Here is a 144,179-nt window from a genome sequence, read left to right on the forward strand (position 1 = left end):
AAAAAGAGTCAGGTCTTGGAAAACGTTCATAGGAATAGTTTACTGAAAACGAAACAACCCTCAACTCAAGTTAGAAACAAAAGTTTTGTGTTGAATTCTAATGCGAAAAATAAAAAATGTATTTTGTGCAATTTATCGCATCCGATATATTCTTGTGACATGTTTAAAAAACTTTCCCCTAACAAAGACATGATGTAGCCAAAAAACATAATTTATGTCTTAATTGCTTAATGACGGGTCATCATTTAAGTAGTAATTCATCGAAGTACTTATGCAATCAATGTGGTAAAAAGCATAATAGTCTGTTACATATTTCTAAAGGATTAAATAGTTCTCGTGCCTTCTGTAAGCAGAATATTTCGTCGAATGACTCATTGGCGGCGCCAATCTCTAATATCAATAAATTTCTCGTTTCAAGTGTTTCTGCCACATGGCCCAGTGGCCTTGAAGGTACAAACAGCGCAGAAGGAAAAGAATTATTGCTTTCCAACACCAGCTGTTTTTTAACGAAAGGCAAAATCGTCTTGTTAGCTACAGCAAATGTTTATATCGAATCTAAAAGTGGAGAAAGACCGTTACAGAGCAATTTTAGACGTCGGATCGGTTTCTAATTATGCAAGCACTCATTGTACAAATTTATTAGACTTAAAGAATGAAAAAACAAACATTGCGGTTTCTGGCATTAATGAGTTAGAGCTAGATTGCAATACCGGACCAAAAGTTCAATACCGGTATTCGATATTTTTTGGATCTTAACACCGGGATACCGGTTTTAATACCGGTATTAGAAATTTTAGGAAAAGAAAGAAAACACGGGTGATTCTTTGTTTTATTTAACAGTTTTATTAGAGAATGTAAATATCACAAAAATAATTTGTAACTTATAAATTATAACAGTATATAAAGAATCACAAAACATGTAAAGGAACATCTTCTTTATTTAAATCACAAAAAAGTGTTGTTGTTGTTTCTGATGCAAGGTGGTATAGCGCAGCTATACTACCTCCATGAAACCGAAGATCTCTAAAAAGTCCAAAAACAATAGCGGATCCCTTAAAATCTCAAAAATCGTAAAATTTAAACATTTAACAATATGATTGGGGGAGGTTTGATCTGCCCTGCACCGAGGACATTCAGCAAAAATCCTCCGTCCGTGTTGGAAGGTGAGGGGTTTGGTGTGTCCACTTAAAAAAAAGAGAGAGAGCTGTTTGCTGTTTTCTAGAGATATTCAGACGGTGACACCAACCGGGACTCTAACCAAAGTACCAAGGGTGAGCAGGTGGGACTCTCCAAAGTGCACTCGACTCCATCTTTTTAATAGAGGAGATTTCAGAATAAGTTAGTGCTGCATCATCATGAAATATGTCAGCTGAGGCAGTCTTAGCTAAATTATCCGCTATCTCATTACCATTTAAACCAACATATGAGGGGACCCACTGAAAGTGTATAGTGTTTTCAGCGGAGAGCCTGGCAATACTAATGTTTAGATAAACAAAAAAGTGTAAATATCACTATTCAGTCTGGGGTACTATTACAAATTTTTGAAATGTGATCTTAAAAACATAATGCATCAATTGTACCGTCATTAAGCCTGGAATGTAATTTTGTTCAAAAATTAGCAGCTGTCGAAAACGCTCTTTCGGCATCTACGATAATTGGTGATACTGTTAGGAATGCGCGATATACTTTTTCCAAGTATTTACCTCTAAATACCTCATCTTCAAATAAATCCATTACTCGTCGGATGGTTTTGGATATAACTGGTTTCTGTATTGTATTTTGGTTTGTTGAATTTTTTTATTGCTAATTTTAATTTTTGTTCGAGACAATTCCTTTCACATTAGTGCCGTCATAATCTCCGATAACTGTACAGAATTCTTCTGAATGTGGATAGGTTTGTGGGTAAAAAAATTTTAAGAAAATTTACTCTAAACTTAGTCAGATTTGAACTGGTTATTTTCTTTTCTTCTTTTTCATTTTTAAAATCATTATAATTAAGTAAATACCATGAGACATTTTCTATTTCGGTATGCTTTTCAACTGTGTGAGTTTTCAATGTAATATATAATTCTTCAGATAGTGATGTGAGCTGTTCTTTTAGTGACTGCAACATGAAATTTATTGTTGCATTAGCTGTTAATAAATAAGAATCTCTCCGACATAATGCCTCAACAGCCAGTTTTAATATTAAGTTTATATTAAGTTATAATAACCTGCTCTGGATATTAAGTCGAATTCACTATCTGAAAAATTAATTTGCTGGTTTAATTCGATTATTGCTTTTTGGATTGGATTTCTCAGTTTCAAAAATCGTTCCATCATTAGTAGTAAACTGTTTCAACGTGTTTTAGAATCTCCTCCTAAACATCTCCTTTCATCTTTCCTCTCATTCCTATTTTGTCAAAGTAAACCCATACTAACGCATGCGCAAAAGGTGGAGGCTTTTACAATCCATAGTCATACAGTATTTTATCACTTCTCTTGATTGTACGATGCAACTTTGTATTCACAGTCTAATTAATTTCGTCCGTTAGGGAGACATAAAAACAAAAACGTATACTATTTTGCTATGTTGGCGATCGATCCCTGAACAATATAAATAATTACAAGACAATTTAAAACTTTTTTAGTAAATACCAAAAAATCGGTATTTAAACTTGTGAATACCGGTATTACAAAATTGTACAAATGGCTCAAAATACCGGTATTCGGTATCCCGGTATTGCAATCCCTAGTCCTATTTAGTAAAATATTCTTTACAAAATCTTGAAATCATATTTAGTAAAATATTCTTGACGCTGTAACATTTTAAACAATAGCAAACAAACCGTTTTTCTAGAAACATTAAAAACCATTATTTTAAACGAATTTAACAGCTGAATTCGCGGCCTTGAGAAAAAAAATCTTGAAATCGATTGCAAATAGAAATTATGCGTTGATGATTACTAACCCTTTGATTATGAATTTTAACTACAGGTGTCCAATTAATTGTCAGAGGAATTAAGTTCAGATTTTTTTTAAATACTTATCACAACTACTTTGAAAATATTTTTATATAATTATTTTCAAATCAATCTTTTCTTCCATTTTATTTTTAGATCTCTTTACTTAAAGAAAAACATCGATTTTTCAGATTTTGTGTTTCGTTAGTACTTTTGTGTTCAATTTAACAAAAAATCTGCATCTTATGTTTGAGATTATAAAACATTGACGCAATTAAAAAAATTAGGGGAACTCAGATATTCATGAGAAGGAGCAAAAAAGAAAAATAATGGAAATATTTATGTTTCTAAATGCAAACGATAATTATATTTCACAGATCACAAACCAGCTGCCAGCGAGCAAACGGAAATTTAATTTTTCTCTGATTCAAAATTTCAGTTCTTTGTGAATGAAGAGTCATGAATTCTGCTCACTTACAGGAGTTTTGCAATAGTAAATTTAGTAACTATTTTCTACTGACCAGTTTTAGGTATTCATAAATTGCACCTATTAAGTACAAAATGAGAGCAGTTTTTTTTTTTTTCTCTTTTTCAATAAACATTCCATCCTTTCCCCACTCAGTCAAAATATAAACAAAAACCCAGAGCAAAATAAATTATGGCCCTTTAAATGCCCAATACTCTCGAAAGAGCCGAATACGTGCTATTGCTTACGTGTTTAAACACCCCTGATCAAGTAAAAAAAAAAAAAAAAAAAAAAAAAAAAAGGGGGGGGGGGAGTCCAGAACCGAAGCGTAAATTGAAGGCCAACACTTTGTGAGGTATACTTCAAAATTATAACGGACTACAACCGCCACCTAGTGCCATTTAAAAAAAAAAAAAACGTTCTAAATTGAAATCACGTACATGGGATCATAGGCTCCTGGAGTGGGAAATGATCGTCTCTTATACGATACTGTGAAGGGAGAATCGCGTGATCATGGTCCTGAACGGGTTAATAACATTGGACTAATTGTGAGTTCTAGGTATCTCGAGTGGAGAAACTTTCTTTAAGTTGAATCTTGAGAAAAAATTTGCAAAAGCAGTCTTCCTATTGTTACAAATTTGTAATGTCATTTCCCAGAGCAGCAAGTCCCCTGGTAAGAAAGACAGTTTTACATGCAGCTCTAAGGGATAGTGCACAGATTAAAGAACTCCAGCCTTGACAACAAAATCTAAGACCCCCCCCCCCCCTCAAAAAAAAAAAAAAAAAAAAAAAAAAAAAAAAACAGGAATTTTGGCGATTACTTCATTAGAATGATCTTTCTCTAAACTTCCACGAACACTATAAAACGATGAGACAGTCGGTCTGTACTGAGTCCGCAGTCGAGTTCGGACCAAGAATGGAGAACAGCAGACTCGGGAGTAGTACGAAATCTAGCTCTTGTGAGAAATAGATGTTAGAGAGGTGCTACTAGTTCTGCGAAGAGAGGTTTTGTGTTATTTCGATTGTTTACTACCGATCTGGCATTTGTATGCTGCTATTTACTATATTGCCGGGTTTACAATCGGCCAGAAGGCAGTGCATGCAATTGCCGTTTTGGCCTTCCTGAATTTTTTTTTTCACTGCTAATCGTATTAAAATGATGGATATTTACACAAAGAAACGTGGTGAAAAGAAATAAAATGTCAACATACCTAAATTTGGCAATTAAAATGAAAAACACCCTTGCATTAGAAAGAAACAAAAAGCAGAAAATACCGGAATTAATCTATGATAAGTGATCAGTTTTTTCACGGCAAAAAACAGTCAAATTCTACAAACGCATGCGCAGCAAGAAAAAAATACAATATAGTGGCATGTTATTGTCCCGTCGGGACAATTCCTTGCCATCGATCGAACTGTCCTGATGCAATTTAAGGGAAAAAAAAAAAAAAAAAAACGTTACCTTGAAATAAGGCATATTGCAAAGCTGTGGCGATGAAAAAATAGGCCCTTATTTTAGCCCATAAGAGGCATAATTTATCACCGGAAACTACAATAAAGTTCTTCCATATTCTTTTCGTTTTTAAATTTTTCTTGTCCCACGCGAAGGGGAGCACCTCGTAAGTGAGGATGAGAAGCTTCTGGTATGGTGGTGGTTCTCGTCATCCTTGCGGGTGTGCGAAAGTGGCTACTTCCCATCGATGACGGAACGTACTTCCTTAGCGAAGGGCTGTATTATGACCCTTAGGACTCAATCACAGTTCCTGACAGAGTTTTTGCAGTTCGGTCTGCGAGTGAAGAGTCAAAAGGCAAATAACTATTATTTAAAAAAAAAAAAAATGAAATGCAAAATTGAATTAGTCAAGCCATTAAAAGAAAGGTCTCATAATGTGCCCTGCCTAAGCCTGCAAAATGTTGTATAAATGATTAAGATATTTTAAGGTAAGGAATTAAGAGCAAATTTCTTAAGTTTTAGAATTTTTTATAGTTAAATTAATGTTTAAATGCCAAATACTAATTTTCTCCTTTCACAAACATAAAAAGAAAATGAAGCTAATACAAGGATATAAAAACAAGTAATCAACTCTCATACTCGAGTCAAATGAGTAATTTTCTCATTTAAGTCATATGTGCATCACAATGTACTGAATAATTAATATTTCAGTTATTATACTGGTTCTTAGATTTACAGTTAAAAAAAAAAGAATGTATAATAGTTGTTACATTAATAAGAGACGACTGAGATATTTCAGATATACTTTAAGGATAGGTGTTTTTTTTGTTTCATTTAAAATTAACTATCTTGGGCTTTGCCTTCAGGGATGAGATACAGAAGAAATATGCATATTACAGAGTAAAAAATTTAATTAAGAACTGAGAAGTAAAATGACCCATTGCTTATTTCTCATATACTGACCTTCTTATTGGTGCTCTTGCTTGATTCTCCATTACTGACTTATGAATGCATTTTCATCAAGATTTCATTGAAAAATGCCATACTTTTAGAATTGACAATGTCTAAAAAACAGTATGATTTTAAACAATATAAACAGATTTAGTGGCTTAGAAAAGGAATATGTTACTCCAACCATAGTATTTTTTACCACCTACTGAAAAATACACCGACTTTTAGCTTCAAATAGTAAAATATTTCTTCTTTCTACCTTTTCATCTCTATATTAATATTTAGGACATATATATCCACCCTGTCATTATATCAAAGAGCCCTATATCTAGGAATAAGAGGAACAATTATTTGGATAAAGTACATATCCCAAGATGTGATGCAATAAAGTATTCAAAGAATGTTTTCCTCTGCACAATTTAATGTATAAGCAATAAAATTGAGAGACAGAAATTGAATCATTGTACTAACAGAATTAGCTCTCTTATCTTCACTGAGAAAACTGGACCCCCCCCCTTCGATTATTGTTTATTAAACCTCATTTCACATTAAAGACATATCTAATAATAATTAAAGTGAATCTGCAAACTCCGTTAATGTTTACAGGGGATTGGAAATATGATAGATTATTTGCCTTCCACCTCAAGATTAGAACTTACAACACGAATACTCCTTTTCTCATTACATCAAAGAGATTACTGCCAGGAATAACAACAATCATCTTTAAATGATAATGATGAAAATTTAATTAAAAAATAATTTTGAATTAATTAGAAATGCAACAAAAGTTAGGGCATTCTTTAATTTGGACATAATTTTTAAAAAAATATAACTCTCTACAATATTTTAATATATCATATTGAAAATAAACTTATTTTCATTATTTTATTAAATTTTAACTATGCATTATTTACATTATAAAAACTCAAATGAAAAAATTCATTTACTTAAAATTTTATTTTTAATTTACTCAAATATTTACTGGCATTGTAACTTTACAATTGAACACATCAATTAATAATATTATTTTATAAATACAAATGCATTTCATGTATCTTAAAAACTGAAATAAAACTCATTCATTTAATATGCATTGATTTTTTTTTAAATGCAAATCTTTATTTTATTTTAACATTGCAGTATCTGAAATTCAAAATTTAAATGCTCATTAAATTTTTTGCATTGCAAATGCCAGTAATAATGACATATGTATTCTTAACAGTTAGACTTCAATGGTTTGAGTACAAGCCTGTATAAAAATACTTTATATTGAAATGAAAACTTTAATGCATTGTAATTTTCCAAAACAAATTGATGACCAATAGTTTTTTTTTTTTTCTTACTTCAATTATTTCCAATAAATAATAAAATATTGAAAACAAAATACACACAACTCAAGTTAGAAAATTAAGATATGGAAATTCAAGTATTGAAAAGGGTTCAAAAATTAGAGTAAACAATGAGATTACGCAATAAAATAATTGTTAATTAAATTATCAATCCTTAAATTTAGGCCTCAGAGTCAATGAAAATATTGAAGTGAAAAAAGTTGAAAGTACTGGCTTGCCTTTTCAGGGCAGCTAATAAATATGTAGCAAAATTAAATAAACAACTGAAGTATAACTTTATGATAAAAAAATTAATTTAAATATTTGGTAAATATTAGAAACAATAATACTATTTAATAGATCCAAATATAGCTGGAAACCTAGTTTTGCTGGTAACATTTATAAAGAGAAGTAATTGCTAAATCTTATTCAATAATATTCTTTTAAATTTCAAATCTATAAGATGAATAAAACCGTGGAATAAAAAAGAATATGCAAAAGGAATTTAATAACTTACAAAAGAAAGAGACTAATATATCTCTTTAATTATTCTTTGTTATAAACATGCAATTTATCAATAATAATTGATTTAATTCTCTTTCATTAGTTTGAACAGAAAAATTATTTGTAGAATATAATTAAGTGCATAGCTGGTATGATAAATTTTAAAATTCAGTATTTAACCCTCTACAAACTATCTTTTCTCTATTTTTCATGTTTAGTTCAAAAGCAGATGATTCATCTATAGGTGCTTATGAAATATTTACGAGATTAAATAAGATACAGAAATTTTGGTTTATTCACTTAAAATTTAATTTTTTTCTGACCAAAAAAATTATTTGTTCAAAATCATGAGTGCTTACAGGATTTAATCCAGTAGAAATTTATCACCATAAAATGCAATGGAATATGGAAGAATTGAAACTGAGAAAGAAAAAGCATGTTAGATTCTTTCATTTTCCATTACTATGAGAAAAAATGCCACTATACAAATTTTTTTTTCGCTCCATTATTTGACTGTGTTCTCAAGTTTAGCACCTTTATTTATAAATTTTGTAAATAATACAAACTGTTCCAATCATGGCAGTTTTGTGAGAAACAACAATAAATTGTCAGGATTTTCCTTTCCAATTTTAAGGAATGTAGCAAATAATAATTTATAAAAATGCACTTTAATTAAAAATATTAAAATACTAATATTATTTCTTTTTTAAAAGAAAAATTAATTTTATAGAAACTTTTATACATGAAAACAGTTATTCGCTCTCTACATTTTTTTAGCAATACAGTAGAATAATAATAATAAAATTTAAAAAAAAAAAAAAAAAAAAAAAACTTCTCACTAATTAATAATTGGGAAAATGCTCAGCAATAAGAAAGTACAAACACTTTTTTCTTCTTTTAAATACAAAACACTGCATCAAATTAAAACTGAGGTTGAGGACATTTTAAATTCATGAAACAAACTGCAGCTAAGTCCAATAAATTAAAATACAAAAATAATTTGGCAAAATGACAAATGTCAAACAAATTTTCAAATTACCCACAAGTTGAAACGAAAGGTATTAAATTTTCAATGTAAATCATATTATTAAAAATATTTTCGCCCCGAGAAAAACTCCTTTTTGCAGTGCACTAAAACAAAATGGTACTTATGAGCTGTTTTTGAATTAAAAATAAGATTCATTAAAAGAGTACAGCATCTTAGAATAGCAACATTGATGAATGAAGTAAAAATACATGGCAGGAATGGATCAGTTCACGAAAAATGAGATCTTGAAAATGTATGAAAATGATGAGTTTGATATTTAGCAGCACTCCATTGCACTTTCAGATATGTTCTCACTATTATCAGTGGTGGTTACACAACAGTCAGGACTGTCTGTATCCCTTTTCTCTACTTCCTTGGATGAATTCTTTTCTTCTCCTAGTCTATAAAGGATCTGGAAAGAAATGTGTATGATGTAAGAAGCCTTGTATCAATTAACTTCAAATCCTCAATAGCAAAGAAAAATACTTAGTAAATTGCAGAACATTATTAGCAGATTCTGCCAGTTAGAATCAATAATAACAGTATTGCAGCGAATAATTTAAAATAATTCATTTTAATAAAATAGGGTTTAAAAATGATTACTTACAGATCTTAAAGTTTGTTTAATGAATTCCTTCCTATATGACAAATCGAATTTGGGATACATGTTGAAAATCTGCAAGAGAGGATAAATGAAAAACTCTTCACATTATTCATGTCTAAACTAAAATAAAGATAACAATGTTTGATACAATTCTCTAAAAACTGAAAGTTGTTTCACAGTAAAATACAAATGAACTTGCTTATAACATACATATTTAAATCGATTTTTTTTTTTCGCTTTTACTTTTATTTTAAACTTACTTTATGTTTAGAATGATATATCAAAACTTTATAGTATATTTTTTTATGACATACCTTTTGAATGACTCCATTAATGGTAATGCTTTCAAGATCACTTTGTTCTACAATATCTACAATATGCTTCTTTAAAACACTATCCTGAAAGGAAATTGTGAGAGAATTTATAAGAATTAGAAATGCATTCTAAGCAGAATTTGTAAATTGATTAAGAATTAGTGTCTGAACTTACTATAGGATGACCCACTAAAGATGCCAAAGGTTTATCACAATCTTCATCTTCAGTCGCAGCATCTCCTATAATGGGGGGAAAAAAACTATTTTAACATTTATTTAACACTAAAATTACAAAATTCTTGTTTAAGATGGAAGATAATATGATGGTTTTCACTTTTATTTATCAGCGATGTTATGTATATAGTATATTATAAATCTTCAAACTTAAGCCTATTTAAAGAAATGCTTATGTAAGTTTTCATTTTTTTAAGACAAATTTCTTTTTTATCAAGCACAAATTATATCAATTAGTAAATATTCTATGGGTAGTTTAAACAGCTTCTCTAAAAAATATACAACTAAGTACATGCCGGAAAAAAGAAAAACAGTAAATACTTACTAATTTTAGTTTGAAAAGTTGTATTTTCTTCCGATTTTTCACTTTTCTAAAACAAATCATAAATTTTTCACTACATGACAACAACATAAATATTGATAAAAGTTACATATATATAAGTTATTAAGTATGAAATTTTATCAATTCCAAACAAAACTGGTCATATCACATATTTTAAAACAACTGCCCATATTTTCAAAACACTAAAATATAATAACACCCAAAAAGACAGAAAATACTCTTTTTTTTTTTTTGGTAAAAAAATGACTACGAATGAGTACTTTACAAAAAGAATGTTAATTTCATACTTATCAATAATACTTTCTAAAAAATATTCAACTAAGTTTCTGTTAAAATTCAAATCCTCCATTTGGAAATATATTCTATAATAACACCCAAAATTAGGGATTCAACACCTGAAATTCTTCTATAAAGAGGATCATTAACTAGTGCACAAAATTTGTTTCTGGAGTTGGTGACTGGGCCAGAAAAAACTGCTATATAAAGAATAGTTTGAATTCTTAGTGAAGACTTTCTTTATGTGCATCTTTATTTTTATATGTTTAGTATTAGATGCTGCATCATATCTGATATACAAAATTATTTATTTTCAGATCTAGCGTCTTTGAATATTTTCAAATTTTTATGATTCGTTATTCATTTTTTCATATTTTCCATATCGTTTTGATGGAAATTTGTTTATTTCAGTGAAGAAAATACTATATTTGGAAAAATTTTCAGATTTAATAAAAAACCAGCAAGAAGCAAATGCCATTGAAGTAAGAATCCCTACCTGTTATCAATACACTAATACATCCAAATATGTATTCCAGCAATGTGATGCAGTTGATAGGGAAATTGTGGTGATGATTAGATGATCATCACTCTAGACATTTAATGGCTTTTGCAGAAACTATGAATTTGAAACTCTTTCACCTTAGAACTATACATAAAATCTGCAAACAATTTTTGCTTGTATGCTCTTCCAAAAACGTATTAATAAAAATTTAAATGCGGATTTGCATGGATCAAGAGAATGACAAAATTCCATTACAAAAATGTTCAATTCTGTGTTACTGCAGAAAGTTTTAGTCAGGTTGTGCCCTTTCAGTATCTCAAATACATGTTTAGACTTTTGAAATTGAATATGCAAGATAGAAAGAAAGTCAAAATATGATGATTAACGTTTGATATTAATTTTGTGAAAAACAAAATTCGCACAATAAAAAAAAAAATTTTTTTATTAAAAAAAAACAAAGTTTGCACAATTAAAATTTGTTTTAATTAAAAATAAATGTGTTTAGAAATTTTAAATTAGACATGATAAATTGTAAATAACTTTAAATACCCATAATGTATTTTGGGGTGTAAAGTTTAACAAAATTACTGATAGGATCATAAATGAATGATAACGAAAGCATGCGCTTTCCAACTAAATATATGATACAATGCATTTCGTTTCTGAATCAAAGAAAAAGCCACTCCTTAGCTGGATACAACAAATTCCAAGTAGATTATCTGTTTAAAACTATTTGTATAACATAAAGTAATCTATACTTATAATAAAGCTCAATGTGTGTGTGTGTGATGGCGCTCTATAGGCCAGACCGTTTGACCTACAGCTACCCAATTCGGTACATGTATGTATACCTTGGAGGTTGGGAATGTTCACCTGGGATCCCTTTTTTTGAATTTTTAATTATTAATTAAAAACTAACTTTCCTGCCAAAAAAATCTTCATTTCCCCACCACCAAATTAGTAAGGATTCAGTTTTTACCCCATGCAAATGAGGTTAGGCTTAACATTTTTCGACCAATTATTTCAAACTATTTTGTTTACTTTCTTAATATTTGATGCATTTAAAATTAAACATTGTTAATTGATCAATCTTTCAGATTCATTCTGAAGTAATTTTGAATAGAAATAAAACAGAATAAAGAAAATTAAAAATTTCTAATCTGCATAGCATTACCCCAACTGGAGTAGAAAATTCACGCATGCTCATTGTATTCCGACTGTTGACAACTAATTTCAACCGATGCGGACTTGATTTAAATTATTTTTAGGTTAGCTGTATGCTTTTGTAATTAAATTGTATTTAAGTTAGTTATATATTTTTTGTATATATTTATAGTTTTAAGTACATCGTTTTTTTAACCTGTTTTCGATTGATTATTTAAAATTATTCTGTTTATTTTCTTAGTGTTTGATGCATTTAAAATGAAACATTGTTAATCAATTGATCTGCTCATAATGAATATGAGAAAATTTTGTTGACAAATTCTTGAGATATTACATAAATTAAAAAAGATATTCTTTAGTTCTCATAAGGTTTAAATGCTCAGTGACTGTTTTCAGTAATCATGTTATAAAAAAAATGCTGTTTCAGTAAAAAATATTATTATATTTATTGCAGATTAATCATTTCCACTTTAATTTAAAGCATAAATTCTATGGGAGCTCACAGAAAATTAGAGAGATACATATTATGTTAAGACAGAAGGCCTTTATAATATTATGAGTGAATTATATGACTATCAAAATTTGAAGTTTTAAAATATTTTGATGAAGAAGCTATTAAAGTAGGAATTACATAAAATATTTAATTATTAAAATTTTAATGAGCATTAAGATTGGCGAACCAGCTGGTCACTAAAGGTTTCTAGTATTTTTATAAAGATAAAAATCCAGATATATTCTCGGAAGTTTAATCTTTTGGTGTTCTAATATACTGGGGGGAAAAAACACACACAATATGTTAGGAGATTTTAGATTTTTCTAAAACAAAAATAAAACGAAAATTATTAATGACAAAATGAATATACAGAATAAAATTTATAATTACATTTTTTGTTCTTTTTGCAGATGGCTCCTCAGAATCAGCATTTTTTTCAGGAACAATTACTTCAGTCTTTGTAACTTCAAAGAAAAATTATTATAAAAATAATTATGGAAAAAATTTCAATATTGTGTGAAAAAGATTTGCCACTTATTTTAACTACTAAAAATATGAACTAAAGAAAAAAAAATTAAATCCTATTAATTATAATCATGTCATAATTACACATATTTTAACAAAGTTTTTTTTAAATCTGAATTTTTAATAAATTTACATTTTGTTCATTTCACTTCAATGTCACATAAAAGATAATGCATTCTCTCTACTATGTAAAGATATATCATAATTATAAAATAGAATTTATATAACTTTGCCAGAAATATAAGCAAGTACAAAAAAAAAAAAAAAAAAAAAAAAAAAAAATAAATTAATTACAGAATGATGTCTGTTTTAGAGCATTTATATCTGTCAATTCTAAAACAAATTACTAAAGTATTAATTATTGAGTTAGACAAAATTTTAAAGTGCTACTCCATTACCCATATTATATATAATAAAGTGATTATATGGATGTAATAAAGTGTAAAAGATATAAAGTATAAATAAAGTGATCATATGGATGCAAAATCAGGCAGAATTTGTTAATGGTCATTTAGCAAGAGCTCATATTTTTTGCTTGTTTACATGCTTACCTCAGCAGAAAAATGTAAGGTAAGGATTTCTTTTTGATTGGATAAAAATAAAATGATCAAACAAATCGAGCAGTCTCGATAATAAATCAAAATAATCTGAAACGAGCATTTAGAGGAAATGAGAGTATTAAAGAATCATTCATAAAAAGGTCCAGTTGACACGAATGAACTGGAAGTGCATACATTTTAGTTTACCAAACAAAAATTTGGAACTACAGGATATGATATGGATATTAATATGGAATCTTTTTATTATGTGATGTAGTCATCAAAATTTTATTAGCATTCACCATTTTTGGCAATTATTTCAATGCTATTAACATTATTTCAACTAAATACAATAAAAAAAGGAAAAAAAAAAATTAATAATAAAACTTGAATTATTTCTTGGCAATTTCTTGCCAAATGTAAGTGTGAAATGTTTTTTGTATTCTAACCCAAAAGTCGTTTGCACCCATTTCTACTATCCATAAACATTTTTGGATGACTGATAAGATTTTGATGTGCTTGATGGAAAACCATAAGTTAATCTCAAGTCTTATCCTTTCTGTTACCAGAAAATTTTAAAAATTGTTTTAATTTCAAATTTCTAGTAGAAATGCATAATTTATGGCAAGCTGGGATCATGAAGTGACTCCAAAAGAATAACAGCACGATTCTTGTGGGTTGGTGAGCGGAGGGAGCAGAGGGTGTAGCCCCCAATTGGATTTTATTTTAAACATAATAAAAAGCAAAAATTGCAATTTGCAAATAATCACAATCAATTTTTCACCTGCTTCTTGACTTTATTTCAATACATCAGTTTCCTTTTATTTTATTTGGTCTTTTTAGTTATTCATATTAAAATATATTTCTATTTTTTGATAGCCAAAAGTTAAATTAGTTTCAATCAGTAAAAGAAAAATATCTGTGGAAATTTTAGAGCAGCCGATATAATAAACTATTTTCCAATAACAGATAATTTTTGGAAGGAAAAAACAAAACATTTACACATATGAAAAACAACAGATGAGTAAAGACTTTTAAATAATATTTTAAATAACATTATTTTTTTGCTTTTGAAAAAATAATTCTCAAATGTATCAATTGAAAAACAACAGCAACAACAACAACAAAAGGTCTAAATTCAATGTTGTATAAGAATTTTTTTTTTTTTCAGTGTAAAAAGAGTTATTTATTTTATACTAACAGTATTCAGTTTTATCTGCCATAGAAAGAAACTGTATAACACATCAACATATTAAATAAACATAATAATAATTGAAAAGAAAGGAAGGAAGAGATCAACCAAATGAAGTCCTTTTAAATTTCCTTAACAACTTATCCTTTGTTCAAAAAAAGATGGAAGGAAAAAAAAAAAAAAAAAAAAAAAACCAACTAGGCACTCATTTTAATCAAATATTTCCAAGCCAAGTACATTTTTAAATTATGCTTTATCAGAAATTATGGAGAAACTAAAAGAACAAAAGAAAACAAATGGCTTCATGAGAGATTTCACGACTACAAAATTTTTTCATAGCGAACATGTGATCATGTCTTTCAGCTTTAGATGCTGTGAATTAAATGAAAATTCGGTGACATTTTGATTTTCACCAAATTTTCACACAAAACAAATTCAAAAAAGGCATTCATTACTAGTTAAAGAATAGTAATGGGGGAAGTAACTAGTATTTTTTAAACTATTCTAGAAAATGGCATTTATTTGATGAAATGCTAAAAATACAATATTTACCTTGGGTAACTATTGTAGGAGCAATGGTTTGTGGTATAATTAACTGACTGGGTTGTTGCATTCCTTGGATTGCAATAGGTTGATTATAATTACTGACAACAGGAACAACAGCTATTCCAGTAATAGGAGCTTGATCTAAACAAGGCAAATAAATATATTGCACTTATTTTCAACTAAACAGAATTAATGAACATCATGTGAAAAGGAGCATTCAGCATAACTTCCATTATTTTTAAGAAACAACTCATCTTTTAAGACATTAAAGATTGAGAATGAGAGATAAAATTACATTTATTTAACCAAATATATATTTTTTTTCAGTTAGAAACAGACCATTTGTCAAATCATATCTCCTAATTTTACATCATTTCTGACTAATGTTTGCTGGACTTTAATTTTCACTATGAAATTGTTGGTTATGTCCAGAAAAAATTATTTATTTGATTTGTAAAAATATAGTCGTGTGAATGGAAAAAAAGTGTATCCTAAGTTGATATTGTGAACCACAACAATCTACAACTGATGGCAAAAAATATATTTTCCATCAGTTGTAGACATTTTCATAAAAGAGTATGTATGAAGACCACTTGTATATAAATACACCTTTACTTTGGAAGATGAGTCTTCCTACTGCTGGAGACAAAAGGGACCGGCTTAGTATAGAAGATATGGAATTAAGGTTTCAGCAACAATTTTGTTGGGTAGCAAAACTGACCTCCCTGTTTCCCATAAAAAAAAAAAATTCTAACTGGAATGAGATTTTGCTATGAAATACTTTATCTGTAAATTGATGGCTTTTTGCTTATGGGAGACAACTTTTGTCTTCAACTTGCCATTCTGTAATTAAAAATCTAGAGTAGTATAGTTTAGAAAATGGTGGCTAATTAGATGAATCTCTATACCTAATACTATTAATAGCGTTAGGGCCTACATTGAACAGTAGTTAATTTCCCAAGCTATGGTCTATTCTTGTCATTTAGGTCACATACAATTTAATTTGGAACATGAAAAATAGTTCCATGGATATATTTCAATTAGAGAACATATTTCTTACAATACATCGTTTATCCAATGAAGTTTTCTTTATCAGTGGAAGTTACTGGAACAACACAGTTATGAAATGCAATTAATGTTTTATTCAAAATTCTATCCATAAATTACAAGATCAACTCATCTAAAATTCATGCACTAATACTGAATGCAAATTAAGTTCAGAAAACATGCTATTCTTTAACTCTCAGGAGTGAATATTCTATGTTTCATCTACATATTATTTTCAAAATAATACATTATGATCAAACAATATATTTTTAAATGCAATAATAAAGTTTAAAAATTGACCAATGACATGGGAAATGACAAACGAATTTCGCTGGGAGAAATTCAGAATTATTTGTAGGAGCAAGAAATATAACTCAATTATTTAGAAAAAAATATATCGATAAATGGTTACTACCAGATAAAACTTACATGCATTCAGATTTTGACCATACAGCTTTTTATATTGTTCAACTTCTGGTAAGTTAACATCTGCAAATGAAGTGGCTGGTTCTGATGCTTTTTGTTTTGCTTGCTTGGTCGGAGTTGATTTCCTCTTCCTCTTTTGCTTGGAAGATGGGGTATTTTTGGTAGGACTGACAGAGCGAGCATCGACAATGGACTGCAAGCAAAAATACATCTATAAGATACTGCTAACTTGCATTAAATAAAATTTCATTCCAATTAAAATGCAAGTTGAAAAATAACAATTGATAATTCAAATTTTCCCCCTTCTCCTAGCTTCTTTTGACAACATTCAATCAATGGAAGGTTAAATGTGGGGATAGATGTCCTAGTACAAATTTTTAGAGATATTATTTTGCTGCCTACAGTTTTAAAGACAAGAAATAAAACAGGGAAGGGAAAGGAATAGGCAAAATAATTCTAGCAATTGAACTGTATTCAAATTATTAATAATTCACAGTATCATTCGTTTTTTGATTGTTTAGTAGTATACTTAAATAAAAAGTAAGCCATAATTCAGGATCTAATTTTTTTCTCCACTTGAGAGTCGATTTCAAACTTTATTTTTCTATTAATAATAATAAATCCAGAGTCCTTTAGCATTTATCTTAAAATTAGAGAGTAAAAATGAGAAATTAAAGCAAAATAATAATAAATAAAACAGTAAATTACATTTAATTTTGAAATACTTATAACACAAAAAGATTAATTTTGATGATAAAATCAACTTAGTATAAATTGTACTTATCTATGTAACTTAAATAGTAAATGTCACTTAATTTTGTTATATATATTTTTATGGGAAGACAGAGACTTCTTCTAATTTCCAAATTTAATAAAACAAACCTACTAGCTTTGAGCAGAAATTATAAACTCGTAATTCCAAAAACTTTGAACATTTTTGACAAGGTTTTTTGAAAATTTTTTGAAAAAGGACTGATTTAGACTTTCATTAACACAAATGCAACTTTTTAAAATAGTAAATTCATGTTTCGTTATTAGCAATTTTGCTTTTTAACTTCTAATTGTAAAGTATTTCTATTCTAGAAGTACTAGTACTTCTACAATTGGTAATAACCTCAAATTCTTTAAAATGAATCAGAATATTTTATTACTTTATCATATATACCAGGAAAAAAATAAAATGAACGAGGATATTTTTGAAATCTACACTATACAAAATAATTTCAAAAATACTTCAAAAAATATATATTGTACACAAAATAACCATTATTTAGCATTCAAAATTTCTGATGCATTTTAAGGAATTAGGTGAACTAGTCTTATAGTAAGAATACTAATAATTTTATAGCAGAAATACTTTACAACTGAGAGATGAAAGGAAAAATTTCAATTAATGGAACTTGAATTTACAATTTTAATAAGTTACATTCTTGTTTTGAACCATTTTCCACCAATCCTTGTCAAAATTCTCAATACCCTGAGCACGATGCAAATAGTGTTTTAAAATAATTTATCGAAGCAAATTTTGTTATACAAGGTTTCAAGGGAAAATTTAATTGTAGGTAAATAGACAAATTGCAATACCAAAAATTATTATATTGTAATAAAGTCACTTTATTGAGTAATGTAATAAAGTCACTTTATTGAGTAATGTAATAAAGTCACTTTATTACATTATTCAACAAACCATTCCAAAATGATAATATACCAAACATTAATAAAAAATATGGCAAATGGTTTGGGCATTTAAACATGATAATATATTAATATAGTCAAATATTTTAATAAAAGTTCAGAATAATTTTACAATACTATGATATAATGTCAGACTAAATTTTAATAAATTTTAAAAGTGCCAATGTAATTGGCTCATTAATAATATGTAAGAAAATAAGCTTTATAAGGAATTAAGCAATAATTACAGCATGTCCATGGTTACATATCCTGAAAAAATGATATGCAAAACATTTAAACATTTCTTAAATAATCATCATGTCTACAATAAAATGCCATACTATGTTATTTTAAATTAATTTATTACAATAAAAAAGAAATTAAATTGCCTTTATTTGCAATAGTCCTCAGCCATCTTTCTAAAAAAATTAACAACAAAAAAATTAATAAATAAAATCCAAACTTTTTTTTAAAAACAAAATTAAGGTTTATTCTTGATTACAATATCTTTTGATCCTATTTATTGATTAAATAATAGTGAACATTCATATCCTTAATTTTTTTTTCTTCCATCAGTGTCTGACAGGATACAAAAAAAATTTCTAACATTTGAAGCTTCTTAATCTATCTTAAAAAAAAAAAAAAAAAAAAAAAAGGTAGAATGATTTTTTTATTATTTTCACAGTCATTTTTACAAGAAAATTATCTTTACTTGAATAATCATTTATGCTAATTTTATAAATAATTCAATTCAAGTAATCGCAAAAGTAAAGGTGGGAGTACTTCTCGTAATAACATTCATTACAACAAATATAAGAAACTACCTTTTGGTCTCACCTCAACTGTGCATGTGGAAAGAATATAATTACTTTTATCTTAAGTCGAAAATGAAAAGCTTGACACTTTAGGAATTAAAAATAAATAACAAATCCCTACATATCTGTAACACTATAAAATTTTTTTATAAATACTGGACTGAACTGGTATAAATACAAAATGATATGCTAAAATTTTTTAAAGGAATAAAAAACTATAAAAAGAAAATAATTACAATTGCAAGAGGTGTAGAAGCTGCTTGACTGTTAACAGGTGTGTTTGCAGTGGAAGATGTTCCAGATGAGGAATCTAAGTAAAAATGATTTGAATCTGTATCATTCAAAGTAAAAGGATACTTTTAATAAGATTTCTTAGTAAATGCATACAGGCTGCAAATAAAAACATATAATTTATACAATATAACTATTAAACTTTATGGAGAGGAAAAAAAAAAAAACTTTTGAACCTTTGTGGCGAGATTTAGATAAAACTTGGGATTGCAGGGCATGTTAAGATTTCTTCTTCTCCTTTTTTTTTTTTTAAATACACACTCTTATTTTGTTTATTTTTTGTTGAAAATGTCAAAAATAGTAATTGCGAACATATATTGATCGTCAAGACCTACTAGTCAAGCAATAATTGCCCAACTGTGACTCAAAAGGAATTTGTGCCTGAGGAATTTGTGCCAACAACTAGTTCAAGTGTTGCAACAACAAAAATGCGATTGAAATGTTCGAGAGAACTGTTGGTATTTGTTATAATAGTGTTGGTCATCAAGCAAGTGCAGAAACATCTGAAAATATCAAGAAATAACAAACTGCATTTTGATATAACTCAAGGATATCTACCAGACAAGCTGCACAGCAGGTAGGATTCAAATGGGAGAGTTTGTGACAAATTGTTGTTCAAGACCCATACTTTTTTCTGTACAAAATTCAAACTCAAATTAATTTTATTAATCAACATTTGTGATTTGCTAACACTTGTTTATATGATTGACAATCAAGAATTTGATGTGAATGCAGTTTGGTTTAATCACGAAGCCTGCCCTCATTAGGATAGGCATACCACTAAGCAGAATTGCGGGACTAAAAATTCCCATTTTTGAAATAGAGATATCTTTACCCCAAACAAGTAACTGTTTGGTAAGCAATGTCAAGTAACCGAATTATTGGTGCAATATTCATTGAAGCTGTGGTGACAGCTGAATGATACAACAATTTTTTTAAAAAGTGAACTCTATTATCCAAAGTGATCTAGATTTTGAAAAGACACAGTTCATGCAAGATGGAGCATGGCCCTATAGGGTTGACAGAGTATATGAAGACCTGGAAGAGCACTTTGAAAAGCACATTCTGACTCTGGCCAGTGGCTACTGGAATGGCAAACAGCCACCAAATTCTCATTAACCGTTTCGGGATGGTAGGCCTCAATCCTAGACACATGCACAGGATGGAACGTATACACATGGAGTCATCCCACAGGACGGGGATTCTACGTCATCAAGACTAACTTGATATTTTCCAGGGATATTGTTAGGGATGTTAATACATTCCCTAACATTGATATTTTTGCTACCTTTTTAGATTATTAGTTAATTCCTAATATGAGCACATTCTTCCTCTGACAAATAGCATTTTCTTACCATAAAAAACCAAAACAAAGGCTTTCTGTAATAAAAAAAGAAATGCACAAAATGTATTCGAAAGCTACTCAAAATACAACAGAACTGAGAGTAAAACCCAAAAAGACTAGTTATAGTTACACCATAATAACAAAAAAAATTTGGAAGGAGACAAAAAATGCAAATGATTTTATCAAGTGGAAAGTTAAACAACCTAGATCTGTTTATTCACCCACTTCTCTGTTTAGAATGCATATATTCATCTCCTCCCACTAGTCTGATTTCCAGAAATGCACAAGTGGTATGCCTGGCCACGAGAGATGTTTTTCTAGGTGATACATAAATGACATCCCCATCGCAAAAGGACGAAAGAACTAAAAATGTCCTATATTTGCCTGCTTTTTTGGAGAAATATTCCAGCCCTTTTCCAGTTTCCTCTTCATCTTGACACTTGTGATTCATTTTTGTGATGTAATATTAAAGAAAGAGTTTAAGCAAAAGTCCCCCAAACCATCATCGAACTTAAAACTGTCATTCAAAAGCCTTAAGATTTCATAGTTATTCTATCCGAATACAAGTAGTTATTTTTAAAATTTATTCAAATCTACAGATCTAATAGTTACCATATTATATATATATATATATATATATATATATATATATATATATATATATATATATATATATATATATATATATATATATATATATATATATATATATATATATATATATATATATATATATATAATATGTACATGCTAGAAATTAATACCTACGGATTACAATAATATCTTGATTAATCAGAATGGTTTTATTTCATTGAAAAGAAATTAATAATCTAGTTTGAAACATTGTTCATTAGAACTGCAATAGATTAAAATTTAATATTTAAATAGCAAATATCATACTTTCAACATTCGGATAAATTGCTGGTGTAACAACAATATTTTCTACAGGAGTAGTGCTAGAGACGGATGATGTACTAGTCTAAAATAAAGTAGAAAATAGTACTTTAGCATTTTTAACAACTATTACATCTGAAAATTTAGATATTAATACATATATTTTTCTCTAATAGAATTCAAATATTTCTTAAAGACAAAACATACCACCTCTGTCTGATTAGTTGGTTTGGCAATCCCTGGTGGCAACACATCCTCATCTGGAATAAAAATAAATATTTCTTTAAAAAACATACAGCTGATTAGGACATAGATTGTTATAAAATTATTTCTAAAAATATATAAGCAAGACTATGAATAGTTTACCTTCTTAAAAGATATCTTTCACATTGAAATTTGCACATTTTAGAATATTAAACAAAAAAAAAAAATCATTTGTTGTATTAGTATCAGAAAACAGACAATGAATGTAATAAGATTGAAGATTAATATATTTATGAACTGATAAACAGAGTTTCATTCTTTTTTGAAATAAAATTAGAACATCAAATAAAAGTTAATCAATAAATCAGAAAACTTACCAACTTTTAATTTAGTATATTCAGCAAGAACTTGAGTCAAATGAGTTGCCAATTCATGCTTTGTAGAATTTCTCAAATCTACAGATCTAGTAGTTAAAACACTAGAAATTTTTCTTAAACTATGAAAAGTTAAGCTAAAAAAAAAAAAAAAATCTTTATTTATTTGAACATAATACAAGATAAAATGCAAATAACTTTCAACACTGTAGTTTTTTTTTTCATAAAGATTTTAATAAAGATTTATGATTAGATAAAACTAATACCAAAGATTCACAAGGAAAACCATAAGTTATGATTTTTATTAGTTTGATAAAAATATCTAGGAAATGAAAAACACTTGAGAATATATATATAACTTACTATTCTAAATACATTTTCCGTTGTTGGAATTCTTGTGAATCAACATCAAAATTAAACCCTTTGAAGGCAAAAATATTTTGACGAATAACCTTAGCCTAAAACAGAAACATTCATATTTTAAATAAATTCTTTATTTCACAGTTAGTTATAAAATCCATTTTAAATATCTATTGATAAAGAATGATCATTTTAAGTATAGTATCTATTAATAAGTGAAATTCCAGAATTTCATAAAGAATTTAAGATTTACTTGCCAATATTCTTTAATTCAGGCAACAGTTAACTTTAAGCAGCAGTTTTCTTTAATTTAATTAATATATTTTTAAACAATAAAAGATTACAAAATCAATATCCAAGGCATGTTTTATCAGGTAACAGAATAAGATAAAAGTATAAAACTAAACAAAGATTTAATGGTCTGCAGAAGCATATAAAGAAAAGTTTATTTTTCAAAGCAAAATGATTCTTCAAATTTTGAATTAACATTGTACAGGTTATACAATGTTACACTATACATTATACAGATATATTTGAAGTGAAGTCAGCTTAATTTATAACATTAAATTAAACAGCCACAAAATCTAAAACTATTTTTAAGATTTACTTACATCACATTCTGTCATAAATAGCAATTTATGGACATCAGTAAGATATTCACAAGGAAAACATGCTACTCTCTGGAAAACTATACAATATAAAAAATAAAGTTATAAAATTTTATATCAAAAAATAAATAAAGTGTTATCACTATAAAATGTACAAACAAATTCATTAACTATTTTAAAGTCTTAGTTAAAAATGCCTCAAGCACTCCTGGATGTTTCTTAATATATAATGGATTGACAATAGCATTTGGATCACCAAAATACAGGCAAATTGACTAAATATTTTTAAAAAACAAGTTATAAATATAATATTTTAAATCAATTTCAAGAATATATCTATCAAATCCTAAATAATTTAATTATTATTCTACTAATTTAAATATAAAACCGGAAGAAAATAAAACTTAAATAATTTTCTTAATGTAACATTTAAAAATCCTTACCTCTTTTTAAATCACTTAGTTTCCCAGATTGATTGGGAAGGTTTAAACCTGAAAAACAGAAGAAAATTGATGAAAATCTTTTCATTTGATAAACACTATAAAATGTATACATATGAATCAACAACAACAAAATCAATATATATATATATATATATATATATATATATATATATATATATATATATATATATATATATATATACAGGGTGTTGCCGAATTCGACCGACAAATTCATAGGAGTGATAGTAGGCATCAAGAGGATAAAGAATCACCATACAACATGGAGTCCCAAACGACGTTTAGGCGGTGAAAATCGTAAAAATATTAGGAGTCGGCAAACTTTTGGAAACTGTAAAAAATTAATAAAAACATACCAAAAGGTGTTTCAACTATGAATTTTTTTAAGTGAAAGCACATTCTTGAAGGCTATTTTTCATGCCGATTTGATGAACCATGGGGTCGTAAATTATTGAAAACGAAAAAAGTAGTTTAGAACACTTATCTGCAAAAATATTAAAACTTTATGAAAAATAAAAGAGCTTGAAAATATAAGGAATTTTATACTCTTTAATTTGATATAAGTCTGTAGTGTGAAAACTGAGGAGGTTTTTAGATATTCAAGAAAAACTAAAATGTTTGCCGGGAAACATCACTGCAACATCGGCATCAATGTTTACAGAAGGTGTTGCAAAATTCTATTGAAAAATTCTGAGGAATAATAGTAGGCATCAAGGCGATAAGAATTTTCAAAGAAATATAAATTCGCAAACGACGGTGAAAATTTATTTGCTGGAATACAGATACAGCATACATTTGCAGCACAGACATTTTAACATAAGAAAGGAGACGATGAGAAACGTTTATAAATATTGCTCAATGTTGCGGCCGCAAAGGTTATTACACAATCGACACCGACGTTTAAAGGACCACCGGAAGAGCGAAAACATACCAGGTGTGCTTGCGATTTCTGCAGCAGCGATGACGATCCGTGCTACGAGATCTTTCAATGTATCCAAAGGTGTTTGATAAACAAGATATTTTATATGGCCCCAGAAGAAGAAATCCAAGGGATTAAGGTCCGGGGAACTTGGAGGCCAATCAACAGGTCCGCCACGTCCAGGATATGTATCATCTAGTTAGTTACGCACATAATTCAAAAAATGCACTGGTGCACTACCATGCATTAACCACATGTTCTGATGTGCAATGGCCGGTATTTCCTGCAGTAAATCCGGAAGGACGTGCTGGAAAAAAACAAGGTTTTTTGCACCACTGAGGCTTTCGGGGCCTGCACTTGGCCTCGTTATTTTGAAGGATCCTATCTCCCGCAACCGTCTATCAATATTTGCAAAGGTGCTGTGGTGTGGACAACGCCTACTTGGATATTGCTATTGGTATATTCTTTGTGCTAGCTGTCCATTACCATTCGCTCGATAGTAAATTAAATGCATATCCGCATATTCGTCATTCATGAAATCTAACATGTTGTTTGCGAATGAAACTTATCGTCTATCAATTCTGCACTGCTCTTTGCTGCTTTTATATTCCTCGAAACATCAATTGTGCAATGCTCGTAGCTTTTATATTCCTCGAACTCATGGAAAACTCAGATACGAGAAAACTTCTTCTTCTCTACTACCTTGTTCCAAATCCTTGCATTCTTAGGGCCATTCTCTTCGCCAGGCTAATTGTCTCTACGATGTCTGTTTTTGCGATTTTCACAGAAAATAAGTCTCCTGCGACCCAATGTTTTATAATTTTTAATCTCTTTAATGCCTACTACCACTTCTCTAAATTTACCTTTCGAATTTGGCAACACCCTCTGTAAACATCGGTACCGATGTTGCAGCGATGTTTCCTGGCAAACATTTTAGTTTTTCTTGAATATCTTAAAACCTCCTCAATTTTCACACTACAGACTTATATCAAATTAAGGAGTATAAAATTCCTGATATTTCCAAGCTTTTATTTTTCTTAAAGTTTTAATATTTTTGCAGATAAGTATTCTAAACTACTTTTTTCGTTTTCAATAATTTACGACCCCATGGTTCCTCAAATCGGCATGAAAAATAGCCTTCAAGAATGTGCTTTCACTTTAAAAAAATTCATAGTTGAAACAGCTTTTGGTATTTATTTTTTTTTAATTAATTTTTTTACAGTTTCTAAAAGTTCGCTTACTCCTTATATTTTTTTTTTTTTGATTTTCACACCTAAACGTCGTTTGGGACCCCATGTTGTATGGTGATTCTTTATCCTCTTGATGCCTCCTATCACCCTTCTGAATGTGTCGGTCGAATTCGGCAACACCCTGTATATATATATATAAATAAATCAGCCATTCATGATTGAGGGATTGAAATATCTGACAAATATTCTAGATTTTATATAATTTGCTTTGGATTTTCACAAAAAGGCAAGAATTTAGTCAAATTTAACAAAATGAATGCCCTGCTTTGCAGCTTTATGATGGCAACTTTAGATGCTTCATACTTTTGAATTATGGTAATGTATCTGGAATAAACGTTATCTGCATATACAAACAGTATAAGAGGAAGCTTGAGAACAACACCCATGCACTATTTACATTAGAATAACAATATTCCTCTTGTTTTGGAAAAAGCTAAGGGAACTAAGCAATTATTCAATATTGCTGAAGATAATATATTAAATGAATATTTATATTTACAAACATAAATGAAAACAAGACAAATTCAGATGTTAAGAGAAAATAAAATATTGTTCTTTTACCTCATGCTTTCCAATTTAAAGTTATGCAAAATTAGAGTCAGACGAAATAACACTATTGCTACCATAATATAATAATATGTATGTATAAAAAGCATTGTTTTTTCCCAACAATTCATATATTTGTACATCAGTTCCTGAAATATCTGCAGACTGTTCATGAATCATTAGTTTCATCTTTTTCTTCTTTTATAATTTACAGAATTGTTTTGTGTTTGTTGGATTTTTTTTCCCCTGTAACTTTTATCTGCTTTTGTGTAAATATGTGTGTCATATGTGCCAATTTTGATTACTGTGGCAAATCTCTTGAGATCAGAACATTTAAGACACCTCCATAAAAGTTTAGGGCATTATACATACAGAATTTCAACAGCATACTCTTGTTAATACTAAACCCACTTTTCACAGTCATAATAATCCCCAATACACGAATTATTTTTATTATTACTTCACCCAAATAATAATAAAGAAAAGAAAAAATTGCGAACTTCAAATCTTTTTAGAAATAAACTAAACAAATTCCTTCATTAAGTGAATCAAGCTATTCTTTGTATTTGCTTTAATTCTTTCAGGAAAAATTCAAACTGGATCTTTGTATTTTCTGCAAATGCAGTGGAAATTTGTGTTTTGGGATAAAGAAACAAATCAACATCCACTTTTCATATAATACTGCATTGTTTTTCAATAAATGTGGATTTAAAAAAGAAACAGCTTTTAAAATAGCAAGCACTCAAATATTTTTTGTAGTATTCTTCACAAATATAAAACACTCTGATGATAATGTCTTTGCTCATCTTCAGTTGCCTCAATAGTATTCAATTAGCTGCAGTCATTAATCCAATAATGGTACTTATCTCAGTCTTGAAATTGGATAGTTTTATGCATAAGAAAAGAGTAGAAAAAGAATAAGATTCCACAAATGATGTTGTTTAGTTTTCAGACCTATTTATGTTGTATTCTTGCAATGTTTAAAAAGACAGATTTTTTTTTAAATGTTAAAAACTAAGAAATTTAAAATGCCCTGTAATTTTTCGGTTTTTAAGGAAAATTTCAAAATTCCCAACATTTTCTTTTTTTATAGATGATATTTAAATTCACTGTGTTTTCTCGATTTTCTTGCTGTCATGTCAACCTTGTAAAGGCATATATTTTTTAAGAATTTTGATCTAATTATTATGACAGTAGTTAAAAAAAGTAACAATTCAGTAGTTCTTGACACTCTGAAGTAGGAAAATACTCAAATATAGACCATTTTTTAAAAAAAAGTTGGTTTCTGTATATTACATCAAAAAAAATAATGCACAACCGAAATTGAAAAGTAATTTTAAACAGCATGGTTAAAAAAATTGACGAGTCTCTCCTTAAAATTGAACTCAGTATACAACAATTAAGTAAAATATAGCTATAAAATATCAATTACAGAAATGTATTAAGATTCCAACATAAAAGCTATAAAATCTGTAAATACAAAATACAAATTTTATTTGAAAATGTATGCATTTTTAATTTAAAAATATTAAAATTATTTAATGAAATATATTAAAATATCAGTTATTGGAACAAAAAAATTTAACTGAACTAAATATTAAAAAATAAAAATACCTGCAGGTGGAGTTATTCCCGGCTGAAAAAAAATGAACCAAAAATATAAATAACTAGTACAGCATCAATAATACAATACAAAATCACAAATTATATTTTGAAATAAATATATAATATTTAATAAAAATAAGACTAAAATAAAAGTTAACAAAAATTTATAACAAGTAAAAGAATTAAGAAAATAAAGATTCGTTTTTTAATTACTTAAAATATTAGATATAATCATTCTAAACTCAACATCCAAAATATATTTGTGCAAAATAATAAACCCAACCAATAGACAAGCAGATGCTATTACTATTATTGATTACTATTATTACTATTATTGATAATAGTTTATAACACACACATACATACACTAAAAAGATTAACAACTCTGATGAACTACATTTTATCAAAATATATATATATATATTTTAATGATATAATATATTTATTATTTTAATATACTTGGAAAATAATGAGAGAATATTTTGGTTAGCAGTCCTTCAAAATGGCAAAGAAAATTAGGGAGACTTTGCTCCATACACAAATACTTTACATATTTATTTCATTCATTATGTTTGAATCATCTTGTGAACAATACTTTAACATTTTCATTTGCCTTAATTTCTCATTTTTGACAGTTTGAATTTTTAATTGATATTGCTTATTTATTTTATATTATCCAATTCCCCCCCCCCCCACATAAAAAAGGCATTATTTCAATTTTTTAATTTGAAAGAAAATTGTGTTCAAATAATAAAAATCCAATCTGATTTTGGATCCATGTAAGCATTATATATGTAGAAATATGTTTTTAATAGTAACAAAATTTCAAAACATTGTTAGTTTGCTAATTACAGTTATTGATACACTTACTGATATACAGGGGTGTTTGTGGGACCCCAAAAAATCCCCGGAAACTTTTACGGACTTACTACCGACATTTTGGAGTTTCGAGAAGGGGGGGGGGGGAGAAATGAAAAATTACGATTATGAAGTATTGAATGACCTAATTATAAAAGTTCAATGAATTACCTTTTTTGCAAAATTAAGACCTTTGAACCCAGGTCACGTGATCGCACATCTGGTCGAACGAAGTCTCTCCCTTTTTTTTCTGCCGCGCCTACTTGCCGAAAAGAATCCAGAAGAGAATGTCCGAGAACCGGGGGAATGAGTCATAACTCGCAATAAGGAAAGAACAAAAAAGAAGTTTTTCCCCCCTTTTCACGCATTATCACTGCCTTTGGAGAAAGAAAGGAAAAGTTTTCACCCCACACACTGACCTTGCGTTTTCTGCTTTCAAAGCAAACAAAATTACCCAGATCAAAATAAATAATTCATTATTATTCCTACTTCCTTTTGAACGACGATCCCCGGAATTTCCGGGTATCCAAGTTCAAAATCCCCGGAATTCCGGGGTTTCTCCGGAGCACAAACACCCCTGGATATAGTTGAGATTCTGCAGAGAGAGGAAATAAGAAACCTCCTACAAGATCTTAAAAAAGCTCTTTAACTTTGGAATTTTATATAAATATTTTGAAAACTATTTTCAAATCGATGACAAACATAAGGAATAAAATAATTTTTAAAAAAAATATTGAATTTCAAAGGTTTATATGAAAAAATAAATGACAAGCTATGCAATTTTGAAAGATCGCATTTTGCACCAGTTGTTACTAAATATGAAAGAAAGAACTATATAATGTATTTTAAGACCCCTTCTTTAATTCTATCCAGTTTTTGATTCAAGATTTTATACTTACAGTAGGAAGTTTGGCTCCAGCTGATGCTATTGGCTTTGTAATTGGTTTAGGAGTAGGTGGCGGACGAACACCTAATAATTCAGAAAAATTAATTAAAAGTACATACTGCTTAAGACATAAAATAATTCCACCGCACAATAAAGAAAGAGATATAAAATGCAAAGCATCAGTTTTTCAGGAATACTGAAACTAATCATCAATATACTTCTGTATATCCAAAAAAAAATATCAAATGGTTCAATTATGCAGTAATAAATTTGATTGGGTCAAAATGATCTCTTATGTCACCACAATGTTTTAACTCGTAGGCAAATGGTGGGAAATATTGTTAAAATAAATTTTCTTTGTTCTCTTGAATACTTTTCTGAATGGAAGCATAGAGATCAGTGAATATTCCAATATGGACACAATATATTTAAGTATTTGCTTTTGCTCAATATCTACCACAGAGATATTAAAAATTAGCAAAATGTGCAAATGAAATGTAATGTGTTTCTATTCTGCAATTCAGACAGCCTTTTTTCCTGCATGTATCATTCATCATGCAATTATTAAATATTTAACAACATATTAAACTTGATTATGAAAATATAAATCAAAAAAATATATATAAGGATTTGTGCACATCACATTTTTTGAGAATTTTATGTCTATAAAACATTGCAATTGTTCAAAAGTTTAATGGCTTCAAACTGGAATAGTATTATTAATCACTGTATGACTACATCTCAAAATTCTTCCAATTACTATATTTACTTGTGTCATGGTCTGGTAAATTGAAGAGGAACTGAAAAATTTCTGTGATCATTGTAGGCTTTGAAAACACTTTAACTTCAGTTGTATTATGAATTAAAGTATTGTATATTCTTCGTACAGAGTTATATAACATTCTGGAAAAAAAAAGAAGAAGAAAAAATTAGAAAATTTATCCAACATAAAAGAAAAAAAAAAACTAATAGAAATTAGGAAATAGCAGCAAATTTTAAAACATAAGACACACCTGTCTAGAAGTTGTTTACGTTTTATGTATTCAGGAGATTTCATTTCAAAAGTAAATCCAGTAAAATTCAGTATGTCATCTCTGAGTGTAGCAGGCTGAAATTGAGCAAATTACATTAACAAATGAAAGAAGTATCTTTTTTTAATATGATTGCATATTTAAACTATTGAGAAATATGCAATATTCATATAAAGCTATTCAATTGAAGCTATAATAAATTTTGATGCTATTGAAATCAAGTCACATTCCTTAATTTTTATGCTTCGATTATACAAATACGTACTATGTTAAGATCAGATGCAAAACAAACAAATAACTCAGTAAACATCAATATTGAAAAAGTATTCAAACTCTAGTGAAAATTGCGCAATATATACATAAATATAAAATATATCTTAAAATGTAACATACATCATGCTTCTTTAAGTATAGGAGTTCAAATATATCCACTAGATACTCATGAGGATGAGTATTCACAATTTTACCAACTAAAACAAAAAAGAATCATTAGTTTCAATGCATATATTAAAAACAAAATTGAATTAAAGGAAACAAGACCATATAAAAATCTAGATATATAATATAATTGGCATGTTGTATTTAATCTAGTTGCATTGCTGCTAGTGAAATCTGAAAAGAAAAATTCCCTGTACATATATGCAATAAAAGAGGAAATGTGGGTTTAGTTTAGTTTAGTTATCTTGTCCCTTTTTTAAAGCAAAACTAGGGCTATTTTGGGACTGACCTAGTAATTTTGAACCGCAGTCAGACGACGAGGACAACACCTGAGCTGGTATCCCCTCTCCAAACTTCCACACCACACCAGAGTGAGGATGTTTGGCCCCGACGGATTTAGCGTGCACCAGACCCACTTATACGATGGAATCAGGTCTCAAATTTGAAATTCTCCGGTTCCGAAGCAGAGTTCGTACCACCAGGCAACCGTGGCCCGAGGAAATGTGGGAACAACAATCATGCGCTAGTTATAATGGAACAACAATACTCCATAGTTGTAATGAGTGAAAAAAGTTAGGTTAATCAATAAATGTGGATTTAAACAAATGCAGTTTTTAAAATAATAAAATTTTTCGGCATGTGTTCATATATTTTTTATATTATTCTTCATAAATATAAAACAATAACTTCACAAATAATTTTTTTTCAATAGCTCTCCTAGCAAAACAGGTAACATGTAGTCATTAATCCAATATCGTTTTCTCATTAGATTTTCAGGATACCATGCTCTATCAAAAATAAGTGTCTAATGTTTTTGCTTTTCCGATCAGGCTTCCTTTGACAATGTTTTTCTTTAACTGTTAAACAAAAAAATGAAAAGATTTTATATAAGAAAGACAGATGTCTGAATTTTTTATTGACTGATTCTATAATTAGCTTCTCTTAATTAGAAATATAAGAGAAGCTAATTTTAGAATCAATTTTTCCTCACAAGCATTTATAATATCATCACTCTTGGAAAACCAGGATTTTTTTTTTTTAAGTGATATCCATGTTTTTCTTATGCATTTTTGATGTATTTTCACAAATACTGATATTTTGTACCCAATAAAAAGAACAAAATGTCACTGAACATTCCAAAAAACTAATAACTTCCAGAAAATCGACATGGCTAGCTGGACTACCTTTATTCAATTCAATATTCTAAACATTTATATTACAATAGCATCTGCTTTCTATTCATCAGTTCATACTGAAATGCTCAGTAAATTATGTGTAGACCAAAGTACCAAAATCTAAAATTTTACAGTCATTTTTGCCTGGAATTTCTTCGTTGACATATTTTAAAAATTTTAAATTTACATTGGGTCCAGCCATACTAATTTATAAAAGAAACTATAAATCCAAACTGAGGTAACTCCTTTAAAACAATTCTCAATTTTTGAGCAATGGTATGCCTTAAAAATATTCTATCTTCTGGAGACTATTGGCCGATTCACACCAGTATCTGAAAATACGATCCATTTTTAATTTTGTGAAATGGGGTTCAAAGTTACTTCAAAGCATATTACATAAAAAAAAAAAAAAAACATTTTAAACAGACTGTTCAAAAAACAGAGCTGATCCGTAAGAAATAATGTACAACATTTTTGTATGTAAATTTTTTTTACTATTTCACTATCAGTGAACACACGTGAAAGTATTTCCATCATTCAATGCATTAAAGCATGAATATCCCGCAACAAGTTTCAATGTCCACAAAAATATAAAATAATAGTTCTTGAACCAACAAATTCAAAATTGGCTTATTTTCAAAAATTTGACATTTTCAGACTTGGTATATCATCTTCTCCTGTATTCCTTTTAGATACAGAGTACAATATCTGTGCCTGTTTTCCCATATTATTTAAGCTAATTATTTTCTTACAAAACAAGCAGAACACAGTAAATAGAGTTTGCAGAACTTCTCTAATCCATACAATAGTCATGATTCATATCAATCTGTATTAAATACAAATTTTGAACAATTCATTATTTTAAAAAATTCTCTAGTCTTTACTGAATAAGCTGACAATTTCTTAAATAATAAACATACCATTTAATAAACTCACGTGCGATTAAACACCCCCTCGATGCTTCTGCAGATTGATTGTTGTTATACGTGCCAAAGAAATTTATTCTATTTTCTCACACAGTTATAGAAGTTTCGCGCATCTTTATTAGCTGCAATCCGGGAATCTCATGGAAAGAAAACAACTGTTGCTGAAATTGAAATTAGACTGATCTATACAGAGAAAAAGAAAAAGAGGGGGGGGGGGACGAGTAGAAAAGAGGCAAGTTATCACGACTACACAGTTTCATTTTCGATGCTATGGCTACGATCTTTTATTCATGCAATGTTATGAGATTAGCATCTTTTAGATGGGGGGGGGGGAAGAAAAAAGGCGGGGGAGAATTATACCCCCCCCCCTTCATAAGGCACTTTAATTTTTACTAACTTCAAAAATACAGCTAAATCTGGGGGGGGGGGGGGGGAAGGAGGAGTTTGAAGTTCTTGTTTATACCGAGCAATTCTAAATTTTTAATAAAATTTTCAAATTAAATTATTTGTAAGAGAAATACACATAAATATGTTGCTTATTTCATTAAAAATTAGTCTCATGCAATTTTCACCTCAAACATTTTCCAAAAATTTTTTAAAGCATTTCTAAAATAGTTACAGTATAGTATATAAATAAATCTGCAGATATGTGATAACAAAAAAGCAGCATTGTTCGTTAATGGAATCAAAACCTATACAAGTAACAATTATTTTTGAATTGCAGGATAAAATAGGAAAAAAAATATTTAGTATTAATCTTGATTTATTAATATCATTATACATACTCCAATTCATAATGACCCTTAGTTAACCATATTTAGTTCATAGTGTAATAGGAAGATAGATACAATAGAAATAGTACAAAATAGAAACATAAATTTATCTTTCTTAATATAAAGACAGGCAACAAATACAGAAATGAATAATAATTGAAAATTCACAATTTTTAACTTTATTTCATATTTTAAAAATTTGCGATTGAATCGTAATACACAATTCATTAATTTTATGGAATTTGCATAAATTGCAAATATTTCTAGACATTTTATGGGTAGAAAATAACAAAAAATGTTATGCTCATTAAAAAGAGAAAATGTTAAAGACAGGAATGTAAATCTTGGCAACAGAAATTTCCTAATTAAAAAAAAATATATATATATTTTTTGGTTTTGAGAACAAGCTAGAGCAGTTTCCCCACAAAATCTATTATATATCAACGTACAATTAATAAATATCATCTAAAATCAGTTAAGAAAGTAGCAGAACTCCATTTCACGGTTTTTGAGAATTGTGCATTTCATCACCAGCATTGCATTCAGTTTAATGTTATGATGTAACATTTGTAAAAAAAAAAAAGAGCAAATTTTGATTTAATTTATAAAAGGGATTCAATAAATATAGACAATAGCAAAGATAAATATGAAGGTCTGAGGAAAAGCTTGATTTAGATAAAAATGTGAGCAGATTCTCCTCCACATTGCTAAAAGAATGAATGGGCAGAAAAACATTCATTTATTCAAAACAAATATGATGGATGACATAGACAATGGAGCATTTTCTGAATTAAGACAAGGAATAATTTAGAGAATTTCAAAAATGAAGATCTTAAGTTCCAACAGCAATAAAAAGGGGGAGGGGGAGAGCAAATTTTTCACAAAAAAGAAATTTGATTCATAGGTTGAATACATTTTTCCTATCCTCATTTTTAGAAATAGTTTTTATTACTTAAACTATACATTTTTGAAATACATGTCATATTAAAATGGTATATTTTTAGGATTCTATGCAGACATGAAAATGTTAGGTTAGAAAATATTTAACATAAATTATTTCATAGCCCCAAAATGTAAAACAGAAATATTAATCTGAAATTATATATATTATTACATTACATACTTGTTTCAAAATCTCTCAAACACCTTGTTTTACCACTCGTATTATTGTTAGACTGAGAAACAGTAGAAGTAGTAGCAGTTGTAGTTGTAGGGGTGACTTGAGTTATTGATGACACAACTGTTGTTTGAACAATTGTAGAAGTGCTAGGTTTTGAAGTAGTTGAAGTTGCAGATTTCTTAGGAGACTTTGATTTTGATTTGCCTTCTCCATCTATTAATTTAAAGTTAAAAAAAAACAGTGAAGATATAAAATGTTTCCTTTGTTGCCAGTTTATGACATATGTAAAAAGTTACTAAAAAACTAAGGTTTTTTTTTTAACCAAGTAAAAAAAAAAACTAAATTACTTCAAAAAAGTAAAAGAACAGGAGAAAAAAAACTTACCACTATCTTCGCCAGATGATAACTAAAAAAAAATATATAAAAATACAATAAATAAATAAATAAATAAAACAATATTTAAAATCCTGAGTATCACAAATTTTAAACTATTAAGAATCTAAGCAAAAAATTTAGGGGGAAAAAAACCCCACACAAATATACTATAATATACATATATAAACTATACATATAATGAACACTCAAATCTAATCTTTTTTTAAACTTTTTTTGCATTGTTTATTTGATTGTAGGCAATAATGATTTATGATTGTTCCACAGATTTCAATTCAGACCTAACAGCATAGTCGTTCTATTAAATCGAACCAGACCGCTATAATCTAAACAAAGAAAAATGAAACTCATCTTGCTCACTGACTGCAATCTTATAACGTTGAAGCATAAACACATGCAGTATAAATTTATCTTCCTTGTTTGCACTTTACAAACACAAGCAAATCAAAATGAACAGGTGCACTCAAATATTCTAGCAGAACATATAGTCCTTGCTATAATTTTAGTAATTCACTTTCTTTTTATTACAGCTTTTTCAGCCCACTATCTAACTATAGAAGTTTTATTTAGAAAAGGGGAAGGGGAAAAAAACAAAACAAAACAAAAAACTGAATTTTATTTATTATGGCAATATTTCAGAAGAACTTTCAAATTTCATTCTGTTTTGAATTTAAGGAATGCAGCATAGCATTAGGGAGTATGGCATCAGAAATCAAAAGTCACAGCTATGCATACCTAAACTTACAGAAATACTAAGCTTTAAACACTATATTGTTATTATAAATGCAAAATGGTTACATTTTCATACATAAAAGATATATATTTAATTTACATAAAAAATTAATCAATTTTTAGTTTAAGAATCCAAATTACACATAGGGTAAGCTAATTTGCCTTTATAAGTATAATTGCTTCTTATTATTTGTTTTATATAATCATCTACACTTGTGCTCAATGTGTGCGTTAGAGCTCTAAAGGCCAGATCGTTTGACCTACAGCTACCAAATTTGGTTCATGTATACCTTGGAGGTCGGGAATGTGCACCTCAGAGCTCTTTTTTTTTAAATTTTAAATTAGAATTTTAATTATTAATTCGAAATTAACTTCCCCATCAAGAAATCATTTCTTTCAAGGCTTTAGTTTTCCCCTCCCCAGGCTAACGAGGTTAGGCTTAACATGTTTTCAGCTGATTATTTCAAATGATTCTGTTTACTTTCTTAATGTTTGATGCATTTAAAATTAGACATTGTTAATTAATCGATCTTTCAGATTTATTCTGAAATTCTTTTGAATTAAAATAAAACAGAATAAAGAAAATTAAAAATTTCTAGTCTGCATAGCGTTACCCCAAATGGCGTAGAAAATTCACGCACTTGAGTTACCATAACTATCGTTGAAAATTCATGCAGTTTGTTCCGATTGTTGGCAACTGTATTTTCAACGAATACGGACTTTATTTTGATTAACTGGTTAGCTGTTTTGTTTTATTTCAGGTAGATACTGTAATTAAATTGTATTTTAGGTTAGTTGTGTGCTTTTGTAATTAAAATGTATTTATGTTAATTATATATTTTTCGTATATGCTTATAGTTTTAAGTGCATCGTTTTTTTTAAGATGTTATTTTCCCCCCATGCTAACGAGGTAATGCTTGACATGTTTTTGACCGATTATTTCAAGCGATTCTGTTTATTTTCTTAGTGTTTGATGCATTTAAAATTAAACATTTTTAATTAATTGATCTGTTCATGATGAATCTGAGAAAATATATAATTGACAAATTCTTGAGATATTACATACAGTAAGATATTCTTTAGTGCACATAAAGTTTAAATGCTCAGCAACTCTGTTTTCAGTACTCATATTTTTTAAAAAAAGCTTAGTGTCAGTAAAAAAATGTTCTTATATTAATTTCAGTTTAATCATTTCCACTTTAATTTAACGCATAAATTCTATGGGAGTAACAGAAAATTAGAGATATGTATATTACATTATGGCTGAAGGCCTTTATAATATTATGAGTGAATTATCTGACGATCAAAATTTGAAGCTTTCAAATATTTTGATGAAGAAGCTTTTAAAATAGGAGTTACATAAAAGCCAAAGACAGCTAGTATATTTTATAAATAAGTAATATAAAAGAAAAATTTTTAAAGTCAATTCCTACTTAGGTCAACAAAGGAAAATTTTATTTTAGTTACTTTTTATAAATTATTCCCTTTTAATATATTTATATAATTGTTTTCCAGCGATCTACATGCTTTGCCACTGATGGTATTTATTCCTAAATTTATATTCTGCTAAATATCTTATATAAGAGAAATTTTTTGAACTGAATAATCTATATCAGAAGTCCATAAAAAGATCATATCCACTGATATGTCCTTCATTGATGTAAGTTTTTTTAAAAAAATTATTATTATTAGTTTTAAAATAATGTTAACAACAAAAATGATTTATTAGTCAATATGTTACTATCGTGCTGCCATCTATTGGTCTATTTTTTTCTCCTATATAAAACATTAATTAATTATTTAAATTTAATTAATGAATTAATATTTGAAAAAAATGTATTAACATCAAGTTTCATCCACTACAAGTTTAAAAAAATGTATCTGAACTTGAGTGGATGAATAAAAAGTATTTTATTAATGACTGAAAATTTGAACATGATATATAAATATATACAGGGAGAGTATGGACCAATAGTAGGAATTGAATTATATATTACTGCCCAAAAAGGTAAAATAAACTATTATGTTCTTCCAATATATATTATATATATATTACGGGCATTCGGTGAAAAAAGCTAGATGATGCTTTCCCCTTCTTTTAAAGGCGATTGTTGGAAATAACCTTTCTGATATCGACCACCCGTAGTGGTAATTGGTGATCTGTCCTCTCCGTCGTAACCAGGTTGCTTTTTTGCAGTTTTACCTCATCTGAACCCTAGAAAAAGCTTTTAATCGCAGTTTTTTCTTTTTCTTTTGAAACATTAGTTTACTAATTTTGTAGAAGTAAGTATTGAATTAAATGTTATGACATTAAATTAATTGCAATTAAGGATAACTGCTGCATATTTATTTAGCAGATTAAACAAAATATCGACAATTTTTCAATCATATTTGTAATTAAATAAATTTCATATGTATTAAATTTAATTCTTATAAAGCTTGAACATTATTGTTAACTTTATTTTGTTATTCTTCCAACTCATCAATTTTGATAAAATGTAACGATTTATATATCATGCTAATTGTTTATATTTCCTTTTTAAAAATATTCCCATTTCTTTATGCATAACACAGATAACAATCATCTGCTGTTTTGCAGATTTAAATATCTTTGAATGTTTTAGTATTAATATATTGCACACACAGAAATCGAACATAATTTTTATTCCTAACATAGTCCGAACGGATTTTAATATAACTACTAGTAACATCTTCCTATTCTATTGTCGATTCTTACAATTTATAGTGATTTTTTTTTTTGCTGAGAATATCAATTACTCATTGTATTTTTGAAAAATATGCTCAATTTTGTAGACAATCAATAACTGAATTATAACAAATTATTTTTCTTCAGAAAAATTTACTAATATGTAGATAATCACCAGATTTAAGACAATTAATTAAAAAAAAGAAAAAGAAGATTAGATATGGTTTACTTAGAATTAGATACATAAGATTACATTGCAATAATATTATGCTGAAAAGCAGTAAGCAAAAAACTTTAAAATATATTTGGCATTCTCAATGATTAGCATTTGTTATTAGATACAAGTATTTTTACTAGCAGCTGATTTAGATTATCTTTCAGAAATGCTTGAAATTAAATCTAGAATTCCTGACTTTTTTTTATGCGGCTACTTTATTTTATTTCAATACAAATATTCCTGGAATAATTTAGCAGTGTTTAGTAACTTCTCAGTGGATTGAAATGAAGGTATAAAGATTTTAATATTTCTCTACCAATATAGAAAAACTACTAATTATTATTTTTGATAGATTTTAACAACCTCCTTCAATATTTTAAAATTAGAATTATAACTTTTAATGAATAATTAATTATAAATTATTAAATCAATCGTTTTCATAAATTATGAAAAAAAAAAAAAATGGTGAAACTGACAGCTTACTTAAAAATCAAAACCAAAATGTATTTTTAGCAGTAATATATCCAGCTCAAGTATTAAAATTTAAAGCTGAGAAAAATTATAAGTTGTGGGTTTTTTAATACTGTGTTAGACTAATACATTAGTGATTGGGAAATATATATGCCCAAGGCTCTATCAAGGGGAAAGGAATAAGCATGAAGGCAAAACAAAGTGTTTTGTCACTTTTCAATGTAAAATATATAATAACAGAGTGAGGAAAAAAAAAACAAAAAAAAAACCCCTGAGGTTCAATTTAGTTTTTTTGCATCATTTGTGACGAATGGGAGCAAAAAAGTAACGATTTGTGTAGGGTGCCGATTACTTTCATAATACCATTCCATCAGAAATGAAACTTCAAGTAATTCTTCTTGTTCAAATGTTTAGTAAATTCTTGGTTCAAATATTTAGACATATAGATGGGCCCAACTATAAACATATATTATTATAAAGTTACAAAATTATATTAAGATGAAATATTAAGGAATTTATAAAGTTGAAGAATTAAGAAACGGGAGAAAGGTGAAAGTTTTCAATCAAGTACTACTCACAAATGAAATTAGGCAAACTCGTTCCATACCTCTTAGGAATGTTACTTAGAAAAAAAAAAAAATGCCACCAAACCAGGGTTCACAAGACTTACTAGAGCCAACAATGATTATAACAACTGCTGGACGAAACTCCTGATCCTAAAGGATGCAACACAAAAGGGAAGGGATTTTACGAAGCAATTAGGGTTCAGGTGGAAAGTTCAAGTGAGTGAATGAAACTCAAACTCGTTGCTGGTACAGCAGTTGTAACGAGCTGTAATGAAAGGTAAAAAAAATTTGGTACAACAGTTACAGGTACAGCACATAAGCTAAAGGTTAATTTTTCACCATTTAGTAGATTTTATTATTTACCCTGTTTGTGGTATGACACACATTCAAATGGCAATCAACTTCTTCTTATGTCCTGGGCAGCATGCCTGGAGTGATGTTTACCACACAAGTGATTATTCTTTATCTGAAATGATTTGCATCCTGAATTTTTTCAGCATAAACAAGATTTTTGACATTCTAATGGAGTCAGATCTGGGCGTTTTAGAGGCAAAGAAATAGGCCTGCCCTTCTGATCCACTTGTTGCCAAATCGGACATCCAATGCTTCCCATACATGCAAACTTGTGAGGTTGTGCTCCAGCTTGCTGAAAGTAGACAGGACTTTTCCCCGCTCATTATCAACCAACTGAAGGAAAACATACTCTAACGTTTCACAGTGGACATCACCATTTATGGAGTTTTCTACAAAAATGAAGGGATAACTTGGTTATGTCTGCAGCAAACACAAACTCTTAGGCAGCTATGAACCCCAAAATTCTAAAACTGTGCCGGTCCATAGTACCGCTTTACTTGAAAGATGGCCTGATCAGTAAAAATCACACTTTTTAAAAAATCATTATTAGTATTTATCATGTCTAGCATAGTAACAGCAAACTTTAGTTCCTTGTTTTTCCCTACTGATTTGATTCCGTGTATAAGTTGTATCTTGTAGGCAGTTAGGTGAAGCCTTATGAATAGTTGATTTGGGTATGCCCAACTGAGGACTGCATCTAACAATTTGGACTTCGTTAGCATAAAGTACGAATTCTATTGACTTTCTCTTCACACATTCTTGGCCTTTTCTTTTAACACACTTCCTGTTTCTTAAAACACATGTAGCATTACTGTTTTTTTTCTTTAGTTACATTACCACCATACTAGCTACAGTGGTAAAAGATTGAGTTTTTAAAAGCCAGATAACACACTGAACCTTTTGCTGTGTTATTGCCATCACAGTGCACAATGGAATGGGCATCTGCTATGCTACTTCAGGGTCAATGATGCACAACATTATCTAGTGTTGAAAAAAAAAAAAAAACTAAAATTGGTATGAATAAAATACGACGATACTGATTTCTTCAAAAATTAAGCGATCTCGCCAAACTTATATTGTTAACTTGATATAATTTTTTAAAACCACGGAGTTCTTTTATGAACACCCTGTACTATATAAACTCTAAAATGAAAGAAAGAAGAAAGCACTTACCAAATCAATGCACTCAACTTTCTTTTCAACTACTTCACAGGTTATGGAAGCATCAGAATCAGACAAATCACCAAGATCATCGAGTTCAACATCAGATAAACTCAAAGGCATAGACACTGAAAAGAAATTACATGTTCATTTCTTTACTGTTTGGTTTTTGAATCGTTTGTAATCGATATTATGAACAAAACTGAGCAATAAAATAATTTAGGCTGAAAACAAATGTCAAGGAAAAAAGAAACTAGCCAGGAATAAACATTGAAATCTTTAAAAACAAATCCAGCAACAGGAAAAATTAATAAATGTATTTAAGTCATTTTATGTAATTCTAAATTTAACTAGAGCTGCTTCACACAGAAAACATGCTTTCGACTATAAAAATTAATGAAATTATATTATGAGCAATAATTTATAGGGATAAAAGCACTAGATTTCTTTTACTATGCAGATAAAGTTTACAAAAATCTACCTTAATCTTTTGTAAATTATCAATAAAGCAGTGGTCCCAGAATATATCCTTCAAAAATAAACATTTCAAATATTAAATCTAGCAACTTTAGTTCAGAGGACGAGTTCTAAATATTGCTTATTGGAGTCTATAAAATTTGCTTCCAAATAAGTGTACTTGAATTTCTCATATGTCATGGACAATTTATTTACATGTCATGAACATATTAATATGAAAATACTTCAGAAATTCTCAAGAATAAATTAAGAGAATCGTTCACATCTATAAATCATAAAAAATACTTAGATAAGCACATTTAATTTTTCTAGTAGGAATATGTGATACTGTATCGATCGAATACTTTGTATCAGATACGTAAAATTGATAAAGACTAAGAATATCAAATATCTGAAGGCAGTTTTTGGACTCGGCTGATAAACTTCTTGATTTCATTAGTTTGGTTGATACAATTTAATTTTCTGTTCTGCCCTGGTGATACTAAGAGCACGTGTAATGTTTTTTTAATTTATATATTTCATTTCTATTTATAGTAATCCTTTACCTATGTAATGGTGTGCATAACACTGAAGAATCCCCACTTTACTTTAGTTCAACTATATCAGCAAAGCATTTTATTTCCTCTCTTCAATCAATGACAAAAACAAATGTTATCAATATTCAAATATGGAATCATATTTTTATCAGTATAAAGTAGGGTTGGTGATAGTACATCAATCTGTTGTAAAGATCAGGATAATATCTATAGCAACATCAAACTATGCACCAGATCATTAGTCTTATTCAATCCTAGTCAACAGTTTTGCCATGGCAATACTATAAACATGTGTTATGTTTTCAACTACTGATAACACATATTATTTTTCACCACTACCTGGAATATCAGCAAATATATCAGTCTTACTTGAAAAGAAGAGAAAATTCCTCTTATATTTAAAGCTTTATAAATACTGATATCAAATATATCATGCACACAAATATATCATGTACTCAATCCCAATACAAAAAATTCTAAGAAATAATTTTTCATCTTGCGAGAGCTTACATTTTAACAAAGTATCAAGTAATTTTCAGAAACACTATTCCAAGGGTGGATGAAATTAAAAATTTCTAAAGAATAGAGCAATGAAGAAAATATTGTCTTAATGACAACAAAAAATACTTGAGATTTCACTGACAACTGTGGCAAAAAATGAGGGAAGGGGAAATGAAGGATGTAGCAAATTGAGGATTAAAACAAATTTTCTTCTCTTTTACATAATCTCGTTATAAACTTTAGATTATACATATTGATATATAGGCTTTCTAATTTACCTGTAGTTGTCAAAAAACTTTCATCTGGCTTTGACAAAAATTTCAAAATATTTTTTACTGTTTCTTCTTTAGTATTCATAACAGCTAAAGAAAATGTCCTCGCAACATCACAAACAATTTTAAAAGTCATCCTGAAAGAAAAGAACATTGTTTCAACACAGAAGAGATAAAAGCAATTTGAATTTTAATATAGACAAAAAAAAAAAAAAAATACCTCTGCAAAAACTCATTTCTTTCATCATATTCTTCTGTATCAGAATCAAAAGAAAATCCCTCAAATTCAAGAATGTTTTTTTTCACCTCATCATCCTAAAAAGGAAAAAGCCAGTTAAAAATATTCATATACACAAAGTTCACTTAACTTGATTCAAAATTCTATTACAAGTAAAAAATCTTTGAGGCATTTTACTACAATATTCCAATATTTTCATTCTTTTTCTGTTTAAAAAACGATCTTATAGAAAATGTGAGATGCATAAATAATGAAAGAATCCTGTAAAGAGTTTGCTACAATATAAAGAACTGATAACACATTTTGTAAAAATATGTGATATTTTTAATATTTATAATAAAATAAATAAAAATAATATATTAAAAGGAAAAGAATTTGCAAGAGGTTTCAGTATATAAATCCGATATGATTTTTTAAAATTAACTACAAGAAAGAAATTTTTATTACTTTAGTTCTTAAAAAATCATTTAATTTAAATAAATACTGAGCAAACCCCATATTTTAAAATATTTTTATAAACTTTACATTGGATATTTTATTCAACTGTTTCTATAATTTAACCATGAAAAGAATATTAAATAAAAAAATAATAAAATAAGTATCAAAAAAGACACACACACAAATATATAGAAAGAGATTCTAGTTGATACACAATAGAATCAATAATCTAAAATTAATGTACTTGAATCCCAAAAGGGCTGTCAAACCATCGGAGGTTTTGCAAATTTAGTGGAAAAAAAATTTCAGAAGTATTAAAATAAAAATTAAATAATAAAACATGATCAAGATTTTTCAAAACATGCTATATTTAAGCTTTTAAATTTCTGAACCAATACTTCTCTTAGCATAATGCATGAATCAGATGATTTTATCTGAAATTTGTATATAAATTTTTGAGTAGCAAAATAATTTCTTACACAATTCTTTATTTAGATAGTATTTTTGAAATTTCATACTATCAAGTATGAACCTTACAGAAATTATTATCTTAAATAAGAAAACTTACAATTCTTATCTCTAACTTAATTGTTACTTGACAATCATATATGAGCTATGCAAAAGAAAAAATCAAAATAGTTGCACCAATGAATAAATACAATTATAAATATTTGATAAATATATAAAAACAGTAATTAAAATTAAGCAGTTAGTAAATACACTTTGCTTAAATGAACAATTCCCTAAAAATTATACAATTAAAATCAATTAAATTTTTTCATCAGTGTCATTTTATAGAATATTTCAGAATTTTCAATAAATTAAGCAAAAACTAATGGAACAAAAATTTTAATTTTTAAAAAAATGTTTGAAGAAAAAAATCTAAAACAAAAAGATAAACTTACATCTGCACTAGTAAGAAACAGCAAAAAATGTACATCAACCAACAATTCCTGTGGAGCATCTTCCACAGCTTTTACAACTAAAAGAAAAGCAAGCATTTTCAATTAAATAAAATATAACTGCATACATCCAATAAAAAATAGCTCTGACCTTAATATCTGCAATGCATATCTTCCAACAATGGTTACTAAATCAACAGTAGGACTTCTTACAAATATATTACATTTAAAATAATATCAACAAATTATTGAAGAATAGATATTTCCAAAGAATTTTCATTAAAACAAATATTTTCAAACCTTATTTTAAGCTATTTAACAGGCCTTTATTAATGATTAAATATATAAATACACCCCCCCCCCTCAAAAAAAAGTATAACACAATTTTGTTGATCAAACATTGTTGCAACATTTACAATTTTTTTTTTTCGTTAAATGGCAAAAAAATTTTTTAAAGTTATCATTGCTTAGTTTAACATCATAAAATTAACCATATACATTTTTGTAATGAAGAGCGATTTTGTATTCATACTAAAATAAGTTCAATCCCCCCCCCCAACCATGTTAAAAGATTTTTTTCATTACCAGAATTATTCAGCTAGATTTTGGAAAGAAGATATTTTTGCCCTTTTTATGTAGTTCTCTGTAGTTTTTGATTATATATTTAACTCTGAACTTTTCACTTAATTTCCGTAGTAAGAAGAGAAATTCCATAATTGTTGGAGGGTATGTGCAAGGTATTTAATAAAATTCATGCATTCAGAATAAAAATTCCAAAACAATTTATAAGTTTATGAATGTAAATAAATTAAAAACATGAAAGAAAATAAGGTTCAATGAAATAATGCCATATTTTACAACATAGGTGAATCAGCCATCAGTAAAACTCCTTAACAACATATCACAAATGAATTAGCGCCAACAAGTTATTGAAGAATGGACATTTCAAAATAATTTTAATGAATTAAAAATACATTCAAAACAATCTTAAAAATCATTTAACAGATATTTATTATTGACTTAATATATAAGTGAAATAATTTTGCTTAAAAAATATACATAATTTTTTTTGGATCAATTTAATATTATTTGTCAGTCATTTACAATCCCCCGCCCCCATTAAATATCAAGAGCTTTTTGCTTTAAATCACAATTATTCAGTTTAACATCATAACAAACTCCCATATTCACTGTTATAAGGTGCAATTCCAATGTTTTTGTATTCCTGCTAGAACGAGATTCAAGACTTTTTTTAGTCTTTCTTTCAATACTAACAAAATTGCTATGAGCGAAAATTAGGAAGGAGGATATTTTTGCCAGGTTTTTTTTTTTTTTTTTTTTTTTTTGTAGTTTTCTTTATAGTTTAAGCAAAAAGTTTTCTCCTAATTATCATAGCAACTACAGAAATTCTGTACCTGTTGAGGACACGCAACACCTTAATATCAAATATCTCACTCACTCACTCACACACAACAAAAAAAAGGAGGGGGGGAAGGCAAAATTGTATAATTAGAATAGAATGAAAAATATAGACAATAATTCGATTTAAAAAATTATTTAAGCTCATTAATGAAATTCAAAATTCTTCTTTGCCCTTTTTTGAAACAATAGTAAATTTTCTTAAAACAACTAACAGGGTCACTGAAAACTGGAAAAAATCCCTCTTTTTTTTTTCTTACATGTATAATAAAGTATAAAAGGAGATGTGCAAATAGCACTTATGTGCTCAAAGCATCCCAATAGTCATCTAACTTTTATCATTGGCGAAAAGCAAGGGGGACTAAGCAATAATTCATCATTACCTGAAATAATAGTATATTAAATGAATATATTTACATACAAAGGGAAAAAAAGTAATTTTTCTTTATTTATTGCTTAAAATTTACCAAGATAAAATTCACGTGTTAAAAGGGGGGGGGGGGGTAAATTGAACACTAACTCAATGCTCTCTAATTTAAAGTCAAATTATCAATGCAACAAATAAACCATTCGCTTTTTCCATAACACTGCTTTGTTATTTAAATATATATATATATATATATATATAGCATAATTTTTGGACATGCATTTAAACTTTTTTTTTTTTTTTTTTTTTGTATTTTTTCACAAATATTCACACATCTACTAGAAAGTGTATTTTCAGCTTCAGTATCTCCAGTAGTATTCAGTCACTATACCATAAACAGATTTTTTTTTTTTTTTAAATCTGGAAAGTTGAGCTGATCAATGCAGAAAAAAAGGGAAGCAAGTAGAAAAGGGATGAGCTTTTGCAATTTAGCATACTTAAATAATTTTTCTTGTCTGTGTGCGTGCATGCGTGCTATGGCAACAATCTCTTACTATTGCAATAGTTAAAAATAAACCTTTTTTTAGGAGGATAATTTTTTAAAAAAATGCTTTATATTTTTCCAGGCAGGATTGCCACTCAAATCTGAGGGAAAAAATCCCCTGTGCTTTTTCAGTATGTATATTCAAGATGTAAGGAAATGCACAAATAGCACTCATGTGCTAATTATAATGGAATATGGTTTTAAAGAGTAGAAAGCAACAAATTTAACATTAATCAAAATAATAGCATATTAAAAGGTTTATATCTATATACAAAAAACTATGTTTTTATTTAGTATGTAGAATTTAGTAAGACAAAATTTATATATAAAGAGGGGGGATATATTACTTGTCATACTCTTTAACTGTAAACTGCACAAAATTAAGGATCTGGGTGAAATAAAACAAACTTATTTATTATCATGATACAAATCATTTAAAGATTACTTATGAAAAAAGAAGAAGAAAAAAAAAAAAAAAAAAAAAAAAAACATTACAAAGCAAGATTACTTTTTAAAAAATTTTATCATTTTTGACAGTTTATATATTTGAGCATCAATTTCTGCAGATTTTTCAGCCATCAGTTGCAATCCTTAACCAAAAAGATGACATTTTTGTATGTTTTTAGCTATTTCACTTTCAGTGAACATAATGTGAAAATATTTCAATATATCATTGAATGCATTAAAGAATAAATGTGTTACACCACCAAATTTTAATGCTCACAAAAACTGAGCATTAAATAATTTTTCTTTAATTACAAAAATTTACAATTGGTTTATTTTTGGAAAATAAATTTGACATAGCATCTAAAAGGAATACAGAAAAAGATGACAAGTTCAGCATGAATGATAACTCTTTTGAACTGATAGGCAGTCTTGTAGGTTACCTCTTTTAGCATGACTAGTAAGTGCCTGTTTTCACTTATTACTTAGACTTATTATCTTCTTACAAAGCAAAAGTATCCAGAACTCCTGAAACCCATTTAACAAAATCAGGATTGATTTTCTTTTATCTTTTTCAATTTGTATTAAATACAGATTTTGAGCAGCTCATTGTTTAAAAAAATTTCTCTAATGTACTTTGAACAATTCTGAATAATAAACAAACCATTAAACAAATTCAAGCATGAACACCACCGAACTGCTTTCCGCAGGTTGAATGTTCCAGCTAGAGAAATGTATTCTATTCTTCCACACAGTCACAGAAGTCTCATGCATGCGTATTAGCTGCAATTCGGAAATATCATGGAAAAAGAACAACCATCTGGCATTTCGAAACTGAACTGATCTATACAAAAAAGAGAGAGAGAGAGAGGGGGGAGTTTCTTCACTGCGCTTCGTTTTTTTTAAAGTTATGACTACCTTATTTATTCTTGCAATCTTTAGAAATCCGCATTTTTTAGATGGGGAAAAATAGCTAAATAATTTAATATTCCCACTATTTTCCCTAGTTTTATGAAAATTTTCAAATTCCACTATTTTTACTATCAATTTTTAAATTCTCTGTGTTTTCTCGATTTTTCAGGTTATCTCGGTAGCGTGGTAACCATGCCAGGGTTGAAAGAAACTTTTTAATTCCTTAGATTTTTTTTGTTTTATAAATGACTAGCCGCCTTTGGCGAACAGTTGGTTCACCAATCTTAAAGTTTGTTAAAATTTTAATAATTAAATATTTTATGTAATTCCTACTTTAATAGCTTCTTTATCAAAATATTTTAAAATTTCAAATTTTGATAGTCATATAAATCACTCATAATATTATAAAGGCCTTCTGTCATAACGTAATATGTATCTCTCTAATTTTCTGTTAGCTCCTGTGGAATTTATGCTTTAAATTAAATTGGAAAGGATTAATCTGCAATTAATGCAATAATGTTTTTTACTGAAATAAAGAATTTTTTTTTAATAACATGATTACTGAATACAGAGTCGCTGAGCATTAAAAACTTATGGGCACTAAAGAATATCTTTCTTAATTTATGTAATATCTCAAGAATTTGTCAACAAAATTTTCTCAGATTCATCATGAGCAGATCGATTAATTAACAATGCTTAATTCTAAATGCATTAAAAACTAAGAAAATAAACAGAATCATTTAAAATAATCAGTCGAGAAAAAGTTAAAATAAACTGCTTAAAAAACGATATACTTAAAACTATAAGCAAATACAAAAATATATAACTAACATAAATACAATTTAATTACAAAAGCACACAACTAACCTCAAAAATAATTTAAATCTAATCCGAATCCGTTGAAAATAGTTGTCAACAATCAGAACACAATGCGCATGCGTGAATTTTCAACGCCAGTTATGGCAATGCAAATGTGTGAATTTTTCTATGCCAGTTGGGGTAACACTATGCAGATTAGAAATTTTTAATTTCCTTTATTATGTTTTATTTTAATTCAAAAGTACTTCAGAATGAATCTGAAAACTGGATTAATTAATAATGTTTCATTTTAAATGCATCAAACATTAAGAAAATAAACAGAACCGGTTGAAATAATCCGCCGAAAAATTTTAACCCTAGCCTCATTAGTGTGGGGGAAAGGAAAAAAAAAAACCCCTGAAGCTTTACTGATTTGGTGGTGGGAAAATGAAAAGATTTTTTGGCGGGAAAGTTAGTTTTTAATTAATAATTAAAATTCTAATTAAAAATTCAAAAAAAGGGACCCCAGGTGCACATTCCCGACCTCCAAGGTATACATGTACCAACTGTAGCTGCAGGTCAAACACACACACACACACACACACACACTCTAAGCTTTATATAAGTATAGATTTTTAAATTTCCTGTTTTATGACAATTTTTCTGGAACTATGGTAATCTTTTCAAAAGAACATCGTTTCCATTTTAGAATGAAAAAATGGAATGTAATCTGTTTCAAAATCTTAGAAAATTTCAGAATTCGGATACTAAATATTTTGATATCTAGTTCCTCTACTATTCATAATGATTAAAAATCAAATAATATTACATGTTCCAACCGCATTAAAAATGTTTGAAAGGAATATTCTGAGAAGGCTTCGTAACATTTCTTTTTAAGTAGGGAATCATCAAGACTTTTGCAGCAAAATGCAATGTTTACAAATGTTTAACATTTCCAAAAAGATTCAAATATATACAATCTACTGAAAAAATTTTCAGCTTTAGATAAAAATAGTCAAGTGAAGAACATAACTTTTACAAAGCACAAAGCAAAATGAAATTAATATAAAAACCCATTAAGAGTATCTGTTGTAAAGTATTGAAAGGATATCTGGGCCAAATTCAATTAGCAAATTTTGATTTGAATTTCATCATCCCCCTTCAGAAAATGAAATTGGGCACAGCAGGAAGGAAGGGGGCAAAACTTAATAACTTACCCAAAGGAAAATCTTTTAATTTTACAGTTTTTTTCTCTTCAGCCATGGACGGTTTTGTATCTTCTGGTTGCTTTTCTGGAGTTGGTTTTTCTACTAAAAATAAATATTTTCAAAAGAAAAAATCTCACTTCAGTTTTACAAATACAATAATATCAGAAGATAAACTAAAAGTAAAAAATATCCCTTGCTTTTACATTAAAAAAAAATTTATCTTCAGAAAACCTTTTTAAATGTTCTAATAACAACTATTATTTATTTATAAAAAACATATATAATTTAGTCTGCATTAAACACTAAATTTATAAGAATAGAATCAAGAATTTTAAGATTTAACAATATAATGCTAAAAACAAAATTTCAGAATAAAGATGATAATATAATATATGTTAATATTAAGAATAATACTAAAAAAAAGCAAGCACTAAATTTTTTATTTTGAACAGTATCTACTACCTTTAAAGTTTGGTAAAAATTCCATAAAAAAGAAAATGAATAAGCCAATTTTGATTTTCGTTTAAAAAAAAAACACAATAACAAAATAATTAAATAATGCACAATGACATAACATACTCATTAATAATGTAATATAAAATACTCGACGATAATCGAATTTGGTTTCTGAACAAAACTTAACACAGACAGGCAGGGAAGGGGAAAAATTGGGTAATTCATGCTTTAAATATTAATTATTCATCTAATTAAAAATGCTTGTTATTTTCCTCAATGTTTTATGAAAATAGATTTTTCTTTTTATTGTATTTTTATACAACATTACCTAGAATTTCTAATTACAGCAGTAATATGCAAAGAGAATGTGCATACAGTAAAAAGGCACATGCATATTATTACTAACCTGCAGGTACTGAATTCAAATCTTTGTCATCCTGAAAATATAAACACTTATTTACAGAAAAGTTAATTTAAATAAATTAAGCAACATTAAGTACAAATATATTTGTAAATTATTCAGCGCATATCCTATTTAATTTAACCAAGTTCTTTCAAAGGAATAAGTTTTCACTTACTAATAAAACTGAATTCTTTTGAAGCATTTTTACATCAATCTTTTCCAAAAGAACTTTTGGAAGAGCGGCTATTGGGGAGAGTAAGGTGAATTTACCAATGCGAAATTTACTTAATGATTTAAATAATCTACATAAGGCAATCTATCGATATCAAATAAAATAATTAGAATCTTCTAGAGAATTTTACCACAAGATTTATCAATATTTCCATTCAATTCTTTTTCCATTCTTCGTATTTGTTCTTCACTAGAAACCCAAACCTTTAAAGAAACAAACAAGAAAGCAGACTCATTATTATATTGTCTAATTTTCTTTTGTAACAGAATCATTTTAAAAATAGGTAATAGCTTTAGAGATAAAAAGATATAAATAATACAAATATTCTATTTATTAAATTTAATATGCATAATATATTAGTTTCCTAGGGTAAAATACAATATATAATGCAAAAACACCTAAAATTTATAACATTTCATTTATGTTTCATATATACATGCACATAAAGAAAAGTACCCAAAATATATTTTTAAAGGATTCTACAAAAGTAAAATGACATTTATAAATTTCTTACTTTCTTTGGAAGAGATTGAGCAGGTGATTGTGGTTGTTTTTTTTTAGGTGATGACTTTTTGGCAGCCTTTTTTGCTTCAATTTCTTGTCTCACTATTCAAATATAAATATGTATATTAAAATTATATTAAAAATATTCAACTACAATATTATATATATATTATATCTGCATATTTGAACTAAATTCTTTCTTACCTACATCTTCCAAAAAATCCAACATTATATAATTTTAACAGTTTTTAAATGGTCCTTACCTTTGCTGGTAGCAATAGGGTAACACGAGTAAACGCTCAATAGTGTTTTACCTTAGCACTTCTTTAGCTTTACTTTTGAAATGAGCTCCTCCTTTATTAATTGAATATCTTTACTTATTTAAAACGAATGATTTAATTCCGTTTATGTAATCTTTTTTTTATACAAAAAGGAAAATAGAAAATAAGTAAAATTATCAGGATATTTTATAACAGAATAATAGATTAAGGAAAGTTAGAAAATAAATTCGGTTTGATTTACAACTTTAATTTGTAATATTGAATGATACCTATCTTTGATAGAAAGAGTTAATTCACTATTTAATCATTGAATTAGAAATAAGAATTGCAATATTTAGTCTAAAAAATTTGCCACACATAAAAATTTCTGAATAGTTCAAAGTTTAAAATTTATTAGTTATTATAAGTAATTAATGAATCAAGATTAAAAGAAGCATAAAATAGGAAGTGAGAAATCATGACATGATGCATACTAATAACAAAAACCGAACTTTAATAAGAAAAGAAAGACATTTAAATAATAATAAAATTAAGAGAGAAAGTACAACATTAATTGATTTTATAAAACATAGTGATTTGTTGCAATAGTATTCGTAAAAGGCTTTCTTTCCCCACCCTCCCCTTTTTTTTGTCACAGAAAACATTAAAATTTATATTATTTAAGATAGCTTAGAATTCATATAGAAGACAATCACAAATTACTATTATTGAGAACTAGTCAGCAAGTTATGTTACATTGTTTAAAGACAATTCAACTTAAATAAAAAAAACAATGAATTTTTAAAAATATTTGTCAAAACTACGGTATACCAGCGCTGCAAACCTCAAATTTATATTATAATTGCTGGATAAGTGATTTATAGTACCAGATATTTTTAAAATTACGAAAAATATTGATAATTTCATATAAAAAAGAAATTTTTTTTATATCAAGGAAATTCAATTTTAGACTTCTATACCCACATGAACAAACAAAAAATAAAATTAAATCAAGAGAGTAAACCTACATTTCCTTTCTTCTTCAGAAATAATTGGAGGGAAGTCTTTCATATCCATTTGCTTAGGTAGCTTCATTCCAGTTTTCACTCTATTTTGCAGCTGACTAACTCGTCCCAGTTTTAGCCCATGTAATAGACAAAATCCACCTTTACATACGTTAACTTCTTTTGTATCAAATTTAACCTATAATTAAATATACATAGCATATAATAAGCTTCAAAATTAAAAACAATTTCCAAATTTATTCAGCAACTGAAACATCTTTTTCTTACAAAAAAAAAAAAAAAAAAGTAACAAATATTCTAAGAAACATTCAATTCAAACGAATTTTAAGAATCAATACTATAAACAAAATACAATGTTACACACACTCAAACACATAAAATGGAAAGTATTAAAAGGGAAAGTAACTATATTTATCTTACCGTATAACTATAACACACTTCTTTAAGTTTTTTACTGTTTTCTATTTCCTGAGGAGTTCTTTTGATTTTCTTGCATTCCATTAAATTCACAAGATAGCTTTCTAACAATTTCTTTTGGTCCAATTCCTTTGAATACTCCAGCAATCTATTCCGCTCAACCTTGGTAAACTGCAGCATGCAATTATTACGGCAACTAAAGATGATAAAAAAAACTATAAAAAACATGGCACTGCAATCTGAAATCAGTCTTCACTTTAATAACTCAATTCACAAATGACATATAGAAACTAAAATTCAGAATTTCAAACAAACAAAATTTTAAATTTCATCAAAACTTGCATTTAAAAAAGCAGAATTTTCTTAAACAATGAATCCAAGCAAGAATGTAAGCAAAATAATTATACAAATTAATCTGATCAAAACAATTTCTGAATTGCTAATTCAATATCTACTAATAAAATAATATTTCAATATTTTATATAAATTGTTCAAATCTAAAATATATTTTTTTTTTCTTTTCTAATTTCAGTTAAATCTTTGCTATAAACATAGAGCTTTGAACACAGAAAGAAAACAAATAATCAAAAATAAATTTTAATTTGGCCACAAAAAGCCTCTATAAATAAGAGACAGACACTGAAAAATGACCACTTCTGCATTTGTAATAAACTTCCAAATTTTGTATCTCATGTAACAATAAAAATACTGAAGTATCACTAATACATATTTATCTTTCATGAAGTTTGTTTGCTTTTCTCTAAACTCTATAACACAATGAATTATGATTGAAAACAACAGCAATTGTAAATATTTACAGTAAAAAGAAAATCATTAAAAAAATAACTGGAATTATATTCATTATTATATTGTATTTTAAAAAATAATTATAGACATGAAGAGTCTGCACATAATATTTAGATCCTCGAGCAAAAGTTTTATTCATTTTACTCATTGGTATTCCTAAAAACAATATTAATAATCATATCTATCATCCTTTTATAAGGTTTTTATTTATTTAATTATTTGCCGATTCATATATTTCAGCATTAGTTTCTACAACTTCTGCACACTTTCCAGGATTCCATCCCCCCCTCTTAATAACATTGTAATTTGCAAAGCTGCTTTGCCTTTGTTGGATTTTTTTGTCCTCCCCCCACCCCACCCTTTCCTGAACTTTTTCCTGCTTTTCTAAAGTTTCCTAATACCACACATGTACTAATTTTCAAGTTTCCTGAGATCAGAACATATTACACTTTTTCATAAAAATTTATGCATCATACATATCTTTTAAAATTATTAAAGAATCTTCTTTCAGTATTTCTACAAGCATATCCTTGTTGATATTAAATCTACATTACATGGCCACACAGCCTTGTGACAATACAAGAATTATTTTTGAGACTTCCATAAATTCCGAAAATTTTTTGGTCTATAAAAAACATCAGAATAAAAATAATCTTTTAAAAAATTCTTCATTAAATTAATCAAGATGTTCTTTGTATTAACTTAAAAATTTTTTTAAGGAAAATTTAAAACAGGATCTTTAGTGCATTTGGAACATGTGGTGAAAATTTAGGCTTTGGAACAAAGAAGATGAGTAAATCAACTTTTCTATTTTTGCACAATGCTGCATTGTTTTTCAATAAAAGTGTATTTAAACAAAATACAGCAGTTAAATCAGCAAAATTTTTGGACATACATTCAAATATATTTTTGTTGTACTTTTTCAAATTTGCACTCTGCTAAAATGTCCCTTTTTCAATTTCAATATATCTATTACTATTCAAGTAATATGTAGTCACCATTCTAATATTGGGATTTTTTTTCTCAGTCTTGGATATCAGACTGATTTATGTAGAAGAAAAGAGGAAAAAAGAGATGTGCTTCTGCAGTTTAACAGCCACAAATGGAGTTGTTTTATTTTTTGAGCCATGACCATGAACTTTTATTTTTGCAATGTTTAAAGAGATCGACACTTTATATGAATTAAAACACCTAAGAAATTTAAAATGCCTTCTACTTTTCGTTGTTTTTTTTTTTAATTTCAAAATTTCCTGTCTTATAAATGATTTTTAAATACTCTGTATTTTCTCTTGTGCTATGGCAATCCTGTTTTTCATTCATTTTCACAAAATTTGCTTACAATTCAAAGGGGAGAATTAATAAAACTAAGTACTAAATTAACCAATAAAAAAAAATGGATAGAAAGTAATAGTTGGTATAGCAATAAATAAATCTTTGTTTTTCAATATTATGAAAATCACCGTCTCATCTTTTTTTTTCTTCCTATCTATATAAGACATTCATATATAACTTACCCGCATTTAGATACTAGTCTTTTTTGGCTAGCTGTAGGTGAAGGAACTTCTTCTTTCTGGTCAACTGTGGAAGGAAAATTTAAGTCTAAATAAACCAAGGAGAAAAAAACAAGGGAAATACAATATATAATATTTTAATAGTATGATAGATACAACAGTTAATAAAAAAAAAAAAAGTTTTGATGAAGAGAAAATTTGCTCAAAATTATAGATAACAAGTAGGGATTGCAATACTGGTATACCGGGATACCGAATACCGGTATTTTGAGCCGTTTGTACAATTTTGTAATACCGGTATTCACGAGTTTAAATACAGTTTTTTCGGTATTTACTAGAAATTATTTTTTACTCCTAATAATGGAACAATTTTTGAATACAAAAAGCAATAATCGACTTAATATCCAGAACTGTATCAGTTCTATTTCTAATAAAACTGGCTGTTGAGGCATTATATAGGAGAGATTCTAATTTATTAACAGCTAATGCAACAATAAAATTCATGTGTCAGTCACTGAAAGAACAGAACACATCACTACTGAAGAATTACATATTATATTGAAAAATCGCACAGAAAAAAGCATACCAAAATAGAAAATGTCTTACGATATTTACATAATTATAATGATTTTAAAAATGGAAATGAAAAAAGGAGAAAAGAGGCTAACCAATTCAAATCTGATCAAGTTTATAGTAAAATTTTTTACCCACAAACCTATCCACATTCAGAAGAATTCGGTACAGTTATCGAAGATTATGATCACACTAATGTCGATAGTGAAAAGGAATTAGAACAAAATTAGAAATTAGCGATAAATAAAAAAATTTCAACAAACCAAAATACAATACAGAAATTACTTATATCCAAAACCATTCAACGAGAAATCGATTTATTAGAAGATGAGGGATTTAGAGGTAAATACTTAGAAAAAGTATATCGCACATTGCTAACAGCTCCACCAACTACCGTAGATGCCGAAAGAGCGTTTTCGACAGCTGGTAATTTTTGAACAAAATTACGTTCCAGGCCTAATGACAGTACAATTGATGCATTATGTTTTTTAAGATCACATTTCAAAAATTTGTAATAGTAGCACAGACTGAATAGTGATATTTACGCTTTTTTTGTGATTTAAATAAATAAGATGTTCCTTTACTTTTTTTGTGATTCTTTATATACTGTTATAATTTATAAGTTACTAATTATTTTTTGTGATATTTACACTATCTAATAAAACTGGCAAATAAAACCAACCTGTGTTTTCTTTCTTCTTCGAAAATTTCTACTACCGGTATTAAAACCAGTATCCTAATATTAAGATCTAAAAAATACCGAATACCGGTAATAAACTTTTGGTCCAATATTGCAATCCCTAATAACAAGCCATTTGTAACACAGGGAAATAAAGATGAAAAGCAAACAGAGATGGAGAGAACAAAGATAATGACACTGGAGGACAGTTGTAGTTTTGTTTTAAGTTATAAAAAAAAAGAAACATATATGACATTCAGGCTAATTAACTTCGAGTTTTATATGGATACTTGTAAATAAATAATAAAATATGTTAATTTCTATAAAAATTTGTCTTTAAATATCATTCACTTTTGTAGGGGGGGGGGATGAAAATAATAATACTAACTACAAGAATTGCTGACTTTGTATTAAAGGAAAACAGATACACATGGATTACACATACATTATCGACTATTTCAGCTACTTCACATATAATAAAGATGAATGTGTGTGTATGTGTGAACACTAGAGTTTAGACCATTTGACACAGAACTAGCAAATTTAGCATATATATATATTAGAGGCTGAAAATAAGCAAATCAAAAGGATTTTTAAAAAATTTGGCACTTTTTCTCAATAGCTTCTGAAAATATAATAATTTAAAAAGGAATTTTACATATTAAAATTAACAAATGTACGTATCATTTCAAAGACATCTATTTTATTTTTACTATACAAATATTTTTTCTACATTTAATCAATTTTAAACCAATTACATTTAATCAAAGTTAATTGTTCAGTAAAAACTGCAAGAAATAAGTTTCAATATTTAAATTCTGAACTAAGATTAATGGATAGAATGTATGCTTTATCTTACAGTGCACAAATAACTAGGCATCAGATTTTTTTTCTTTCTAAAGAAATCTTCATACATAATTTGATAACTTCATCAGATATTATAATGATTCAGACTTAATATATAGTAAAAGTAAAATAAAAATGGCGCAAATAAGTTTTTACTAAGCTCTACTTTAAATTAACTAATGTACAAACTATCAAATATATTGAATTAAAAAAAATTCAATGATAAATTTTTATCCAATATGAATTTTTGAAGAATATTTTATAATATTTTGCATCAGATTAATAATTTCTGATGAAAATATGGATACATTAGAAATTAGTTATTTTTGGAATGTAAGCAAATGGAAATGTGTTCTTATAACTTCTGATACAAGAAAACTCAGTGTGTTTAATTACCTAAAAAAAATAAGATTTTCAATTATGCATAATTTATGATGCTTTGGATATTAGCAGTCTTGAAAAATATGTAAAAATAAAATCAATTTATATACATGCAATTCACATATATAGTGCAAAGCCTAAATATTGGAATCCACAGCTCTTTGAGCAAGTGGAAAAAGATATTATATTACAACATATTACAAGGATGATGTGAATAGAGAAATTTTATACTCAATTGTGATAGAACATGGATTGACCCTTTTATATACTTTAAATTTGCCTAATGAAATGAAGTCTTGAAAACATATTGGCTAAATAATAAATATATGACACAAGGGCCCACATATTAATCACAAAGTATAGCAAATTTGAATTGTTTTCACCCACAAAAACATTAATTCTTATTAGAAAAAAGAATTTCATTAATATTAAATTGCCAAAATAAATATATAAAAAAATTAAATTTAATTCATCCCTTATGACGAAAATTATTAAAAACTAGCTGGTACCTGGTGCATTGCTGCCACAGAAAAATAATTTTGGAAATATTGTTTGAAATAGTTATTTTGTTTAATTAGGAATGATATTTATTTTCTTGTTAACAATGAATACATCCAGTGAAATCGAATGATATATAAAGAAGAATTAATATTTATTCTATTTTTACTTTATTATTCAATTATTTTAGGGTAGACAATATTTTTTGCTTTTTCATCTTTACTAAAAACAAATAAATTTCTTTGCTCCAATTCATAAGCATCCAACATACAACTGGCTATGTGAAAAAATGGATTTTCTATGTTAAATCTGTACACTTCAAGTAGTTGACCTTGCATCTTGTTGATGGTCATCGAGAATGCAAATCGAATAGGGAACTATAGTCATTTGAAATCAAAAGGTATGTCAAAGGGAATAATGGAAATGTGCGAGATGAGCACATCTTCTGCATTTGACTTTCCATTAAGAATAGTTGCCTTGATTCTTCCCACATGTTGGTCTTCTGACTTTGATGCGCATGACCGGAAGTAAATTAGCGTTGTATTTCAATTCTTGCCACATGCTGATCTTGAGATTCTGAAGCATATGAATTTGCAATTCGTAAACAATCTACTTCATTGTTCACTTGATGTTCCTTGTATGCTTGAGAAGCTCGAATCTGCTTATTTCTGTGTCCCGTACTGGTAGATCTACTAAGTGCCAAATGTTTGGGAGGCACATTTTTTGATGAAGCAATCAACTTGTATAACCAAAATATTGTTTGTTGGTTCACTGAATAAATAGAAGAATTACTGCAGGAACTGGAAAATTTTGATTGCAGAAACTTACCTTGATCGGCATTGATAATAATAATTCTATTTAGTAGGTGTGAGATAAGCTTTGAATATTATGTGCAGTTCACCTCAGCCAAAATATTATTAATGCTGAATAACAATATCTTGTGTAAGATGACAACATTAACGAAAAGAAAAAAAAATTAACGCTTGCACTAAAAATTTTCGATTTCATTACACTTGCATTGATTGGCATCCAGGATAATAATTTTATTTTGCTTGATATATGTTGAATTAACTCCGAGCAGCATGTGCTGTTTGTTTTTTGTCAATTTTAAAGTAATTTTGAATAATAGAAACATATTAAACATTTTGTTTTTAAATTTTATTGTGTTCAAAATAAATACTAATAATTGAACTATGTCTATAACCTTTGTGAATTGCAAACATTAAGTTGGAAAAGTTTGCACAATATGGCAGTGCAAAAAATACGAACAAATAAAAATTCATTTTTATATATCAGATAGTAAAAATAAAAATAAAAAAAAGGTAAGGTGGGGAGGAGAAGAATTAAAACAAAAATTAAAAAAGATAAAAAGGCATTTTTGAATTTAAGCAGATTATGTAAATCTTAATGAGCACACCTCACTCCCTTAGTATCTAGATATTTTAAAATTTGCTTAATTTTCTATATTCCATATCTTCATGTTTGGAAAAATTTTGAAGAGTGGCTGTGATTAAAATCAGTTTTAATTCATATGCAAAAACTTTTAATAATGAAATAAATTCCAATTGTAACAAAATACAGAAATAACAAAGTTTAACATACCACCAGATTTGAGAAAACGAGTTTTTCTGCTAGGCCTTGATAAGAAATACATAATGCCGGAAATTAATTCCGGCCTAGCCTTTTGGAGATCTGTTAGCATCTTTTGAACTTGATGGTCTAATCCGAGTAAAATACCAATCTTTGCAAGCATTTCATCTGGCTGACTAAAATAATATTTTCAAAGAATACAGAAAATATATATAATGTCTTCATTAAATAGAGTATATATTTCAAACCATTCAATAAAAATAAAATAATTTAATTTTAGAAAAGACGCATTTAATTAAAAAAAAAAAAACTTACGTGCGCAGAAGCATCTCTCTATTAAAATAGTCTTCACTATTCGGACCAAAATTAAAACCAGAAAATTCTAATATACCATGAGCAAGGACTTCTTGAGTATCCTAAATATGATATATTACACAAATTATTTATAAATTATATTTAAACTTAAAATGTGTATAAGAAATCTTACACTAATTGTTTATAAATTATATCTAATTTTAAAATATTTTAACTAAATAACGGTGGGTTGTATCAAATTCTTTGGTTAGAAAAATTAAACTGCTTGACTAACCCAAGCACTCCTTTGATAGAGTAACTGAAAAAGGACCTGAAGAGTCTCATATTCTGCTTGTTCAACAGCTTTTACAACTGTAAGTAATAATTTTAATAATGATTATAAATTAAAACATAAAAGACAGTAAAAGGTTCAACTTTGCTACTGAACAGAATAGAAAATAGTTGCATAATTATTAAATAAAAATACATACTCTTTGGAAATTTTGATAAAGAAGAACCTTTAGGCTCATCTCGTGAATCATCAAAATTAGAATTTGAGCCTTCATCGAAACTGGAAGCTAAACAGAAAATGAAAAATATTTTCATAATATATCTCAACCTTATAAAATATATTATGGTACATTATTTACAAAAAGAGAGAAGGGGGAGTTTATATATCACAAGACAGAATGATACATATATATAAAGATGTACCACATATTATATATATACAGGTGGTTATCAAAATAATGGAAACACCTGCAAATAAAAGTGGCATTTTTTAATCTGCTCTGTAAGCATTAAAATATAATAATAGCCACCTGTTTTTTTATAAATAGCAATGTATATATTCTGGTAGTATGTATTAGCTTTATTGAAGTTTTGTAATTTCTGGATTTTTTTTCAAAAGCATAAAATGTTGAATCTCTCAGATTTTCAAAGAGGCCAAATTGTAGGAGACTGTCTAGCTGGAGCAAGTGTGACTGAAACATCCCAACGTTTCGACGTTTATAAAGGTACAGTATTTAAATACATGACAGCACGACAAGACAAGCTCGGCAAAGAAAGAGCTCGACAGGTATTGAAGCAGATTGTAATGTCTAAAATGAGAACAACTGCAGCAAAAGTGACCGTAGAGCTCAATACCCATCTGGATTCTGCAGTGTCAGTGATTACAGTTAGAAGGTACATTCATAAACAGAGCATTTATGGCAGAGCAGCAGCAATTCCCAAGCCACTTGTCACAGATGTTAATGGTAATTGTCGTCTACAGTGGTGTCACATTCACAATACCTGGTCGATTGATAAGTGGAAGAAAGTAATATGGTCTGATGAATCATGTTTCACACTTTTCCCTACAACAGGATGGGTGCACCTTTGTAGGACACCTGTACAAGTGTATGATTGTGATTGTATCCTTCCAACTGTCAACCATGGAGGTGGATCTGCCATGATATGAGCAGCCATGTCACGGACTGTGGCAGCCATGTCATAACCCTGAAAGGGAGGATCACCGGGGAAAAGTTTAGAGAAACTTTCGCTGACCAGGTCCAACCTATGATGCAAACTTCATTTCCTTCCAAGAGATGGAATTTTCCAGGATAATGCACTTATCCATGCGGCGAGATTTGTCCAATCATGGTTTGATGAACACGAGGATGAAGTTAAACATCTGCCTTGGCCCGCATAGTCACCTGACATCAATATAATCACGATCTATTTATAGAGTGTTCAATAGGGAATAGATATCCTCCACTGGCATCTCTCTCAGAACTTTCACAATATCTCCAGGAAGAATGGTACAATATCCCTTTAAACACTATATTCCTCAACACTTGTATGAATCGATTCCTAGGTGAATCCAAGCTGTATTGCATGCCAAAGCTGCATTACATTACCGTGCTATACCATATTAATAAAAGATTCTTTATAAATCTATGGCGCTTCCATCATTTTGATAACCACCTGTATGTGTGTGCAATTTAAAAGCCTTAACTAATAAATTTTAACCCTTTCAGCAAGGGTCATTAAAATTTTTGAGATTTAATGAAAAAACGCAATCAATGTGATTAATAGGTAGAATACACATGGATTTTGCAGTCAAAAATTTTTTAATTTGTTTTTTTCCACAAGGTGTCCTCGTATGAGGACATCACCCGTCTAGAGCAATCTCTGTGTAAGAAAATCTTTTGAAATAATTATATAAATCCTTTGTGATAATAGCAGTAATTATGAATATTTTAGGTTTATAAATACTTTTATTTATGTTTTAGGTAATTTGGAGGATTTAAAATACTGAACATACAAATAATATATTTACTTCAAAATTCTAAATTAAATCTTATAAATATAAATAATTAAAAAATTAGGAATTATTACAATTTAATACAAGTTATATTTTCATTCAACTAAGAATGAAAATTATACAATTAAAGTGCTAAAAATAAATATTTACAGATAAATTTTATTAAATGTTAACTTTATTAGCTAATAAAATGAAGAATATAAAAAAACTAAAATAAATTAAACTAAAAGTAACTTATTACTTGGTATGAAATTTCTCAAAGCATGTGGAAATGTCTTTTCGTCTAACATTTAATGTGAAATTATTGTTTTGCTCATTGTTCGTGTTTTAGGCACTTTTTTTGGATACTGCACAATGAATATATATTTGGGGGGGGGGGGGGCAAAATAAATATAGCATTTATTTGACTATATTTTTTAAATACTTTATAATAATTATCAAAAAAAGTTTAAATAAAAAAATTAGAGCTACATAAAACTAAATATTTACAGAAAAAATAGCAAAAAATAAAGGAGAATATGAGGGGAAGACATAACAGTGTAGAAAAAGAAAGGGAAATCTGATATGAGAAATGTTTTCTGGCTTCAAACATGAATTCCCCCCCCCCCAAATCCGATGATAAATAAACACCCCCCCCCCCTCGAATCCAGAATCAGTATCACAACCTTCTATGCAAAATATCAAATTACACCTTTCACAAGAAGAAAGGCAGCAACATGGGTGGTGTCCTAAAATGAAGACACCTGTGAATCAATCAATTTGGTTCTTTCTTAAATTAATTTGAAGATCAAGCAAAATTATAATTTAAAACATCATGGATACTGTAGGAAAATGGGTGATTGATTTTGATAAAATTTTTATTTCTTAAGAGCTGAAAAAAATTCAAAAATTTAAAGGGGGGGAATTAAGGTATTTTTAACGTAAAATTAATGCCATAAAATTACTAAAATTGCTCCTGTTGTCCTTTATTTTCCTAAAAGGAGACTAAATGTCACTTTTTCAACAAATTTGGGGATTTTAAAGCCAATAGTTTTTTTTATAGAAAATTTTAAAATTGGCATCCTTTTTTTTGTGACCATCGCTCCTGAAAGGATTAAACTGATAATTTAAAAATATATGCATAACAACACTTCAAAATATAAGCAAACATATGCTCTAAAATATTTTATGACAAGAATTTAAGTTAAAAATTAATAAAGAATAAAAAAATTACATAAATAATTATGCATTTCACTTATAATGTAGCTTACCATTAGAATATATGAAGTCCTCTATATAAGTCTTATGGAGTTGCTTAAAGAAAGGAAGAAATAAAAAGATTACATTACAAAATGAAATCAAGTTATATTACAAGTTATAATGAAAAGTAGTGATAAAAAATTAAATATATTAAAAATTAATACTTTATAATCCGGCTCAAAGGGTTCAGATCTTATTACAGTTGTTGCATAAGCATCCGAGACAGCCGAATCCTCATTCATGTCTGGGCCTGTTGAATCAGGAACATCATCCCTTTCTTCTGAAATATTAGATATATGCATAAAGTTAGATATGCATAGATATTTTAACAATGCTATTATAAGAAACATTATGTTGCAATATCCATAACCATTATAAGAAAAAAAATTAAAAACAGCATAACCCATAAAGGGTAAGAAAACATTTCATTGTTTGTTTACATCTAACATATATAACTTGTAATTAAATCTGGTTCTTAAATGCGTATCTATCAGAGAGAAAATGGTACTTGCATGCAAAATTTGATAAATTAATGATAATTTTAATTAATAATTTATAACCAAAATTTAATAATTTCAGTTACCAACATATAATGAGCGATATCGAATATGAGAAACAAGTAGTAAGGACTAAAATAAGTTGATTTAGTAATGGAGTATATGAGCAGAAATAGCAGGTATGATGGTAGAAGATAATACTGTTAAATAATAATTCCAGATGAGGATTTTGAGAATTTTATATTGCAATAGAAATACAAAAAACTTATTGATATATACTTTATGTATGAAGTAAACAATATATGCCTAATATGTGGTTACTCAACAAGACATCTAGACTAAGTCCCTATTACATAAAGTGTACCTTACCAACTCAAAATTTAATTAAGAACTTTTTTGATAAGCACATAAAATATAATATGACCAAAGGTGAGAATTGTAATCTACCCAAACATGTAAATGTAGTCTCATGAAAAACATGGTTTCACCATTATTCTCTATCACTTCAATGTACCATTTCTAGTAAAATATTCCATTCATAAATTCTGCTCATTTCACATGCATATACTGGGTGTCCCATAAATTTGTAAATACTTTAAAAATTCATAAAAATTGAAGGAATGAGTATATTTTAATGCGGTTTGCGAAATCGTTATTCTCATGAAGTGGGATTTTTCTTCATACAAAAAAAGGAAAGAAAAAAAAAGAAATAATTCAAAAATTTGTCAATAGAGGGCGCTAAACACAAGCAAAACATACAATTCTACAGGAAAAATACTTTTATTTGCATGCAAGCAATTGTTTACATGCGTATCACACCAGTACTACAGTACTTGTTGTATGTGTCCGCCATCACCACAAATAACAGTTTGGAAGCGGGAGACAACACTGGTAACTGCATCATACAGCATATCCAGATGAATGCATGAGATTTCGTGGCGAATGGCTTCCTTTAGCTGCACTAACGAAGTTGGCCTATGGCGGTACACCCGAGATTTAAGGTAACCCCATAGCCAAAAATCAAGGGGTGTTAAATCTGGTGAGCGTGGGGGCCATTCATGTGTAAAGTGACGGCTGATTATCTGTTCTTCAGTAAAAGTTCTTCTCAAAAATGTCTTCACTTCGGTGTCGATGTGAGGAGGTGCCCCGTCTTGCATGAATGTCACTGTGTCAAGGACATCGTGTTCCAATCAATAAGGATGGTATCACTTCCTTCTGTAACATTTCCAAGTAACTTGTTCCATTAACTGAACATGTCTTCCATCCTGCTTTTTTACAGGACTTTTCAAAGAAAAAAGGGCCTACAATAATGGATGCAGTGAAACCCCACCAAACAGTAACCCGTGGTGAATGCAGGGGCTTCTCAGTGTAAGCATGTGGATTCTCATGCACCCATATTCTACAGTTATGGGTATTAACTGCTCCATGCAAAGCAAAACGAGCCTCACCTGTCCACAATATTTTCAGCAGCCATCGCGGATCATCTTCAATTTTCGCCAAAGCCCAATTTGAGAATTCCAATGTCTTAGCTGTATAATTTGGTAAGAGCTGATGTAGCGATTGCAATTTGTATGAGTACAATTGCAATACACCATGAAGGATACGGTACACCGAAGTCTTTGGTACCAGTTATTCGTGCCACTTCTCGTGCACTACTGACTGCACTTGTAGACTGTTCCCTTAGCGTGTCCATTTGCGAAGAGACATCGGGGGTACGGACTGTTGCTAAACGAGGTGCACCACTGCGTGGACGATGACACAAACTTCCAGTTTCTTCAAAGTGGCGTACTAGGGAAACAAGTCCAGCAGGAGTGATCAGACCTGAACCTTTCTTCAATCTTTTCTGGGTCCTAAACTTTCGTAAGGCTTCAGGCGCCGATTCGTTGCTGACATAAAACAACTTACCAATAGTGCTTTATCCACCAGTTTCAACATCTTAATACAAACCTTATGCAAACCTTTAGAAATGATGTGTCAATCGCTCACTCTGCCTTTCATAAGACTTTAATTTGCATATTTCCACTGATTTGCTTGTGTGCAGCGCCCTCTGTTGACAAATTTTTGAATTATTTTTTTTCAGTATCAAAAAAAATCCCCCTTCATGAGAATAATAGTTTTGCAAACTGCATTCAAATATACCCAGTCCTTCAATTTTTATGAATTTTTAAAGTATTTACAAATTTATGGGACACCCAGTATTTTAGAATTACCATGAATAAAATACACTTCTGTTAATATTAATTAAAGATGCAAAAATATTTATAACTTTTAAAAAAGTGATTTAATAGAGTAAAAATAACATTTGGAAGTAAAATGCATGCAAGTAAATTGAAAAAATATTACTACCTTCATCTCCTATATGCAAATTTAAATCAGGAGTGGTTTCTACATTTTCCACCTCGGGAGATTTAGGTAATGAGTCATCAGAAATTTCATTGTTCTGCTCAGGCTCTTTAGCACTAGCATCACCATCAGGACCTTCATAGAGTTCTACTGCTACATTGACGAAAGGAAAATTTTCTTCACCTTGCTCATGATCTTCAGATATTTGTTGAGCTGGTTCTGGATCGGAATCATCACATTCAGCTCCGCCAAATGGGCTACCTTCTTCAACCTATATTAATATTTTTTTTAAATAAAAAAAATTTGAAAACAATATGGAAGGGATTAATAACAAAACATGAGAAACAAAGGCTTTTCTATAAAAAAAAAACTGACAAAAATTGTTAATCACTTATCAGCTCAATATGTCTGCCTATATCTCATCTCCTAAAACTAATTAGGTAAAAATAAGAAAAAAATGCAACTTTTAAAATAAATTATTACAATATTGAATTTAATTTGCAATTAGAACTAACATTATTTAAGCAAAATAATTTTTTAAACTAATTCATTGATTACCGATTAGGTTTGTAAATTTTCGAAGTCTTTCAATTTTTTTAAAGTTGTAAGCACTGATAATGTTAAAAAGAAAGCATTTTATGAGAACATGATTAATGACAAGATTAAAAGTAGTGAACTAACATAGTAAATAAATCTCTTCTCAATACTAACTTGCAGAAAATAAACACAAAAGTACCATCATCAAAATAACTTTAAGAAGGATTTCTGTAGCTCTTCCGAGCACTATATTACTGACCAGTATATCCTTTTGAAGCATTAATATAATTATATATTTAATGACTTATTAATACTGAAGTTGATTTTTAGTTAGTACAGTCTGTCTTCGCAATCTTATTTCTTAAAGAAAATTTTTAACACAAAGAATATTGGAAGATTTTATTCAACATGATTATTAAAATATTTTAAAAGAATTCTACATAACTCAACAATATATTAAGAGCAGAAAAAATTAACATAGAGAAATTGGAGAATTTTGAATACAAAGACTAACAGATTTTTTTTTTTTTTACATAGTTATTAAAGCATTTAAGAAAAATTCTATCTAAGCTTAGCAGTATTTGAATGATGGGTTGGAAGGGGTATTATTCTATTGGTAGGCAAGATAAAGGCAATTTCTATAATTTTCTCATGTCTAATCCAAGGATAAATGAACTGTAAAAAATATTCAATTAATCCATTTGCTCTTGAAATGACAGTTTGGTTTGGGTAAGTCAACCAAATTCAAAAGCAACTTGCATTAAAAGCTATCGCATAACAAAGTCATTAAAAATTGTATCTTACTTTATACCAGCCAATCTACACAAAATAAATTCTCTACAAGCATAAACACATACATACACACACAAAAAAAAAATCCTTAAAATCATTGATTAGAATTTGTTTCATAAAATATATAGTGATATCAAAATGAACTTGGCAACCAAAAGAGAACAAATTTCAGAAAATCAAAGATATTCAGTTAAAAAATTTAGGTTTATTTATTTAATGTTTGAATAAAATGGCAAATTGAAAACTGCTTTAAAACTGAATTAATTCCTGCTCATTAAAATTAAATTGAATTTTAATGCTTACTAGATTTAGTGTAATAATTCAGAAAAATCTTCTGATACTTGATTTTAAACTATTTTACATATATTATATGAACTGAAAAAATTAATATTATAAAGAAGAAAAGTTTGAAAATTTTAACTGAGATTTATTTCATCAAGGAAGGCATATTATGCATAGGGAAAAAGCAATGAGAGTCTGCATCAGTCTACATCGCAACACAAGTGCAAAAGGAAGAAATTTGTCCTTTCAGTGATTTTACTATGAGATTCTGATAGGGATTTTTTTACCATATTGACTTAGACAGGGAAATTTTGGGTACCTTTTAAAAAGATGTTAAGGTGTTAAGTATTTTTATCCCTCTGTTCCTTGGCATGAATTCAACCATTTTGTTAAGCAAATGTTAGAAATAATTAAAAAAAAAAAAAAAAATGGGAATTAGGTCAGTAAATAAAAGAATATTTTAGGAATGACGCTAACATGGGCTAATTTAAGATAAAAATAAAGAAATTAAATAGGATTTAAAATAAATTAAAAGATATATGTAATGATATCTCTTTATATATAATAAAATTGCTGTAAGACACATCTTTGTTTTGATTTTAGAATATCAATTTATAAGTCTAAAATAAATACTATTTACTACAAACATTTTCACAAAAATAATCAAAGACATCAGAAAACACACACACACACACAAATTGAATCCTATAAATGAAAACATTCATAAAACATTTAAAGAGGAAGGACAGAATCAAAGTAAAACTCTTTATTTCAGTATTAATATATCCAGTATCATAGGTTAAGTTAATACTTGCCAGTTATCAAGTAAACACGTAAAACAAAAATATTGGGATCAAAGATAATTTTCCTTCTTATTCAATACCTAGATATTTTAATTTAAATATGCTATATTTTCATTAGATCTCCTAGAACATAAAAGATTTATAACCTTGTTTTAAATAAGTTAAAAAAAATTGCAGATATAAGATAGTTTAAAATTCAACATTGAATTATCAGTGGAAGTTAAAAAAAATAAAATAAATAAGTAGCATTTCATAGAAAATTGTGCCCACAAATGTCATCTAGATAAAATATAGGATGCATGCAGAAATTATAAGCCAATACAGTTGAAAACTGTTCAGCAATACTTTACACCAGATAGTATAAATACACAAACAGTTTCCCAAAACTAATAAAACGATTATGCCCAATTTATAGCAATTATATAAGGATTGGAAAATCTTTTTTTAAAACAATTCTTGCAATGAAGATACATCAGCAATCTCAGCATTTGAAAACTGTTTTCTCCTCTTATGAGGTTAAATAACTAGTAAAGAAATCTAACAGCACCCTCAAGCTCATTCAGAAGATGTTTCCATCCATGTTTCCCCCATGAGATTTTGATTTGCTTTAGTATTTTCCATTTTTCTTAATGGTTCAGTTTGCATAACTAAATTTTAAACCATATAGTAGATCTAAAAAAGGTTACATATACTTATTAATCAATAATTATAAGGCATTATACAAAAATTAGATTAGCTAAATGGTATTAAATGTACAATAATGAAACTGCATTTGCAGAAATACCTTCAACTTTAAATGCATATAATTTCTAACATTTTACCAATAATATATTTAATAAGGGCAATGACAAATTTAAATGTTTATGAGGTAAAAGAAATTTCAAAACATCTTCAATCTATGAGCATTTTGATTAAAATATAGAATCCCTTTTCTGCTTTTTTAAAGACATTCTTAAATAAGATCTTTCATTTTCTTTAATCAAAGAGGAGGAATAAATTTATCGATCACAAGTGGATGATGCATAATAGTACAGAAAACTATAAAATATGTGCCAGTTGATTAGATGAGAGATGGATTAGTTCCCCAAAGGTAAAGAAATTTTAATTGTTGGCATAACAACAGTTAGGCTAATTCTAGTTTCAGATGTATCAAACTAAGACAAGAAAAGTATATACCAGTATAGCATTTGCATCATTTAGAAGCTTACTTTTTTACATTAGCAAGATAGAACAGAAAGTATATTTATACATACAGCAGAAAATATATATTTTCTGCTGTGCACATCTATAGAATATTATATATTCTATAGATGTAATATCAGCAAGTGATGCTTGAAATACTCCAACGAGGTAAATCAATTTTAGAATCTTATTCCAAAATAATTTATTAATATGTTTCTAATACAGTATATAAAAATTTAGAATGTTTTGATAAACAAAGCCTTCATTAAATTTGATAGCTAACACTAAGATCTGAAGGGTTTTTTTTTTTTTTTTTTTTTTTGCCTGGAATACTATAAACAGAACGATACCCAATTTTAACACCAATTTTTAAAAGATTAAAGTAACAGCAAAATTATTCTGTTTCTGTAAGTTTGCAAGGGATTCTGGTAGTTATGGATATTATTAAACATTAATTAAAAAATGAAATTTAAATATACATTACATTTTATTTTATTCCATTTCAAAGATCTCCTCCTCGAGAAAAAGAAGATTATTTGAAAATCAAACTAATATTTGTAATAAATTTTTTTAAAAGAAATTTTTAACAATGAGAAAAGTTACAACTATTTTCTGGAATTAAATAAGGATAACTTATGGCTATCACAAAAAATTAGCTTTATTAACAAGAAAGTAAAGAAATCTTTAAAAGTTTGAGATGCACAATATGTAGGCAAAAATAGTATCAAATTCAAAAACTATCAGCCTTATTTTCTCAATAGTCACTAAATCAAATATCAATAAAACAATTAAAAAAATAGCAGCTTACATTTCAAAGCAAATGAAATGATTAAATATCATAAAATGGTTTATAATATTACAATCTTAGCCTTTTACAATATACAATAAGAAAATATAATCCCTTATTCAATAAAGGAAATTAATAATTAAGTAAAAATGAATTCTAATTACAATATACAAAACTGGATGATTGATATTATTATACAAAAATTCATGTTCTAAAATAATTACTGCAGCTTTTAAAATTATTAATATTTTAGGGAATATGTAATAATTTACATGCAAATCTATTTACAATTTAAAACATCTTTTTCTTTTCCACTTTTAAATTATCTAACAAACATTTGTAAGGCACAATAATTCAGTTAAAAAATTATGATCCGAGTTTGAGATATATTTTCAATTAATTTCTTCGAAAATCAAAATAAAAGATACTATTTAAATGCAATGAAATAATAAAATGATCCTTTTTACTGAAAAATGTATACATATGACTAAAGATTTCTGACAGCACAAAAGTTCCGGAAACAATCAGATTCAGCAGGTGGTTCTATTTTTAACATACAATTCCAAACATAAAATAAAAATAAAATAATGCATAAATATTACCTCAGGTGAATCAGGTGGTGTTCCACTCATGTTTTTATAATTTTAATTCCACAGTTCTAAAACAGAAGAAAACGTTTTAAAAATATCCACAGATGAATTAAACAAAAACAATTTTCCAGCATAAACACAGCATGTAAACAAAATACGCGCATATCACACAGTGCTAGAAGTGTTGCAGCTCGGAAATGAGTCTACATTCGTTTCATTCCGATCGCCGCCATTTTCCGAGACCTCAGGCGGGTATCGAACCATGGCGCAATATACTGCATAGCAGAGGATAATAAAATGAATCATTCGACACAAACACTTTTCAGCTGCATTAGTACAATCACAATTTCCATATTTTATAATAATTTCGCATAATAATAGCGCAATTATAAATATGCAAATGATATATTTTACTTACACTGTTTACGCTGACGGCTGCAAACCTATAGTTGCCCCCAGAATAACAACAATTATATAGTTTTAGAAATGAAATAGTAATGATCTAGTGATCAATTACTGTTCACACGGATACACTGCTTATGCTTTTACACAAAACAAAAGAATTTCAAAACACATGATATTGTATTATCCCAAGAAAGACACTACCGCCACATCGTGCACGAACCAAGAAACATAAGCAAGCTTCTGGCCAACCAATGAGAAAGCGCTGACTGTCGAATTGCACATGAAGCGGAGGTAGTGGTAGTGGTTCGGCAGGGGAGCGAGCTGCAGTCTGCGTGAGTGTGGAAAGCAGACGATCGAATCGAGAGGAGAAAGGAGTCTAGATTGAGCGAAACATGAGGTCAGCAGAGATGACTGGTTCGATTCACGATGCGTTTTCCACGTTTTCTAGCTCCATGCTCTGTTTCATTGAATGCATACGAGAACTGTCGGTGGTTACCGCATCATATTTCAGACTCGCGATATGTGACTATTCTTGTTTTTTAGTTTTTTTCTCCCTTATTTGCGAGCATAGTTTAACGTTTCTGTCCAAATCTTTTCCCTTTTTTTTAGGTATGGAATATGCTCTTGAAATTTATTTGTTGTAGAATAATGAGGCAGTAATAGGAAAATACAGATGTGTTTTTCACTCATAATATTATAAAAATTAATTCAATGCATCAATTATGAATTTATTCACAAATTTTTGCTTTCATATGCAATTATTATTTTTTTTCCTTCTTTCTTTTCCTATCAAAAATGCTTATGCGTAACATAAACCTCCTCCATCTAGTAATGTAACATTTTTATCTAACATAGATTTTTGCTGAGGGGGGAACTTCCTTTTAAAAATAAAACTCTTATATTAAATTCTATCAATAATTTTTTTTAATATTGAAAAATTTAAATGAACATTCTAATAATAAATAAACATTCTGAGATTGGTATATTCACTCGGAATGAACCTTGTTATTCTGATAACAATTGTCTAAAGTCGCATTTCCTTTTCTAAAATTTCACACCACTCTAACGCAAGGTAGCAACATACCATAAAGCAGCAGCTATATAATTATGCAAACACAATAGAAATTCTGTTTATTAATCATATACAACAAGAAAAAAAAGAAATGAAAAATAATTTAAGGTTACAGTTTTAATTTCTTCTCTTTATTCACATTCTTTTGCAATTGTTTCAAGAAGTTATTTTTGTAAATAAGTTTTGAAAAACAATAATAACAAAATACGATAATTTGAAAATTTTAAATGAACTTTTTTTCTTAAGATGTTTTTCTTTAATCCAGTATCTCATTGACGAATAAAGAAGCACTTTGATTTCTGAAATGATAATCTTTACTAAAGTCGTATTTAATACTAGCCGCCTTTAGCAATCAGTTTGTTCGCCTAGATTACTAGCTTTTTAGGCTGTTAAATATTAATGTGAAATATATATATTTTTTAAAAAAATTTACCTTATTATTATTTTTTATATATGAATGACCATGAATTTAACTGAATAAGTCAAAACAAAATGCAACTTATGTAAATTATAAAGTGTGTATATTACGATATAAAAATTGGAACGAAAAGTCTTGTTTCGGAAATAATGTCCAAAGAAATCATTTTTCTTTAATCTTAATTTTAACATTGGCAAAAGCACACGATTAAATATCTTGACAATTTAGTTCAGTTTATTTATATTATCGTCCCATTTTAAAGCAACACTAGAGCTATTTTGGGACGGACCTCGTAATGTTGAACTGCGGTCAGATGACGAGGACGACATCTGAGTTGGCACCCCCTCTCCAAACTTCCACACCACACTAGCGGGAGGACATTTGGCCCCGAGGGATTTAACGTGCTCCAGACGCACTTGCACGAAGGTTCTTGGGTAGAATCGGGTCTCGAACCTGGAACCCGCTGAAGCCGGAACCTTACCACCAGACCAACGCAGCCCTAAATATTTTAACGGTTGTGTTTGAATTTAATTATAACATTAAAAATTAATTATTAGAAATTGTGAGCAAGATTATTAAAAAAATTATTACCAATAAAGAAAACATTGTATAGAGGTAAAATTGATATCATTAAAAAGATTATTTTTTTAAGTTTTAAGATAATGCAAATACCATTTTTGTGATATAATAGTTTTGGAAAATATGGTCATCAATTTCTATAGATAAATCATAATAATAATCTATCTGGCAAAAGTTAAGATTGTTTTGGCATTCGATTAAATTTTGTCTGGTGCCTATTAAAAAAAAAAAAAAAAAAAAAAAAAAAACGTCTCCTTTTCTCTGAGTGAACAGAAATTTTGACAAGCCATAATCTGAGATTTCTAGTAATATTTTGCAGCAGCATTAATTAGCGAAACGTTATATTGATGATGTTCTGCCGTAAAAATGTTTAACGTAGCAGTCTGAAAAGTTCATATAGTTAATATTACTACACGCTCATATATAGATAGAGTTGATTGTTGCCATTCGGCAATAAGTAGTTCTGTGCCACATACGTTGGCGTTTTATATATTTGACAGCTTATGTGCATGCAAAAATAAAAATTCAAAAATGCAATGAGTTAGATGGCTGAAATATAGCCCGTGATTTTTACAAACAAAAAATTCTCATTCTGAATCAAATTTTGATAAAATGCTTCATCAATACGAAGCCTTTTCTTCACTTGGGGAGGGTCCTTCCATCGATTTTCTCTTATAATTTCACAGAATGGTGCATTTTATGTTTAGCTTTGTTGTTTCATGAAGAGAATCGAATATACATTTTGATATATAACTCCTTCTCTTAGGCAACTGGGTTAAAACCTGATACAGATAAAAAATAAAGGTGCGAATATAATAAAGATTAATAGAAAGTAAAATAAAGATTACAAACCGAAATTCATTTATCATATTCATATATATATGTATGTGTGTGTGTAATGATATTTTAATTTCTAATTTAATTTAAATTAATTTCCTAAATTTTATTATTTAAATTTTCCATGTCGGGGTGATTCTAAAGTGTTCTCTTGTTTCCTGATACCATTTCACGTATGAAGCTGTGTAAAAAGTACTGCGCAATCAATTCTACATTTCGAGTGAAACTCATACTTCCGTTGCCCTTCTAAAGGTCACCACGTGTATTGAATTGGCGCGTAGCCGGAAATCCCATGTTATATAAGACTAGTGATCATTTGTTTCGCTCTCTTTCTTACTTCCGCTTTTGTACCGCGCTGCTAGTTCTTGTAAATAAATCATGCTTGTCCCCCGAGAGAGAATAAAACGAAATTAAAAATGCAACGTCTCCTCTCTGAACTCTCCTTCAAACCTGCCTTCTGCTACAACCAAGATAATATTACACAAACACGCATGCATATATATATAATACTAATAGACATGCAAACAAACCGGTATTGGATTTGATTAATTTTATTTACATTTATTTGATATAGTTATAAATTTACAATGCATCTACAATTCAAGAGACGTAAAAAAATGCCAAATTTCATCCATATAGCCATTAACTTTTTTTTTCAGCTATCGCATTCATTGATGAACTATGTCAAACGTATTAACTATATCAAACAAATGTATATAGTTATACACATATAACTATATCAAATTTCCCATTGACAAATTTAAAAGAGATTTATAATTTTAGAATAAAGATCGCTAATACCAAGTTTCATATATTTAACTTATTCTATCTTTAAATTATCATAATTAAAATCAGAAAGACATATATGATTGCAAAAATACTTTTCTTCTGCTCAACAAACCACAGAAAAAGGGAAGATTTAACAAAATCTCGAGGTTGAATTTCTTCATGATTATGTTTCTCTCTATATATAAACCCCCGGGGGGGCACCTCGAAATGAGGATGAGATGCTTCCGGTATGGTGGGTGGATCTCACCGCCCTGGAGGATACACAAATAGGTGGGGGATCTGACTCCTCCCATCGATGACAGGACGTACTTCCTTCGGGGAGGGTTGTACCTTTGCCGGTGATGGCCCTTAGGACAACTCAACCACAGTTCCCGCCAGTGTTGCTGTTGCGGCGGTCCGGTCATTCAGCCTTATGGTTTAAATTCGTGTGCCTTCGTGGCGGCTCGGAGAGTCAGTTGGTTGGTTGACTTCTCTCTATATATGCTTCGTTTCGTATGCGAGTAAGTAAAAAATAAGTGCAGTATACTCCCGAGCATCCAGTTCGCGACTATCCGGCCTAATTTTCTTTGATCGTAATTAAATGAGGAAGACAAAGCGTTGCATTGACAACATTGCCATTGCATAGGAACTGGGTGTCTGCTACGATCCTCCTACGTGTCGAGTGCAAACTGCAAGTTGTGACGCGAAAAGAGCAGCGTTCTACTCGTTATTCGTTGTTCCGTCAGTGTGTAACGGTCTTCATCTGTTTCTAATTATAACTGCATAGTATAGACATTATTCGTAAATTATTATTCGGATATGTTTAATGTTTTTTTAAGTATACCACAGTGAAGATTTGTAAATGGGTGATAAACGGGAAAAAGTATGGAGGAGAATTTACGCGCTGTACAGACTTTGGGTAACAGCACAAAATATAGCTTCGGAGTTAGGAATTGGAAAAAGTACAGTGGGGGACTGGAAAAAAAATTAAACATAAATTGAAAGGCGGTGTGTTGCATAAGCTTGCAGAAGTGGAATAAAAGTAAGAACATCTGTGTAATCAGTTATCAGTGAAAAATAAAAGCAGTTGGAGTCAATTTTCTTATGAATTAGCCCTACGATTTGTGTTAATGTTTTGTTTATATATCCTGCATTTAAGTTGGGCATTACAGTATTTATGTTAAAATGTGAGCAGTTTATATACTTTAATTTACTTTTTTTATTAAATTCTTGAAACGTGCAGTGCAATATATAAACTACCAGTACAGAGCCTTCTATTTTAACTCGACACGTTACTGGCAATTGCTTTTATTATTCATCTGGTCACGGTCGCCTTCACATTCAATGTGGCTTCAGATAAAGAGGGTGCTTAGTATTTAATAAGAAGTAAGAGAATATGTATTATAACAGTGAGTTTCGCTATAAAAATTTTATTCTCTGGTATTGGTGGGCAAAGAAATGAGTTCATAGAACTCCGGCCTAGCCAGCTTTTTTATTATCCTGCCTGCCGTACCGCCACGTTAGGCCGGATACTTGGGAGTGTATGTACTCTGTTTTCTTTGCAGTATTGTGAAACTACAAAGGTCATATTCATAAAAAAAGTTTCTTTTTTCAAAAAAAAAAAAATCATCATTATTGTTTCTGATGGCAATTGTCAAAGACAAGCCCGCTGACTAAGTTAGCGAATTAAGCCAAAATCTTTGCATCTCTTGTTTTTCAGTAGCGCCATCTAAAGCCAAGAGTACGACTTGGCTACTCAGGCATCACACCCCTTTTTAGGGGACGGACTTCATTCCTGCATTTCATTCATTCAACCACAGATCGTAACTCAGACCTGAACCAGAGAACGTTCACCTTTGATCCAGTATCCGCAGTGGTATTTTTCTCGACATGGAGGACTTTGTGACAACGACAGATTTATACGTGCGCCAGCCACCACCACACACGTAGAGTCTTCCGCTGACGGGTTCGAACTCATAGCCCAAGAGATGCGAATCTAACCCCCTACCAACTATCCCGGCCATTAAATCTTCCCTTCGCCAATCATATTAAATGAAAATATTCCAAAACGCTTATTTTTTCCTACACCAAATCACAAAGAGAAAGTGTCGTAACTGTCAAGATTTCATCTCAAGCTTTCAATAAATTTCCAAGTTTCAGATCTCTCAGAAACAGAAGAATACGTTATTGGAACTATTCCTGTATATCAATCCGTAAATACGATGAGCCGATCTGAACGAAAGCGAGGTTTCGAAACAAATTTTCGTAAAAAAATAGGTAATAATTTATTGCATTTTGTTATTTATTACATAGCACAGATTAATGCAGTAAGGGCTAGGAAAACATTAAATGATGAAACTATTAAATTATTTTTATAAAGCTAACATTTTTATCATTTACAAAATCAATATGACTACAATACGCTGTTTTTGTCTCGTGTTTTTTATGCAAAAGCAAAAGTTTTATAGCAAATTTATTGATAATATCCTAATTTAAGAATTGTTTATTAATTGTAAATTTAGAGTCGATAGATAAAATATATTAAGAGGTAAATTGTTTTCCGCTTATACAAGAATTTAAGTATTTTTTTTAAAAAAAAATATTATTGTCTTCAATTTAAGAATATATATATATTCAATCCTGAGACTCTAGAATGCGTTTTATTGGACCAAATGAAATAAGATTTGAACAACAGATAATTCAAACAATATGCTTAACATTTATTAAATATTAACTTTTAGTACCAAAATTCTGCGGTAGATATTACTATAACACAAATAGTATTTATTTACATAAATTAAAAATGATAAACATCATTTGAGTTGCAGCGTAAATTGTAATATCTTGGCCAAGACCGACCAAATAAGAGAATAGCGTAACAAAACAATTCTTTTATTTACAGCCTTATATATGTACAAAACTTAACATATAGGTTAATATTGTTTACAAATATCAAGTAACAGTTCAATCACGAAATAATTCCTCGATCAAATCGGAGAATAAGTTGCCAAAAGTACCTGCTAACAGGCTATTAGCTCTAAACGGCTCCTCCAGAACCGCTCCAGAAATCCACCGATCTTTATCGGATGGATCCTAACACCGAAGCCTAAACCACACGGAGCTTCTCAAAAAATCAGGAGCATCTTCTTCGAACACCGACGTCTCTCCGAATTCCAATTCGAAGCTTTTCTGTTCTCTTGCAAAAATACCGCTTTTTATTTCCATCAGTTATATGCCTCTGGTTTCACATTGGTGAACTTGAGTTTCCTATCACCCAATAGCTGTTTAGCAACGCTTCCTCAATGATTTCACCTCGATTGAGGGAGTGTCGGTTAAGGAAGCATTTTTGTGGCACCCCTGGAACACTTGTTAATTATAATTATTTCGCAGATAACATCGACTGAAGTGTCCCTGTGTTTGACACTTAATGACAACGGTAGCTGACGATTAATCGTTTCTTGATGACTTTCGGAGTCTCTTCATAACGGAAAAAAAGTTTTGCATCTGGATGTTTTGACTTTCTACTCCCTTGAAGACATGATGGGTCTATTTGAAACAAGGGGCACGCATCTGTGTTCCCTTACCTGGATAACAACAAACACAACCAGGCACAATGACTCACGTAGTGAAAAAGATCCCCATCTAGCGGTCCGTATTCACTAATATATGTGGGGCTACGGATGACGTTACATCTGATCGGAATGTCAATTACCATGCGTGGGAAAGGGGAAACGTTATAATATCTGTCAGCATTATTTTTGGAATGAAAAGAAGTTGCATGCCACTCGACCATGAATTGCTTCCCTGCAGATCACACCTATTTTTCAAGAAAAAGCGCTACAAGCAAAATTTTTCTGCCAGAACCAACAGGACTCCGTTGCAAAGGTAAAATAATTCGGTCATATGAAACGGATATAAAGAGGTCCAATGTTTTTTCTTACGCAAGGTGATACAGAAATTTGAAATAACTGACCAGCTTGACATTCTTCCAGATAGAGGACGAATGCAAATGATGTCTTTTAATGTCGAAAATATGATTACCGCGGTCGTTGAAGCCAAAGTCAGTTTCCACATGATTGTAAAAGTGTGCCAGTTGATTCATGTGTAATGAATATGCTGTATTATACTGTAAGAAAAATCTTACAGCGGATTTTGCAATGTTTTTGCGTTAAAATCAAGCTATTTCAGGATGCGAACTCGGAGGTTCGTAAACCTTTTGCACATCAGTTCCTGTACCTGCATATTAACCATTACGTCCTGAAAAAGTGACAATATGGTATGGTTAATGGCTAATTTTATTATTTGGCCGTTTTTTATCATGTGAGAACATGGTATTGTGATCGTTTGGAGTTTTTAAAGCCGCAAAATGCGCTGGTAGAAAATATGTGATTTAGCGCTTTTGAAGCATCAATTTTTGCTTTTAAAGTTATTAGAAAGTGATAAAGAAGGTTGTCACATTTGGTGATCAGCAACAAAAAGTTATAACTTGGTGAAAGTACACCATATTCCGATTTATCTCAGGAAGAAGCACAGAGAAAAAAAATGAGAATGAACGCGAAACACGAGGTGAGGTATCGAAAGTTTATATATATATATATATATATATATATATATATATATATATATATATATATATATATATATATATGACAACAACATTTGAGAAAATTAACTCTAGTCATTTTTTTATTGCTTCCCCGTATATGTAGTATAGAGACTGTATTACTATCGTCAAAAAAATCGAACTCGAGATTTTGTTGAATCTCCACTTTTTAGACCTCCCTGAGTTAGAAAAACACATTTTTGAAAAATGTCAGTCTGTATGTGACAAAGATAACTAATAAACACTTTGATCTAAACGGATGAACTTTTGTATACGGTCTTTACACTTAATTTGCATATTTCCATCAAATTTTGAGTAAAATCTGTTCATAGGAAGCTCGTCCGTTCGGCTATTCGAATCTAAGTTAACACTACAACTACAAAACGAAGGGAGCTGGATAGATAAAATTCGTTTCATAGATTTAACATTTATAGCGTAGACACCTGCGAAATTTTGAGCCAGATCCAACAAAGGTTAATTTTCTGTCTGTATTTTCAGAAGCATTTGAACATGATAATTCAAAAACGAAATGACTTAAATATATGTTGTGGCTAACAGATTGCAGTTAGATACAGATATTTCTTAGTTAATTTCTTCGGTTTGATTATGTTTTATGTTATGTACAATCTCGGAAGAAAAAATTACAATTAGATTTTAAATCACGTGTTATCAATCCAACAGAAAAACATCATGTTCTCACATGACTCATATTCCTCAATCACCAGCATTTAGAAAAACGATGGTTTTTGACATCTTTAGATCAATAAAATTCTAAAAATTTTTTGTCGTGGCCAAATTTTTTTTTGTTTCATGAAAAACCAGTTTAAACCGGTTTTAAATAATCACGCGACTATCATATTACGCATGCTTCGATATTTAGAAAATGTTTTAGGTGTTTTTTTCATCTCGAAAACGTTCGAACTCCGACATTTTATCTCAAAGCCATTTTTTTTTCTTTGGAAATCCGGTTTAAAATGGTCTGGAATGATCATATACTGGAATGATCATATAGTAACTATTGTAGTACTCAATCGTCAGCTTTCTGGAAAACGATGGTCCCCTCCCCTCATCTCAAAATCGTTCGAGTTACAAAACTTTTTTCCCAGATGAAAAAAAAAATTGAAAATTAAAAAAAAAAAAATTATATATATAGATATATGTCTCTCTCTCTCTCTCTCCGTGTGTGTGTGGTGTGTAATGATATCTTAAAATCTCATTTAAACGTAATTAATTTCTTAATTTTAATCTTCATTCAGCCCATATTAACATCATTCTAAAATGTTCTCTTATTTCCTGATCCCATTCCACCTTTTTTATTTAATTAATGCGCCAAAAGCTCCGTAAAAATGCTTAAATCAGCGGTTGTGATAAAAATCTGCCAACCTAAACAAATTCTTTTAAAAGATACCCCTTCAAACGCGGCGTCAGAAGCTTGCTGACGGATAGACAAGACAAATCCGACAGTGGGCAGTCACAATTTCTCTAATTTTGCTTCAAAGTAACTCATAATAATTAGTTTTAATCAAAGGAATACATTAAATTTACATTTAATTAAAGGAAATTAAGTATTCTTAGCTTCTTCTTTTTATTCAGATACTGATATTTTCTTTCATTGCTAAAAATTTACAAAGTTGTTTGTAAAAAACTGTTATCAGTTTATTTTTTTACAGATCATCAAAATATTGTCAGTATTTCGATTTATTTTTTATGAGACTCTTTACTTGTATTAAGATGTATTTTGGAAAAAATATAATTATATTTTATTCTAGATTGCATATATATATATATATATATATATATATATATATAAACACAGATTGCGCCAGAATGACGCGCCATGTTAACTGAAAAATGCATGTTCTCATCATGTAAGCTCTATAAAATAAATGTAGAAATTACATTCAAAACTGGTTTTTCCATGTATTTATTTTTTAATGTATATTCAGATTTAAAAAAACAATGATTTTTTTTAAAAAAACATTTAGATCTAGAATATGAACTCCCCTAAATGATCATCATTTTCAGGCACGCGTTTTTGTATCTTTTTTTTCAGGCACGCTAATATTCCTCCCAAAAAAATCTTATCCCCTCAGTTGCATGCATTGGTTTTCCTTAACCCCTTCGTATACAATGACGAGTCTGAATCGCATTCAGTGCGCATTTGAATGAAAGTGTTAATAATTTAAAATGCAAAAATCACTTGAAAACTCGTCATTACCTCAAATGCCTGTATATTAGTTTAGGAATTAAAACAATAATAATTGTCCCTAATAAGATGTGCCATCTAATTAGAAAGTTATGTAAATTCGTATGTCAAAGGATTAATGTAAGATGTATGAATATTCTATGAATAACTATTTTAATCATTAATGTATAGTCTATTAAAATTTAGAAGCACTCGAAATTATATAGATTTTACTGCAAAGAGTAGTTGGAAAAAAAAAAAAATGAAAATTAAAAAAAAAAAAAATACATTTCCCGATTACATAGTTATAATACTGAAAGCAAAATCTGAAGAATTTAGGTAGTAATTTATTTAACAAATTTAGTGCATATTTGGATAAGTTCTTTCAGTGTAGCAAAAAAGTTACCATAACACATATATTTATTTTTTGTTGTCATTTGCAGTCGGTAATGTTTCTTTAGTATAATTATTGTAGCCTGTAAATTAGATTGTAAAAAACATATATTTTACTGTTAAATAAACTTAATTTACTGCATACAATTTACTTATTCCAGTGATTTATAATGAATTCATGTAATCTGGAATTTTCATATAAGCAAAGTAACTCTTCCTAGCATGCATATTGCACAAGAGTGTCGAGAGAAAGAGTGCTTTATTAAATTTAATTTAACCATTAACTAGATTTTAGTCAAAGAATTCTCACAGTGAAGTAAATAAAATAAATTTATCAATTCATTACTTAGTAAGTAACAATTAGATGAATAATATGGCCATAAATTTTAGAACTATTATTCATTGAATTCTGAATTAGAGACAACGACTCTCTCGCCTTATTCATGTACAATATAAAAATATGTTTCCCTAATATTTTTTCTTGCAAATAATCCAAATACTCGATGTCAATATTTTTTTCATAACTTATGATAACATCTTAGCCGAAAGATAAAAAATAATCGGCAAAAATACGACGTCTTACTCGACACTTTTTCGATTATTCTGCCAAAAGTAATGCCAATTATAAGCCGAACGAGCGACATCTGAATAAGATGTAATAAGATAAAATTTGTGGACTTCCATCGCATTCAGTTCACAGTGGGCCGTCTAGAAATTATCGGCAGAATGAGATAACTTATTCACCTTGTCGGATATATTGATAAAGCAATGCAAATTAGAAGCTCAATGAACGACATTTCAATCAAAAGCCTGAAAAATCTGCGGATTTAGCGTCTGCATCTATGGAATTGCATTCATAATCAGCAGATAAAAAAAATGTCTATCGATTTTTTTTTTTTTTTTTTTGCCAAATATAGTCAAACCGCTTTAAACGTTATTTGGATATTTAAACTATTTCAACATATTAACTTTAAGATGGTTTTTAAATTATCATATTCGATAATGCGCAACTTTTCCACATTCTGAAATGTTGGAAGGTTTTGCCGACGAAATTCTCAATTTCTCGCAGAAGGGGGCAGGGGGGCAAGCAGTTGCTAAAAGGAGGACAATTCCCTTCTCCCTACTCCCCTGTTAACGCCACCTCCGTTCCCTTTTACCTAAATTGACACGTGTAAAGAAATCTCTATCAGAATCTCATGGTATATAATGACCAGAAAAAAATGTTTCTATCTTTTTACGCTCTTTTATCTTTCGCGCTTCTGTTCTTGTATTGCTGGTGAACGGACGTCAATTCGTCATTGTTTCTTATACATAAATTATCACTCGCGTGATGAAATAAAAGCGAAGTTTTTAAAATAAGAAATGTGTTTTCTTTCTTCGGTTACGAAACTGCTTCAAAGATATGTTTAACATTTTAATTAGCCGAGAGGATGATTTTATGTGCTTAAAAACTCAAATTATTAAAGAATTAAAATTAAATCCGCAGGAGAGGCAATTCGACGTTGCGGTGCGGCGCCGTGACTCGCCGTTGCTCAGAAGATGGTTCCGTAGACCGCCGGCCTCGTCTCTTTCTCGGTGGAAGCTTCAAGTTCTGCACTACCTCTTTGCATAGTTTCCGGTCGAGGCAGCCCATGGAATGCATTATGCCATTTGCCATTCGTAAATCCAGTATCCATGCTTCTTTTACTGCCTTAATTCCTTTGTGATCCTTGTCACCCTATAGAAGTCCCATTTATCCTTGCCTGTGTCAAAAGACTCATCTAGATTTCTGAAATGTCATTTTTATATTTCATTTTCACCACAATAATAATAATCACCTTCATTCAGTTTAAAAGTGATTCTCTACATTCAGGTGTTCAAAATTTCGCCTTCCTGTGATTCATCAAGAAGTGATTAATTAACGTTCAAAAAAAATCTTCATTAGAAGTCCCTGACTCACCATTTGAAAGATAACAGGTGAATTCATCATTATTATTCCTTGCATAAATACAAGATTTATATTGTGTATTTTTATTTTATTTTGAATTGCATGTTTAAATTTTAGTACTTTTAAAGGTATTATTTAAAATATTGAATTATCAAATCTATTATTCAAAATTTATACCTAAATTTATAATGTGCTTTATTTGAATGTTTTTCCTTAATTTTTTTAAAATCAAGAAAGATGATTTCCCCATCTAATTCAAATTTATCTCACCAAAGTTTTAATTAAGTTAAAAATAAATAAAAAAACAAAAGTAATAACACATGATATTCAGAGAAAATTTGTAAATACCTCAGAGGAAATTTTTCTACACCTCTGATTGTAATTTAAACAATCTTCCGTTATCTATTGTATCAGAATACTTTCATATTTTAGTGTGCATACAAACCTTGTGAAGGAAGAAAAATAATGGACCAAGGTTCTTATTTACTTCATAATAACTGGCGATAATCAGCATATGGTAGTAAACACGTCAGGGTAAATTTTTACTTCTCTGACTGTAATTAAGCTATCTTTTGCTATCGTGTTAAAATACACCCACATTTCCAAATACAAATACAAATTTTTCTAAATACCCAAATATTTTTTTTATATTATTTATTTCCCAAATGTTTATTATAAAAGTATTTTGAACCTTGTGTTTGTTACATTCATTTACAAGTGTTTTGTATGAAATGTTTGAATCTTGCATTTATTATTTTCAATTCCAAGTATTTTATATGAAATCTTTCAATCTTACAATTATTATTTTCATTCATTTCATTTTCATTTCATTCAATTTCATTTTCATTAGTTCTTTTTTATTTGAAATTTTAGAATCTTGAGTGTTTTATTTACAAATTTTATTCTTAAAAATTAAGTGAAGTTTTGGCTTTTCTTTCCTTTCGCGATAGTTTTCGAAAATAAATATTACAATAAAAAAGAAAAAAAGAAAATTTTTACAGTATTTTTAAATTTAAAAAAATTACCTTCTCAATGATACCATATTTTTTGCCATATAATTTTCCTTTCTATTTTTAATTATCTTTTAAATAAATTTTTAGGGTATTTTACAATGGTATATTTCATTGTTGAGTTTAGTTATATTAACGTCCCGTTTTAGAACAACACTAGGGCTATTTAGGGACTGACCTCGTAATTTTGAACAGCGGTCAGATGACGAGGACGACACCTGAATTGGCTTTCCCCCCCCCCCTTCTCCACACCACACCAGCAGGAGGACGTTTAGCTCGGACGGATTAAACGTGCACCAGACCCACTTACACGACGGTTCTTCAGTGGAATTGGATCACGAACCTGAAACCCTCCGGTTCCAAAAACGAGACCTTACCACCAGGCACTGCGGCTCATTTCATTCCTGAAGTGAAACTCAAAAGTTTCGCATTGTTATTTCTAATATTTCATTTTGGCATTTTTTTCAGTGGTTTTGATCAAGATATGAAGATTCGGTTTATTTTTCTAAGTAGATTTTAGTATAAGGCACTTCTAATAAAATTTTGATATATTTTTTTTTAATATTTATAAATAAGTTTTAATTTCAAAAGCAAGCAGTAGCGGAAAAATTTCAAAATAATGCATTTTCTTATCATTTAATTAAATGCATAAACATTTTGACAAAAAAAAATTAGGAAATGTAAAGCACAATAAACAGAATAATGAAAAGCTAAACAAAATGTATGAAATAACGTATGTATATACATAGGCATAATTTATATATGAGAATAAGTGGTAAAAAATACGCCAGTCTACATCACGACACATGAACAAAGGAATAAAAGAGAGCGAAATTTTTCCTTCAATGGTTTTTACAATGAGATATGGATAGATTTCTTTGATACGTGTAGATTTAGGATAGGGAAATATAGGTATCTTTAAAAGAATTTTGCAAGCATTAAAGATTTTTATCCCTTTACTCGGAGCGTGAGAAAATGCTGAAATGTGAAGTTTTATAGAACACGTGTAAAATTAATTAATTAAATAAAGAGGAATTGGATCAGGAAATAAGAGAAAATTTTAGAACGAAGTTAATATGGGCTAAATTGATAAAAATTTGGAACTCGATTAGAATTTAAATTAGATTTAAATATATCATTACACACACACACACACACACACACACACACACACACACACACACACACACACACACACACACACACACACACACACATATATATATACTTTCTACAATTCGAACAAATTTTTTGCAATCTCATTAAGTATGCGTGGTACAACCTATTTAGAAAAAAAGGTTTCAGATTGCTAAAAATCCTATTCAAACAGTTTGTTATAATTGGAAATGGTTTATATAAGTCAAACGTTTTAAAATGATAGTTTCTCGTAAAATAATGTTCCCGATCGCGACAGTATTCGGTTTGGAATATCTGAAAATGCATTTTCATTTCTTTTTTTCTAATTCAATTATTTCTGCTGCGTGCAGAAATAATTGAAAATATAAAACAGTACTATTAAAATTCCTTTTTTTAAAAATTTACAATAATGCAAGTAGAAAAGTATCTATAGCCAATTTTCGACAAATCCCAAAGTGAAAAAAAATTAGTTCAATTTTTCGAAAAAACAAAGCAGATTCGCTCCGAAAGTTTTACCAGATATTTTTTCCATTATATTCCCTCCTGCATTTTAAATAAGGAATTATTTTTTCCCTCATTAAAATGCATTAAAAATTTCTTTCGAATAAAAGAATCTGATTATAAAATCACAAATATTTATGAGCTCGAAACTTTTCCGTGTTTTCGGCACACCTGCTCACGGGCAAGTATGTGACTTCCCGTTTCGTCAAAATTTTAGCGAAATTCTATAATTTTAATGCTAGGACTACATGGAAATTTCATATATCCCAACTCTTACTATTTTTAAGTCATTCTGTTCATTGACATTTCGTTCAAGGATATGAAATGCACGATGAAAATTGAATTTTCTGACGATTATTTCTCTTTGTACTTTCTCTTTCAAATTAGAGAAAGAACAAATACTAAGTTCTTAGAAATTCGAAGTGCATGCTGATTCATGAATTGTATTAAAAAATTCGTTCAAAGAAATGTTGATTTTCTATAGCTTAGATGTTCGAATTCGAGATACGCTAGGGCCAATCAAATTTTGTGGTTTAAACACTGTTTGACAATTTTTCAAAAGGAATCTGTAATGAATATTGAACGGTAAATTGATTGGCCATTTTTTTAATAAAATCATTTCACTTATTTATAAATCAGTAATGGATTTAGATAGCATAGGCCATTGGCAGTACACATTATGGGGCTCTTCTTTCATTTTCTGGTCATTTTGCTTCAATTTTTTTACACACATAACATATTTTAAATTAAATCAACATACAATACACACCCGAGTAGGGTTTGACGGTTTTCAAACCCGGTTTAAAAAAAACACCGGTTTTTTAAAGTAAATTTGTCACATTCGAAAAGCGGTTTTTAAATTAAGAAAACCGGTTTTAAGTATTCATATTATTATGTAAAAATTAATTTTAAACTTATTTGATTTGCTATTCATTCTATGCAACAGGCAGCAAACACATTTTATCAACGTTGCGAGTTACGTAGGCCAGTGCTTGTGCACTGCACAGTTGCGCCTCGAATACGTCAATTTATGTTTTTTCGTAACATCCCTTTTCACTTTTTTTTCTAGGTGAAACAAAAGTTTGATAAAGTTCATCTCTTGCTTCTCGTCGGATGTTTTGTCTATCGGTATGAAGTTGGTGCTAATAGAAAACGTCAGCAATTTGACTGGCTCGTTTTGAAGAACGTGTGACAGGAATAAATAATTCCCGTTTTCTGCTTCTTGATCACAGTATTTAATGATATCATATAAAATTTTCTTCGTACCACTCCTGAAAGCTTTTTTAGACCACTTGAACTAGCCATATCAAAACGAAATATTCAGTTAAAATAAAATGTCAGAAAGGACATAACACTCACATACACGTGAAAAAAAAATAGAACTAAAAAGTATCTAAAGCGAGAAATCCAAGGTCAAATGTACTCATCGTTCCGCTTTTCACCCCTTAATGAAATGGAATTGTCGAAATGTGGTATCAGAATCCGATCCGTCTCAAGTCACGACAAGTTTGCTTAATATTGTGAAACAAAAATATAAAATTGTTATATTTAGTAAAAATAACGTAAATATTAAGTATGTTTAATTTTTATGTTCGTATTTTCTACTAAAATTTAAATTTAATTCTATAAATTTCTTCTATCAAAAATTAGTGTAAAATAAGAAATTCTGTTTAATAGAATTTTAAATAAAACACAGGGTGTTAAAATATTCCATATTTTCTTTCGCAACGTTTTAACATAAATTATGTCCTTAGCAAGCTTCGGAATTAGATTAAAAAGTATTTTCTTTTTCAAAATTCCTAGAAAATGTGTAGATTAGATTTTAAATTACATTAATATTAATAGATAAAATAATAAAATTGTAAAATAAACTTCAAAAATATTTATTCAATAACTTTAATTTCATTTTTAGATAAAAATGATTAAGTCGGAAGTTTGGGATAGTTTCAAAAAGTTTGGGATAGACAAGGCAATCTGCAAGCATTGTAATAAAATGTTGAGCTGCAAAGGATCATCTACGAGCAACCTACATAATCATTTGAAAGCAGTTCATAAAATAATTGTCGGAAATAATATAACTGTTTAGTTTCTTGAAGACCCTGAAGAAAAATTTAACAAATCCAAAGACACTGAAAGCTGAATTTTCATTATTTGAAGCAACGAATAAAAGAACAAAAAAACTTAGGTTTATTATTTGATGCCATGAAAATTATAAAACCAAGCTCAGTAACTAGTGAACGAGTATTTTCAATTTCAGGCAATATTGTGTCCAAAATAAGAATGAGACTTAGCCACCATTCAGTGGATATTTTATGTTTTTGAAAATCCTATTTTCTTAGGAGAAATTAAAATTTGTGAAAATAAATATTATTTGAAATTTTTTTAGAGCTTTCGTTATTTTGTGTAAATAATATGTATATGTGTAAATAATATGTATGCACCAATATCAGTAATCTTTAATTTTGTTTTTTATATTTTGACTTTGATATTGATTTCGTTTTTTGTAATTTTATATAAATTAAGTAAAATATTTTTCCCTATTCTATTTTTTTTTTGACAAAAAATCGAAAACCGGCTAAAACCGTTTTTTTTTGGAAATATCGAATTCGAAAACCGGTTTTTCAAAAAGACGGTGTTTGTATAAACCTACTCCCGAGTATCCGGCCTAATATGGCAGAAGGGCAGGTCGGATAATAAAAAAGTCGGATAGACCGGAGTTCTATGAACTCATTTCTTTACGCACCAATATCAGAAGACATACCAAAACTAAATGCGATAGTACCTATTTTCTCTCTTCTTACTGAGTACTCCATTTATCTGAAGCCCCGTAGAATGTGAATGACCCGGTAAATCATAGAAGCAGTTGCCGGTAACGTGTCGAGTTAAAGTAGAAAGCTCTGTACTGGTGCTTTATAAATGCTTATATACTGAACTGCACGTTTCAGGAATTTACTACGAATACTGTACGTACTTTGCAGTTATAATTAGGAACTGCGGCAACAATTTAGATCTGTTACATAATCAACAATGAGAAGAACGTACTGTTTTCCTGTCACAATTTGTATTTTTGCACACACGGGGATCTTAGCAGACGCCCGCTTCCAATACCTTGGCAATACAACGCCTTGCCTTCCTCATTTAATTACGATAAAAGAAAACTAGGCCGGATAGTCGCGAACCGGATACTCGGAATATTAAGAATCTCTTTTAGGTTAATTTCGTGTTTTGTATCTCTGTGTAGCGATGCATATATTTTTATTTATAATGATTCATTCTGTGCACCCTCCACGCCAGAAGGAAATTTTATTTAAGCAGAGAATTTATATATTTGCAACTAGTTTAATAACATTTTTTTAAAACGACCGAATGCTCCGCGGTTCAGTAGTGTGGAACGGACAACTGTAAGTGTTCTTTGTTCACTGATCCATGGTCGCGGATGCGGCAATTCTTAAGAAGCTATCTCCTGCCGCAAGAGAAGAGAGCCTTCTTTAAACCGATTTTCGGGAGTTTTCAAATAGACAGGCAAATATTTGTAAAATTCAAGCATCTCATCTTCACTGAAATCTAAAAAAGCACTAGATCCATTAGCTTATATAATTGGGTTCTTCTTTTATATCTAAGGAAATAATGACAAAAATAAAGAAATCTTTCCTCGTAAGCATTTAAGATTTCCAAAATTTGTTTCACATTGAGCTCTGAAATTTAAAACTTCTTAACTTTATTTTTTTTATCTGTTTGACTCCTAAAATATACGTTGTCATATAAAACGTAGCATTATTTTATTTGTCTCCTAAAATATTTACTCATATTAAAATGGTACGTCGGCCTAACATGATTAATAAATAATCATCGGGCAAATGTGGTGGTTCATTTTAAGCAAAATAGCTTTCCTTCTTTGAATCCATAATTACAAACTATATATATAAAAAGATTCCAATTCATTGTTATTTCCATCCCAAGTGGTCAGTAATAAGAGAAAGAACAAAAAAAAAAAAAAAAAAAAAAAAAAGGACTGATGTAAAATTATTTTTATAACACACATATTTTACATACTTCATTCATTAAATTATAAAAAGTAAATCTAATTCTAACTGAAACTTTTGTCAATTACTTGTTTTACAAAGCTAACAAATGTAGCAATAAATAGTGTTTGTTTTAGAATGTAAGAAAATTGAAATTTGTTTCATTATCTTCCTTTGCGTTGTATTTTTTTAAAAAAAAGAATGTATACATTATAAAATTATATTTAAATTAAAATTTAAATATTAATACTCAGCTAATCGGAATTTGTAATGAATAAAATATTCCTATATATAATATCTTAAGAGAATCGTTTATCTATTCAATTTTCCTTTGAATGTTCTTGAGGATGACTACTTCATTAAAATTGATTACAAATGGTTGAAAAAGATGAAAAAAAAAAAAAAATGCAAAATATGTCATTAATTTTGCGACATTTCACAAATGCTTTAAATAAGTAGAACGATCTAGAAATTCGAAAATAAATTCTTAAAAGACTTTTTATAGATGTTTAACATGACATAATTCATAAAGTTTTAAATCGGAAATTTCGTTATTTTTAAGCATTTAGGAGCGAAGATGCCTTAACTTTTTTATTAAAAATAGTTCTCAAAAAATAATATCGAGATTTTTGAAAAAATTGCAACGAAATATTTTAGGGCTTGGATCAATAATACTTAAATAACAAATTATGCTGCTTTATAATAGTTATTATTTTCAGTTAAACAACGATATTGCTGAGCCCTCAAAAATTTGACGCACTCAAAAATTCTATTTTATTATAACAGATGATGCTACTGCTTTTAAAATTTAATACATGCTATTATATGTACCTATGGGGCCCGAGATAGCCTGGTTGGTAGGACGTTGGATTCGCATCCTTTGGGCTGTGAGATCCGTCTGCCAAAAACTCTTTGTGTACATGGCGGCTGGTGCAAGCATGCATTTGTCATAGCCACAAAGTCCTCCAAGTCAAGACGATACCACTGGCGGTACCGGATCAGAGGTTATTGTTCGCTAATTCAGGTCTAAATTACGATCTATGGAAGCGTGAAATAAATGTATGAATGAAGTCCGCCCCGTGAAAAGAGTTGCGACGCATGAGTAGTTAAGATACACTCTTGGCACCAGATGACGCTCTGAAACAAGAGACGTTGTAAACTCGGCATAAAATTGCTGACTTTGTCAACGGGCTTATCTATGGCAAGTGCCATATGCAACAGCAGCATTTGCATGTACTAATAACAAATACTAATATATTGAATTGCAAATATTGATTACTCAGTACAAAAAATATTACAAATAATAATATATTTAAAAGAATAATAAGTAAATTATACAAAGACAATTTTAATCCTTCATTAGGGATTGCAATACCGGGATACCGAATACCGGTATTTTGAGTCATTTGTACCATTTTGTAATACCGGTATTCATAAGTTTAAATACCGTTTTTTCAGTATTTATTAGATTTTTTAAAAATTGTCTCTCCTATATGTTCAGGGAACCCCAATATAGCAAAACAGCATACGTTTTTGTTTTTATGTCTCTCCATTGGGCGAAATTAATTAGACTGTGAATACAAAGTTGCATCGTACAATCAAGAGAAGTGATAAAATACTGTTTGACAACGGATTGTAAAACTCTCCGCGCTTTTGCGCATGCGTTAGAATGGATTTAATTCATCAAAATAAGGGTGAGAGGAAAGATGAAAGGAGGTGATGTTTACACTTAACAATGAAGACTCGCGGTTTTATGAGAGGTAAACATTACAGATAATTAGTAATACAGAAGGGAAAAGGTACTAAGCACAGTAGAGCAATTTTTATTTAATATAAGGAACATAAACATTAAATTATAAAGAATAAATAAAAAATTTCTGTTCTTAAAATTTGGTAATTACTTTTTTTACAAAATAATAATGATCTTCTATATATTAAAATGTTTCATTTTTTTATGTTATTAAATTTTTTCAGGAATATTTTAATTCCCCGCTTTCTGCTTCTTGTTCACAATATTTATTGATATTATGTAAAATTTTCTTCGTACCATTCCTGAAAGCTTTTTTACCACTTTTGGCTACCCATATCAATACGAAATTTTGAGTTAAAATAAAATGCTGTCATTAATAACACAATACTCACATACACGTGAAAAAAATTGAACTAAAAAGTATCTAATGGGGGAAATCCAAGGTCAAAGCACTTATCGTTACGCGTCTCACTCCTTAATGAGATGAAATCGACAGCTGGCAATTTTTGCACAAAATTACGTTCCAGGCTTAATGACAGTACAAATGATGCATTATGTTTTTTAAGATCACATTTCAAAAATTTGTAATAGTACCACAGACTGAATAGTGACATTTACACTTTTTTGTGATTTAAATAAATAAGATGCTCCTTTACTTTTGACTCTTTAAATACTGTTGTAATTTATAGGTTACAAATTATTTTTTGTGACATCTACACTCTCTAATAAAACTGGCAAATAAAACAAAGAAACACCTGTGTTCTCTTTCTTTTTCTAAAATTTCTACTACCGGTATTAAAACGGGTATCCCGGTATTAAGATCTAAAAAATACCGAATACCGGTATTGAACTTTTGGTCCGATATTGCAATCCCTATCCTTCATAAACTCTAAAAGGCAATTTTAATCCTTCATAAATCCAAAAAATTTAATCGCTTTAATCCGTCATCAAATATTTTGAAATTTATATATTGTTAAGAATCTGTAATGCTGCTTCCCAGCATAGTTGGTTCCACCATCGGAAAGAATGTTTTACAGTTATCTGTATTGGACGGAGTCCGTGTGTCGCGTCGGAGGTCCCGGAGCTTGGCGACAAATTTGGAGACCATTTGGCGACGAATTTGTCGACTTTGGCGCCAAAATATATTATACCCGAAACATCGAGAATTTTCCCGATCCATCCAGTAGGAACCGATATAAGCCTCGAACGTTCCTGATTGGTTGAGAGGCTTCTAGCCCCACCCCCTGAGACCTATAAAAGGAGGCGGCCGCGGCTGCCAGGGTCGTAGTCGGAATCGACGGTAAAGAACTGGCCTTCCAGAAATTAGCAGAGCAGCGACGGAGTGAAGCTAGTGCTGAACTAACCTGTGCGCTACTGTCTGCAGTAGAGAGTCTTGTTGTATGCTGCTGTGTATGCTGCACGTCTCGGCTGAAGATAATCGTCTTCTGTGCTGTATATAGTTGTCGTCCTTGTGCTGTCCTGTGTGTCTTCGTGTAAATAAACGTCGTTGTTTTATTTTCTACTGCCGCCTGCTGATTGAGCATTCTCCACACCATATCACTTCCACTATCCAAACAAACCCCGGAAATTTCGTAACAATATATATTTCTGTTCATACAATATTCAGCAGAAATAAAAAAGAAAATTTCGCTGTGTATATTTATGTTGTGCAACGACTCGTGTCAATATTATCACTCAGCGATAGAAGTTTAAATGCAACGAAACAGTCTTCCCATATAGTATTCCTAGAAAAATCTGACTTTCGTAATTACGCACAATAAACGAAAGAAAAAAAAAACTGATTTGAATGAGCTGTGCCTAGCCTAGGGACTACTGGCCATCCATGGCGTAGAGAGGGGTAGAAAAAATCCAGCTCGCATTTTCAGTGCATCTCTCATGGAAAAGCCATGCGCTTTTACAACAGCTTACTGGTCTTACTGCTTTCTCTTTTCAAAAAAATTTACACATAAAATGAAACCACCCAGAGGGTTAAGAGTTCTGAATGTAAAAGAATATCTTGAAGAGAGCAGCAGAGTTTAGATTGAGCTTTTAGGGGTCAAAACAGGGCTTGAAGCCCCGGCTCAACCCCGGAATTTTACTGAAATGGATAAACAAAAATCGCTATTGTTCAAATGAGTTTTTTCCCATAAATATCAGAAACCCTGTGAGAGGAATTGTTCAAAAGTTTCATGTACATAATGTAAATAAATTCATTTACTCAAATTTATTATGCTTCCGTAGTTCAAAATTTGATCTCGATACGTTATAACCTACCTGTTCCCCTTTACGAACCAACGGAAATAGTCACTGTAATGACTCATAGTAATATTTTATAAAGTCTTTTGTAAGAAATGCTTAGGACTTTATATTATAGTAAATGAAATGTGAAATATATCTTTAAGACGAGTACTTAGTTCGAGAACGTTTGGGCAATTTTCTCTTTTTCTATCTTAAAAGATCAAGTTTGCAGTCTCTTTCAGTAACTTAGACGACTTTTTCTTTTTCTTTCATAAATAATATGATTATACTTTATAAAATTAATTGTAAAACAAAAGTGAGTGAGTTTGAGTTCCAGTATAATATATTTGAATAGTAAGATAATAGATTGATGTTCTAAATTCAGGCTATTAACATGTTTTCCGATTAAGGAAGCAAAATTAATAATGATAGTAATGATTCTTGAGGAGGCACAAAACTATAATTAGTTAGCATTAAGAAGATACTTTTGTAATTAAAATAATGAAAAAGTAGTTGAAGAGTTATCACTGAAATATTTAATTGCCATTTGGAATTTATATTATTTAGAATTTTCTCCTGATTTAGAAAAATATTGCGAAATTATTTTTAGTAGTTTAAGTTACCTTACGTTATTGAAAACGGAAGTATATATGACTTCATCGATGGTGAGAACTGAAAAGAAAAGCAGAATCTCCTCAATATCGGCAACGATGATTCTGGCGGAAAAAATCCATCACATTACGAAATGAAAGCAATACTTTTAATGGTTTGAATTTAAAAAGTATGCTTGCCATAAAAATAACGCTATTTTTATTACTATTTTATAATTTCTATATTTTCTATATCTATAAGTTGTTTATTATGAATGCTTTTGAAATTATTTATTGATCCGATTTTTTCCCACGTTTTTGTTAATGTTCGTTTCCTCTTACAATTCATTTTGCTCGCTTCGTTCATTTGTTTTCTTTCTTCTTCTTTCTAATAAAGAGAGAAAATTTTCTGTGAATAAGGTTACACTGTAGAACATTTGCAGTCAGCTTAGCATTGAAATATAACTGAAGTAAATTTTGAAGCCCAATAAGTCTCGAGTCACGAAGTGAGTGTCTCCAGCACCCGTGCGAAATACAGCCTTAGGGACGAGGCTCTTTATTCTGCAATATCTTTTGAAACTTTAGAACGGTGATGTCGATCAATGATAAACTGCAATGTGAAATAAAAAAATTTCGAAATCAATATAGTGATTATATTTGGGGAACTCAACAGCAATTTTCTTCTATAGAGAATGTACAGTAAAGTACTGAATTTGAGATTTCTCTCGAAAGTAAAGTACCAGTGATATCACATCTAGAGATCATTTGGCAATTTTTGTTTCATATGAAAAGAGAAAATATTTTTAATTAATAAAAAATAAAAATTTGTTTTTAGAAATCATGCGTAGTAAACTTTTATTTTTGCTTCCAGAATATGTAATAAATCTATAAAAAAAACACCACCTATAATTCCATGGCATTATCGATTAAAGGATAATGAACAAGCAGATAATGTTTATTGATTTATTTCAGGATAATAGCTTCTGCCAAAGTACCTTCGTCTTAATATTAATTTTCAACATCACCTATAATAGGAATCGATCATCCTAGTTGAGAAATAAATATCACTTTTGATAACAAAGTAAGTATTCACGTGTTGCATGGATACCAAAAATAGTCGATACTCTATTATATTATGCTATTTCTATCGATCGATGAATTGATTTTTTCTTCTATTTTCATTGCTTCCGAAGTTTGTTGTTGATGTGGCAAGGATTTCAATTGAATTTGATTGGCTTAGATACTAATTTGAGTTTCAGTACTAGTGCACTTTTCTGCAACCTGATCGTTAAAAAAGGGTCTTTGGAAGACATGAGAAATTTGGTTGAATAGTGTTTTGGCTACAGATGTTTACAACTGGATTTAGGACAGAGTTTGTTAAAGTGATTATCAAGTTCCAAGGTTGCAGTAAAAGGCTTTAAATAAAGGATTACAATTCAGATTGGTTCAAATTAGGGTAGGGAGAAGAGGGCATTTAGAAATTGTTAAGGGTTTACATAGTTTCTTTCACAATTGGCGAAGAACTTTTGATAGCTGATTATTAAGTTAGGATGATTCTTGATATAGCCGAAGAAGTTGCTACACTTCATATTTCTCGGTTACTTTTTTTTTTTTGTTTTGTTTTCAGAGTCTTATATGTTTTTTTGTTTTTTTTGGATGCACTATGGCGCGTTTTTGTTACACAGTGAATTTTATATTTTAAAATATGAATTTTCTTTCTTCGAGTTTTTACTGTAAATTTCCAGATTGAGCTGTGTATGTAAATTAAGACAAGATATTGTAAGACAAGGCTTGGTTTCTTAGAAGAGCGGGCATTATATGACTATGAGGGGAACGATTGAATAGACTTAGTTCCTAAGTTTATTAACATTATAATAATTAAGTTTATAACTTAAAATAATCATGGAATCAGTTTTTAACTTCCTTTTCATGAATTTTCATACGGATTGTATACATTCCTGGGTATCTTTTCAGCTCAGGCAAAGCCATGTTTCAAAAGTAATTCCATTAGAGATGATTCCATAAGTAAAAAAAATGCCTTTTTCATTTCATCAAGCCCTCATTCTGATATTTAGTTCTAGAAACAAAACTTTCTGTTTTTCAGCTGAATTTAATAAAGAGCATTTTGTATTTATTAAATTCAGTCAGGAACAGCTCGAGTATCAGTAATGAGGACTCCCCTTCTACCAGCAGTTTTCAATGCAGAAATTTAACTAACAGTTTATTTGATTTTTAAAGTATGAATAATATTAAATTCAAATTCATCTAAAACTTTATGCAGTTTACTTTTTACCATTCTCAAACTTTAGGGAAAAGGCCGAAAATGGAGTTTTTCTACACATTTCCCCACTTCAAAGTTCCAACGTTTGAAGCAGGAAATTTTTTCTTTTTTTTTTTCTGAAGTACACAATTTTTTCTTAGTCCTAATTTCCTTTTTTCAGTGTATCTTCAGTAACTGCTATGAGTTTCAACTGCTGAAGTAAAAACTGTAGAGAGTTCGGTTCAATTCAGTCAAATTAACGTCCCGTTTTAAAGCAATATTAGGCTTATTTTGGGACGGGCCTCGTAATTTTGGACCGAGGTTTGATGAAGAGGATGACAGCTGCGCTTAGCCCCTCTCCAAACTTCCACACCACACCAGCGGGAGGCCGCTTGAGCCCAACAGATTTAACTTGCACCAGACCCACTTACACGACGGTTCTTTAATGGAATCCAGTCTCGAGTCTGCAACCCTCCGGCTCCGAAGCCGGGACCTTTCTACCAGGTCAATGTTGCCCTAAAGACTGTAGAGAAGCTCAGTTTCTAGAGATGTTAGAAACAATGATTTAAAAGTGTTTTCACTGCATACTTTTTTTGTGGGGGCAGAATCCAAAAAGTAAAAACAATTTAAAAAAATAAATAATAATAATAATTAATTAATAAATATTTAATTTAAGATAGTTGTTTCATTGCGGCTAAATTTGAAAGAAATTTACTATAATCGAAATGAGTTTTTTTGATAATTTTTGTTCACGAATATCGAAGGAATTTGAAAGGAGTCATCGAATTTTTCAAAATTTCTACGATGCTATATTATTCTAAGCGATTCTTTTTGAGGTTGCTACTCATAGCGTAAGAACTATAATTCAGAATGAAACACAGATATTTTCATGGAATCCGACATCGTAAAGAATATTATAATGCGCTATTATGATTTTGTAAGTGAATATAATTATTGCGTGTATCTAAAACTATCGTAACACAACAATAGACTTTTTTATAATTGAATACGTTAATCTTTTTCCTTTTACCTTGGCAACTCTTGTTATTATAGCAGATTCTGAACTCTTCTTTTCTACTCTAAAAAAAGTAAAGCATATTTTAAATTGAACAATAAACAGAGTTAGATTACATGCAATTGGAATTATTTCAATTAATAACCAGAAGGAGAGATTTTCTCAAAACTTTCCCACATATTCTTTAATAAAGGTGTTATCTCAGAAAGCTCCTTACATGACATTGGCGTACAATGGGTACGAAATATTAAACTTTGGTGCGAATTTATAATTTTTTTCTCAATCTATTGTTTGATTCTTGGCCAGATTTTTGGCGATAAATCATTGGTATTGGCGATCCGCTTGGCGTGTATCCTAAAATGTAATTTGTGTTTTAGTCGCGTTTTTCCTAACCGATTGACAAACATTTGATACAAAACTGCACCTGTAATCACAAAATCTCATATCAAATTTGATGCATTTAAGTCATTATATTTTTGAGTTATCGAGGTTTATGTATCTCTGAAAATATAGATCGTTAGATGATCAACATTTTGTAGAATTTGACTCGTAATTTGATAGATATCTACACTATAGATGTACCAAATTTTATTCATCTAGCTCTCTTCGTTTTGTACTTATCGTATATGGCATTATGGTCGAACAGCCGGACAAACAGGCCTTTTCCGAACGGATTTTGCCTAAAATTTGATAAGAAAAATCTACAAATTTGTTTTAAAGATCATATACCAAATTTTATCGATCTAACTCAAAGCGATTTTGTATAATCTTTGTCACAGACAGACAAATATTTTCCAAAAACATACCTTTTGGTCTGAAGGAGGTTTAAAACGTGGAGATTCATCAAAACGATTAAAATTTTTTTATAATCGTCTAATTTTTTAAGGACGATTACAATACTTTCTCTATGCTTTGTATACGAGAAAGTAAGAAACGAACATAGTCGACTAAAATATTATTGGACAATCAAATTCGAACATTCACAAGATCTGCAATCATCTCGTGAACAGTTCAAGCGCTATTATTAAAGCAAAAACAAAAATGTATAGATACCCCTTCAAATAAAATGCGTTTGTTTTTTCTCTAATTTTAATACTCAACTAAACAAGAGTGCTGTCTTATTTTGACATAAAATTTATTTTTACCCTTTGGAAATCTAATTTAATCATGAAAAATTAATCATATCCATTTGTAAACAGATATATCTATTAGGTGCTTGCATGTATTTTGATCATTTTTTTCACTTTAAAAAGGCATTTATTGAGAAAAATTGGTTCAATACATGTATCAATCAAAATATTTTCCATCATTTTCTACAACTTTTTCCCATTTTCGTCCAAAAAGTCTAACAAATGACTGTTTTCGAATTTTTTTTTTTTTTTTTGGTCCCCCGGGCCGTTTTTTGTCATTGACATCGAAATCACTATTCTTAAATCATTGAAACCAAAACCGACAATTGGGATATGACGGAGCAGCATCACCATAAGTTTCTAAAAGTATCTCATGGGCTTCGGCAGCTGATTTCTTCAAATCAAACAAGAAAAGCAATGAGTTTCGAAAATGCAATTTGGAGCGTTCCATGATTGGGGTCTTTATACACTGAATAACTCCATAATACTAAATGGAAAACTTTCAAAATGATAACAATAAATAATAAATTGGCAAAACCCAAAACCATTGTCGTTTATATAGAGAATTCGCATGTTTATCGGTAGATGTCACTGATTAAAATACATGCAAGCACCTAATACTTTTCATTAGAAACTCCGTAATTATGAATATCTTGTGAAATGTGACCTCTGTTTTAGAAGTAAATGATATGTTTACCACTTACACCTTTGAACGTGGAAGGGCCGTTAATGTTTTGATGCGCATGGTAATCGGATTTTGATAAGAAACCCTCATGAAAGTTTTTGGCAAAGTATTTTTTGACATAGATATACCAAGCCAGTTGTGAGAATAATGAATGAAAAGAAAATTCGTGTGAAAATAGGACTATCTCGCTGTTACTCCAGCAATCTTGAATTCAAAGCAATCAATACATCAGACTGAAGATGCAACCCATTGTGAATCGTTCAAAGGCGGAATTCATGGAGGTTTGTTCAAGTATCATAGTAATAAGCAGCATAGTGAGTTGCAGCTATATACAAACGTTCTCTTAGAGATGTTTCTTCTGCTGTCTCTATGAAGGGACCCGGGTGCAAAAAGCCATCTGGGGCCCTCATTTTTTGTAAACTAAAAAAAAAAAAAAAAAAAAAAGCGAACATATATCATTAATACATGTTTATTTTGTTTTTGCTAATACATCAATAACTTCAGGAAAATTACAATTTTTTGCAATTTCTTTTACTGCTTCTTTTGAATATAGCAAGTGCAATTAAGCGTTCTGAACACATGCTTGACCGAAGATAATTCTTTATTAATTTTAATTTGCTATAGTAACTAGCAACGTGAAGAAAAGTTTTAACACAGTTAATATATTTAGAAATAACTCATTATAATTACTATTTAGTATGCATTGCAATATGTCTTGTGTGTTATTTGCATCTTTTTCATTTAAAATCAAATCTCGTAGCAAACAAATTTCCTGGATTAGGTTTTCATCTACATCCTTGTTATAAAACTTTACAAAGTTTTTGGAACATATCTCTAATTATATTTTTCTAAAGTTTTTATATCATTGATTAATTTGAAATCAAAAAAAAAAATATTTATATACTTTTAAATCTATCTTCTATTTGTACAATATCAGTATCAATTACAGTTTTAAAAAAATAACGTCTTAATTCCTCTACCGGGGTTTTCATAACTTCGTCTTCAGCTAATTCGGAATATAATTTTTTCCTTTTTCGAATTCATTTTACAGAAATATATTCTGAAATGTTCAAATTACGTGCTAGCACTTTTACATTGTCTAAAAATGTGTTAAATTTTGGATTTCAGTTTTATTGACTAAATTGAAAGCCGAATCAAGAACAAGTCAAGTTTTTGCTTGAAATAGTTTATTGGTAGTGTGAATTTTGAACATATTGCAAACCATACTATTAACCCTCTCAATTCCAGCCGGGCGGTTTCAGAATTTACCCTATAACTTCCAAGTGGGTCGGTTTGGGGCGGCTGCTAGCCATTTTAGGGAAGATGGGTATTAAAAACGGCTGCTCTATTAAACACTCCAGGAGGTCCACGTTATCTTCGACAATCACGACTTTTTCACAGTAGTTACCCTTGCGCCTTAGGGCGGTAGGGGTTGAGGAGGGATTCAGTAAATAGGTTGTTGGCGTATATTTTGAAAGGGTTTTAGTTTCTATTTTCACGTGTTGTTAGTCCAAAACTGAAAAGATTTTACAGCCATTTATTAAAAATTTTCCACTGAAGTGCGCTGTTAATGATGAATGATATGTAAGGATACCGACAAGTTGTTTATTTTTCGGATAAGCATCAGACGCTCTTTTCAGTATTAAGACTATTGTAATGATATAAAGACAAACTACTGCATTGTCACTGCAGCCTATTCACACCGCAATTTTCTCGCAAAATGGGTAGCGACTCTTGTTACTGTTAAGGGAAGTAGTTTCACACTCCCAGCATCTTTTTCTATCATCAAAGGACCGTCGGAATTTCTGAGGCCGAGTACAAACTACCACTTTCAAAATGGCATTAAAAGACCAAAAAAAAGATTGAGAGTATTCTTTATTACCCTTTTCACAGAGTAAGATAAGTTATATAAATACTGAGTTCCTTTTACGAATGACATTCTGAAAATCTCTCTTCATTTGTGAATTTCTACTCTTTATTTTACGTACGGTGAATCGGGTTTTTGGATTATCAGAATAATTTTTGTATTGAAACGCATATTATTTCTTCATTATGAGTAAAAGAAATCGTGAACACATTGAAGAAGACATTAAACCAATTTTACTTGCTTCTGATGAAAGTGACTGTGATATATCTGCGAAGATCATGGTTGGTGAAAAAATGATACTTTAGCTCATCTCTCGTTTATTCTAAACAAAGTAGCAGAAAATGAAACTAACGAGGATCAGATGAATGAGAGAGATGGAGATGAGGAGTCAAAAAGTGTTATATAATTTACTTATTATCAAAAATTTGCAAATGATTACCTCATGTGTAAATTTGAGGAAATTTAATATGAAACTTTCGTTCGAAAATTTATCTTGACTTAACAATACTATAGAAAACCTCACATAATATTTTAAAATCAGAAATTCAGCATACCAGTTTATACTAAAAAAGTAATATTTATGGTGTAATAGTAATATTTCGTCTTTTAAAACTGCTTAGATATCATTTTTTTCATCATCTTGAATTTTTTTTATAGGAAACTAATAATTAATACTTGAACATTAATTTCTGTATTTTTAACATGTTAATGTTTATGCATACTTTCTACATATAATTCGAGCGATATATATATCATTAAACATTATTCAAAACTTCACTGTAGGTCGAATATTTCATCTCAATCTGGAAAATTCAGACGAAGTTACTTCTAGGGCTTTAGTAAAAGAGAAAACAGAGCATTTACTTCTAGGGCTGTGGGCTTACCAGATTGCTCGAATCACCAGACAACATAAAAAACAGAGGCAGTGGTCACTGCAAATCCCATTCACACGTTCTCTAATGAAGCTATTATTCCTCTCACCCTGCATAATTACGTGCAACTTTTGTAGGAGCATTTATAACTTACATGTCATTGGCGAATTTTAATTAGGAAATATATATCATTGGTGTTAATTTAACATTTGTACTGAATATGATGCGGGGAGATGTATTTTCGACGCCTCCCTTTTTTGATGTGTTGTAACCAAAATTGGACACTCGTTAATTATTGCGCTAAAATGCATACAAAAATACATAGAAATAGACAGTCAACCCTTTGAAAGATTTGCGTATAATTCTGGGTAAAGATTTGGGTATATAACATTTTAGATACTAAATATGTGTACCAAATTTTATACATCTGGCTATTTATGCTTTTTAGTTGTTACCGAGCTCGTTTGCACTCGGGGCAGCTGGAATGACACATTTCCTCTGAAGGGATTACTTTCAAAATTTTATAAATATGTACAAATGTAGTGTTAATTACACATACTAAATTTCACCCATCTTTCTCAAATCTTTGTTATCATTTTGCTGAGACAGCTTAACAGAACGACAGGCAGTTATATTTCCAAAAATGTGTTTTACCTGGAGAACTGTCAAAATCTCGAGTTTGAAATTCTGGACGATTACAATATTTTCTCCTTGCATGACATCGCATTCAAAAAAATAAAAATATAATATATTTTTTTTCAATCTACGCTGTGACAAATTAAAAATTTTATAGTTTTCTATAGATCTTCGGTTTTTTTTTTAGTCCTAATTAGAAAAAGGACTTTGGAACTATATGATTTTAAATAAAATGAAAGGTCCATTCTATTGCGACTAAAAATGAATAGTTATGAAAATTTGAATATGACTAACTTATAAAATTACAAGATCTTAGGCTAATGCATTAAACATTCTTAAGATGGTACGCAAATCAATGCCCGGACTTTCTCCAAGGCTGATTGTCCTAAAATGCTGTTATTCAAAACTTCGTAAATCGGTAAGATGTGTTCGCAGAGGAAAGAAAATATTATTTTTAGTTTCTGTTTAAATTTTGCAGTGTCAAGAACATTTCATTCCATAATTCTTTAAGATTAAAGATTTAAGAAAGATAAAATGCTGGCTTCATAACATTTTCAGCAGTATACTTATTGACTGAAAGGGAATAAAATATTATTTTTTACATTATTTAAATCCTTTTGAAATTAAAACTAAAACTGAATTTTATGATGAATAAAAGAAATTTTTACTGAAATTTTTTTTGAGAATTTGCATAAATCATAAAAAATATTTTTTAATACAAATAAGACTTAAATGCTGAATGGATCTATTTTCTATTTTCATATTTTTTTAAATGTTTAGATTCAGTAAAAAATCTTTTATGATTAATTGAAAATTTATCACTTCCTTTGTATCGCAAAGTTCAAATTTTACGGGAATTGACCAAAAATTAGAGAAGTTCTTAGTACTCTTAACGCAACGAGATATGGCTTCTATAATAGTGTGAGTTATATGACTATGAACATTTTAAACTTAAATATATTTTGCCGAAGGAAGTAATTATAAAATATTTAATTGAATATAATTTATATAAAATATTTAACTGAACATTTTAGCTACCATGAGCACAGTGATCCAGCTGGTCTCCGAAGGTCATTAGTTAATAATAAACATGAATACCGGTTTGTATGTGAAAGAGAAGAAAGGCAAAAATTGATTTTTTTTAACTGCATAGGAATGGCCTTTATTTTATATCTAGCTGAAATCAAGCTCATTGTCAAATGGTGTGGTTAGTATAGAATTGATATTTAAATAAATTAATCGATTAACTGACAAGTTCTGAAAATATTTTTTAAAAAAGAAGAACATTTCTTTCGATATCATCTGAATGTACAAAATTTCATATCTCTGGAACTCGAGGGAGTGATTTAAAAATGTATTAAAATAATCCTAACATGAAACAATTTAAGTATAAAAATGCCATGCTGTTAATGTAACAGTCTCTTTTCTTCATACCATGTAACTTGGCGCATCTCTGACTCTAGTGTCATAAAAATCTAATCCAACCAAACCCTTCCCTTCATTTATTTTATGAAAGGACGATTTAAAAACTTCAAGGAACATTTTTGTAGAGGATAGAAACATGGAAAAACCTGAAACATGGAAAACTCTTAATTCAAAACTTGAAAGTTTGACTATGACAAGTCGATTATTTGACTGACTTGCATACTTTTTTTATTTCAGTAGATTAGATATTAGAGGGTAAATGACTGTTTTATCACGTCCCTTCCATCTTTTGATATCGATGACTCATATCTACGAACTCGTTCGAAAAAATCACCCTCCGAACACCATGTTCCTCGCTTGTACGAATCCAATCAAAATGACTGTAGTAAGGAGTGTCATTCTAAATATAAATTTTAAAATATGCCTCAATATCAGGCTCAAATAAATTTATAAGCCTAAAAGTAAAATAAAAGGATAATTTATAGAAGTCTATATTTTTCAAAACATGTTCGCTGTGATAAACCGTGACTCCTTCAATAGCGCGCGCGCACACACATCAAATAGATGCAGTCTGTACTTGTAGACTTCTCTGTACATTTACTGCCTCCAAATGGATATACGTATCCTTATATAGGAATGTTCGAACTAGATGAATAAAATCTACCAAACATCAGAATTGTAGATTAATTGATAACAACATCAAATATTGAATCAAAATTCTCCATTGAAAAAAGACTAAAATGCACATTTCGTTATCCTTAGTAGAAGATGAAACTACGCACAAAAAGTGTGTCATTTTGTGGATGTAAGCGATAAAGTCGAAAGGAGTATAGTATCTCTAGTTCATCTTATGACATAAAATTATATATAAAAGTGAAATATCAATGTTATGATTCTATAGAGCATCATAACATTGTCATTGTAACATCCATGCCAGTTGTCTGTCAACTCCGAAATTAATCAAATAAAAGGGATGAAACTTTGTAGCTATTAAATTAGACTGAAAAGTATCAAAACATGTCTTTATTTTCTCAATCTAACTTTTAGAAGGTGTTGCCAACTGGGCAACTAAAATATTACATGTAAAATATGTATGTAATTATTAAATATGTTGGACGCCTTTTTGCCGACCAATTAAAACCAAAATTTGACACGGAATTATAGTATAAAAATTATAGTATATATATAAATTATAGTATATAGTATATATATAGTAAAAATTATAGTATATATATAAATAAGAAAAGAGTCAAAATACCCTCTCAATTCCAGCCGGGCGGTTTGGGGCTGTTTGAGAATGTACCCTATAACGTCCAAGTGAGTCGGTTTTGGGCGGTTGCTAGCCGTTTTAGGGGAGATAGGTATTAAAAGCGGCTACTCTATTAAACACTCCAGGTGGTCCTCGATATTTCCGACAATCACGGCTTTTCACAGTAGTTTCCCTTGTGCCTTAGGGCGGTAAGGGTTGAGGAGGGAATCAGTAAATAGGTTGTTGGCGTATATTTTGAAAAGGGTTTAGTTTCTATTTTCATGTGTTGTTAGTTAAAAATTGGAAATATTTTACAGCCATTTATTAAAAATTTTCCACTGAAGTGATCTGTTAACGATGAATAATATGTAAGGATACCGACAAGTTGTTTATTTTTCGGATAAGCATCAGACGCTTTTTTCAGTATTAAGACTATTGTAATGATATAAAGACAAACTATTGAATTGTCACTGCGGCCTATTCACACCGCACTTTTCTCACAAAATGTGTAGCGACTCTTGTTACTGTAGATGGAAGTCGTTTTACATTCCAACCGTCTTATTCTGTCATCACAGGACTGTGAAATTTCTGAGGCCAAGTACAAAATACCACTTTCAAAATAGCATTAAAAGTAAAAAAAAAAAGATTGGGAGTATTCTTTATTGCCCCTTCACAGAGTGAGATAAGTTATATAAATACTGAGTTCCTTTTCCAAATGCCATTCTGAAACTTTCTCTTCAAATCTGAATTTTTACTCTTTATTTTACGTACTGTGAATCGGGTTTATGCATTATCAGAGTTATTTTTGTATCGAAACGCTTATTATTTCTTCATTATGAGTAAAAGAAATCGTGAACACACTGAAGAAGAAATTAAAGCAATTTTACTTGATTCTGATGAAAGTGACAGTGATCTATCAGCGAAGATTATGGTTGGCCAAAAAATGATACTTTAGCTGATCTCTCGTTTATTCTAAGCAAAGAAGCAGGAGATGAAACTAACGAGGGTCAGATGAACGAGAGAGATAGAGATGAGGAGTCAAAAAATGTTATATAATGTACATACTATCAAAAATTTGCAAATGATTCCCTCGTGTGTAAATTTGTGGAAATTTAATATGAAGCTTTCGTTCAAAAATTTATCTTGTCTTAACAATGCCATAGAAAACTTCACATAACATTTTAAAATCAGAAATTCAGCTTGAAAAATTCAACATGACAGTTCATACTAAAAAAGTAATATTTATGATTAATGTAATTTTAAATGCGTTAAATCTTCATATTTAGTTTATGAAGAATGTAATGTTTTAGTAAAATGTTCAGGCTGAAAACTGAAGGAATGTATTTTTGAAATATATTTCGCTGAGTAATTTTTACCCCGAATTTTATGTCATAAATTTTTGTATTTCAGTGTTAAATGAAGTTTTAAAAATATGTTATCTCATCTATCGAAACAATTCGATAGATGAGATATATAACGTTTGACGTAATATATTCCCTTGGTTAGAAAATTTTTTTAATTGTTAGATTAGTAAAAATGAGTGGCAAAATAAAGATATTTTTGGAATTTATATTTGTTCTACATTCTTTTTCGATTATTTAATGTAAAAGCAAGAATGCGTACGGTTTTAGAAAAAAAAAAAAAAAATGTGAAAATTTCTTTAAAAATTTAATTAAAGTTCTTAAACTTTTCTCTTAGTATTACTATCAAAAATGCAAAATAATATTTTATATTTAAAAATTCAATAAAGATAATCGTTTATACTAAAAAAAAAATGCTAAAGACAATAAAAAAAAAATCTTAGCTGAGTGTTGAAAGAACATATTATTTTCGAAACATCTTTCAAAAAGAGCAATAACATTTTTTTTATCCAACGATTGTTTTTATTTCGGTATTAAATGAAGATTTAAAACATTATCTTGTTTATCACTGAAAAGCATTGACATCTATACTATGTAAAAAAATGTAGTAATTGCATTGATATATGTATAATGTATGTTTTACATTACTATGTAAAAAATTTTTACATGGTAATATATGACATATTATTTAATTTTGGCAAGAAAAAAATGTAAAAGCCTATTGAGAATTAAATGAAACATAAAGATGTTTTTGAAATTGCTAGTAAAGCCAGTTTTTATTTAAATGGTTTGGAAGCCTAACATGAAACTTACGAAAAAAAAAAACTATTTTCTAAATTATAGAATAAATTTCAAATTGTTTGTAAAAAAAAAAAAAATACCCCACAAAGATGATGAGCGAAACACTTCACACTAAAAAATATAAATACATTAGAATAAAACTTTTAAGCCGATGGAAAATGAATCTCGTTGTCGAAAACCGCAAGGCAATTATTCAAGGTAGAGCGTCGACAGTTTTATTACTTCTGAGTGCGGGGGGTAACTGCCCCTCAGCTAGGAAGAGTCCATGTCTTCCAGAGACACGCTGAGAAAGTCTGGATATTAAAGGGAGTGCCGCTTGAAAAGTGCTTTGATGTTAAAGAGTTAAATACAAAATAAATAGCATTTCTTGTACAGTATCCAATAAATTTTTAGCTTCGCATACCGCTGTATTGTCGTTACTTACGTCAATAAATTCTTCAAGGGCATTACAATTTTGTTCAAACTGTGTACATTGCTTTAACCGAATCTATTTTGACTTCACAAAGAGTGTCACATAATGGTTTAAGAGCTTTAACTGGTTAAATGCTTTTGTGGAATTTCCCATCTTTTTGTAGATGTAGAAAATAAGCAATATGAGCGATGCAATATCCCCCGAAAATTTTTACAATATATACTGCTGGAAGCGGCATCAGAAATTAATAAATTAAAGGAGTGTGATAGGCAAGGCGTTTAAATTGCATTCGGGTTTAGAGAAAGTATTCTAGGCTGTACACCTTTATATTTCTCTTTCATGTTGCTACCTTTGTCATATGCTTGCCCTCTACAATTCATATCTAAATCAAACCAGCTTATCTTTCTAACAGAATTTTTGCTCCTCCAGTCGCATCAATTACTTCAATAAATCCTATAAATGACTTATTTATAGCTAACCTTTTCTCTTCAAAATTTACATACCTAATAATGATTGAAATTTGTTCCTTATGGGAAATATCAGGAGTACAATCCATTTGGATACTATAATACATGGCTGCTTTTATATCGTGTGTAATTTTATTAACAACTTCATTTTCTATCTTAGAAATAATTTGTTCTTGTGACCTCTGTACTAAATGATGCCCAATTTAATTTTTAGAATTTATTATTTTGTTTATATGATCAATTAGCATAGGATCGTATTTACTTAATAATACTATTAAACTTAAAAAATTCCATTATTAGGCGTACCTATTATTTCGTGGGTTCCTCGAAGTGGAAGCTAAAAATAGAATCACATTTACAATTCTTTGAAATAGTCATTTGAGTCGTGCCATTTCCTTACTTATATTAATTGGATTAGTTTTATCAATAGTAGAACATAAATTTAATCGTTTTAGTAATTCTTTCCAATCAATAAATTAATTAAAATGACAACCAGAACGCTCATGATTTTGGATTACAGTTGACAGCTTTCTCCAGTTATTATAGCCACATATAAATCGTGTAGTTTGATCATTTCCTCCTCTTTTGGAAAACAGTATACAATAAAAACAAAATACGGAATCTTGCTTTTTTGAATAAATTAACCAGCTGCGAAGTTGGATTTCACCGTTTGGCATTTTTTTTAAAAGTAGCATGTATTGGAAAATGATCTACCTTCAGCATTTTTAGCAAAAACTCCTTCGTGTTTGCAGGTCCGATTTTAATGCAAAACATTCTAAATTTATCAGTTACAATATTTGGCCATAAACCAGGATCATTTATACTCACTTGATCATATTTGTTATTGACATTTTCGTCATTATTTTCTGATGCGGTCATATTTGTATAAACACACGGTTCTTCAACAAATTTCACCGTTTCACCATTTTTATTGCTAGCCTGTGTACTTTGAGTAGAACTATCTTCCCAAGTTGAAGTTTGAATTGTAACTTCTGAAGTCAGAGCAATTTCTTTGCCAAAATTATTTAACAGCAAAAAAAAAAAAAAAAAAAAAAAAAAAGATCTACTTGTGACTTTTTGAAGTTTAGCTTTTCTCATTTTTTCTTTTCTAGTTATTTTCTTTTTTGACACCCAGAAGGATATTTTCTTGGCATGGACATGGTTATATCTAATAGTATTAAGCAGTTCACCGAATGAATTATCAAATTATAATATACTATACTATACGCTATTACTTAGGTGAGGTAAGTGACTGTAAATCTACTTACCTTATATTAACACTTTGTAAACTTCGTATATTTCCAATCTGTCGACAGCTTCATTTAAACTTCTTCCTTATTTCTTTTCATTCAGGTAGTGGTCGGTGAAGCAGTAATGCAATGTGGATTCTTAAGATTTGATCATTTAATTTAACAGTTTTACTTTTTGTTAGAACAACTTAATATAAACAAACTTACACACGCATAAAAAATATTACATTAGATCTAGAAAAAAGCAAATAGCTGATGATTTACAAGTCCATTTGAACCCAGCATCAACCTCGACTTCTGGCCGCCGCTGCGTCCAGAAGTCGCGCCGCTCTGTTTTAACATGTTTGAAGGGGATTTCCTTATTCATAAATGAACGTTTTCTCCCTTTTTATGGGTATCACTGCGATCATTGCCTGATAAAGGTGTCAGTCGACGCTCAACCAGCCACGTGGAACCAAACTTGTATACTTTCAGTACCTGTAAACGCTATTATTGTTCAGAACATTATTCTAATTCTTAATCACGGTGGAGGTCCCCTTCAGTCGCGGGGTCCCGGTGCATAGTGCTACGAATTTACCCTAGGTTTAAGCTGGTTCATTTCAATTTTTTTAATAAGTGGACTGTAATCGTATTTAAAATCAATCCACAATTCGAAAGCCAACTTTTTATTTTCATCGAGGTTCACCGACTCAATACGAAACTGTTTTGAAAACTGATCCCATGTCAGCAGGCTTACAATAAATTTTATCACTGAAGCCAAGTCAGCGTACGGTTGCAACATTCTTTAACAAAAAGCGCCAACGAAGCGGTAACACATAGCACTCCCCAGATGGCCGGCCCTGCTCAAAATAACTATTTCCATGAGATCGTAGAAGTCTAGTTCCGAATTAGTGAATGTGTATACTTTATTTTTAACAAAATAGCGATTATGACTATAGCTGAAAAGCAGTTTTATCACAGTTTATATGTCTTTAATCATCTTCATATATCCTTTCGGCTCCAATCGTACTTTTATCCATGGTTTTGAAATTATAAGATTTCACTACAGTTAATATTTTATTCTCACAAAAAACAACACAACATATATTGTATTCATTACATCATTTCTTTTTTTAAATAATAGTCTTCTTTCATTTCGGCATTTGTTTCGCAATCTGCTTCAAAAGATATTAGGTAGCAAATAAAATTCAGACGCTGAATGGTACTACTTACTATTCTTATATTCTTTATGTATGAATTTGAGAATGTTTCGATGCAATCATAAGGGGGTTATTGGATTTGTTGACGTATAATTATTTCAAATCAAATTTTAAATGAGAGGACAGGTATTGAAAATAATGTAGATACATAGCATAATGAACAGAACAGATGTATGGATTTAAGGAATAGAAAATAAAAATATCTATAAAAGTTTCAAGTTTAGAAATACGTTTTTAAAGGAATTATAAAGATAAAATTACGAGTAAAAGATTTTTTTAAAACGATTGCAAATAGTACTATTGACGATGGTCGCCAAAGTTATTTATCTATACTAATAATAAAGATGAATGTGTGCATATGCGTGTGCGAGAGAGAACTACTAAATTTGGCACATATATACTTTCGGGGGCTGAAAATTGCACCTCCGAGGAAGGTTATTTTTTTTTTTTTTAATTTTTAACTAGTAAAAAATTAATCGAATACCTGACGTTTTTCCGTAATAATTTTCGAAAATATTATTGCACAATAGTGATTTTAACCCCATTTTAAGAAATTGTTTTTTTTAATAATAAAATAATTGTGCGAATTTTTGTTGAATTTTGATAATTTTTATTTTTATTTATTTTTGCCTGATTTTCAACAATAGATAACATATCTGCCTCATATTGGCACAGTTTTCATTGTTTCATCAAATATTTAATCATTGATTTTCTTCCATTGTTGAAAGCTAAAAAAAAAAATAAAAAATAATAAAATAAATAAAAAGAAAAAGAAACCTATCGGTGTAATATACAATACAAAAAATTTTTTATATATATATATATATATATATATATATATATATATATATAATATCCCAATGTATTGAAGTTTTAATAGCGCGAAATTTAGAAGATAGATGAACTAGACATTTACATTAAATTACATCTCCATTAAAAAGATTCAAATACACAATAAACAGAATTTAATTAAGACAATTAAAATAACACGCCCTTAATGCCAGACATTTTTCGAAATCATCGATAAGGAGGAAACACACACACACACAAAACACGATTTATCTTAAATAAAATGTAATCAATATTCCTGGCGGGACAGGACCAGTGCATTAAAAATGCAAGTTAAAGCATCAAAATTAAGAAACAATATTGACGGAAGTAGTTTTCATAATAGATGGCAAGGATAAATATTTTTTCCTTAAACTTATACCTTTAAATTTGTTTTTAAAAATATCAATTTAGCACATGATGAAAATATTTAGTAGAAAATAAATCGGTAACTATTGTCATAAATGGCAGAAACAGTGAATATAAAACTCTCTCTGCAAAATGACGAGCTGCTAAAAATAAATAAGCAATTCCATTCGTTAGAAGGTAATCATTTCCTTAAGAAAATGTCATTAACATGTCAAAGTCATTTCTAGAAGATTAATAAGGAAACATTCCTACTTATTCATTCTTAAAAAGATATTTTACCACTGTCTTTTAAATTAAAACACGTTATGTTATTCTTTTTACTTAATCAACAGTAACAATTTGACACATTTTATGATTATATGAATTAAGAAATCTATTCTACAAGGAGGTATTCTTATAGGTGTTTGTAATTTGACCGATCATTTTATTTTCACATGTTTGCTTTCTATATATCCACAGTTTTTACAACCACCAAATTTGACAAGTTTTTTTTTACGATGTACTAACTCATTTCTATTTTATTAATTCGAAAATATACAATTTTCCATTCGAAGTTTCCTTATTTTGCCACATAAGCATTAAAATTTCCTGTGACGTAAAATAATTAGGAGAAAAGTTTAAAATAATAATAATTTAAAATTGTATATTCAGTTTTACTAAACTGGCATACATTTTCAAGATACTGCAATTTATAAGACACAGGTTCTAAAAAGTTTTCGGAAAGATATTTATTATTCTATATTGATCTCAAACAGATGTTTATTATTTTGTTATTAATTTAAAAATTTCGTACTATTTTTTTTACTGTGTTTTAACTCTTGACTTCCGATACACATCGACCCTTCCCTTTAACAAGCCAAAAAGGAACATGCATGCATTGTTTTCACTTTTTAAATTTGTATTTTTCAAATTAGATGGAACTGTTCTATTCTTCAGGGAAATGATGTTCTTCTTCCTCCAGCAATATAGCTCTAACAACCTGGATTCATATACAAAATTAGACAGTTTATGAGTACATTTGGAAATTTTTCCATTCATCCAACAATGATGTTTTCAATTTCGTGAAGAAAATTAGTGGCAAATGCCCTCTCCAAAAAATACTGTATGAAATTCAAGTTTGGAGAAATACATATGGCGAATATCCACATTTTCTAGAAGCTGTCGATCTGATGTATTCATTTTTACTCAAGAAGCATTTTAGCTGCAATGAAATATGTTGATAAAAACAATTAAAATAAGAAAATAGTATCAATAAGTAAGCCACATAATTTTGAATATAATAATAAAAAATGTGATGTATGGCAATAAGAAATGGAAATGAATTATTAATTTATTACTTTTCGTCATACCTGCCATTCATATTGAGGCAGTTGGCACAGCGTTGCAAATCCTGGTCTCATAGAACACCGTGAGAGGTAGTTATGAAACTTCTGATTGCCGAGGAACTTCAAAGACCCAAGCAGATGAAAATTTGAGAGTGCCAAGTCTGGGCTGTAGGGCAAGTGCTCCAAAATGTTCCAATCAAATTCTTGAAATTTTGGACAATCGAAGGGGGGGGGGGAGACTGCAAGGATTTGATTGCGAAGTTCATTACTACGCAACTATATTGGGCGTGAATCGATGGACGTGAATGCTGATATAAGCATTACATAAAGAAACAAATTTCAAACATCAAATTTTTCTTCATTTTTATTATTAAGGAATCATCTTCTGTCAAATGGTTCTTTGAAAAAACAATAAATGTTAAGAGAATCGAACAAGAAATCTTTAAGATCTTTACAGGAGGAGAAGGGGGAGGGGGCAGAGCTGATGCATTGGAAAGAGTGTTACTTATACTTGCGTATAATTCCTAAGGATATTAAAAAAATATATATAATAAAGTTGGCAAATAAATAAATTTATGAAAAATAACAAATGTTATGAATTATAAAATATTAGCCTATTTGTTTGATTAACGATTGCTAAAAATTCAATTAAATATTGTGTAACTATATCTTAATGGCTTTCTCAGAAAAATGTTTTTAAATTTTGATGTATAATAACATAATATTTTAGAAGCTTTACACCATTTTGATCAATGTGCTACACATTTCACTAATTTTACATCTGTATCTTTATACAATCAACTGTATAGCAGGAAAGAGCAGCAGTATTTAAAAATGGACACACTTAAAAAAAAAATCACAATTGCTTGATCTGAAGTTATAATAGTAATTTCAAAAAAAGTATGCTTTTAATAAAAGCATACCATACTAATATTAACACAATATATAAAAATTAGGTGAATCTCCTATCTTGACCACCAACGATGAAAAAAAAATCAGTATGAAATATTAGTAGCAACAACAACAAAAAATATTTTAGTTTCATTTCAATGAAGAAATATATTGTTGTAAAATATAATAAATGTATTTTTCAAATTTATATATATATATATATAGCAAAAAATTGGCATAATTTAAAAGTTCCTTTTTTAAGATGCAAAAATATTTTTGGAAGTTATTGCAGAAAAACCTTAAAGGTTTGCTAAAACCAACCCCATAATGCACATTTCTGCACTCCAAAGTTTACAAAAGTTAAGTTTGGTAATTCTAGGTCAAATGATTTAGCCAGCCAAGTATCAATACACAAAAATTTATCTTTGTCAGAAATAGAGATTGGGGTAATATTAACATTTTTACAAGTATAATTTATCAGGTTCTGTTTCTGTGTTATTCAAGTAATAACTACAGATTTATAATCATTGAGTGTCTACTTAAATAATAATGCATTCAAACTGTCATGAGTCAGAACAAACAAGCAGTTTCTATAAATAAATAAAATAAAAAAAAGGTATTTTTATAAATTTACTAAAATAATTTTTTAACATGGTATTGAATTGAAAATGAACAGAAATTTGAAGCAAAATTGATTAGTTTATTACAGGAGAGTGGAGAAGGACCGTTCCTCAGGATTCGTTGCAAAATTCCACTATACTATTTTACTCATTTTTAACATGATAAAGTTTATAAATTGGTCTGCTGACATTATTCAAATTATTCTACAGAAATTGCAGAATCTAGAAGCAATGAATTTGATACATAGTTATTTCTTGGATATTACATGCTCACTATGAAAGTTTTTTTTTTTTTCAAAATGTAAAACATATTCTTTGCTACAATTAATCAAAATTTTTAACCTTTAATAAATAAAATAACCTTTTTTCTTTTTCTTAGTTCCTTTGGAGTCTATTATTGGGGAAAAAAAATTATTTTGCATTACTGCACACATACACAGGTTTTTCAGCTATACCAATTTTATTTCCATGCAATTCTTTAAAAAAATTAATGAAATTTTCAAAATTACTCTTTAACAAACTTCATATATGCAAATCATTTATTATTTCAATTCTAAAGAAGAAATTTTTCGTATCAAAAGGCACATAATTTCTAAACAAAATACAATTATATTCAGATAAAATTTTAATTCAATTAAGAATTCTTTTTACGAAAAGAAAACTGTTTTGGAATACAAACACTCTTTTTTTTAAAAAGTAAATGAAATAGTTATTATTTTTCATAATTTATATCATTTTCTTATTCATTTATAGATTTTTTTTAACGATTTAAATGAATTTCGTTTTTAAAGATGTCCATGAATTTATTCTTCGCTGCTTTATTTACAAATTCTTTTTCTTTATACAACTGAGTGTAATATGCAACTAAAAACATTAATATTTGATTTTTCAACATATTATAAACTAATGTTTTAGCATATAACGAAACATTGTATTAAAAAAAAATAACATGATAATGATTTAAAGCTGGCTTTCTTTTAGTAATGTGGGTGATTTAATAATCATTATCCACAAAATGCACCAATTGATAGAATTCGCCCAGATAAAGACATAGCAGACAAATCAAGCCTAAAACATAAGTTTCATGTTATGATGTTTCTGATTCGAGATCTGAAACTTTTTTCATTTTTTTTATACCTGACATTTTGCTGATAATGGAAAAAATATGGTAATAACTAGGTATTATTGTCAATGTAACTGAAATATTCACAGGTATGTAAAATTCTGTACCTGCAAACTACATAAAACAGAACATTATTTATTGGCTTTAGACATTTAATTCCATAACAACAGAATTCTACAAGAAGGTCTCATACATGCTTCCAAAAGTTAAAACAGTATCACAACAAAAACTACCATAAGAAAAGAAAAACAGCTACAATATTCAAAATGAAACTGTAATAATATGACTAATCTGAAGTCATTTGAAATTCAAACATGTAAGTAAAGTTACATCATCTTGTAGCCTTGGTATCAGAGATCAGTTTCTCAAGTATATTTCACTATTTAACATTATCTAAAACTATTTAAATTATAAATGTAGGAAGGAGCCATGCCATCAAATAGAGACAAGTTGTTTAGTAACAACCTGTGACAGAAATAATCTTCTGATGATGATTATCAAAAAACATTTTGATAAACTATGCTTGCTAATTCTTTTATCTCAATTATAAAAGCTGAAAAAAATTGGGGGGAAAAAAAGTATGAATACAATCAAGTGGGGAAAAAAGGTGGGAAAAAAACACCCCACCAGACAGGTAAAAAAATATTTTTCAACAAATTCTTCATAAAATCTTGCATTTTTAATCACAACAAAACAGTTAAAATACTGATTTACAATTAGATCTCAAAAAGATTGATCGTCTACTATTAGATCATCTTCAAAAGAATAATTATGTAAGAAGGAGGGTCTTATTTTAAAAAGGAAATTGCAAGAAGAAAAAATCTATTTGGACAAATTTCTTATTGATATTTTATAATAGCAAGTATCACAGAAAAGTAAAAGACATAATAAACTCAGAAATTAACTGCACATCACATACAATTTTAAATAACATGCTTGTTAGAGTTAATATATTACTCATTTCTTTTAAAATATATTAACAGAAAAAAAATATCTGAAATTATAATTTTTCCTCTTTCTTACAATACTACAGCTTTCATCATTAATTTTAAGTCATATTTCAGTTTAATACAAATTTTGTATTAATTCTTTTGCATTCATACCAGTTCTTACTTTTCTTTGCAGATTTTTATAGTAGGATTTTCATAGATGTAATGGAGAATCATCTTCAAAATGTGATTTAATACTTTAAAGATAGTCTTGCAAAATAATTGTTTACATCATAATTATTTCAATATAGAAATAATTTGCATCCTAATTATTCTGTTGAGCATCAAGATAATTATGTAAAATTTAATGAATTTTAAGTACATGCTCAAGTACAGTAATGAACCAGAATGGTGTTTCTATAACTGCATAAGTTTACAGAAAAGTGACTAGCATTTACAATCAGTGCATACAAATATTTAATAGATAATTACAATTTTATATTATTTTTCTTTTTCTGTCTTATACAATATTTAGGAATGAGGATTATGAAGGAATTAAAAAAAAAAAATCTAATTGATTCATAAAGAATTTATAAAAATGAACTACGGTTTAAATTATGCTAAAAATATGTTTTCAGATTTAAGAATAAAACAAAATATATCCTGGCAATATAAATAATTAAACAGATCACAACCATGAAAGAATAATCTTTACATAGAAACTTCAAGTTATAGAGTAGAATTTAATTAAAATTTGCATTATTCTTTATCATTTAATCCACATACATTGCTTTCAGCTACTATTTGTTACAATCATCATATTAAAATTTTTATTAGCAATAACTCGCCAAATAAGACAACGTAAATTTTTATGTTTGTCAAATATAAACAGAAATCAGTGAAATGTTACCAATGTTTCATACTTTGAAACATTCTATTTAATAAAATTATATTTTTAAGGAACAAAAAGAAAAGAAGAAAACCAGGAACTAGGAAAATCTTCGTTTGACAGAAAAATTCTTCATGCAGAAAAAAAAAAAAAAAAAAATCAAAAACCATCTTCATTATATTGCCTTAAATATAAAATCAAGTACCAATAAAAAGAATTACTAAATATTTGAAATATTTAACACACTATACTGTTTCAAACTCAAAACAAAATAAATTGATGAATGGGGAAAAAAAAGTCAGGAGAATTTTGTATGCAGATTAAAATATAGTTAATACTTCCAAATTTTTCATATGGCTTCTTTCTATTTTTTTTCTTTTTATCTAACTTTCCAAAACAAATATGGACTGTACAACTGAAACAATTCATACTATATTTGACGAATCCTTGGAATTTTATTTGAAAAAAGAAGTAGACTCGATTATATCAGACTAACATTATATATGATAGTTGTATTAATTTTAATCTGGATTGATAATTAATTTAGAGAATTGGAGGGAATCTTAGATATTTAATTTACAATTATAACAACAAAATAAAACAATTTAATTAATCTTATCAATTTTCTTTGAATTTGTAACATAGAATTTTACACTAATTAATAGGCTTGAAAAGATTTTACACTAAAAATTACAGAAAATGGTCATTGTATAAAATAAAATTTGAAAGTGAAATTACTTTTTTTTGTAAATAATGTAAATATATTCAAAACTATTTACCATATTTTAACGAAAGAACTAATTATTTAAAAATTCTATGAATATATGAAAATGCACAGAAAAAATAAATGAAAAGAACATTCATCTCTGTTTTGAAATAAATTTTAATTTATGTCCTAACACAGATATTTTGACACATAAAGACCTCTATACTAAAAACACATTAGCATAACACCTTTCGATAATTTATACACCTTCAGAAAATTACAGTAGGATAAATTTAATTATTGTCAAATTTATCTTATTGTGCAGCCGGTAAAAATAGAATTCCTGATCTAATAGTTTCCATTTCAGTATATAAACGGAGATCTAGGCAAGGAGAAAACTTCGTTGGAAATCGCACATTTAATTGAGCCAATCACGCATATTAGCATTTGTTGGAAATGCAGATTATCACGGAATGAAATTGTTACACCAAATAACTGCAAGAAAATATCTACTGATGACAATATTAAATTAACACGTCAACCCAAGAGATTTACGAACCAAACGATCTGCAATTCTGTTAAATTGTTCTCTGTCTTCCCTCCACATTTTGGCAGCATCAACATTAGCTCCACTTTCATCATTTGGCTCTGCTAACATAGATACAACAGATAAAAGGATTTTTTCCACACTTTGCACAGGACTCCATCTTTCAGCAGACGATTCATAACCCATGGGGTCATCTCCAGGCGCATGCAGAATCGAAATACAAACACGACCATCCGGATAAATATTCGGATGGAACATTTCACAACTGAATTGCATTTTTGGAGGACTCAAAGGGTAATCTGATGGAAATATTAATTTTGCAGGAAACACACCACCTTCAAAACATGTACCCTCTGGGCCAGTAATTAAAGCTTCCCATTCGAAAAAATTTTCTTCATTGATGGGTCCAGCTATTATTCCTTCAGGCGGATTCAAAGTCAGTTGTTTGTATTCAGCCATAAGTCGACGAAGAGCAGATCCAGCCATGTTTCGTCCAATTAAAAATAATTTTGTTTCCAATAATATTTCTAAATATAATGCTAGTTAGTCAGTTGACAATTGATTTAAAAGAAAGGATACAAATCCTTTCTAGAACAATTTTACATGACGTTTCGGAGACTCGTTAACCGGAGGACGCTTGAACCCCCCATTTGAAGTTGAAAGGGGGGAGAAGTGGGGGGAAGCAGCACTGGAGGACGGATTTCATTCCGCTAGTGATGGAAATGGGGGAATCGATGTATGGTTGCTTTCGGAAAAGCTTTTTTCGCCAAAATTTGAAAATTTATTTACCCGCCAAGAATGAAGGGCATTTTTGGAATGTATAGGGTGGAGTGTGGTTGAATGTCGGTTGGATCTATGATGAAGGCAGACCTTATTTATGCACGATCTTTTTTAATAAAAGAATAATACCGTGTTATATTATATTTATTTTTGCTAATAATCAAGTTTTATGAATCTAATTTTTGACTAGAAATTAATGTTGACTGTGGCTGAGAACAGTGGGAACTTGGGAAAGCTGAATTTTCTACAGGCGCCTTCTATTTATAATTAATTAAATGGCAAGAAACTAATATGTTAACTCATAATTAAATTCTATCTTCTATTGGTTTGTTAAATGAAATTTAAAGATTTCACAAAGTAATGGAATGAACTTATAAGTTTCTTTTAAATTCTTAATGGAAGCTAAAAATTATGCTTTATTCGGAATACAAATTCGATGTAGTTTTCATTTTATTTCTTGCAATTTGGCTGTATTCATTGGAAAGTATTTTAGTTTTTTTATACTATTAATTTTAATGCCCATATTTTGTTTGCTGTTGTACAAAGCTATATGTTTTTTTTTTTTTAATTAGCTAAAAAAATTTTTAAATGATGCTTTTAAAAAATTATATATATATTTTTTACCTAATTAAGTAATAAATTAGTGTTATAGAACATTTAAAACATTTTTTATAACTGCAGGCATGCTTTGATTTTGTTATTTGCTAGTATTTATAGTAGCAATAAAGCATTTATATTTTGTGGTCTAAAAATTGCAATAATAAAAATCTGTAATCTCTTTCTTGCAGTTTTGTCCATTCTTTTTTTTTTTTTTTTAATGTTGATAATGTGCATGATGAACTCTTTAAAATGTGTTTTCAAATTGAATAATTCATACTTGTAAAAATATGCATTGTAAAGATATATATATTATTTTAGTTAAGTTTTTGATAAAATGTGGCTTATTCTCCTTTAAGAAAGTATGATAACCAAAAATCCTCAAAGGAATCATCAAAATATTCAATATTTTCTATTTAATAAAAACTAATTTTTGTTTTGTTAAAATAAGATTTATATTGAATTAAAAATATATGCATAAGCTGATTAATATTACATGATTTTAAAAAGTACTTTTTCAATACATATATTTCTTATTCTAATTTATTAATTTTTTTTCGTAAATGCTTAATACATTTATTTACGCATACAGCAATTTAATTCTTCTTTTAATGCTAAAAATCAGAATTTTGATTGAAAGTAGCCAAACAGAATCAATTATTTCTAATTATACGATTGGTGTAATAATATTTTAAAAGAAAATTTGTATTAAAAATTCTAATATCGTGGATAAATTTGTTCTAAATGTTGAATTTTCTACTTTTATAATAATGCACAGAAGTTAAAACTTTTAAAGAAAATTTAGAATGTAATTTTTAATTTCAAAAAATAAAAATTATTTTTTAATTTAATATAAAAATATTAGTGCATTCTAAATTAGTCAATAGAATTTTCAATTAAATTGTAAAATATCATTTGTTAATTTTTGCATAATATTTAAGTCATATTTTATTCAACCCTTATATTTTCTCAAGAAATTTTTCTTTTTTGAAGCTTAATTTCTTCTCATTTTGATTTTCAATAATAATTCATGAAATAAAAATGATTTGCTTCACAAGCATTCATTATTGTAATATACAAATATATATTAGTTAACCATTAACAAAATAAACATTTACTCCACCTTAAAAAATGCTATACTAATATTGTTTTAACTTATTCAAATGAGTGGATAAATACCAAGTAATGAATAGTTCTGAGATATTGTGTAAAAAAAAATTATAAAAGATGATAAAAATCCTTAAAACTTATATAGTTTATATACCTACTTTATCTTTTAGAATTAAGGTTTTGACTAAATTATTAAAAAAGACAATTTCTATGAGGATATAGAAGGAAAAAAAATGTTTTAGGAAAATAAAATGGGAAAATAATTTTTTTTTTGTTTTAAAGTAATGAATAATTACAATGGAATAATGAATGTTAACACTGTTTATGTTAAATTGAAAAAAAATATTTACAATTTAGAATCAATAATAAAAATAATCATAATCTCTGAATCAAATTATCTGCAAATTAATTTGTTCAATAGGAATTTAGTAACTTGGAGAATACGACTTTAGTCACTTGGAGACTTTAAATCAACTTCCATTGTCCCCATTACTAAAACGTAAAGAAAGGCTGATTTCCAAAAATAATTTAGAATTGATTCAATTCACCTTCAGTAAAAATTTTAAACTACTGACACAAGTAGGTTAAAACTGTCTGAGTGGTTTAACTTACATATATCAATTGGATCAATAAAAGAAAATAGATGGCAATCAACTGAAGACAGATTTTATTCATTACAGAAAAAAGGATGGACAGAGAATGAATAATATCAGAAGGATCACAAAATATGTTCTGATCATTGTTTTGATGAAGGAGTTTATATGAAACCAGTATTTTAAAAATCAAAGTAGTTTTGTACATTTTAAATGCAACTGAAAGAACTTCCTGGGCCATTGTATTCACAAAAGAAGAAAAAAGAAATCTTTTAGCATATGAAAGCAGTTGAACTTGGATATGTATCATATAATTGGGGACTTCTAAAGAGATAAAGAGAACTTGACAGGAAAAAAAAAATAAACTTAATGAACAAAGAGAAAGCACAATCATTTACAATTGGAATATATGATATAATATATTCTCAAAATATTGTATCAAAGCTGATAATCTATGCAACTCCTCTCAAAATTCAAATTCTACCTCTAAAACATGATTCTTATTAATGCTTAAACCACAGCCTGAAAATTGGAAGGAAAAAAACTGTAAACAGTATCTTTCACTTTTGTTTCCAATATCATTTTTTTAAAAAAATCTTTCTTTTTTATTTAGTTAAAATTACTTTTTAAAAAATCGTCTACCTCATTATTATTCATTGTAACTAAAAAGAATTTAAATTAAGTATGTTAAATGTATGATGTGTTATTCTTTGTTTTTTTATTAATTTTTTAAAAATTTTATGAAATAAAAAAAAAATTATATGCTTCCCTCCCTTTCTCTCTTTTATCTTTATACTTTTTCTGTCTCTTTATAACATTAGCATATAAGATCATACAGTTTTTTTATATGAATACAATTAATTGAAAAATAAATAACCATTGTGGATATTTATCCTTAAAATTAGATACCTGAATGCCATCACTAATCAACTCGCACTAAAAGAAAATTTTACTTTTGAAGAAAAATAATTATTTTGCGAATAAAAGAAACCTTGGTTAATGCTTCAGAAGAAAATTTCATAATTTCCACATGTATTTTTTGAAATTTTAAATACTAAATCTGAATGATAAAATGGTATTTTAACAAAATTTCGAATATGGCTGTGTTAATTTACCTAAGCGTTTTTATTGAACAAATAAAATATCTTGAAGGGTACGAGAAATTGTGTTGTTTCAAGATGTCATAAGGAATTGTTTACCTCGTTTGTAGATTTTTCAGCTACTACTGCAAACATAATATTCCATTTTTTTTTTCAAAGATTATTGTTATCAAATAATATTATTGCTGTCATACTTTTTTTTTTTTTTGTAATCACTATATTGCATACAAACAAACATGTAATGTTGAGTGACAGAAAAAACAACTTTAAATTAATTGCAAAAGAATAAATTCATCTTTACTTGATTAGTTAAATTTTGATAGTCTTGGGAATGAAATGAATGTTATTACAATAATAAAAATTATTGTAGAAATACATTCTAAAATATTTTTTTTAGTTTATTTATATTAAAAAGACAATTGTATGATAATGAAATTGAGATCAATAAAAGGATTTTGATATTAAGTTTGGAAAATGGTGTTAGTATCATTTTTGCACAATAATATATTTGGGAATTATAAGAGGAAAACATCAACATTTTGTTTAGTTAAAATTATAACTGGAAATTTTGATGCATTGCATCAAAGCACACGCTTTCATCTTTTAAAGCATGTTTGATAGATTTTCAGTTTCTGGAGTCGGCAGTCTGTCTTATAATTCATGTTAAAGTATAGATAAATATATGAACAACTATATATTTCTTCAGTAAGATTGAAATTACAATTGCATATCTGTATATTGACCTAATGTTATTCTTTGATTTGATATCCACCGGAATGCAGCATCTTGTAAAATTTTTATTCATCTACTATTCTATTTAAAAGTGAAGGGTTTTTTTTTTTTATCAATTAATTTTAATAAACATTATTTTGATATTTTTCTCTTTTTTCTTTCGCATTTTAATCACCAAAATAAAATTGCTTAAATGTAGTTTCTCAAAGAAAGCTTATTTGCAGAAAATTATTTCTTAGATAGCGCAGTAACCGATGCTTTTATGAGCATAAAGAAAGAAAAATAGATACTTATGACAGTTCTGTAATTGATTTTTCCACTTCCATCTATTTATCTATCTCTGCTGCTTTTGAAAAGCTACCCCAATTTGCTTACGGCAACAAAACCACAGGGTGGTGGTAAGCAGATGCGCTCTTATCTAGTATCATATGTGCTAAAATTGTAGGATTAACGGAATTTAATTAGCTTTTAGAGAAAACTTGGTAAACAGTTAGAAAAGCTGTAGGGAATGCATAGTTCTCATTCTTATAATGTGAGTGATTGATGGATAATGATTCTTTTTTTATGGGATAATCACCATTTTTCCCACGCGAAACTTGATAATTACACTTTAACCCATGCCTGGAGATGGGAAAATTCAGTGAACTCATGATCTAATTTCCTTCAAACAAATGCCTTCATTTTATAAAGGCAAATGAATACATTTTTATTGAATTAAAAAAAAGACAAATTAAGGAATAATTAAACAGATAGTTATTTCTTTACACAAATGATATAACAAAGTATTTGACATTCGCATTGGTCTGTGAATATCCATTTTGAACGGATGATTTTTAAGTAAAGTTGATTAAACTGAATCTAATTTTCCCTTGTAGCATATAAATATTACAAACGCTTGATAAATAATATTGGAATTATTATTACGATTTATTTCTTATTTAATACTTTTTTATCGATGTATTTTAGTCAGTTTTTGAGTTCGCTGTTTTGAGCTGCATTTTAATATAGTTAATGTTTTGATAGCAATAATGGACAAAACCATTTTTTATACAACCATGTCGAATGAGTTTTATTTCAATATATAGTATGTATAAATATATATATATATATATATATAGAGAGAGAGAGAGATTAATTAAAATTATAGTTGTAAATTTTGATAAATTGCCTAAAAGTACACATTTTTATCCTCTAAATCACGTTTGCTAAATGTTAAGCTTTGGGGCGGCAGTCTGTCTTGTAACTCATGTTAACATATAGATAAACACATTAATAATTATATTATTCTTCAGTAAGACTGAAATTACGAACGGGTATCAGCATCTTACTCTAACGTTATTCTGTTGATTTAATATTCATTAAAAAGGACCGAGAAGAGCTATTTGGAAGGCAGCATATAGCAAAATTTTTATCATTTTTATTAATCTGCTTAATGATCAAGATTTTTAACCAAAAAATTTTAATAACATGAGTTTTATATTTTCCTCTTTCTTGTTTGGTATTGTATTCATCAAAGAAAGAAATCGCTTAAAAGTAGCTTCTCAAATAAAGGCAATCGTTTGCAAAAATAAATTCAAGTTAAAATATCGATTTTTATTTATTTTTTTATTATTATTATTTTTTTTTATTGGGCTCAATTTTTCATTCGGTTGATATGTCTAATTTTTCTGAAAAGGATGTTGCATTATTTACAAAAATTTTAACATGATTAAATTTATAGATTGGATGTTGTCTCTGAATTAAGTTAGAACATTTATAAGGCAAAAACATATTCGAGATTTCTGAAGGCTAGACCGTTCGACCGAAAGTTGGTTCGTAATTTGAATAATAAATGTTCACTAAGAAAAGTTTTTAAAATTGCAAATAGGTTTTTTTCTTTAAAAATTTATTGACCTTTTAACCCTTCGTCTCAATAACTTCGGAGCGTATTGTTGCATAGAAGTCATTCTTATGCCATTTTAAAATTCAAAATATTAATTATTCAGTGATATCAATTTTATTTCTGTGTAATTTCTTTTCATATTTTAATTAAATATTTTAAGAATATTTTATAATAATACTTTCTAGTACCTTTGTTACAGGGTTGGTCTTAGAAAACGCAAGGCCCAATCTGAAACTATTTTCTATAATACTTATTTCTAGACAATTTTTACCAGTTATATAAAATAACTTTTGTAAAAAAAAAAAAAAAAAAAAAAAAAAAACATTTTTTAAAATATATTCTAATTAGTGAATTAAAAGCAGATTTTAAAAAAAATTAATTGATTTTTTTAAATTTTTAAATTATTGTTACTATTTCCCTTTGGCAACTAGCTGGTTTGCCTAGAATTAACATTTGCTTTTCAATTAAATATTTTATGTAACTTGCTCTCTTAATAGATTCTCGAGCAAAATGTTTTTAAGCTTCGAATTTTTATAAACATATCACCGATACTATTATAGAAGCCTTTCCTTATTCTGTTCGTTCTTCGATGCCTTTCTCTAATTTTCTATGAACTCCCGTAAAATGTAAACTTGAAATTGAAGCCGGAATTGATAAAACTTCAATAAATACATTTTTTAAAAACCAAACACGTCTTTAAAAAATATATGAGTTCAGAATTAATATCTAATTTGTATTACAGAATATTTACATATTTTATGAATTAAATAAAAACATAATTCAATAATATTTTCTTTGGCCTCGTCATAAAATTTTATTTTTAATTTTGCTTTCTAAAAGATTTAAATGACGTAATATTTTATTTTATTTCAATTAAAAAAGTACTTCTGTAAACGATTATGAAGTCTAAATTTTATACGATCCTTCAGACCTAGGAATCCTATTCCGTAAAATAATCTTGACCATCTAACGTTTCCATCTTTGCGGCAAATCTGACCGAGTTATAAAGCCTTGAATATCCTTTAGGACAATCAAAAATGTAATTATTTTAGATTGATCAATCTTGGGGAAACTCAGGGCACTGATTTTGTATCTTCGAGGCAGTCAATGGAGTTCCGCGTTTTTATAAAACAGTGACATTTAAATTGTCATAATTCACTCAGTTTTGGTCACAATAGGACGAACTTTTTTTTATATAATATAACAAAATATATAAAGAAAAATTATTAAAAGAATGCCTCATATTTAAGTCAACTCAACATGGGAAAATAAACCAAACCTTTATATTTTGGTCATATCAGTGGGAAAAGGCTAAGATGAGGTATTAGGAGCAACAATGTAAATGGTTTCAGTTTCTCTTCAGTAATAAAATACAATGTTGTAAAATAAACTTAAAAAACTTTTAAAAAATAAAAAAAAAAATTATATGGCAAAAAAATTTTCATCATTAAAAAGATAATGTTTTGAATTTTAAGATGCTGTACAAATTGTTTTTCTGCTATAATATTTTCAGAAATTATTGCAAAAACACCAAAATTTCACAAATTTTAATTAACTGAAAATTCAAAAATTCCCACCGAAATTTCAAATTTCCACACTGAATATATGTGCAAAATTTGGTTGTTATAGATCAAACGATTTTCCCTGTACAGCACCAATACAAACACACACAAATTTATCTTTATAATTAGTGCAGATTATATGCATTATGTAATTTAAAAATAAATTGTTTTTTTTTCTCATATTCAGTACCGGATGACACTACTCATGTGAAATTAAAAATTAAGTAAATTGACAAGTTAATTTCTAGCAAAATTATGTATAGTCATAGAGAATACAAACGTGTAGTGCAATTTTGAACGGTGTCACTTGAGAGGGTGAATAAAAATTCCATAACAAAACTTCATCTTTACAAACATGAAATGCATTATCTACTAATAATAAAGCGTACTATTAGTAGAGCGATCTCTACTAATAATAAAGATGAATATGTGTTTGCGCGTCTGTATATCTGGGTGTTGACGCTCTATTAATCAAACCGTAAGACATATAGCTACCAAACTTAGTACGCACTTGCTATGTTGGACGGATAAAATGTGCACTTCGGAGCAATTTTTTAAAATTTCATTTAGAATTTTAATTAATTAAAAATTAAGCAAGTTCTTGATGTTTTTTCACCTCGATAACTTTAGAAAATATTACAGTATAAATGTTATTTTTATATATTCAGAAATTTTTTTTTCAATGATTGTAATTTTTTGCAGTATAAATATCTTTTTCATATTTAATCAATTTTCTAAAAATATTTTAGACATATTTTCCAGCAAAAATCTTAAGAATTCCAAGCAAATATTAAACGTATCAAGAATAATTATACAAAAGCATAAGAATTCTTGATGAACACCAAAGTTATTATTAAATTTGCAAAAAAATGTTCAGTTTTCGTTTTACTGTGCGAATTATTATTCTGTCCTTTAAAAAAATTATGACTGGCAAAGCTGATCTCAGGAAAGTAAGCAATATAATTATCTAATTCTGCAAAAAAAAAAAAAAAAAAACCCTGAAAAATTTACATTAAAAATATTTTTAATATGAAGAAAAATGCCAATTTCTGTTTTACTCTAGGTTAGAAATTAGATTGTATTGTTAAAAGAGTAAAAAAAAAAAAAAAAAAAATGCATCCTCGATGGTTAGTGGCGTTGGCAGAAAATAAGGAAAATGCATAGTAAAATGAGTAGAATCATAGAAGTCTTCTAATATAATATTTATTATAGACTATCTATCAAAATTTGAAGCTTATAAATAATTTGCTTAAGAAGCTATTAAGACCTAGTTACGTAAAGTATTTAATTGAAAATTTTGGCGGCCATTAACGTTGGCTAGTCAGTTATTCAGTGACTAGTATTAAATAAAATGTTGCTATAGATATAACTCAGCAATAGAATTGAAATCACAAATAGAAATTAACGCTAAATAGAAAATGATTAAAACGTGTTTTTCACACGGATTAATAAACCAAACATACTCGTAAATTTATATATACTTTAAAACATATGCTTTAATTTTTAATTCATGAATGCACATAAGCTAGCCAACAAATGGACAAAAATTTGTATACTATTTGTAATAAGTAAATAGGTCACTATACTATTTATTTCAGTGACTTAACAAAGATTTATGAAAATTCTTTATTTGGTACAAAAAGAAAATTGAAATGCAAGAACATTGTCAGAAATAAATAATTTTTAGGACTTACATAAAAAATAATTGAAAATTCATAGATCATTATTGTCGTTTATTATTAGGGAGCAATTTTTCTAGTTTTTATTTCCTTTTGCGAACTTTTTATATAAATCCGAAATCCAGCTGATTTCAGATCCAATCGATATAACTGCCCAACAATTTAAGCGTCCTTGCTGAATTAATGATCGTAAGTTTGTTTTATAATTAATGATTTAATGATCGTAAGTATGTTTTATAATTAATAATTTAATAATCGTAATTAATTTCAAGTTGGAAAACTTTCTTTCTACAAATGCTAAAGAAACTGAAACTGTCAAGATAATCCGTAGATGAATATATAAATTTGAAATGCGTCTTGTTAAAATGGTGATTAATAAATAAAAATGATAGAATATCCATATCTACCATAATGAAAAAAAGTTTTAAAAATTAAAAAAAAAAAAAAAAAAAAAAAAAAAAACTTATTTTTGTGAGCATTTGAGCTCGCAAAAGTTAAAATAAAATTCTTAAAAATAACCTTTCAGGATTACAGGAGAATTCGAATTAAGAACAAATATCTTGTTTTTGAATAAATTCAGTGCAGAATAATAATTTCATAAATTCACATTTCCTTTTTAAAAGGCTTTTATTTAAAAAATCCTTTATTCAAATTTTATAGAAAACACCACTTATATAATGAACTAGAATCCAATGCATAAAATGCTAATTATTTTTTAAAGAAGAAATGCCTTGAAATTTTTATTTTCTGCTCATGAAAAGTTTCGCCACAGATCCATTAGTAAATAGCATGTTAAGTGGACTAGAAGTTAATAATTTCCGTTGCTGAAGAGTTTTAACTTTCCTAATTCTTCTAAATTGTAAATTCTAAAAAAAAGATAGAAACAATGATAGACAAAAAACTGGTAACAATGATGGAAACAGAAAAAAAAAAAAAAAAAAAAAAAAGCTGATACAAAATTAGTAGTAACATTGAAAACGGCTTTGAGCTTTTTTTTTTCAACAGTGAAATATATATTGTTGCAAAATACGTTTAAAATATATTTCAAAAAATGTATTAAATATTGTAAGAAAAATTGTATGATAAACAAATTTGGTATCATTAAAAGGATATATATATATATTTTAATTTTATAATGCTATAAAAACTATTTTTCTACTGTAAACTTTTAAAAAGTTATCCCGAATACAGACCAATATTTCGCTTAATTTTTAATTAATTAAAAAATTTTTAATCACTCTGAAAAGCACATTTTTACCCACCAAACTAAATATTTGCCAAATTTGATTGATACATGTCAAAAAGGCTGGTTTGTAAAGTCAGCACATGTACAAACAGACAGAAGCTTTTTCCTTATGTTTAAATATCAAAATTTAGTTAAAATACCAATACATTTTCTCACTAAACATTCTTGCCAGCAGGCTTATGCGTTTTAGCAAAAACTAATCACTCCCTAGCCCCATTTTTCAATGAGCTAATAATGATTTATTGGACGTTTAACTCGTACGGAAATGTCTGGTCCCAATACCCTTCTCGTGCCCCCCTTTTTTCCCCCTACTAAATAGACAAAGTAGCTGTAAATTTTATGTTGCGAACATACAACACCCTTCGTAAAAAGACTACTAGGATTCTTTTATGTTTGTTAAGGTCCATGACAAGGCGGAAGAAAAATTAACCCTGTATGCAGGAAATATGAAAGAGACCTTATGAACGTCGCCCAACTGGAAACTATAGACTAAAGACCGATCCTGCTTAATTCTTGGTCTTATACTCAAGAATGTGTTTGATATTGTCGATATTAAACACCATTTTTATTTACTTTATTGCTGTTGTAATTAAGGAAAAAGAACAATATAAAGATAGATTAAAATGAAATCTAAAATATTATTATACTACGATATTTCGAATTAAAGGTTCGAATCACCTTAATATTTATTTTTTGTATAGTTTCTGTGATAAATTTGAAAAGAGTATATAAGTAGTCTATAGAAAATATAAGGATTTTTTGATCTGCCGTCAAAGACATTTTTTTCCTTAATCTGTTCTCTCCTAGCAGATAACAAATGGTCAAGATCAATTACATGATGTTATTGATACTGGATAAAATTAATGTATTAATCATTGGAAGGAGTAATAGGATTTAATTGAACAAAATTAAAACACAGTGCCTGAAAATTTGCCATTGTAGGATGTCCCCTTTCCGAAAACTAAGAGAACTGCTCCACTTCGGGCTCCTTCATGGTTTTTTTCTATCATTTTTCCTGATAGGTTTTCCAATATCCTTCTATTGATAGCGTTTGAAAAAGTCATAACAATAGTTTTTGATGCAAATTAATTGAATTTTTTATTTCTTAAGATTTGAAGTCTGATTGGAAGAATTTACTTGATAAAATCAAATATCATAAATCCCATTATGGGTTTGAAGAGGTTTATACATTCCAGCTTATTTTCATCAAATAATCTACAAACATTTTCAGAGAATAAATGTAGATTATTCAAAGAATAGTAGTTGATTAGAAAAGATATATTGAAATTTATAGAACAATTAATGGTCCATGTTACACATTCAACATTAATATAACAATATAAGCACATACACGGCAGCTGAAAATAAATGCTAAATAGAGAATCAGTCAATAAATATTAATTTTGGATTTTAAGAGGAGTCGGTGCATAACTAAGCAGGTATTCCATGTATGATATGGCTAGAGCCGAAGAAGAAACATGAGCTCTAATGTTAGCTAACTATTTAATAAATAAACACCGCTTTCCCCAATGATATAAGTAGACGGTTTTGTTTCACATTGAAAACACATTTACATTATAAGGATGATTATTGTTAGATGTATACTTTGGAAACGAAATCGAAATAATTAGGGATGTACCAGCTGCTTTCGGTGACCAGCTGGTCTGTCCATCATTCATTTAGTATTACTTTAATTATGTCAATTAAAGTATTTGCAATAAATTTAATTTTGTTAAATTAATGCATGAATTGCAAAAAAATAACAAGTTACATATAATTGTAAATTATTATAAAAAATACTGTTTATAAGAATTTTTTTGAGAATTATTTTTTTAATACTTAATTTTAGTTTAATTCTTCTTTAATTCTTAGTTTTTTATGTGAATTACTGTTTAAGCAAACTATAATATATAAATAATTAACATAACCTTCGAAAAGAATTATCTTGCAGTTGATAGAGGACTTATTTAATGATTGAGCTAAGAAGTAAATATATTAAAACTAATAGAAAGTTAATTTTTAAAATTGCTTTTTATTAAATGATAGAAAAAAGCCATAAAAAGTTGGTCAAATAAAAAAATCAACTGTATTTTATTAGGGGGAAAAAAAAAAAGATGATAATCCAGTTATACCTAATTTTTAATTTTATGTTAACCTAAAATAAATGAAATAAAATAAATAATAGAAATGAAGATAATAAAGTAGATTTGAATCTTCATCCAAAATAATATAGAAAGCCAAGATTGTAGATTTTAATTGTTTAGTTTTATATTATCTTTAAAAAATTAAAATGACTATAATATGCGCATAAAATTGTATTGAATATCATTGCAATGTGCTCATATAGAAGTATAGTTTGCTAAACCAATGAAAAATATGTTTAAAAGTATTTTGAAAAATACTAAGATCAAAAAAGAAAAATATTGAATGGAATTAAAAAAAAAAGATAACTGAATTTTTTTTTTTTTAATTTAAAATGTTTATGGTCAGTGATATATTTCGAAGTTATAAAGAAAATGCTGGAATTTTGTTAATTTTTTATTAAAATTTTAATTTAATTTTTGAAACAAGATTTCTTAATATTGCTATCTAAGAAATAGTTAATTGCCAGCCAAATTTGAAAGCTCTAAGTCCAACAACCTGCCTCGAAAGATGCAATTTATTGATAGCATGCCAGCCTATAAATTTTATTATATTAAAAGTGTGAATAATTTTATCTCATATTTTTTAACAAAGAAAAATCGTTCAGCTTTGATTGAAAAATGAAAATGATTTGTCTTTCCTTTACAATATTGCTGAAAATCAAAATTTAAAAATTTGTTAAAATAAAGAATATTTTAAGATTTTATAATTAAAAAGATATATGTCTATATATACTTTTATTTTAAAGATGAATTAAAATCTTTTTTTTTAATTTGGAAACATTTTCGAAAGTTATTGCAGAAAAACTTCAAACTTTTTCGCTGTTTTTAAATAATAAAAATTAAAAAATTGCTCTACCAAACATTACATTTTCCTGCCCTCCTTTCCTACATATTTATTCTTCTCTGTATACACACGCGCACGTTCTCCTTTATTAGAAAAAAAAATTTGCATTTAGTAAAAAATTTATATATATATTATATGGAGAGTTCTTGCAGCCAAATGTTATTTCGAATCGCAATAACATAAAGGCATTTATTTATTCAAATTTCGCATGAAAATATTTCTATTATTATCGACTGTTGGAGACGTTTTCTTTCAAATGAAAAATAATTATACAATAATAAAATAAATGAAAAAAAAATAATAAATGAATACATTTATATTTTCAATAAGTTATTTAATAAATAATAATTTTTAACAAATGACTTAAAATATTCTTAATAAATAAATACATTTTAATAATAATAAAGAATTTATTTACATCAAAATCAATTTAAAATAAAAAAATTATCAGATGAATTTCTGAAAGAGTGTAAAAGAAACGAGTAAAGTTTCAGAAAGAGTAAAAGAAACGAATCAGTTTGACGATTCCAAGTTTTGGCGGAATAAAATAAAAAACAAAATCGCGTAATAGGAAATGAAAAAGATTGGCATTATTCGCCACAAATGTGCTTATTTGCCAAATCTTATAACCCCTATTATAGCTAATCCTGCAATTGGGATAGTTCTTGTTAGCGCCTATAGATGGCTGTAGACTGCTGGCGCCGTCTACAGGCACTAATTGGAACCTAGCTTGATCCTCCAATACGTCCTCCGGTTAACTCTACCCGACGTTTCGTTTGTCTGCAATCAATGTTTGCAACTCGCAGCTTGAAAAGAATTAAGTTTCATTTTCATTGCTGACAGATTTTTTTAAATGAATGACCATATTTGAGTAATAAGTTAAGATAAATATAGTTTTAAAATGAAACAAAATCTGAATAATTTTGTATAACGCTGTATTTTATTTTATAGTAAAGAAAATTGAAAATATACATATTCTTTTTGTGTTATGAATAGGCCACTTCCATTTTAGAGTATGTCCAAAATAACAACTCAACTCCTCATAGTTTCTTAATCGACGTTTTGAAGACAAATTATTGCTTTGCTCTCTGGACGTTGGATTTGCATCATGCGTTCATTCGTGATGCTGCATTGAAAAGTATTTCGAAAAGACTTGGAGTTTATGATTACGCATTTTTAATAGGAATTAATATTTTAGAATCTCGCATCAGAATATAGTTAGTATTTCGTTTGTGTCTCCTTTCTCTAATGTGGAGTAACTTAAGAAACTCTGTATCCTATTTTATGTGATTTTGATTCAAATGCATTAGTCATCATACATTTGTAACTTAATTTTGAAGTCGAATGAAAATAAATGCACATACTTTAATTAAGAATAAATGCGTATGTCTTTAGATAATATCCCAATAAACAAATTTTGGTTACAGATTCTAGAAGTTTCTATGCTCTTTTATAATGCATAAGTGACAATGATTAAATTAAATTTTCTCTTCCAGGTATTAAAATCAGAAATGAGCGAAGGCGAATCAAGTCAAAATCCTCCCCGGCAAGGCTTTCAAGCAGCAATTGTAAGTTAAAATTGAAATTGTAGTGCTAATGCTATAAATATCAGAAATTTATATATTTCATTGGAATTTTTTTAATGCATTGCTTTATTTTGTTTTGCAGTTTTATTCTTTGTATGTGTATGTGTCTTTTTATAGTGAAATTCATATGAAGCTTGCATATTAAATATTTCAGAATAAGCATTTTTATAATGAATAATTCTTTTTTATAATGATGCTTGCTTTACAGTACAACTCTTTAAATTTGAAAATGTCATATCTGGTCTATTTTTATTAAATGGAAATCGATGCAAGATTAACGTAAGCATGTGAGCAGATATTGCAGTAATTTTAATTCTTCGATTGATGTGTTTGTTTTTAAAAGTTAGGTTTTCTATTAAATATATATTTCGATCATTTCAGTTAATTTCTCTTGGGCATGAAAAAAATGTATTTAATAAAAGATTTTAAATTGCAGATTTGCGCAATGTTTACGGTAGCGATGTCTTTTAGAGGCGTGGTTTAAATCATTATTTATGCTCGTGCACAATAATATCCAATCGTATTACGAAGAAAACGGTAGGAGGAGTTAACTTGAATGATTGACAATCGAGTAATTTCATAAAAAGTGACATAAAGGAGCATTTATGGAATGTGTGAAATTTTATCATTTAAGATATTAAAAAAATATATTGTGGAGGAAAAACGTTTGTATTAAAAATTGCATTAAATTTATAGGGGGAAAATCATCTGTTTCGTTGGTCTTTTTACCATTTAAGTAGTGGGATAAAGATGAAATATCTAATTTTTCCTGAAAAACATTAAAATATCTATTAAAATCAAATTAAAAGGAAAAATTTACTTTTAATGGCGCAAATGTTTATACATTTACTGTTATTTCTACATGTAATTTATTATCTACTTAATATTAACTAAAATTTTGACTTGTAAGTGTCAAACTTAAAATTCTAGTATAATCTTATTTAAGAAAATGTATTTAGTCTTAAATAGCATTATTATTGCATAGGAGACATTGTTACATCATCAAATCATTTTTATAAATTTTATAATTAAAAACCAACAATTTACATTTTTATTTTAATTATATTGATGTTGTATTCTATATAAATAACATCTGTTTAAAATTCTCTTGATCTCTCTAACATTAAAATATGGAAGGTTATGAAAAAAAAAAAATATTTACATGATAAATTATCTGTAGTACAAGATGGTTTTGCATCTTAGATCATGATATTGTTATTCTCATTTTATCCTGGTTTCATATGCGAGGAGGAGCAAAAGGATCTAATCTCAATTGTGCATCTTTATCTTTTTAAAGAAAGTTATAACATTGGTAGATCTGAAAACTGTTGCTCTTCTCTTTCTTGGTTTTCTATTGGATGATTAATTTTTCATAAGTTTAGTTCATCTATTTTTTTCCACGATTCTTCCCTTCTCTAATTGAATACCTTCTTTTAAGGTCAGATTTTATTTTTGGTTACTTGCAAGCTAATCTCTGTATTCTATTTTTTTATCAACATGTTTAATCTTTATGCTACCTTGTTTATGTTCTGTTCTGAACAGTATTCTTCTCCATAAAATAATATTTTAAAACTGTACCGAACACCATATTTGAATTTCTGGCTTCCAAAAAGCCATCAAATGTTGAAATAGTATTGTAAATTTAAATACTTTTGTGCGATTCTCTAAATTTTTTTTGTTTGTTTCTCATTCACAGACATATACATGTTTATTTTATAGCTTTAGAAACTATATTTTCATGATTTCCTCCCTGTTTTGATATGTGGCAAGTAATTTGTCATCGTGATAATTAACATTATATATCTTGGATCAGTTATCTATTATATAAGATATGTTTAAGATTCAGAGTTGCCAGTTTGCATTTCTAACATGTGATAGTCTCTGCAAGCAATGTTTGAATCTATAAACAGTATATGGGTCATTTTCAAAATTCAGTGCCTTTTGGAAATTGAAAAGACAAAAATAAAAAATTTTTTAATTAGTAAATTTTTTTTAATATTACTAAACAGACATTATTTCTGTATATTACTTGAATATTTTTGATACATTTTTTTCTTTTATATATTTTTAATTGATGTTTTTTTGGTCAGATATGATGAAAATTGTCATGTCTGTTACCGGACATTTTTCTTGTAATTTTAGTATTTAAGTTCAGTGTACAATAATGTAAAGCTATATTTAATATAAGTATAGAGTCATTTTACCCATATAATAAAGACTTTCGAATAAAAAAATATTTCTTATGGTATTTTTATACTTTTGTTTGTCATGTCTGTTACTAATATAGAATTCTTACAAGGATTTTTTTAATATAAAATACTATAAAAAACAATTAATGCAAAATGTCTATCATTCTTATATATACTAGGCAGAGTCAATTAATATGTAACTCTAATTGTAGCAATATTATGTTAATTTAAACTTTTTAAGGAAAATTTTGAAATGGTAACAGACATGACACAAAGTAACAGACGTGACACTGAGTAACAGACGACATAAATTCAGGAGCCAAATTTTGATGTAAAGCTTGAAAGATAGAATTAAGCTAAAATGTGTTTCTCTTTTAGTACATAACTTTTTACTATAAAAAAAAATATGTATATATTATTTGAAATTCACAGATACAGAATTGGAACATGTGTACACATTTTATTTTTTAGTATTTTCTTGAGTTACAATGCTATTTATTCAACATCATATTTGGAGAGATCCACATCAAACATCAAATATTGTAATTGGCGAAAAGAGCATCCAGTTAGATTTGGAAGTTTCATTACAATATCCTCTGCTTCAATATTATATTCTTTATCATCCTCTCAAAAGAACTTTGCATGATTCCTGACTTTTTTTAAATACTTAACTGTAAAATTGTTGTCCTAGATGTCGATTATTTCTGAAACGAAATATTTTATCGATCGTTTACCCTCCAATTTTACAAGTACGAAGCTTCCTTCTTGAATATCTTGTTGAAAATTGTTGGATAAAGGAGAAGAAAAAGATTTACAATTATTTTCTGCGTTATTTATTGTCATGGCTGTGCTTTCTTGTTCACTTTCTTTTAATGCAAATACATTAACTGTAAAACAGTCAGACATTTTTCTGTCAGCAGAAAAAGCTTAAATCCCTAAAAAACATTGAGTCATTCCCAAAAGAAAAAATTTGATGTACGCTCATCATTCCTTTTAAAACCGGAATATCAGATGGAATTATTTTTTTAAACATTTCTACATCTGTTTCACAGATATAATGAAGCTGAATGTTTGTTTTATTTATTAAAACATTAAACAGAGTTTTTACATCGGGTATATCTGTCCCTTGTGCAACTATTTTGTCAGCAGCTCTCTTAATGGTTACCCCTATTCCATCAGCAGCACCCTTGCCGTGACCAGCCTCAAAAAAAGACCATGATCCATACTTATAACCATTATTTGCTATATGCTCATTCAAAAGGAAGAAATTTTTCGTCTGCCGATATTGCGTGGTAGGGCCATCAGAAAAAAAGTGGATAATTTCAACTTCGGGGGAAATTCTCTTAAGCTCGTTGAATATTGGTTGAAGGTGAGCCCAAATTGCTGCAGGACCATGGTCGTAACATTCGGAAATTGTGCAGAACGAAATGGGTTTATACTGGTTTCTTAGATATAAAACGCCAGTATGCAGAGTTGCCTGCTTTCTCGATCCTCCGAAATGAAATGCCTGCACTTCTGTAGCATGTTTGCACACGTAATTTTCAGAAATAAAGTTTAATAAAGCAAATGATTTGATAACATTGCAAACATTAATCAATTCAGTAAATACAATGTGATAATAAAAAACAAAGAAGATAAGAGAAAAAATGAAAAACAAACATGCGCTTTTAAAAAGTAAGAACTTACATTTATTCCCCCCCCCCCTCGCCCTTAAAAAATTCTTCCTAAAATATCAACTAAAATTTAAACAAAACAAACCCAAAAATTGAACCATATTTCAAATCTTGAAACATGTCAAGTCTGTTACCAAGATTGTCATGTCTGTTACTATATAGAGTAACAGACATGACATTTCAAAGTAAAAAAATTAAGGAAACTAAATAATTCCATAAAAACATGAAAATAAATTTTAATTAAAATTAAAAACCTAAAAATCTAAATCAATTGAATAAATTAATAAATAAATATATTTTATACAAAATATTAAGGTAACAGACATGACATGCAATAAAAATACTTAACACAAAAAGGCTTCAGCTTCTTCAATCAAACATCAAACATTCAAGATGGCTGCTTGCATTTCTTTATTAGAACATGTTTCACTGGTATACAAGTGTTGTCATTTCAAAATTTCAATCTTGTTGCTTAAAATGTTGAAAATATTGTATGGTAACAGACATGACTTAATGTCTGGACAGCTGTATTTAATTGGCAAAAATCATCTATTCTTCTTAAAAGGTTATTAAAACCTTCTTTATAACATAATTAAAAGTATATTTCACAATAAAAAAATATGTCAGAATAAAAATTTTAATTTTTGGAAAGTAATGCAGCAAAAAACATTTTGAGTTTTATGATTTGGACAGCTGAATTTTTGTTTCCTCTCAACTTCTTTATTAGAAAAAAAAAATAAAAAATCAGATGAATTATTTTAATTTCATTGTTTCTCCACTGGAAATTGCCTGCTAAAAAGCATGGTAAAAAGAAAAATCATTTAAACTTTATAACATCTTGTAAAAAAAATGCGCTTCACATGGACAACAAATGGCACCGAATTTTGAAAATGACCCATATATGTTATTTTGTCAAATTATACTGGGTAAACTAGGATATAATAGAAATCCTTAAGTTATTTTTGGAATTGGCAAATAAAAAATAGTTCTTCATAATTTTTTTTATATAATAAAAACAATTTTGCTACTGTATTCATAAACAAAACTTGAATGCTAAGCAACAAGTATTGTTTGAAATAATTAACTTGCTATTACAAGATGGCAGTTCATAATCGAGTGGTCCAGTGTGTGCAATAGCCTTCCACTTAATTATTCGAGGCACTGTAATATTTTTTGATCGTGTTAATCTGATATGCTTTGGAGATATAGTGTTTAAGTGAAAAATCAAATTTAGAAATTTTAATCATTTTATCTAGTAAATGCAGTTTGCAAATAATTGCAGACATTATGCAGTTTATCAAGTAAAATTATTGTAGTAAAAGCTGGGTTTCTTTAAATTATATTTAATCTAAAAGTGTTATTTGTTATCTTTAAGAATAGTTGAATAGTTTTAGCAGTAGTTAAAATTTTTAAAATAATGGTAATTTTTTTTGAAAATTTATGTTAAATACTTCTGCTATATTGTAGAAGTTTTCGATAATATTTGATTTATAATTTATTAAAAAGTTGAACTTCAGAAAATCTTTTTGAGTTTTCTTTCAGAAAAACATGCAAGAAAATTCATAAATTTTTTCCAGTGCACAAAGTGTTGGAGGAACACAATGATAATTTTTTTTATTAAATATTGTTATACATTTTTTGATAATTCATATTAAAATTCTTGTTTTATTACCATTATTCATTACAGTCGCAAAATCCATCTATCCAGTATTTAAAGTTTGAGATCCTTATTATGAAAAAACTATGTATAGTATTTTTGCAGTAGTAGGATTATTAAACAATAAAATATTACTAAAAAAATTAAGTGAAAGAAAATAAAATTGGTTCGATAAAATATAGAAATCAACATATTTCAAATAAGGCTATTAATTTGCAGATTGAGAATATATGTATATTCTATTTTACATTCATCTGCATTTGTTATGTCAAATCTCCTTCTGCTTTCTATATCATATTTTGGATTTTCTTAAGTTTCTGTACATTTGTTTTTTTATAACACAGCATCTCTGTACGTAGTAAATGAAAGTAGTTAATATTTGCATACCTTACTCTTTTTTTTAATTATAATTTTTACAATTAAACTAGATTTCAGTAACTTAATTGATTGCATATAAATTAAATACATATTTCTGTTAAATTAAATATCATGGATATATATTTTTTATTTACCTCTGTTATGATTACAAACTTATGAGAACATAAGATTATTTTATAATTAAGGGCATTTAATATCAAAAATTTTCTTTCATTTA

At 28.6% G+C, this 144,179-nt stretch overlaps 3 protein-coding genes across 8 annotated transcripts in view; 1 reads left to right on the forward strand and 2 right to left on the reverse strand.

Moving 5' to 3' along the window:
* Positions 1 to 7,714: 7,714 nt before the first annotated feature.
* Positions 7,715 to 73,652, reverse strand: LOC129963093 (uncharacterized). Of its 6 annotated transcripts, none has more exons than XM_056077148.1 (43): positions 73,338 to 73,652; positions 72,932 to 72,987; positions 67,950 to 68,217; positions 65,271 to 65,386; positions 65,118 to 65,160; positions 62,054 to 62,140; positions 61,858 to 61,934; positions 61,584 to 61,684; positions 61,281 to 61,444; positions 56,705 to 56,768; positions 54,387 to 54,579; positions 53,970 to 54,144; positions 52,692 to 52,783; positions 52,308 to 52,380; positions 52,121 to 52,188; positions 51,949 to 51,979; positions 51,096 to 51,185; positions 45,398 to 45,474; positions 44,037 to 44,131; positions 43,823 to 43,953; positions 42,043 to 42,158; positions 35,814 to 35,835; positions 35,433 to 35,642; positions 31,391 to 31,467; positions 30,980 to 31,074; positions 30,736 to 30,869; positions 29,980 to 30,050; positions 28,232 to 28,253; positions 23,885 to 23,932; positions 23,445 to 23,521; positions 22,837 to 22,931; positions 22,477 to 22,610; positions 22,103 to 22,155; positions 21,902 to 21,980; positions 19,602 to 19,675; positions 16,880 to 17,069; positions 15,410 to 15,544; positions 12,992 to 13,065; positions 10,149 to 10,194; positions 9,765 to 9,829; positions 9,590 to 9,673; positions 9,279 to 9,347; positions 7,715 to 9,083 (listed from the first exon to the last, which is right to left on the reverse strand). In XM_056077148.1, the coding sequence occupies exons 2-43, from the start codon at positions 72,959 to 72,961 to the stop codon at positions 8,949 to 8,951; spliced, it is 4,080 nt and encodes a 1,359-aa protein (XP_055933123.1). In that variant the 5' UTR covers positions 72,962 to 72,987; positions 73,338 to 73,652; the 3' UTR covers positions 7,715 to 8,948. The 6 variants fall into 6 exon arrangements, with proteins under 6 accessions (XP_055933123.1, XP_055933120.1, XP_055933122.1 ...); XM_056077145.1 differs by having other exon boundaries at positions 7,716 to 9,083; positions 51,096 to 51,188; XM_056077147.1 differs by having other exon boundaries at positions 7,716 to 9,083; positions 22,106 to 22,155; positions 51,096 to 51,188; positions 73,338 to 73,651.
* A 48,170-nt stretch (positions 73,653 to 121,822) lies between these two features.
* On the reverse strand, positions 121,823 to 122,850 carry LOC129963830 (ubiquitin-conjugating enzyme E2 G2). Its single transcript, XM_056078403.1, has one exon. The coding sequence runs from the start codon at positions 122,694 to 122,696 to the stop codon at positions 122,193 to 122,195; it is 504 nt and encodes a 167-aa protein (XP_055934378.1). The 5' UTR covers positions 122,697 to 122,850; the 3' UTR covers positions 121,823 to 122,192.
* A 14,693-nt stretch (positions 122,851 to 137,543) lies between these two features.
* Positions 137,544 to 144,179, forward strand: part of LOC129964003 (transmembrane protein 33-like) — a 24,133-nt gene continuing 17,497 nt past the window's right edge. Inside the window, exons 1-2 of the mRNA XM_056078652.1 lie at positions 137,544 to 137,696; positions 137,976 to 138,047. Of these exons, the coding sequence (XP_055934627.1) occupies positions 137,991 to 138,047 (57 nt within the window). The 5' untranslated portion in view covers positions 137,544 to 137,696; positions 137,976 to 137,990. The remainder of the gene's footprint in view (positions 137,697 to 137,975; positions 138,048 to 144,179) is intronic.

Source organism: Argiope bruennichi, chromosome 3 (assembly GCF_947563725.1).
Source record: "Argiope bruennichi chromosome 3, qqArgBrue1.1, whole genome shotgun sequence".
Lineage (NCBI taxonomy): Eukaryota > Metazoa > Arthropoda > Arachnida > Araneae > Araneidae > Argiope > Argiope bruennichi.

Bases quoted from the DNA above. Each gene is read 5' to 3' on its own strand.
- LOC129963093 (XM_056077145.1), bottom strand. From the start codon at position 72,961: ATGAGTGGAACACCACCTGATTCACCTGAG. The intron at 52,784-53,969 runs GTAGGTTTACTC...ATATTTGAATAG, and splicing joins TTCTGAAGAAGAAAGGAAAT to TGAGACAAGAAATTGAAGCA. The intron at 31,075-31,390 runs GTATGTTACATT...GCTCAATTTCAG, and splicing joins TATACTTAAAGAAGCATGAT to CCTGCTACACTCAGAGATGA.
- LOC129963830 (XM_056078403.1), bottom strand. From the start codon at position 122,696: ATGGCTGGATCTGCTCTTCGTCGACTTATGGCTGAATACAAACAACTG.